We start from the raw sequence: 122910 nt of genomic DNA on the forward strand, positions 1-122910 counted from the left end.
TGTGTGGTACATGTGGCTGCCCACCTCAAATTTATGAAAACAGAGGGTTTCCTATTGAATATATGTTCGTTATAGAGAAATATCAATTAAAATAATAATATATTTTTACTCATATCTTTCAGAGATATGCACCAATCTCAAAGTGGATAGCTGAAGTTAGGTGCTGACAAGACCATCACAATGGCCTTTAAGGAGGAAAGACATGCTTGTGCTATATACTTTGACATTGAATTAGATTGTGTAGGGTGAGAAGAGGAAGTCCTTTTGATAGACACATTCTTTGCATAGGCAAAGGAGGGGAGTGTGCCAATAAAGCTCCCTAATCTTTGTCTTTGGATATCTAGGGATGGGACTATGGCATCAGCAGGACTTGGCAGAATTGCAGAGAAGAGAACCACCAAAATAGTTTTCAGCTTTGCCTCTAAGGGGTGATTGGAATCTCCTTTGATGTTGAGCATCTAGGAGATGTCCTCTGTGGATGCTTTTCTGGTCTGTCTCAGTACATTACTTTTATTGATATCACCTTCCCTCCTCATCCCTCTCCCTGGTATAGTTTGAATCTTCCCTATGGTATGTTTTTACCCTCACATCTACCTTTTTTCTTCAAAGTAAATCCTTTTTAAATACCACGCCAAAGAATTCCTGGTAGAGTTGTTTAACAAGGGCGACACATACTTATCTCTTGACCTCACACTTGGAAGCTACTGAGCACTTTGGCTTTGATCATCAGAAAATATGTCTGAGGCAGATATTTGGCATTGGAGACCTTAGTTTTCAAAATATGAGGCATAAAATATCATGGAAAATAGGAAACACTTGTAAAAAGTAATTCCGCCAGCTTTTGTGTGTGATATGTATCATCAAATGCAGTTCCACATTTAACTACTTAACATTTAACTACTGAGTGGGGTATTGAGAAACCAAGAAGAGAAACAATTAAGTAAAACACTTAAGAAAATGCCTTCTTTCCCTTCCAACTTCACTCCAACACCTTTCCTTCCTGCTTCCTAGCCTCAATTGCACTTCTTTTCACCTCTGCTCAGACCTTTCCAATCCCCCTGCTGAGGTGACAGGCCTGCAGTGGAGAAGGTTGCTCTCCATGTGTAGTGGTTTACTTCTGCTGCTCCTTGCTTCTGATTATTCCTCTTCTCTGTTGTTCCATCCTTACTGTTTTCTCTGGCCCAGCGTGGGCCACTATGGCTGCAGTCCCTCAAGGGTGTCCCTGCCCTGGCACAGATCATCCATGCACTGCAAACCTCTGGTGGAGGTTTGGTGGGCAATAGGATGCTCACACTGGTGCTGGAGCTGGCAGGAGCTGGCTGTGACTGGACCAGGATGGTTCATAGCCTCCTGCCACAGGGCACCCCACAGCAACCCGCCACCACACCTTACCAGATGTGCCCAAAGCCCCACTTTATACAGGTCAGCTGAGTCTGAGCACGTAAAAATACTTGCAGATCTTAGGAGATGTGTCTGACTTAGACAAAACCTGAAGTCTTCAACTGCCATGAAGACACAGCAAATTATTTGCGGTAAATATTTATTTGGAAGGCTAAATACTTTAGTAATCAGTAAATTATATGGTGATATCATGAGGACTAACTAGGACAAATAATGAATTATCATGAAAAGTGACCCTAGAGCATCCTACCTGTAATAAAAGTATGCTGCTAGAAACAAAGTGGATACACATTAAAATGCAGTGTACATTCTCACCAAGAGAAATATATTTTGGCTAGAGTTAAAAAAGCAGTCTGGATTGTATAATAAAGCTCCTTATCCATCTTTACAACTAAAAGAAGAGCTGTACTAGAGCAGAATGGTCCGCCGCTTTCCTCTTTTTCTTTTGTTGATTAGTTTTTACTAATCTGTTGAGATGTCACTTATTTTTGCCTCCTTGCCAAACAGAAAGAGCGAAGAGTACTTGTAAGGTGATGAAAAAGCTGTCCTGCAGACCTCTTTCAGGCACTTAATTGCATTGAATCTTGGTAATTAAAATCACAATGACCAAGCTTTTAAGTGGTCAGTTACCTTATGAAAGATAACAGCAAAGAACAAGGCAAGTCAGGAGCAGTGAGAGCCATTTCATTATTACCTGTTAGACCGTTTGCATGCTTTGACTGACATTTCAGAGCACAAGAAGAATATGCATACAATTTCAGCTGTTGTTTGCATAGATTTTGGTAACCTGCAAATGCATGTGTTCATACAAGTATGTGGTTTTACAGCACTTCCCACTCTTTGGTCTGCCCTGGGCTAGAAAGGATCTGAAGCAACCTCACAGAAAGCTGAGCAGATCTGATCTCTCTGTAGAGTAAGCTGACATAGTGCTTCAGAGTGCTTCAGTTCCTTGGACCAGCTCACACCACACAGTCATACAGTGCAAGAGAAGAGGCCAGAAATGGGGGAAGGATGATACTGCTTCAAACCCCAATGAGATCACAAGCTGCCAGGAAATGTCAGGTTAAGAGACATCAAATGGAATGAAATCTTCTAACTGTCCTAGCCTGCTGTTTAGAATAGTGATCTGGAATAACTGGAATGTTTTGTACTTTAGATACAACTTACAGATGGGACTAAGCATGACAGGCTTAAAAGGCATGGGAAGTGCTTGAAAGCCAGGTTTTGAATTGAATATGATTTGATAAATATGTAAAATAAGCAAGGTGAATTTAAAGAGGAAAGTGTAGCTGTAAGGAAAACACATGAATGACATCCAACACAATTCTGGTTTTCTCCCAGGTAACCTTTGTTTTGAATTAGCAAAACAACTTTTTCCATTTACTATTAAGATGGAAAAAAGTTATATAGAGGTTACTTTTTAGAACTACAGGAAATATAAAAGATGTACCTTGATGAAAATCTCAGTGTTGACATTAGACAGTACATTTCTAACTGAGAATACATGTTCATTTTTCGTTGGGGTATGCTATGTTATAGAGGTGCTCTAGTTCAGAAGACCTGCCCTAACATTTCTAAATTAAATTTTATCTCAATTATGAGATCCACAGTGACCAGCAGCTTTGTACTTTGCCCTGGAATGCAGCACATAGCCTGAAGAGATACATACATATTATCTTTTTAGGTGGAGCAGGATTTCCAACACACTGGTATTTGCATTGCATGTTTAACTGAACTGTGATGCAAATTTATACTTGAATGGATTATTTAGATGTCAAATCTTTTATTTGTCTTCTATGCTCCTTGTTCATTGCTTATCTACCACAGATTCTAATCAGGATGTTCCTTTGGAATTTTTTTCCTTATTATTTTAACAACACATCACAACTGCAATTTTCCATCCCAAGCCTGCATCAGTTTCATTGCTTACAATGTGAGCCCATTGTGAGCCTGTGAAGTGTTTGGAAACTTGCTGTAGCTCTCTTACTCTCTGGAAAAGCCTTACAGCCTCCACAGCAAGGCAACGAGGGAGCAGGGCTTTTCCTCTGTAGAAGCTGGGCTCATTTTTATACACTCAGGAGTCTTTATGAAGAACTACCTGTTGAGCAAAATTTCTGTATCGGCTGACATGGACTGTTAAATTGTCAGCCAGTGATAAAGATTAGATCCTGCACTTTGATGTTTTCAAGGGGTGCTTATGAAGAACATCTGCAGTTTTTCATGTGTGAGTAGAGAATAGAGTCAAAAATACAGCATGAATGACTTTTCAAGGACATTCTAATACAATGGCATAAAAAAAAAAAAAAAAAGTCTTTGCTTGGCTGCAAAAATATTCCTAATACAACCATTTAGTTACCTAAAAAGTAACTGTTGTAAATCAGGAAGCCTCTTACAGCAAAAATGATTGAGGAATCAATCCCCCTTCAAATGTACAAGTCAGCTGGGACATGTTCAATTTGCATGTCTGTCAGAAAAAGTTGGTGTTTGCTGCTATAAGCTCCTTTCCCTCCTCCTTGTTCCAAGCATAGTTACCCAGAACCTCCTGCCATCTCCTGTGAGAAGCTGTTGCCCTCTAGCTCCAAGAAAGATGTATGATACAGATGCATTGATAGGAGGGTGGTGACAGATTTCCAAAGGAATTGTGCTAACACTGAAGAAAGTCCATACAGAATATGTGACTGTATTTATCTAAGGCAAAAAGAAATGAAAAAATAATTAAGCTACTTCAACAAACAGGAAAGCTTTTTAACCTATGATTATAAAATAGTGAGCTCTTTCTTTTTCAAGGTTCATCTTTCTACAGATAAAACATGGAGGTACATGTGCAGTGCTGTGCTTGTATTTTGCCTTCATATCTAGCTTGTCTGGCCATTCATGTTTCAAGGTGTAATGGAAGCATACATTCATTCTTTTTACATTAACATGAACTCATTGTGCTACAACTGCTAGTGTTGCTCTTGCTGAGACTGCCTACTAAACATCTCCCTCCCTGTGCTCACAGAATCACAGCATGGCTGCGGCTGGAAAGCACCTCTGGAGATCATCTAGTCCAACTCCTGCTCAAAGCAGGGTGTTAGGAAAATCTCATTCCCTAACTATTATACCAGTTAATCTTTATAGTATAAAATGGTATCAATTTGCTTTTAGAAATACATGTAGTTTACATTGTATACTGAATATCCAGGCTTAAGAAAACTAAAGGACCCAGCTAAGGAGGACAAAGACAGCCTAGCCCCTGAGATAAGGACCTTACTTCTTGGAATCTTAAAAGCTGTCTGTGAAGGATAAAATATAGTCCTGGACAACCAAGATAACACTAGCATCCTAGCTCCTATAACCTGTCTTTGGAACCCTGACATTGTCTGTCATCATAGATAAGTAACTATAGCAAGACCAACTCCAGGACTGTCTGAACAACAGAAAAGCAGGTGACTCATGACACCATAGAAATACAGTTGCTTTGCAAAATTTTATTATGATTAGTAAACTGTAGTGTGTGTTTGTTAAGTAACAATTAATCAAATCATGTTGCACCTGGACACTTGAAATGCTTGTAGAACTACATTAAGGCTGCCCCAATTTGAATGGGACACCCTGGGAGCATGGATAAAAAAATTACTCTGTAATTCTGTGCTTTGCATCCTAGCCTCAATCCTTACTCAGTATAGATCAGTTGTGAATTTTCCTAACAAGGATCAGCTATAGCAGGTTGCCTATGACTATGTCCAGTTACAAAATCTCCAAGGACAGAGACTCCACAGCTTCTCTGGGCAGCCAGTTTCAGTGTATAACCACCTTGAAAATAAAAAGATTTTTCTTATATTCATACAGAATGTATTGTTTCAGTTTGTGCCCATTGCCTCTTGTCCTGTCACTGGGCACTACTGAAAAGAACCTGGGTCCAACTTCTTGGAACCCCCCTCTCAGATGTTCATAAACATTGATAAGATCCAACTGAATCTTCTCTTCTTCAAGCTGAACAGTCCCAGCTTTCTCAACTCACCATTGTATGTCAGATGATTCTTCATCATCGTTGTGGGTCTTTGCTGGATTTGCTCCAGTGTGTCAATGTCTTGTACTGAGGAGCCCAGAAAAGGACCCAGCACTCCAGGTGTATCTCACCAATGCTGAGTAGAGGGGAAGGGGTCACCGGCTGGAACACTTGCTAATGCTATTCAGCATACCATTGCCCTTCTTGATCTTGTAGTCTTAATAGGATTGTGGAATAAGATTGTAGTCTGTTGCCCTTTAAGGAGGGTTAATGTTTCAAAGCCATAATGAAGCCTAAGATAAAGCATTCTCATATGAACAGTAGTGAATGCCTAGTGACATTCCTCAGTGTTCTTATGGATTGCCTTTAAGCTACACAGTAAGAAAAGACCAAATACTACACACCACCTTGTTGTTCGGTACAAGTGCCTAGAGTTGCTCTGACTGCATTTGCTGTCCCTACACTCTGCTTCTGGTTATGGCTTAAATTCCCTACCCTAGATCTCAAGATCCATAGCCTCACTTCAACAAAAAAAAAGGCATTCTTTATCTTCTTTGGGACAAATAAAGTGACAAAAGCCTCCCCTAAGAGAATGAGAACAAAACGTGACTGGACTCTTTCTAATTTTCTCCCACACACATTTCAAGATTTGAACATACTATATTCTCATTATCTCCACCTCAGATTTGAACAGCCTGATGTGTACATCATCTAGTTTAATGGACAAACTCTCTGTTGGATTTGGTAAGATTTGGAATAGGACTTATGTCAATAAATAAAAGCTTATAAATCTCTTGAATGTAGTAGTACCTCTGAGAAAAGGGCAAGAATCCAATATAAAAAGGTTTTCTTTCTTATCCATTAAATTTCTGTGACATTTCAGAGCTGTTTATTGTTTTTATACCTCCACCAAAAGTAGCTAAATGCACCATGCAAACTTTAGAAGAATACTAAATGAGTACAGTTTGAAGAGGAATTTAAACCACTAGAATGTTTTTGTTTAACAGCTAGTAATACCCAAGACATAGTGAAACAAAAATAGATGAGAACAGTATAATATAAGCAGAAGGAAACTTGGCTGTGTTTGCTCTCTGGCCCTTGGAATAACATATTGCTATTTGCAGAGCTGGTTCTGCTGCCACAGCTAGGAGGATTATTTAAGCCTGACAGTAGGCTTTTCTTCTTTCTATAGCACAATCAGTTTCATTACCATTTGAGTTTTTGTCCATAAATTTTGGTTGTATGTGAGGAATAGGAATATGGCTGCCATGACCTGCATACACAGTCATTTCTATAGAGAGGTTGTAGGCAGATGCTGAGAGGAGGCTGAGGGCAGTGGGGGCCACGGGGTACAGTGGGGCTGGGTGTGCTTTGGCTGAACCACTGTGTGGCAGGGGAAGGAAAAACGCCTGCAGGGAACATCTTACTTGACCTTCCCCAAAGCAACAGGCAGATTTTTGTTCCTTATTTATAAACTTTATGGTATAGGTCCTTCCCAGTGAAAATGCATAGCCATACATAGCCCACAGAACTATCCCACATTACGTGCTGCATAAACACCATTATTTTATTAAAATATTGTACAGGTATTTTGCAGAAGTTTATAAGACTATTAGCGTGGCTTTTTGTCTTAGATTGCTAAAGTCTTCTCACATTATTGACAAATGGCTTATTTGAAATGGCTTGTTATCGAGACATGAGCACAGATTCTAAAACAAAATGTTTCAGAAGTCGTAGAATCAACTAGGTTGGAAAAGATCTTTAAGAATATCAAGTCCAACCATTACCCCAGGACTGCAAAGTCAGCCACTAAACAATGTCACTAAGGGCCTCCTGTATCAATAAGGGAGCCTTATAATGCAGTTAGGCTCAGGCCAAATGTGTCTACAGTGAGTTTAAAAGAGCAAAAAAGAGAACTGATATTGAACTGATTCATTTTCCTTTGTCACAAAAATACATACTACTGGCAGTTTTAAATACAGAGGCTCCAGAGGTGAAAAAATAGTTATTTCTGTATAACCCATCTGCATTTTTTGCCATGTGGCTCTGCAGTGACATCAAGTGTGGTAAGATGCAATTGTGTCAAACACCTTAGAAATCTGTAGGCTTATTTCAGTGCAATTAAAAGATCCACTTCAGCAAGAAGAAGAGAAGAGGGCAAAAATCAGACTTTGCATGTGCCAAAGGGCTGTCCCAGTTTGAAACACACAAAAGAAGTCAGCTTTGGATGAATGATGGAGGAATTTGTGGGGATGCCCCCTGAACTTCTTGTCCCTTCAGATAACTTCAGTACTTCAGAGTTCTGCCCCAAATGTTTCTATTTACAGCTTCTGCCTGATGCCGTCATGTCAGAGCATGTCTGTTATTTCCTAGGGAGCAAATCTGGTGCGTACATTATCTTTGAGATCACCTCAGTAATTCTCTCAAATCTGGGCAGCACCAGCTGCCACTGTGAAGTGCCAAGTCCACTGTTCCTCATGTGCAACAGTGAAGTTGTACAAGTTGTACTTTTCCCATTTTTTTTTTTTTTTTTTTGCATGAGATCAGAATATTCACTGAAACCCGTTTTAGTATTTCTCCTTGTTGTTGAAAGGAGGAGGAGGGAAGAATGTTCAGTAAACAAGGATTAAGGAGATACTTTAAATAAGTGTAAATTATTTTTCTTAATACAGAGTGCTTTAAATAATCCCATACAGCCTGTCTTTAAGGGTAGACACACTGTATGCTTTCTATAATGATTTTCTATACAATTAGCTGTTACAGAAGTAGCCTTTTTTTTTCTTTCTCTTGTAGGTCATTCTGATTGAATTCCTAATTCCCTTTTTCCCAGGCTGCAGCTGACACTGCCCAATAGCTGACCCTGGTGAAATAATTGTGAATTTTCCTACAGGATTCAGACACCTGCCCACAGAAGCTTCTGAAAGAGCATTCCTCTGTTTACGAAGGGACTTGTAGCACACTTTCAGCAGAGTCAGACTGGTTTTATTTGCACTGGGGAATTACAACTTTTAAGCATAAATAACCTGAACATTCTGCAGCTTGCAGAATTTACTCAAATATTACTGGCTCTTCTAGTCAATAGTTAACAGGCTTTTTTTATGGCAAATAGAAAACCAGTTCAAATGCAAAGGAAACAATTTAATGAGAACATACTATATTTGAATAATATACAAGTGTACATTTTAAAACTGTAACTGCCTGGCAGATCAGTTTCTATGTTTGTAAATTGAAAGATAATGTTACATTAAATGAATTAAAAGAATTACTCTATTTAAAATCCCAAATGTATTTTGCAATCTGATATATTGCATTTATTATGATTCCTTCTTGCCAGCTATGGAGACCTTCTCTTGTAAAACTCAACCCCAGTGAAAAACACCCATACACAATTTTTGCCATTTTTTAAATAAAACAAGCATGGGAAGTGTCTTGGGCCTGATTCCTCACTGTGCCTCCCACCCATTATTGTAATGAACCAAATAGGTTTTATACTGCAATTTTTAAATTGTCTCTTTATCTTTTGTATTCACAAAAAGGAAACACATGTAAGGAATGAAAAACACCATATTTTTCAATAAACTATTCATTAACAGGAAACAAGCAAAGAAAAAATTAAAAATGGGTAATTTGGAGTACCCAAAGGAAAGGGATTATCAGTCTGAAGAGAAACTGCTGTTTGAAGAATAGCTGGCATAAGCCTTTGCCATTCTTGGAGTTGTTGGCATTTCGTTTCAATATATAATAAAGAAGTCACAGTCATATTTTCAGATGCTTTGATTTCCTGTTCCTGTATCTTCATACACGTCTAGGAAAGAACACATATATATGTATTTATATATATATAAATCAGTTGTCCACAATGATGTCTTTCTTTTCTTTAAAAAACACTATTGCAAACCTATAAACAAGCCAGCAGTTCTAAACACAAAAGTAGTTTTTCAGCCTGAATGACAGTTTTGGGGCATTTGACTGAATTTTTAGTATGTGTAAGAACTAGAGCTGTTACACATACTAGAGATCTTACGCATCTTGAAAAGATAGGATGGGTCTCAGCCATAAGTAATATAATGGCTAATATCCCACCCCACGCTGCTGCTTTTTCAGTACAGATATTTCAAGTTGCTCATATGTTATCAGCGATAATGTGCTGGAGCACCTTCTATAGGGTAACGATAGGCTGAGTCAGTGTAATACGCACTACAAAGCCCGCGCTGAAATGCCTGGCAAAGGTTTGCATCCTCATTGCTCTTCAGCAGTTGGCAGAGCAGAAATTTCTGAAATGGTTAATGCTTGAACCGAGAGAAACAGCACATATGTGAGGAGAGGGAGATGATGTAAATTTATTTTCATATGATGTGAAAATGAAACCTAAGTTACAAGCAGTTTCTGCTCACAGAAGAGTTGTAAGCTGTCAGTGGTTACGTATAAAAGCTGCCTAAACTTCTTGCTCATTAACTCTTACGGCCATTTTCAGATTTCTTTCATATGTGAAAGAGCTTGTTGCCCAGTTGCTCGTTGGATTTATATTTAGCTGAAGAAATGTGCATTAAAAAACAGCTTAGGAGAGTGTGTTTAATTAAATGGTTGAGTATGTGACAGTCGTGTAACACTCTGTGACTGTTGAGCCCAAAGATGGAGCAGAACAGTTTCTTTAAAAGCTGATGTTGTGTTTTCCCTTTGATTATTTGGAAGAGCAGGGGAGGCACATCTGCAAAAGACTTTCGTGAACAGGGACTCATATCACCATGCAAATGTAAAAGCGCAAATCCAGCTATCATCTCAGCTCATTTTTTTTTTTACTGCAATTAGGGTATTAGTCTGTCAAAACCAAAGAGAGTTTAAAATAGCTTCCAGCGGTATTTTTACTTTATAGAAGCTGGGCCACATCTAAAAAGTTGTAATTATTCAGAGTGTCAGAGGCATATGTGCATGTGTGGATGAATGGATAAAAAGGTTGATAAAAACATAAGGGAAAGTTGAAAGGAAAAGCTATTTCCATAGTGCCAGGCATTCTCTAGTCTGTGAATTTCCTGGTACTGTCACCGGGATTTCTAACAGCAAGAGAGAGACCATTAGCTAACACTGCAGAAATTAGATTCAAAGAGAGGATCTGGAAGATTCTCAGACTTAAATCTGAGAAAGAAACTGTTTTTATTACTTTTCTTTGCACATTAATTCTAACATATTTATGACGCTAGAGCAGTTCCAGTTAGAACCACTGTGAATAAGAGTAAAGTGATCGCTTTACCAACAAACCTGTTTGGTGCCCATAATATCAATTCTTTTGGTGTTTACAAAGAGAAATTCCTGCCATAAGCAGAGTGCAGGCAAGTTCTTTATAAGTTTTCCCATGAATGTTGCTGATTACTGTACAGATGGCTGCATACCAAGCCTGTGGGATCCATCCATAAGCAATAATTACTTTGCACTATAGGAGTTTGGAATTACTTTCCCAGCTCAATTCTCAATTCTGTGGTGTTTTGTTTTTTCCTCATATGGAATGCTGAAGCATCCTGCTGCAAGTATCAGTATCGACTTAGCTGGCATTTATTTACCACTTAGAGTGCTCCTTTGTAGCACATCAGGAATTGGAAAATTCATGAAAGTGGTCTTTCTAATCTGAGAAGTTTACCCATTATCATGTCTAGCAGATTTTATTAGTGAAAATTTTGTTCTTACGTTTCTTTTTTTAACATCTTGATGTATGAAAAAAGCAGCAAAATGGGTTTATGCAAATGAGTCCTTCCCAACTACAGAATATGTTTTGCAAAGTTTGAGTCAAAATCCGAGCTGTCACAAAGTTCAAGCTACCTTTGCTTTGAATTTATTCCTTTTTTAAAGGTGTAATGTACTTGTGAGAAAGTTGAGAAAGAAGACATGTAGGAAGAAGAATAAGAAAAGTTTTACTTTATGAATGCTGTATTTTACATCTGGTTTAATAATCATCTTAAGTTTCAAAGTGAGGAACTCCAGAGCAAAAATGTCATTACTAATTCATTATTGCTTTCTCACTGATCAGTTTGCTTTTACAAGCATAGTTGCATGTTTGCACACATAATTTGGACACATAGTTGAAGATGAAACCTGCACAAAGTTTTTAATAGTGTAAGTACTGAATGCTAATGCAGTCACATAAACATTATCATTATTCAGCCAACTGATTAATATATTGGTAAGAGTGTGTGTTTTCAACCACAAAAGAATGAGAACACATCATAAAAACATGGAAAATGTAATATAAAAGGCTTGTTACCAAATAGTCTTGTGTGCTGTTCTTGATTTGTAAGAAAGGCTGTCGATATTGACAACAGGTTTATGGCAGCTGTACTGCAATTACAGAAACTTTACAGTGTATTCACTCTTCTTATGCCAAGTGCTATGAAGTAGGTGATTTGAACAAAACCAGGACTACCAGACACTAAATGCATAAGCACAACGTTCTGTGGTCTTTCTGGTATTTAACTCAGCAAAAGTGCTTCTGTGGAGTTCCCAGGCAGGGTACTGCAGAACAAGAATCCTTTTCCTCTAAACCATTAGTTAAGATACAAATGAAGACATCGCTCACTCAGGTGACTGAGCACTGTCCATTAGTATCTCAATGACCATTTTAACAACCAATGGTTACTGATCAGCTGGCCAGTTTCAGCACTACAAAAAAAGCCCTCTTACTCTACTTGGCACATGGCTGGCAGGCCTGGAAGCTGTACTGCTGATTAAGCTGCTTTGATTGATGATTTAACCTGCTCAGTGGAAAGTGCTTGATGTCTCAGTGCTGTGATATTGTAGCCTCTTAAAACATTTGGGAATTTTCGTTTGAAATTGTCTGAAGATCTCAGCTTTTTTTTTTTTTTTTTTTTTTCACACATGATGAAACAACAGACTGGAGTATTAAGGAAAAAGTAGGGATTGAATAGGAAACAGTGGAGGAATTGATGTGGCTCACACCTGTTTTCCTTCTTCACTCTACTCTCACTGGAATCAAAAACACCAGCTACCAAAATGTAAATTGTTCTGGTTGCAAAAGTATTTTTCTTTGAGCTACCACATAAATGCACAGAGCCTCTAACTTACTGTTGACGGTCTTGTTTCAGCTGGTCTGGAATATGCTGAATAACTTCATAAACTGTACTAAGCATATCCTGGCCTGGAACAAAGTCAGAGCCATGAACAGTTTGACTTGAAACCTAGAAGTAGCAAAGAGTATTCCTACTGTAAGTACAAATGGGAAAAGAATCAACAGAATTTAAACTCATAACTGCCTTTTTTTTCTAACTTTTGCCTATGAATGCCTTGCATATGGGTTTAACAGTTCATCTGCCAGTTTACATTTCATTTTGATTAAGTTGTCATCACGTTTATAGTAACACAAGCAATAGTTTTAAATTCAATCAGGATCTTAGATTTAGGATGCAGCTCTTGCATTTAATACAGTGAGTATTTCATATTAGTGTACCAAAAGTCAAGGAAGGAACATTTAACAGAGAGAAGCAAGAAAACAGATAATAAAAAGGAGAAAATATCCAGGGAAAGGGTTCAGCATGAAACTCCCACCAACATGTCAAAGAGAGGGAAATGAAAGGAATTTCCATAAATGAAGTAACATGGAAATGTCATTGTTCAGTATGTTAACTATACGAATCTGCTCTTATGTTAATATGAACCTCCAGTTCTTCATTATCTCCACTTATTATTTTTTTTTCCTTTTTCTGCTAACTGAAATGAATCAGTGGATCAATGCTGACTTTATCTACAATGCTGTAAATCTGAGTAACAATGTAAATCAGTGGAGTTTCTCCCATTTCTTGCAATTTTACTGGATTTAATTGCTTGTGCAACCATTCTGTTGTCCTTGTTACTTTTTTGTCCCTCCTGACCTACTAATGGCCTGATTATGTAATAATGTGACTTTTTGATATGACCAGCCTAAGGGGTATCACAGTGTGTTTAAGGCTGTGATGATTTAGGGCCTGATCTCCATGCTCAGTAAGCCTTCTACGGTCACAAATTTTACAGATACAGTCCACCTCCTCTGTTTTCTTGAAGCCTTTTATTTCTGCTGCTGTACAAGTATGTCCTCTCCACTAACCTTTATGATAGCACTGCAGCCCTAGAAGTTTCTATTTCAATCATCTAACCCCAGCAAAGGGTTTATTAATCTATGACTATCTTTGCTAATACATCATGTATTATGCTAGCTAATCATAATAACAAAACAGGTAAGACTGCTAATGTGACCCTGTCTGATCATATTTTAAGACCTCTTCCTTACCTGACCATATGGATGTGCTCCAAAGGTCCAAGATTGTATTGCCAGGAATTTTTTCTAGCAGAGGGAAAGTGCTAAATTTTATGGCCCTGTTTCTCATTTTTTCTTTGTCCTTTTACACACCACATCAGAATGATCTCCAACTGCTATACAGTAATGTCAGCAAAGCCACAATGCAGAGAAGTAGCATATGTAGCAGGATTCTTCTGCTAGCAAAATTTGTGTGCTTAAATCCTCCCCCACAATACATGAAGCTAACAAAATAATTCTTCTGAAAAATAGCTAAGCTTTAGTTCACATGTTTTTAAAGTGAAAACTTTAAATACCCCCTTGAGGCTTTCCTCCACTGCCAGAGTTGTATGTTGCATGAGCAGCAACATTATGGTCAAGGGAGAAAATGGCATCAAAATATTTTATTTGCTTGTGTGACACAAGTGGTTCAGTGCTTCCTATCTACACAATACTACTAATATTCTTTTAATATAGGGTAGATGAAGTGAGATTGTTGTCTTTAGAGGGTTTTTTTGTTCCTTACTGTATGATGTTGATACAAGTACTAAACTAATAACACAGTAAAGAAAGAGTAAGTACTAGGTAAACAACAGCCATGAATACGGTGTAATAGAGACCAGCAAAAAGCAACAGAGCAAACTGACAGAAGGATTCTAGTACAGATATTTAGTACACCTTAAGAAAGAGAAATGAAACCATCAGTTTATGATGTAAAATCACCTACCCTAGAACCACTGGCAAGATCAGGAATAGCCACAAATTCATATATTCCAAAATCATCCAAAGCACTTTCATGTCCTAAAGTTAGAACAAACAAACATGAAAAAAGGTATTGAGGTGTAATATGAACGTGGAAAATCATGACTGGTAAAGCAACTTGGCCTAATTTTTGAAACATCCAAATATTAGGTGTTTGATCTGCTTTAAACCACTTCCCTGCCAAGCTCCAAAGCTGGCGTGGATAGATTCAGGACAGCTGCACAGCAGCATGCACAGTGCTTGGCACCTTGGGCCAAGTGAGGAGCCTCCTGTAACCTCAGTAACAGTCTGGTACAGCCGTTGGAACTCTCTTTGCTGGAAGGCTAAACAGACTGATTTACTTGTATTTCCCACAGAAAATAGGCATAATCCATAAACTCAGCACCGTAGTGAGGCAGTACCACCTGAATCTTTTATAATGCTGAGACTAAAAAAAGGGGAATGTGATACTAATAGGTGCTACATTATTAAACCAGTTGACAAACTGTATCTGGGACTTCAGATACAACTTGTAGTGAGGGTGGGAGTCTCTTTCTCTACCCTCCAACTGTCCAGATCTGAGACTCTTAGCTGTCTCTTGGGCATCACTCCACAACAAAGGCTGCAACACTAAAGATGGTGCTGAGATTTACTCCTCCAATACCACTTGCTAGAGTCAAGGAGCCTCTGTGATCAAGTGAAATTTTTACGTACCTAAGCTTCGTATACTTCCCTACCCTCTTGTATGCAGCAGCTTATGGCCTGCTCTGATGCTTTGGTAGAAAGGAATGTGAGTAAAAGTGCTACCCTTAGAAAGGATGGCCGGGCTCCAGCCTCCTTGTGCAGGATCATGTGGGAAGGATTGTGGAGGGAAAAGAGGCAATGAAAAAAACACACTGGGTCCTGATAACATAGAGAAATGTAGTACTGAACATGGTAGAGGCTAAAATGTATATACTGTATGGTTATATTTTTATCTTACAATTTTGATATCAGTTGGTGCCATGAACATTTAGAATTGTGATCCTCCCATGCTGTATCACCTCTCACTATCCCATAGTAACACTAATTGACCTCATATTGGTGTGAAGAGTGGAATAGAAGTGATCCTAATACCAGAATAAGCAGCTAGATTTCAAGACAGAGTATGTGCTGCTGTGAACTCCAGGCATGTACTAAACTCACAATGACCTGTTGCCATTTTGGTTTTATCTTAAGTAAGCTAGCACAGAAATATGCAACCCAAGTTAAAAACATACTTCCTTTTCTTTGCTTCTTGCTTTTTTATGTGGAGATGCCATTTTTCTGCAGGAATGGATTACGCTCATGCTTCTTTTATTAGTATTACCTGAAAATGTATGCGCCTTTCTGTAATCAGCCTCTGGCCTAGAAAACATAAACATGTTTTTCAGTTTGATGTCATAAGCCAAGGAAAGAAAATTAATATAAAAAAAATTGCAATTCTCTTGATAGGAATGACTTGACATAAGAATTATTTATTTTTTTACCTTCTCTGCAGCTTCTGTTGTATCACTGAAAAGAAGAAAAAAAGAACTATTATTCTTTTTGCCCTAATGGTCCAAAAGAAGAGCTGGAGCGTACTTAACTTTTACATACCTTTATGTGGCTGGTATCTTTTCCATATGAATAAAAAAGCCATAGCTAGGATCAAAAATAATGAAATTCCTGTTATTACTGCAAGAGATGACAGAGATTTTCCCTTCTGGGCCAGCTTTTCCAATCCTGTGACAAAGCAGACGAGTACTGTATTTAGTCTCTTGTTCTGTACAATGTGGTACAATGACACTGAAAAATACACCTTTTGAAATTCATATGAACCTAGTAAACCTGCACAGAGATACAAAATAGATATACAATTTGGGTTTGTGTGAATTGGTAATATTTCCTCCCTCCCACCATATCTCCTGAACTGGAAGAGCAATGATACGCATATGAGTCCAGAACTGGTTGGCACGTAGAGCTAAATGAAGGTCAGTAAATGTAATTCACAAATTGCAGCATCACAAAAAGGAGACGCATATTCTAATTTTAGGCATAGATAAACTGAACTGCCAAAAAATTAGGTGACACTTACGTGAGCAGTTTGTGCTAGATGGGAGAGAACTCCTCCTAGCTGTAGGAGCGGTAGAGTATCAGGGGATAACTGAACTACTGTGTTTTTTCTAAAGATTTTCAGATCACTGACAGTTTGGTTACTTATCAAATCCCATCAGAAGTCAATAAATTATGTTTATTTGTATTCATATCTAAATATATCCAAAGTATTTTTTCCTCTGCTCAGATAGTTATGCATTAGCAGCAGTTTTCCAGCAGGATTTACTGACAGAACACAAACACCATATGTATATAATTACATATACAAAAGCACGTGGAAAGCATTTGCGTAGAATTTGCAAATACAGCAATGTAAAAGTTAGGAAACACCAGACATATTTTCTTCTGCCCTCTCAGTTTCCTCCTTTAGCTCTGAATCATGCAGAAAACCGTGTAATTAAAGGCCATGTCACAATCCATACAGGTAAATTAATATTGTGTATTTGTCAGCAGCAGCTTTATTAATCAATTCAAATATGCATTATTTAGCTGGATATGTTTCCAGTACTTGGATGAACTTCTGTGCAGAGAGCTAGCATTGCTCACATCTACCTACACCTCTGTGTAATTCACCAGCAGTTTGCTGGCTGCATGTGCACCTGTTGTACCAAAGATTAAATATGTGGATTTCAAACCAGACACATCCCAAAGGTATGGGATTTCCTGATGATTTTTAGCATTAATTAGGCTGCTGTTTATAGCATGATATAAGTGAGTTTCAGTTCCTTAGGTGGGGGAGCTGTGTAAGGTCTTCTGAAATACCAGAGTTCCTGTTGCTGCTGACAACGGGGTTTCCAGTATTTTGAAAGGCACAGTCCAGTCTCTATATCTAGGATTATGGGGACAGGGAAAAGGGCTCTGAAATAATACACATAGTCTTTGCATTTTCTTTCACCAATAACCAGAATGTTTAGTTTTAAAGTACAGTTTTCTCAATGTAAAACTGTAACTCATCTTCCTTCGAGCATAGAGAAAGCCATGGATTTGTAATGAGTCCATAAGTCAGCCTGAGTGATGGACATCTGCTCTCCTTGTTTACTTGACTAACAAATGGCTGAACTCTTTGTTCTGCACAAGTGAAATTGCTTTGTTAAATTTTATAAAAGGCAACATAGTCTATCTATCTTATTGAACATTAATAGCATACATTCCTTATCTGAAAATACTTGTATTGATCTGTATTAGCAAGAGGTAGCCGACTTCCTCCATATCTTGTTCTTTGATGTACGCTTCTGGAGGCTTCCTGTAAAACTGCTCTGTTGCTGTTTAACATGATCTGATACAGGAACTAATGTTATAATTCATGAGAAATAAAGGTGTTCGTTCAGTGGAACCTAGGAGTCAATTCATAGATTCATAAATATGACAGTGAAATAATTTTTATGAATAGATTGTAATAAAACTACTGCATTGTTATCATACACTAAAACTAAGGTTCTTGTAATACAGAACCATACTGGTAAAATATTAAAGACCTTCATTGCTGGTGAGTCTGCACCTGGTTATTTTAGTCAGTGATGTATGCTGAAACTATCCCGTGTACTGGCGAGCCCCAGGGCTCACAGCTCCTGAAAGCTGTGGGACTGCGAGCCTTGGACTAAATCTGCCCTGGGGAGGGAAGGCTTACCTCAGCATTCAGCAGATTTCCGTACCATCCTCTCCATTAATCTTCATCATTTTTAAAGGCAAAAAGTAAGAAAGAGAGTAAGAGACATACCATTCTGCCATGTTACTTGATCAGATAAGGTTTGCCTACCGAGAAAGTTTTTCTGCTCAAGGGATAAAGCTCCAAATGGCCAAATATATTTTAGTGTCAAACTCCCATAAAGCTTCAGCATCTTGGTGGGTCTTGTCCCAAGCCATGTCACATGGTAAGGAAAACCAAGATCCCACTGAAAGGCCAAAATCCCCTTTGCTACATTGTTGGCAAGACCTAACTTCTGATACATATTCTCTCTCTAAGAATTATTTCCTTTTTCTGGGCTTAATAGTTGCAGCAATGATTTAATGTTCTTACCTACAGAAGTAACAACAACTGTGAAATGAGTTTCATCTCGTTTTCCAGTCACATTGTTGAAAGCGCGGCACATGTAATCTATTGTCTTCTGGGCCACTTTATCGGATACAACTTCCAGGTGGGGCCCGTATTTGATGACATGAGTGGTATTGTCAGCCCTTTGAATCCATGAGTAAGTATTTGGTGGGTTTGAATCTGCTGAGCAGTCGAACAGTATAACTTCTCCCATGTCCACTGTAAACACTGCCCCTATATTCAGACCTTTATCTGATTTAACCCTAAGTCCATAAGGTCCATCTGCATTGAAAAAGGAAAGAAAAAAAAACATAAATAAAGAAAACACAGTGGAAAAAAAATAAAATCAAAGCATATAATTTAACTTTAAATAAAAGCATATACCTAAACTTAGACTTTTTAAATTAGGCTGGCCTTTAGAATGTCTGGCATTGGATTCAAGCATTTCAATTAAAAGGCTTTCAGTTCAAGAACTTGATCTGTACTAGGTTTATGTCAGACTACACCCACTGAATACTGATCTAATCACTGTTTAGGGAAAAAGCACAGGTCTATGCATTGTTCAGTATGATAAAAAGAACAAAACCTGAAAACAGTTTGAAAAGCTGTGGAGTAAAGGAGCAGGTATTCTTCAGGGGCATATTTGACCCTTTCTATTTAAATGCCAAACTTATTGGTATAAGTAATTACTCTGCACATTTAAGTGAACAAATTAGCCTAGAAATATATAAATATTCACTGTAATACTTTGCAGAATAATAACTATTTGGGGAACTATCCTGCAGGTATCCTAGATTGCGGTGGGCCTTAGATAACTTCAGAAAAAGTTTTCTATGAATGCCTGCTAAAACAAACTTAAAACTTCCCCCCCACTTTAGTAGCCTTGTAATATTTTCAACATCTAGGTCATTTCAGATCACGGAGATTTTATATCTTTACATGTTAAAATCTATTTTTACAAGAATTTAATTATAGAAATTAATGTAGCAAATATAATAATCAAAATGTGCCTTATTAAATTACCTTTTCCAGTCAAAAAAACTAATAATTTTAATGTTGCTTATTCCCTAAGGGCTTACATGCATAATCAAAAAAGCACAGACCTAATAATGACAGAAGCCAAAAGAAGAAAACATGCAGAACATCCTTTTGGTAGGATCCCTGAAGTTCAGTGAAGGGGCTGACAAATGCCTCACACAGAATGGCATTTCAAAAAGGTAAGTCAGTATTATGTCCATGGTACACAGTTCAATCAGGTAATATTTCCACCTTCCTACAGTTGTCTGGAAGCATTAAGATAATGTAGCTGAGTTGGGATGGGAAATTCCCTGCTACATGAAGTGGCACTGTAACATTTCAGGCTGTTTTTCATCAGGAAATTCAGGCTGATGTTAGACCTTCCTCTTAACACGCACACTTCTATTTATTGCCTGTCTTATTTTTATGAGACTGATTTATTCTTCAGGAACACATAGGCAAACAGCATGCAGCACAAAACAGGCACTTTGTGTGTGCCTTTGGGACTTTTTTGTGAAGGCTTAGACAAGACAATGCAGACTATCACACCATGACCTCAGTTTAGTCCACCTTTAGCCAAATATCCACATTTCACAACCTAAACTTGTCAAACTTTTTTATTTTCTCTACTTACTTCTTAGCTGTAAGCTTTACGCAGTCTCATTTTAAGGAAGGCCTAACATCATACATAATATTTACTTGGGAAATGCAGTACGGAGTCACTTCAGCATGAATTAGTGCTGCTCCCACCTACACTGTGGGGGCCATTCTGAAGAACTGAGGCATCTGGGCTCCTACTTCATAGGCTCTGCAGTTCCTGAGTTATTTGCTTTACTGTATCCAAGAGCCAGCTGACCCTGTAATGAGCATTTCTGGGAACTGCAGACCTATCACCACTACTTTGGCTTGGCAGACCTCACTCAGCTGCATGTTTCAGGGGACAGGAGCCCCTCTAGAACACCAGCTTCTCTCAGGAGCTTGCCTGTCACAGGTATTTACTTCCCTTTTTTCAGATGGGAAAGGAGAGGGATGTACTGAACTTCGACTATTTCATAACTGAAAGTAAAACCTCTCATGCACTATTTATAGGCAGAGACATGTTTTTTTTTTTTTCTTTTCAGAGTAATTCAGTGGTTCCTCATATCCAACATTTCTTTCTTAGAAGAATTAGCTTTTTTTTTTTTCTCACTGATAATACAACCCTTGATATAAGTGAAGAGAGATTAATGGTAAGAATAGCTGACTGGTCTCTGTGCCCTCTCACTATAGGGGAAATTTGCCCCAGCTTGCAAAAGAATCAGAACTAACTTCTGCTTTTTTATCAGTATCATAACAGTGTAGTACAGATAACACTTAACACCATAACTACACTTCGTGTGAAAGCTCCAAATTGAAATAAATAATTCTAAAAACACTGAGGCACACTGGCTGGGAAAGTACATTTGAAACAAACAAACAAAACAAGAGTTTTCTTAAGAAATAGTTAAATCTTAGCAAAGTCTGAAAAGTGGCATTCCTTGAGGAAATCAACACAAGCATTGGGTAAACCTTCTGCTTCGCCTGGATCTATCTTTTGCCTCTCCTGGGCATCACATACATTGGGATCCCTGACCGCTGGGTAGCTGAGGGACATACATGGCTTCAAGGATAATTCTAAAAGGCAGGTAATTAACCATTTCCTCTCTAGGACTGAATATATTCTATCTCTGAGAAGTCCCAAGGAAGGAAATCCCACTTAGTCTGCTAAATTCAACTCCATCAGCACAGCGCAACAGTTTCTGATGCAGCCTCCATGACAATAATTTGTTTCTGGGTCACGCTAATTTAATAGTCATGTTCTAGGGTGCATTATCACCACAGCTAGAGGGGAAGCAGAATAATATTAATGTGAAATGAAGAACAAAGCACTTTTGAGTCTCAGTCAAAACACAGTGACAGCCTTCATGGATCCCTTAGTTCTACTTCTCCTTTCTGGCATCATTCTCAACAGAAAGCTGCCTCTTGTCTCAGTAAAGCCAGTTAACTAAATGACTTGTAAAATAATAAATCATCTGTTCTGAGTAACAATTTACTGCTCTGTGGGAATATTTCCAATTGCTTCTATTGCCACGAGGCTGTTACTGTTTCCAAGCAGATGGCAGGTATTTACTGTGGTTGACCTTTTTTTTATCACCTCCAGTAACTCCCCCGCAGCAATGACATATGGTACATAGAGATCCCGGGGCCTGCTCTAGGTCATTATTGACAACTGGGAGCTGGGAGACAAACTACCCCTCAGGGAGAGGTTGCACTGTCTTACATGACCTCGTATAGCTCAGGAAGTAAGACTCCCAACTCCCATCACCAACTTGGGTATGGACAGTAGCGCAAGAGTTGCAGTCTTTCAGCAGTGCATTGTTTTCTCTAAATTTTTTTTTCCAAATTTTAAATTATGCACAAAGAAAATCCTCAGTTCTGATTAAATAAAAAGGATATTCTGAAAATGCAAATACTTTTAATGATATTTCCGCATGTGGAGAAAATCTGAGCCTCAAAGATTTTGGTACATACACAGACTTTCTGAGCTGGATATCACAATAATTCAAACAGCAAAAGGTTCCAGAAATGTGGACACTGAAGTAACTTTTAGATTTCAAAGTTCTGCTAAACAATGGCTCAAAAATAGGTTTTGAGTTTAGATCTTGGACAGATTTTTCAAATTTTCCAGAAAATGCATTCACTTGAGTGAGGGAGAAGGGAGGAAGCAGTACGGGAACTGCAGATGAAGGGCACGTACTTTGTCAGAGCAAGTGTCCCAGACAGCCATCTGTGGGGCCAGTCCTGTGTGGAACAGGACTGAAATGTGGATGTTGAACAGGCTGTGCCACAAGCAAAAGGAGCAGTCCGAAAGGTAGCGAGAGCGGGAGATATTTTTCTAGCCTGACCTGATTTAGCTGCATTGTAAGAAGGCTGCCAGGTTGTGCTGGACAGAGTGTCCCCGAGTTTTGTGCAGGTATTCTTTGAAGAGAGAGGTGTACAAGGCCCAGTCATAGTTCAATAAAGTGAGAAAAGCAGTAGAGCCAGGGCATTCATAGACATGCAGCTTTCATTCTTAGCACTTTCAGCACCCAAGTGAGCTGAGATTGTGACTACAAAAGCAGGCATTTAAAACCCTGCTAACTTAATGTTTTGCTTTTTTTTTTTTTTTCTTTTATTACTGCAGTAATGAAAAGTTAAAGCTCCATCAGTGCCGGTAATTTCCTTGTAGAGCATTTTTCATGATTCTTCTGTCTAATGTGATGGAAGCTCAGTTCACATCTGCCCTGTTCATGACTCTCTGCAGCAGCTTATTCACCTTCATGTCTGCATTGCTGTCAGTTATATAAGCTGCACCTAAGGGATAAGCTCTTGTCTATAAATATCCTTGTTAGCCTTTGCTAATTTAGGCAGTTTTTTCTCTTCTCCTGCTGCGGTGTAGAGACCCATACACACACTTCAAATGCAAGACACCCCCTTACCCAATTCTTACAAGTTGTAATTAAAAATAAGTAGCAGATGTATAATCAGAGATGAAAGGGGAAGGAGGAAAATATGACATAGTAAGAGGTGTAGATTCTGAGTATGCTAGTGGTGCAATCACACATCTAAGGCATGGTCTCCCTATGAGCTGCCAGCTGCCAGGACCTGGCAAAAGCAGGAGTGAGCCCCAGCCCTTGGCTGGACAGGAATGCTGTTCCAGCCCTTGCACTGTTCCATCCACACTGTGCCATTGGGTAAACTGGTTATGTCTGAACAGGGCTGGTGGCAAAGTAGGTCTGACTTGTCTGATTCCAGCTCTCCTCTGAGAAGGCCAGTTTGACTTCTGAGGATTAGATTGTGGTAAGGTCATGTACATAGCATGTGCTATTTGCAAATCTTGGAGGCACTGAGAGCTGATGTTACAGGAGGGGTAAGGAAGAAAATGAGGGTGCCCTCTTTAAGATTAAAGTATTATTGTTGAATGCTGATTAAGCCAATCTTCTGTTTTCTCCAACTCATTTAATTCATTAACTCAATCTACATTCACAGTTTATCAGGTGCTTTCATTTCCTGTCAAAATATATGGCTAGCTTATGGCGTACTCTTCTGCCAACATTGGCCTTTATGCAACTCTTCTTGCTCCCTCATGTTTCCCATTTGATGTGGAGAGCAAATACTCCTTTAGGCTCTGATTTTGCTAAACCAGACTGAGTTCTACAGGTCTCTTCTCGATTCCTTTCTGTGCTGTTTCTTTCTGGTTTGAAATCTGTGCTCTGGGATGTGCAGGGACTGCACGCAGTATTCTACATGTGGCCTCATCTTCTGCATGCTATTTCCTTGTTGGAAGTATCTTGCCAACACGCCCTAAAGTTACCTATGTCTTTCTCATACCTTAATCACACTATCACTTAACAGACACCTTGTGACAGCTCGATCACCCAGGTTTACTACCTCAGTTATTTCCTAACATATCTCCATCTTACCAGCAGAAGTTCATGTTTTTTATTCTCTAAATGTGGATGCCCATTTATTTTTACTAAAAAATTTCATACCAGTCCTATTACAGAGTCATTCAGTCCTCCTAGTTTAATGTCACAGGTGACCTTCATTGAGATACTCCCAATCTTTATGCTGATGTCATTAATGAGGTATTAAAAAAGGCTGGACTCAAAATGATCTTGAGGAAAACCATTAATACCAGTCCTTCAGCCTGGTAATTCCTGTACTTAGCTTTTTGACATTCTTTCCTGTCTCCATTTTAAACAATATTTCCATGTATACCCATCTGATGATTATTTTTTTTTCCTTTGAGTCACATGTCCTCCAAATCTGAAGATATCTGTACTGTGGAATTCTTGAAGTTCCTGTTTGAATTCTGCAGTTCAGACTTTCTTCACAACTATATAACAATTAAAGCTGTTACAAACAAGCTTAATTCGAATATAAGCTCACATATAATGTTGACTCAACTGTTTTCTTCCTGTTTCCACAGTTAGAGGCACTCTTTCCAGCCAGATCATTTATGCAAAGGTAATTATGAATATTTCATATACTCACAATATATGGTGGGTGCAATTATCTCACTTTCCATTGCACTGACAGGGTTAGATACCAGACAGCTGTAATTCCCAATGTCTTCTTTTACAACAGGAACAATTAGAAGTGTAGCATTGTTCGATGAAAAGGTGTAATTAGGGCCAGCATGGAGAGGCTTCCCATTTTTCATCCACTGGTAAACTACCCTTGTACCTTTACCCATGGTACATTTTAAGGTAATATTCCCTACATACTCCACTACTCCTGAAGATGGTTCAGTATGTACAATTGGCTTTGTGACAGGAACTGTAAAATAAAGTGATACAGAGTTGTAAAAGTGACAAGCCAGTATATTACAGTTTTCCTTGTCAAGATGATATAAATAGCAGTCAACATCCTCCCCAGAAAGTACTTGCATTTCAAATTTTATTTATTAAATGTGGTTAAAAAAGAAGGTTGAATTCTCAGCTGGTAACTGTAAGAATTGTTCTGGAATATAAATATTATAAATATTATAAATTTATATAATATTATATATAAATATAAAGCTAGAGTGTATATACTGGTACGAGGACAAGGGCTGCAGTCAGGTGTATAGTGACCTCTGGCTCCTACCTCATAAGCAAATCCCTGAGGCCACAGAAATGAAAAGAGTGCAAAGCATGACTGCCCACAGCTCACTGTGGCTGCCCACAGCTTTGCTGACACTGGGCACTGCTGAAATACACTGTCAGTCCAGATGTGAGGATGACTGCAAACTGGGATGGGTATGGGAGTTAAATGACAGCTACAACTTTGGCATGACACCATGCAATTCTTTTCATTATTCCAAGCCCAACTGTTTCAGGGCTCCCTCTGTATAATCCATAAACTACAGTAGCCTCCTGACATTCTTTTAGATCATTCTTTTTTATTTCTCCCCCTGCTTTTTTTTTTCCTCATGATTGGGAGCACAGCAGAGCCTTATGAAACCTTATTTTTTATAAGTTTCTCTAATTTCACATTGATGGTTTCTCTACCTCTTTAATTTTTTACATATGACCCAGAGACATTAGTCAATACATTAATTTTGTTTAAAGTTGACATATTTTAGCATTCCCTCCAGCAGCACTAGACGACAACATAATTGTTAGTATTTATTAATGTATGGTTGCATCAAATTATCCAGTATTGTAACTGGATACTAAGAAACAGAACTTTAAAACTATTGCTATTTTATTTTCAAAATGAAGATACTACATTTTACTAACTTACCATCAACAGCTACTTGAATCTTTTGACTGGCAGTTATTGTCCCATTTCCACGGACATTGACTTTTACAATATAATTGCCCTCATCAGTGATACGCAATGGATGGATCATCAAAGATGCATTCGGTGGTATGAGAGTAAACTTGTGCTGGAATTCCAAGTCTGGCACTACTGTTTGATTTACAGAGCCAAGCAAGTATTTTGGATTACTTTGGGGTCCCTCAAAAAGCCAAATTATCTGTATTTCAGAAGCTGTAGCATTGAAATTGTAGTCAACAGTAAGATGGAGTGGTTGCCCCTCAATACCATGGACGGTATGAGATGGAACTGTCAACTTTAAGGCTGAACAAATACCTGCATAAGAATGAAAGAACAAACAAATAAGCAAACCCAAACCACAAATGGAAACCCTGGAAAACTCAAATGAGAAACTGTCACAAAGATTTGTAAATGACTGGTTAAAAAATCTGTCCGTATCCCTATTCTTTCTGCATGACATTGCTCAATTTTGGGGTTTATTTAGCTGTCAGTAAGCAATTGTGCTGTAGAACAAGAAGCCAGTAACAGCTGCAGTATAATCATAAAATATGTATAACAAATATTTCTCACAGATCTGTTTGTGCAGAAAATTAGCAAAAACAGAGCAGGAATAGCAAGCAGTAGGATTACTGGTACTACCAGTATAGAAGGTACCACCATCATAAAGTAAGATAAAGAGAACTGTAAACTTGATTTCTTCTCAGTTAAAAACTGTAATTAACTTTGTTCCATTTGATTCATGGGGAAAAGTGGCTCCATGTAACAGCTTGGAAAGAGACTTTGTTCTGCAGTTAAGGAAATGCTTTCAGCAAAGACCAGAGGTGGTGAGGGCAGAACTAATTCTTTCCTCTGGAGTCTGTTCAGGAGTGGCTTTGGGCGACTGAAGTTTTTATCGCTTTATCTGGGTCTGCTGGGGTGATTTCGTAGGGTGCCATCAGCATGCAGGAGATCCTCCATGACATGCAGAGTGAGGGGCAAAGCAGACTGAGGCTTGAAGAAATTATTAGATAATGGTGCTCTGTCAAAGGCAAGGGTTTTACAGAAGATCTCTTGCTTTCACAGAGATCAAATCTTTTGCAGTCTGGAATGTTCTTCATCAGAAGGGTTATTCTTCACTGAAAGGGTTATCTTCTTCACTAAAAGTGAAGGTGCCCGGGGAAGTGGTGGAGTTACTACCTGTGGAGTTACTACCTGTGGAGGTATTTAAAAGATGTGTAGATGTGGCACTTAGGGACACGGTATAGTGGTGGACTTGGCAGTGCTGAGTGGACTTGATGATCTTAAGGGTCTTTTCAACCTAAACCTTGGTTCTATGATTCTCTTCTTCCCTAATTTTGATTTTTAATTAAAATTGAAGACTGTTGGGACTAATCTTTAATTTTAATGGTGAAATCAAGCCAATATGCCAAACTCTTACTTCATTCTCATCAGGCACAAATTAAATATAATTTAAGCCTACATCTATAGCTTTCCAAATATAATATACATTTTTCCAAGACAACAGAATTCTGAAAACTAGTTTTTGTATAATGACCATTAAAGGCTGCACCAAAATGACCTCCATTTGGAGCTCAGTGATCTTTTCTTTGCTTCCATTTTACTTTGCTATCACCAGTACTGGTAAGCAAAACAGTTGTTGTTGACATAAAACAATGGCTGCAGCTTTAGTTTAAATAAGAAACTATGACATAACTTTTGAGTTTATGGCATAAACTGAAACCTGCATAGCAAGGTTTTATCATTAATTTAACAAGATCTCCTTGTCAAAGTGAATTTGGCTTCTCAACTGCTTTTCACCAGTGTTCACTCAGCTCTTCAGCTCTTCCAAAACCCCAAACTTGGTGTAAAATGTTCTAGATCAGTGACAATAGTTTTTACAATTTTTGCAAGTATATTAATTTATGCAAAAAAACCCAGACATTATGGACCAGGGAGTCTGCAGTTTAAATACCCCTATTTATACTAGGTAAGACTGAGGCATGCTCTTACCCAGTTTGGGATTTTTGTCCAAGAAAATGTTCCACTGAGTTTTGTTATTGCACCTAATTTTAGCTTCTGAGATCAATGTCTTTGGTGGGCTTGTGTCATGCCTCCAAAGCATTGATTGTTGTCATGATATAAAGTACAAGCTGCACATTTCCCATACTAAGAAACATGCACATCTGAGTAAGGGTATACAACGAGAATTCCTGGTGAACAAACATGTACTCTAAAGCATTCTGCTTCTACAGTAGCATCTCTTGTAGGATTTTAATAACAAATGTCCAATAAAGTGTTAATGTAGATAAAGTGCATATTCACTGTGTTTTTTACCACCTGGGGGTTTAATTTTTAAAGTAATCCAATAATTTTTATATAAACCTGCAATTATTATGAAACCTAAACTCGTGATGAAGTATTTAGCTCAAAATCAAGGAAACTAGGTGACTGTATATGAAGTTCACAAAGAAGGTAAAAGAAAAATTGTCCTTACACATGAATGTATAGAGGATGCACTACTTCACAGAAACAATTAAATATAGAAAAAGTCAATTACAATAGTTTGTATAAATATGTTTATCTAACATTTGATCACAGGACATTCCTGTCAAAAACCTACACTTTATCAGCCGCAAGAATAACAAATACATAACTTAGGAAAACTGCACCCAGATACCAAACAAATGTGCTATTAATGGGAAGACATTCTTCAGTTGATTGAAAGCTTCATTTAGTATCATCCAAAGTACCTTTAAATGTTAACTATAAATGTTCTATATTAACTATAAGGCATCCCAATGAAGTGGAAAATAATGTTATCGGCACTGTCTCAACATAATACATTTTTAAAGAGATGTGTAACTGTTTCTATGTAAACTTTGGTTCAGAACCTGCCCAGCCTTACAAGAACACACAATGTATATATTACTCAGTAAAATGTGACAATATGTATGCCATCTATGCCCATGTTTTATAACCAGATTATGTATAGCATTCATCTTTGTCAGCTGCTAAAACTTTATAGCTCCACACATAAACTGAGGTGACACTATCTACTTAAAAGCTTTTAGGCTACTTTCTTGATATGAAACATCTGACTATACAACAGAAATATCTTGAAATTTATAAAGATAAATTTAAAAAAAACAATTTGCATTTTCACAATGACAATCAAATATATTTCATAATGTTTCTTACCTACAAGCAGAAAATACAGTTTGCATTGTAAGTCCCAAAAGAAATTGGCTAAAGGGCTCCATGAAAGCATCCTGTCCCAGACAAATGCCACCTTCTCAGCAGTGCTAAGCCAGGGGTTGGACCTGCAGCTGCTCGTTTATTTGCTAGGGAAATCAGCAATGAGTTAACAGGCCCTATCCTGTCCCCTGCCTTATGTGATTTGAATATGTGTATACAAAGAACAAAGGGAGTGGAGCACCTGTTAGATGAGCACCCATCTTCATTGCCTCTGACTTTATCGTAACCCTCCCCTGGCAGTCGTAGCAAATACAACACAGAGTATAATAAATGGGGCACAGAATACAAAGTACATTGAATTAACAAAAATAAGTGAATGCAGCCAGTGTACAGGTTATATAAACATCCTTATTAACATCCTTTAGTTACAGTTTCATAAAAAATACCATACTAGTAGATGGTTCTGCTTATTTCAAGCTAGAATTAGTAGTCAGAATTTTCATCTTTTCCAGTGACAGCCTCTCCTTTTCTCTTATAAAAAATATTAATCAGCTACTAAAGAAAGAGCCTTGCTTACATATTTTTCCAGCACTTTCAAGCCTGTAACTTTCCAGTATTTTTTTTTTTTTCCTTAGCATAAGCATAACTCAGCACTGGTTTTGTTCCCTATCTCTTAAATAAGATGTAACATGAAGCGTCTATCAAGCATCTTCGAACAAAAAATCCTATGGCTGGAGTGGACAGCTTACTACAGTTGTTGAGTTAGCTGCTGATTACTGTTTATTCTGCATTAACTTACATTGGTTTAAATTAATACTAATGTATGATTTGGATGTTGTCCAAAGTTATCACCCACTATACAGATCAGCAGCAAACCAGGCAACCCTCCCAGTCGCATGTGCGGCAACAGTTTGCAACAGCAAATATTTGCAGCAACAGAGAGGGTTTCATTTTTTGCTATGCAACGTTCAGGCAGAGTATTATGGATTAACAAATGTCACGCTGCATCCTGCCTCATGCAGGTGGGACTGGTGGCAAGGAATTGCCTTCCCCCCTCACTGAGTGGTAGGAGCCGGGGTCCTGCAAAGCTCTAAGCCCCCACCAGAAGGGCTGAACACTCAATTTTTACTTAAGTTAGAGGAAGGTGAAAACACTTAGATCTATAAAGATCAAGTGTGAGAAGCATGAAGGTTATTTCAGGTTAACAGAAGTACAGTGGTCCCACCAGAAATGTCACCACCTGACACAAGACAGGAGATGAAGAGAGTATTTTGCGTATTTCCAAAAACTTCTTGCATGTACTGTCCTGCCCCTCCTGAATGCTGTTGTTTATAACCTTCTTAATCCACTTAGGTGTAGGGCAGATGCATCAAATTGCAACCTTTTGTAAAACCTGAGTTAGAAATTATTATCTGCTTGGTTTCAACACATAATAAAATATTGGTCATAGGTTCCAATTATTTTCTAACTGAATGACAGGAGCCTTCACATTGGGATAAAGCCTATGTGAGCACTTCTAATGTCGTATGTGGGTGAAGAAAGTAATAAAAAAGATTAGGGTAGTTATATTGTTTAAATAACCGTGTCCTCTTATTTCCAGCATTTGCATATAAACTTGATGTCATTAATTTGCTGAAACTTTTTACACTGACTACCTCACACAGAGGAAGTGGATGCTAATAATTTGCATTCCTTTTCCCTCGGAATTCTAGCTTGTGCTGGTTGTTAAATGGCATTTGGACTCAATACAAATCAAACTTCACTCCTTCTTAATAAAAGCAACTTTATTTGCAGCATTAGTAATCTGAGCACTTTCAAGTATCTCTGAAAATGTTATTGCAAAGTAACTTTGTTATGTGCTAAACTTGTCAAAGGTTTTCCACAGAAATAATTACAGATTATCTTCCCAATGGTAGCCAGAAGTAATGAATTCCTGCTGAAGTATGCAGGGAAGGGACCGTCACTCCTGACCTTCCCTTTGCACTGTGTCAGTTCAAAGGAAGAGCAGCGTGCCTGCTTTACCTGACTACCCTGCAACAATGTAGAAGCCAGCTAGGAGGCTAAATAAAGCCAGAATTAGGAAAAACACGCTGAGGTGAACTATGGGCAGATTCTGGTAACACCAAAGGGAAAGGTAAAGTTTTCTCCAGGTACTGCTATGCCACAGTTGGAAGTGTTGGTAGCCCTATTACTGAATGTCATCTCCTGTGAAGCAAAGATTACAGTACAAATTCTTCCATTTCCTGTATGGATATAAAACAAATCTAAAACTCTAACAGCTTTTTTTTAGTTGAGATCTAACGGCCAAAGTACACAGACAAACAAGCCTGTTCTGCGGATGCAAGACTGCACATCCATGAACAGGCCAGATGCACTAGTGCGCAACACCTGAAATAACCCAAAGCAAACAGAAAATGGTCATGGTCCAAGTGTATTTTCCAGTCTGTCTCTTTAGACAAAGCCTCGGTTTGTCCTCTCAGATAACTGCTTTCAAACTCTAAACTACAGTGTTCAGACACGAACATTCCCCAAGCTCCACTCGAGGTATTCACGGACACAGCCGTAACGCAGAGGCCGAGCCCGAGCACGGGCACGGGCTGTTCCGACATGCGTTCAGCACCGCTTCCCGACAGCGGGCTGCCAAACAGCGAGCTCCTGCACGGCTCCGGAGGGTGCTACGGCCGTACCTGGGCCCTGCCTCCCCCGGCTGACGCGCCTCCCGCAGCCAACACGGCACCCAAACCCCCACTTCCCCTCACGGCACACCCGGTCACCCCAACGCCGCTGGAGCGCTGCCGCCTGCGGGTTACGGCGGAAGGGGCGGTCCCACCGGCTGCCTCCCGGCCGGCCTGACGGGAGCTGTAGTTGGGCGCCGCCGCTTGAGGACTACTGGTCCCAGGGAACAGCGGGCGGGCGCTGTCAGGTGGCGTCCGATATGGCTTCCCTGTGCCTGCCGGGAAGGAAGTCTGCCGCCGAGCGGGGCTGCTGAGCGCTGACGGGGGTGGCGGCGGTAGCACGACCATGCAGAAGATCAAGTCGTTGATGACCCGCCAGGTGAGCGGCACCGGGGGTCCCCCGGGCTATTGGGGGTCCCCCGGGCTATTGGGGGTCCCCTGGGCTATTGGGGGTCCCGGGCTCTCCCCGGGGGGCGCCGCCCCTTGGCCCACGGCGAGGGGCCTGGGCGGGTGTGTGCAGCGGTGCCCCGGCACCTTGATGGGCCTCCGAGGCGCGGGCACCGCCCGCAGCCTGCTGTGGGCAGAGGGGAGTCGTGGTGTGTATCAGATATCGGTGCGAGTGCATCCAGCTTTTTTTTTGCCTCTTCAAATAAAGAAACGGAAGCACGCGTAGGTGCCAGCAGGTGGATTGTGACAGACAAACCAGTGTGCAGGCTGACACGGTGGTCTGTGCAAATTTCCCTTTCCACGTATGATTTTGGGGCGCTGGGCCAAGGCACTGTGACATAGCGTTGTCTCTGGCAAAGCTCTTGCTCAAAAGGGAGGTGAGGCTGTGGAGTGGCTGGGGAGGTGTTTGGATGGCATATACTGAATGTGTCCAGGAGCACTCCATGTGTTTCTGTTAGCCCACTTCTTTGCACCAGTGGCCTCTAGGGTTATGTAGGTCTAGTCTGTGTTTGCCCTGGTATTTCTGAGGTTGTGAGCCTTTGTAAAGGAGTGGATTAGAAGAGCATTTGAGTCATTCGTGTAGACAAAGTACTTCTAAAATGAAGCCTATCTGCCTGTGTGTCTAAATTTGAGAACTTACAAAAACCCACTGGAGTAACACCCCCCCCCCATATATTCTAGGTAGTTGTAGGAAATGATGGGAAAGTCAGAAATTGAAGTTTGGTTATTTTCCCTAACCTCTGTCCTCAGAGTTGAGATACTTATGCGGGAGGCAGGGCTTAAACAGGACACCAGCATGGAAGTTGAATTTCCAAAACTATGTTCTGCTCCCCTTCAGTGTAGGGGTAAAGATCAGGTTTTTGGCTTAACAAGAGACGTGGCAAACCTGCAGAGCGTGGAAATCGTGGTCTGAAAATGATGTGATTTATGCAGTTTTCAGCATTTGACAAGGATTAGGTCCCACTTAGCATTTGATAAGTGCAACATTTTACTGCTTCTGAAGGCAAGCTGCTAGTACTGTGGATTTTGAGAGGATGTGTGGAAGGTTTCCTGTGACGTATGAGGAATGGCAGCAGTTGCTTTGGTTGGTTGTTACTTTGAATGTCCAATGCATAGAGGTGAGTCATCTTTGGTGTTGGGAAGCGAGGATGTTTTGAGATGATGTGCAGGGGAATCAGAATCAAAACCCAAATGAAGAACTTTTGCATCTTAGGAAGATGAAACAATTGTAAAATGTAGTAGTTATCACAAAAGTGCGGAAATCATAAAACACTGTATCAAAGGATAAATGAACATTTCCACCATAAACTCACATAGTAATTGCATGGGTCCTTTTGTTTCAAAGAAAGGGTAGGTGCCCAGGGCCTGAAAGGGGCTTAGAAGCAGTACTTTTAGTGTCAACTGCAAGAGTAGAAGGGAAGTCTGCCTGGAACTCGTGGCTCACATGAACACATTGAGGTCTCAAGGGAAGCTCAAGTCAGAACCACGTCTGAAACTTGAATGTTTGGATTCACCTCTGCCTAGGAAGTGGATAGAAAACACGCTAAGCAGCATGTTCTATGGTGTTGTGTCATAACACTGTGAATATGTTGGATATTTGGCAAATACTGGGCTGGTTAATTGCTGCTTCGTGGACAAAGTTTCAGTCTACTAGAGCATATTCTGTTTCTGTGGCTACATGCTATTTAAAACTACATTTTGTTATTATAGAAAACATATAATGTGGATTATGCATCTTTTTCAGTTTGTTATACCATTAATGAAAACCAGTCCTAATAGTGTTATATGGTAAATAAGAGAAATATGCCAATCAAGCAAAAATAATGCTTGTTACAGAGTAACAAGCTTTGCACTTAACTTTAATTCATTTATTTGATTCCATTAAACCATGAAGGTAGTGGAATTAATTATGTAAGGGTCTGACTGAACCTTAGGAAGGGAATGTTAGTGAGCTGTACTGAAAAGGTACATAATGCAGCATTAAGTTGGAAATGTTTTGATGTTTGCGGAGCATAATTTATACACCAATGGTCTTGTTTAAATGTTTATAGAATAAGGTCTTAGCCTTCCAGCCTCATGTCAGTGTGATTTATTGAAGTTCTTGTGGGTGTATATTCAATACCAGGTAAGACTTGTGCAATCTGATCTCAAGATACATAAAGTAATCAATCTTAACTCAGTACTGAAATTCTCTTAAAGGGTCTAAGAAGTCCTCAGGAGAGTGTTCATGACCTCAGTCCTATTGAAAGCTTTCGGATTCCTAGTAAGGTATGGTGCACTGTCCCTTCACTCCCACTCCTTTCATTTTTAGTTTTTCATTTTACAATTAGATTACATTTGTTTCTTTTTCTTTTTTTCTTTTTGAAGACTAGGTTTGCTGTTGTTCTTTTTGACAGTTTTATTTCTTGCTGAAAATATTTTAAAATAGTGAAAGAATTAAGAGCTGTGAGGCAAAACAGTTCACTGACTCAGAATGAACTTGTGTTGAAATTTCTTTCTTGAAATTTTTGAGTTGTCACTGGATGCTGATCTTAATACTATCTAGGTTTCCTGCTGGAATGAACGAAAAAAAAAAAAGAAGGAAAACCAAAAGCTCTTTTCTTTCTTATTTTACTTTGGAAAGTAGACACTCTATGGTTGCTTGTATAGGTCTATCCTTGATATTTAGTCTCTTAATTGTTTTGGTAAAGCATATTTTGTAGTTTCATGGTTTTAATCTTCAGCATATAGAATTAACTGCATGTTCTACTTTCAGTGCTACAGATTTATAATAATAATAGTTTTCTGGCTTTTTTGGGGTCTTACTAGTTAAATGAATGCCAGCTCACTCTTGTCTCACAAATCATGCTGAATCATCTTGGTGTAAGGGAACAATTGTCACTGTATTTGACTGCTCCTTATATCCTGTTGATCTGAGTGGATGACTCACAAAACTTGCTGTAGATGTTGTTTATTATTTTCCCCTAATTTGTATTTTCCCTTTAACCAATGAGATATTTAAGTTAGTAACTTGAATTTGGATGCCTTATTTTACAGTAGTTTTAAGAAAACAAAACAATCACTCTTGGATTCTTTGTCTTTATACAAGTACTGTCTAATATGCTGCTTGTGCTGAGGCAGATCAGAAGATGTGTTACTGTGTATTTAAAAATCGAGGTACAGTCTCTGAATTGGTACACAGTACTCTCAAACAGTGGCCAATATGTTGTTTTCAAAGAGCAAAAGTATTCAGTTGCAGCAGTGTGAAAGAACTGTCTCATATCCACAGCTTGGATTTCAAAATTGCAGATTCCTGCCACCCACAGAGCATACAATTTCAAACTTTCTTGTTTTACTCTCCAGGTAAAAGTAGATGTAGGGTATTGTGGCTGGATTTCCATTCTATAATGGAAATTCTTGATGTTATGTGTGCTGGTAAACCTACATCTTGTATCAGCAACAATGGTAAGTCAAATACCTCTCAATAATTTGTATTTTTTTTCATACATTTATGTCAAACATTTGTAACATGAGAACATTTGTCTGCAGCTGTTCTGCAGACAGAATCTCATTGCAGTTTTGAATTGTGTGCCCAAAAAGCCAAGACTGTGTCAACATTAGAACTTTTCACCTGATGACTTTTTTTTGTAAAGTTGATAAAATCAATGTTATTCTCTCCTATGACATAGCATAAAACTTGGATATTTTTGTCTGTTAATATTATTTTTTCCTCCTTCCGAAATATTTTAGATGAGTAGATCTCAAAATAACTACTACATTAAGTATATACTCTGTACAGTAACAACATACATTCTGAGTTACTTCCATTAACTTTTGCCTTCTCAACAAGCTGTATTGAGTAAAACTCTTACGAATTTGCCTTGTTACCTGATTATCTGGATGATGCTTTTAGTAATATGATTTAGTTTTGGGTAGTCCTACAAGGAGCAGAGAGTTGGACTCAGTGATCCTTATGGGTCCCTTCAAGTGTAAGATTTTATGTGGTTTTAAGAGGGTGTTGAATAAAATTACTGTGGTTTGATCAGCTTAACTTCCTGGCTATGGTCCCAAGCCATTTGTCATGGTAACTTTATTTCTAGCCCTTTTCTTTTAGAGGAAGGATTTATATTGTCATGCCTCCTCAGCTTTGCTAAAACCTTGATTGTAGGTTTTTACTTTTCAGATGAAACGTTGGATGAGGCACAGTAATATGTCTCCTGTCACTGTGAGCATAGACTCAGATACGCTTGCTTGAAAACTAGAATTCTGGGAGGTGGAGAGAGAAGGTGATGTCTGTGTTTGTGGTATGAGTAACCGGTGAGGAGATTAGATTTCAGTACTGCACAGAAGTTGAAAGTCACTGAGCTTTTGAATATTGGTATTTGTTTTGAACTGACGCTGTATTCAATGCCATGGTGATGTACTGATGTCACAAACTGGAATTGTGTTATAATTACACGATCAAGAAGCTTTGCTGGGTATAAGCTGATGCACCTCAATAATTATTTTAATGAACAAGTTTGGTAATGGGAATTTGCTTTTGAGTGCAGAAGTGAAGACTAAAGAAAAGGTGCAGATTTTTAAAGGTGATGGGTAAAAGCATAACTTCAAACTGTTGCAAGCTATTTGAACACATACATTGTTCTCTGATGCCATGTTTTAATAACTGTTTTTGTTTACATCTTGAATAACACAGTTTTCAAGCTCACCAGCCAAATACTGTTTTGATGATAGAATGGTTATGGTGCTTCACTTTCACCATCACACTTCTGCATTCACAGTAGTATCTCCAGATTCATTTAGGGCGAGCATTACTGAAAGTTTCAAAAGCTGAGTTAAAGCAATAGAGAGGTAAGCAGAACGAGAGAGAGGCTCCAGAGCCAGCATGGATTCCTGGAAAGGGCACAAGCCATTGGTAGATAATGCAAACTCTGGGGGCAAAACCATGGTTTTGAAATGGGGGACTGTCACACTAGTTTGGAGGTCAAATGGGAAATATGGAGTTCAGGAAGCATATGTTGACATTGCATGCCCTGAGGGCAAACCCAGCAGAATTGTTTTGGGTCTTGATATATGAAAGCTGTTGATTTGCTGACTGGTGGCTTGCTGTCAAGTGTGTTAAAGTGATGACTGTTCTCCTCAATTTTTTATTTTTAACAATTATATTATTTGGTACCTTAATATTTTAATGAATACCTCTGAGTGTATGCACTCACATTAATCAGTACTCCCAACAAGTTCTGCAACTGTCTTGAAAAATTTCATTTTGATTCTGTCTTATAAGGGCAAGTCACCAGCAAATTTACTTTATTTTCTGTTATAATACGGACTTGTACTGCCAGCTCAGTCACAGAGAAATAATTGTAAAGTAGTTTAAGCCTAGGATATAGTCTGGAGACAAGGCAAATCTGAATTGTGAGTCCGTATTTCTAGAAGAGAAAATAGTCTGCAGAGGGATTTCATATCTTTTTTTTACTTCATCTGCATGCCCTGATCGCTCTGGGGAGCTGTATTCTTTCTGAACCATTCTGTTATTGTCAGCTTTGTTGTCTCCCAAGCTGATAACCGCTTTGGTTAGTAGATTCTATCACATAAGGGTGGCATAGGTATTTTGTTCCCTTGAATTCAAGTGTGTAGGGTTAATGATGAGTTGGCTTTGAATTAGGTTATGTTTATCTTGATGATAACAAGCTCATACACAATATACAAACACTAGTTGACTTTGTTGCTTATGGTGGCAAGCAATGCTGGAAGTTGGTTTTTTTTTTTAATAATGCTTTTCCTACAGATATAGAAGTGTGGTTTGCTTAAGAACGTGTGGCTTTCTGTTTCCCCAACAGTAGCTGAGTGCTTTTCAGGAGTGCATTAAGCAGTGGTGTCCATAATAATCTATTCTGTGGATCAGCTTTTGTTGTTCTCTCCACTAGGAGAATTGTTTTCATAATTTAATGTTTGTTTTGGTAGAGTGAGGGCTTTTTAATAAGTATATACCGAAGAAGGAAAGATCAAAAGAAGGTTGTGGGCATTTTGTGTGGAAGATAAGGGAATACAAACTTCCCTGTGGGACTGTCTTCCCTAAGTGTAGATTAACTGGCAGAGGGAAAGGGAAAAAAATGTTTTGAGGTGAGTTTATAGATATGGTTACACATACAAGACATATATAAATACATCTTCCTATGTAAATAAAAGATTGTATGTGTGTGTATATATATATTATATAAATAAAAGTACTCATACATTATTTACTTGATGGTGGTAGGATGTTGCAACATACCTCCTGATTGAATCTGTTGAGCAGGGCCTTCAACCTGGTATTTAGGATTAACTTTTAACATAGGTGTTATCCACATTCAGAATAGAGTGATATAAATCGACAGTGTGTGTTCATTGGTGTATTTCTGGCTCGTAACAAAACAAGAGAGCCTGTGTCCCAACAAGTACAAGAAGACTTGGCCCCTGGTACCTTCTGTATAGAGGTGCATAGACTATTGCTGATCTTCAGCTTCTAATTGGATTAGAAACTTTTTAGATTTTATTTTTCTCTGAGTACTAATAGTTAGCTGTTGTGGTTTTGGGGGTATTTTTTGTTGTTTTTTTTTTTTTTTTTTTTTTTTCCCCCCAGTGTCATTGCTTCCCAAATCTTTTGGTTGGTAGTGACTGGGATGCAGAAGGTGTTTGCTTCAACTCTCTCAGTAATGCTTCATTCAACAGAGCGATACTGTTTTTTTTGTTATAGGCAGTGTAGAATATAAGGGAGAGTATGACGCACTGGGAAATAGCTGGGTAAGTCATCTAAAACTTGCTGAACTGCATTTCAAATGAGTCTGCAATGACATGACTCTTCTGAAAGACATTTCAAGGAATTGCCACACGATCCTAGGCAGGTAAACTTCTATTTCCATGGAATGGGAAGGCAAAATGAAGTCTGTGTGTAAAAATACTTTTTATTTAGCAGTGGCTTCTTCAAGTATGCAAATCTGTGAGACCGATAGTTGTGGGGTTTTGTTTATTTGTTTGTTTTCTTCCCCAGAAACTGTCTTTCACTCATCTATTTAGGTGGCATTATGAAGGAGGCACCTGCTGATTAGGGTTGCAGTAATTGTAACCTGAAAGGAAGTATGTTTGACGGGATAAATTGTCTTTCCAGGAAAATATGATCCAAAGTACTGACACCCCCCCCCCCCCCAAACGCACATTTGGCACCACAAGTGATGCAAATTTTTTTAAAGGGATTTAAGTTGCAATAATGAGAGAAGTGTTGAGGTGGAAAAGTGCCTTGAGGAATTAAAAGGAGCTTCTCTCTGCCTCTGCAAAGTGTGAGTACTAGCTCCACAGCACTAAATCTGGCCTTCCCTGAGGCCCCTGAAACTATGGACTTCATATGTATGTAGTAAAATTTTGTTTGCATCTTTAGTTGATGGGATGAGGAAAATTGAATATCAACAAATAAACTTTTGCCAAGGATATTTGCTTCCTTCAGTGGTGAGTGCATATACTGGCCTTGAGCATGTTAATTATTTGAAACTAGTGGAGCATGATGTACTGGAAGTTCCAGTTTATCATGACATAAAGTGTGGTAGCAGATAGTGTAATTGATATGGGAGCTCAAGTTTATCCTGGAGTTGTTCTCACTAGACTTGTTTTTCTAGAAAGAATGAACAAGATAAAGAAAACCCCTGTCCATTTAATAGATATTTTTCTAGGTAGTCTTCTGGCAAGAAACACTGAGATGAACGATTTTTCTTAGACAGGATAAAACGGTTTCTTAGTAATTTTCCTAGCCACATCAACATCAGCTTTATTTTCATGCTGAAAACTGTGGTCTTCTACAGAGCCAAAAATGTCATTGGTTCAGCTTCATTGAAATGCTAATATTAAAACCAACACTCCCAATTTATAATCGGGTGGCCTAAATCCAGAGTACATGTCCACAGTGGCTTTCTTAACATCTTAAGGGTATGTCAGTCATCACTGACCTGTCGTTTCACCAAAATGACAAGGTGTCAGTAATGTAAAAATTCAAATGATCCTAAAGATTTCTTTCTGTAATTAGTTTTTCTTCTTTTTTTAAGAAACAGCTGTGCTGGAACTTCTAGCCAATTATCAGATGATAAATTAGATGATTCCTTTTGCAGTGGTGCAGTGGACAAATTAAGCTGACCCCTTTGCCTGTCTGGTTAATAGGAGTGCATACCTCAGAGGTATTCAGTAGAACATCCAGGTACCAAATACTTTAATTGTTAAAAATAAAACATTGAGGAGCACAGTCCTCCGTGTCTTACAGTTATTTATTGTTGCTATAGTGTTATTTTTGTGTGTTATTTCTCTTACCCCTTTCGATGCCCTCTCCTCGCCGCTGCCCTCCCTTGCTCGGCCTCCCGCCCGGGCTGTGTACGGTTGGGAGGTGGGTTGGTGCGGTCACGCCGCGGTGCCCCGGAGGTTTGTCCGTCTCGCTGCATCTCAGCCAGCCCCCTCCGGGCAGCGCTGGCGGCAGCGGCTGAATGGGGCGTTTGCCGAAGGACCCTCTTTGGGGATGCGAGGCGCCCGGGGTCTCACGGAGAAGGAAGGCCGCTCTTCGACGGCTTTTCTCCGGTTACCACCCTAGCCACATGTCGGCTCGAAGCGCCTGTGCTCCAGCGGGTGGCGCCCGAGCTCCGCCCGGCAGCAGCAGGCTGCCATCGCCGTGCTCCCTCGTTCACCGAGGCGACAAGAAACCCGGTGGAAATCCGGTTTTCTCTGTATCGAAGCCACTGTTTTTTGCTCCGTCCCGTCCTCGTCCTCCCTCGTTTGTTTTCCCTTTTCATTTTCTGATGCTCTTACAAACTTCTGTCATCGCTCGGCTGCCTCTGGTTGAGTAGAGAAACAGCACTTGCTTTGTATTTAAACTGTCGCTTTGCCTCCTAACATGTACACGTTGACCTTATTTCAGTTCACGTACAAAATAAGCAATTTAGTTGTTGTTTAGTCAGTCTAAAACCTGATGCCTTTACCCCATGAAAAAAGCCCTTGAGCTCCTGGTGCTGAAAATACTAACACTTTCTCCTACTGTAAGAACTTGTCGTTGGGAGGCTTGGGGTCTTCAAGGGGACATTCAGTCTGCTGGGTTGCTTCATCAGGAATAAATTCCAGTATTGAGCAATTTGATCCATGTCATGTTGATTTTTTTGGTGAAAGAATATCTTGGCGCTTCTCCCTTTGAGTCCCTGACAAAGGACTTGGGTGGGAACAGCCTCCAGAAAAGGGGGGCTAGTATAAGTTGAAATACCTGGTGTAGAAGGGGAAGAAGAGGGTCAGGCTCAGTCCTTGGCTTGTTGCAACCAGTGGAAGCAGCCTGGTTGTTGAGAAGACCTTCTAGGGGGGAACTTGACAGCAAGGAGGGGGTGCTTTTGAATGGTAACTTTCAGAAAGCTGGCAGTGCATTTCTGCTTAGACCACCCTGCTTGTCCAAGAAAATCTGAAATTTGTTAATTTTGGGTAAAGAAGGTAGATCTGCTCTGTTTTGCCTATAAAAAATTCAAGTGTTTAATGACATGATGACGTGACTTTTATTACAGTGAATTGTGAGGGCTGAATTGACAAGTTGTATGTTTGAGGTGACACTGTCTACCTTACGTTTGCAACGATGGTTCTTCTGGTTTAAAAAAATTCAGGTTTTATTGTTTATTTTTGTTTGTTTTGGGTTTTTTTCTTCTGGAGAAATAGCCTGCCAATTTGTTTTTAAGTTACTGTGAGAATTTCTTTTCAGGAGGAAAAAACTGTGGGCTCGACATGCATTCATGCCATGAGTGTATTGATGAAGAAGTGTTTAAGTGATCTGCAGCATCAGTCTTCACTGTGTGCTTTGAAAAGTTTTAAATATCTCGCTGTTTGTAGTGAAAAGAACAAGCCAGTGTACTGATCATTCTGTTCTTTGCCATTGCTTCTTGCACTGGTGTTGGAAATGGCTTTTGAAAAATACTTGTTCTGGTAAAACATTGTCTGGTAGGATGAGATATTACATTATAGAAATCCTTTTTTGTTTTGTGAAGGAGGAGCTCAGAGAACTACGTGAAGAGCCAATTGACCCTCAAGCTCAGCAAGAAATAATTAACAGCATTGAAGAAGTTTATTTTTCCAGTGATTCCTTTGATATTGTGAAGTATGAGTTAGAGGTAAGCTGTCTTCTTACAAGACAAGACAGTGATGTAGCAAAAATAAGGGTAAAATGTATGCTTTTCAATAAGCTATTTTTTTGGTTTGTTTCTTGTAGCTTGTATTAACACAAACCTGCAGCCTTCTGCCTCATAGTGGAGCTTCTAGCATATAGTATTGGTATGGAGCCTCTTCTTTTAATGTGGTGGAATCAATACGTTGTTGGTTGTGTTAACAGGCACTTCACAATGTAAACCATAGTGAAAAAAAAACAAAATGGAGGGAAAAAGAAATGATTCTCTATTTTGGGTATTTTTTTAGCAAACTGACTGAGACAATGATTTTGGTGATTAAGGGGGTTCTGTGTGTGTATATATATATGGCTTAAAATAAGGTAACTTTGAGGTAATTATGATACTATATGATGCAATTATGATAATACATTGTTTATCTTAACACTGTTTTATTTCCATCATTTGAAATAATGGATCAATTCTGCAAATTAGATTACAGAAGCAATAAGAATGTTTCTTTAATGGAATTGATTAGTTAGTTCATACTACATGTCAGTTTAACATCCTTTAATTTCCCAATGGATATAATTTATTGTGTACATGCAGAGGCTTCCTCCAGTACTTAGTCTTCAAGAATTGGAAGAGTATAGAGACAAACTGAAACAACAACAAGCTGCTGTGAGTAAAGTTGTTTTATCCTATATTCTCAGACATTTGGTTGCATTGTCTATAAGTCTAGCCAGAGGTGTAATTGAAAAAAGTTTTGATTTCTTAAACACATGAGCTACTAAGCATTTCTTCCCATAATATTATGTTGTGTGCTTTTATAGTGGAAATTGATCAATAAACAATATTCTAGGAAATTATGGAAGTAAAACTGGGTGATAAGTTATTGTTAAGAAAGAACAAATATGCTCACTATTTCTTTAGAAACTTGATTTGTTGAATGTTCAGCTTTTCCCATGTATTGCAAGAAAAGTAATGTTCAACACAGCGCTGAATAGTGTGGTAGTGGCATTTTTTTTTTTTTTTTTGAGGGATTTCTGGCAATGTGGAAGGAGTTGCTTTTTTCTCTTCTTTTTCATTTGCCAATTTGTTAATCGCCCACAGGGGTTTGTAGTGAATATTGGCACAGTGTTATTATATAATAAACCAATGAAATGTAACTATGAGTAATAACTATAATTTATGGGGGGGAAATGTGGTTGCAGCTTCTAAAAAGGTACTTTAATTTCGGGCTTTTTTTTTTTTGCGTTCATAAATCATTGATTCATTGCTCTTTAAAAGATGAATAATATGGTACAGGAGATGAATACATTAACTGTGGCATTTGGAAAGTATCTGCAAGTAAAATAACAGTAATAATCCTAATTTATGTCTTTAAATGAATTAAATGTACAGGAGGAAAATATTGGATTGTTAACAATTCATGAAGAACAGATTGCTTTTGCCTAAGACTGCTTTTTCCAGAATAAACCTATGAAATTTTGTAAAGTATTAGTGAGCAGTTGACCAAATGATTATTCAGTGTTTCTGTCCTGTAGAAGGAAAGAAGTTGAAAGTGGGTAGGTTTTTTTGGTTCTGTGTTTTATTTTTCCTCTTTTTTTTTTTTTTTTCCCTGTGGCAGTTTTATGTTTTTTGAGTTTAAGGGGATATCTGGTGGTGACTTAGCTTTGCAAGGAAATACTCAAGACTGAGAGACTTCATTGAGAGATGCTGGATAATTCTAGTACCTGTTACCAGTCTCTTGGCCATTTTGCCTGCACAGTGGGAACTGGCTGCAGCCAGAGAAGTAGTTTCAGTGCATGGCTGCTGCTAGAACATGCAAACTGGAAGGTGCATGCAGCTGATGCACTTGCAGTGTCCCATATTATTTCTGTTTTTTATTCTAGCATGTTTCTTAGCGAGCAGAGAGGTAAAGGATTAATTTAAAAATGCCCACTAGTTCCTAGATGCAACTGTAAACATTTTTCATATCTTGCTCCTAAGGAAAGCTGATTGTCATTTGTAGGACTATTTTACCTGGCTGTAGCATATTTTTTAATAAATTTGAAAACTACGGAACTAAATGATACAGAATCACAAAGTTGTAGGACTTTAGTATAGGGATGGCCTATTACATTGAGATTGTTATGTATTACATATAATATTCTTCTTTAAAGGTATCTAAGAAAGTTGCAGACTTGATTCTTGAAAAACAGCCTGCGTATGTTCAGGTAAGATAACTAACAATCACTGTTTAAGAGTAAACCACTCCATTTTGTGCTGTTATAATGCTGTACTTAGGGATTAAATCTAGTAATTTGTTAGTAGAGATGCTAGTGCCTGGTTGGACCTACCTGTCTATATATGCTAATTCTGTATCTGCAGACTGAAAAAAACAAGGGCATATTGAGCTAGAGGCCCTTAGGATGATACAGATTTTGGCATATGATCATTTTCAGAAGCCTTACTGAAAACATTGTTTCACAGGCTTGACTAGTACCTGCAATACAGTTGAACAGTGTTTGTGTTTAGGAATGGTTTCACACCTTTTTCTGTAGGAGAAAACAGCAATGACCTTTTTAAGAGTGCTTAACTAGAAACCTGCCACTGATCTTAAGCACTCATGAGAAGAAAACTTCTGTGTCATACCAGTGATCATGACAATTTTAATTTTGGTCAAGAAGCTGGAGAGGTAGCTACTTCAGGAACAGGTTATTAGGAGAAGCAAAAATGCAGCTGGCTCTTTGTCTCCTGAACACCTTTCCACTGTGCAAAGAAAAGTGTGGGGAAGTCATGGTTTGCACCCCATTCCTTGTGTGAAAGACTAGTCTAACAGGCAGTACTGTGGGCTGAGAGGGGGATGGCACAGACACAAGGCAAGGTTTTTTTAATTTTCCCTTCTTCTTAGAAAGAAGAGCTTTAGGAGCAACTAATGTGTGGAAGATTGTCTTTGAGACGATTAAAAAATGTATTCAACCCTAAATGCTGGACAGAAGACTTCCTGTCTGGGGACTACTGGTTGCATGCTTTTCCTGTGCCTATCCATTCGGTCACGTTCAAAGGAGAGATTTTACAGAATCTTTGCAAGAGACAAGACTGGAATGGAGTTGCTTCTTCTTGTGTGTGTTCTCTTGTAAAAAAGGGAACAGTGACCTTTTAAATACTTCTGACATTTGCCAAATGTGTTTTTAGTGAGAAGTAGTTACTGAGGAAAGTAATGTTTGAATTCAGTTTCTTAGGATATTATGCATATCAGTAACTAAGCTGTCATTTTTTTCAAAACCAGTACTGGTATCATAAAGGAGGAGCTGGTTTGGTGAAGGATGTAGCTCAGTGGTTTGTCAGAATCGTATCTTTGAAGACTGACCAGGAGCTGATCTTAAAGTGAACCAAACTTTAAACTTGGTTTTGCTTGTTATGTCTTTAGAATAACACTAGTTTTCAAAGTGAAAATCTGACTTCTTCCCAGGGAGAACAATTTATATGTTTTGAAATGCTAAGCAGAATAGAAAAAAAAAAGTTGCTTTATTTTTATTTTGTTTTAATGTGGGGAGAGTGTTTTCTGCACTGCTGTTCCTAACAAAAGAAACCTTAGTAGTTATATTAACATTTTTACTTTTTTTTTAAAGGAGTTTAGATTATGCTAGGCACTTCATGAAGTCAAAATCAAACTAAAGTCAGGTCACCTGTGCTGAAGAGTTTTCAGTCAAAATTCAACAGGATACAATTAACGTTCATTGTGAAGTGACATCTATTGAATTGGTAGAACACAAGTGCTTCTAAAGAAGAAAATGCTGTATGAAACATGATTTTTTGTTGTTGTTATGCTGTTTCTTTTTAGTTGTTTTGCTGTTGTCTGGCATATTAATGTAGATTAAACCCTGTGCTTCTGTACCTGAAGCTTTGATCATTCTGCTGTGGTGCATTAATAATACAGAGATTCGTGGACTGCATGTAAATGTTGAGGGTCCTACTGCAATGAAAAAATGGATTTCAATGTCTTTCTTTGAAAGGGAATTGTATTATAAAAGATTGTTTAATGTTACATTCTAGTGGTTAGCATATATAAAATGATGAAACAAGTATTATATAAAATAAATCTACAAAGTCATTATAACACCTCAAGAGGAATGTGCTAATTACTAGTTTTTGCTGGTGTGTAGCAAACTTTAACTTATATATTCATTTAACCTGTTGTCTCTCTGCAGGAACTTGAACGTGTCACATCATTGCAGGCTGGCCTTCAATTAGCAGCTGTTATTTGCACAAATGGAAGAAGGTATCTTGCTTAAATAATGGCAGAGATTGAAAGGGGGAAAAAGTATTTAATAAATATGTAAACCCAGGAAGTTTGTTTGCTGATGATATTTCCTATTTATGTGCTGAATGGAATTAGTAATAGTAGTTAAAGATACTGAAACAAATACCAGCTTTCTCTCTAGGAGCTCTGACTTTTTCTGTTGGGAGTTCTCTTTAAAACAGGAACCTTTACAGATACACCATTGATCCTCAGACAAGTTCTGCAGACAGGAAAACATAACTTCTTAGTAGTTTATTGGCATTGTCTCAATTTCTGGATTTCCCTGACAATCTTATTTTCTAGCATATAGTCTGATGGACATGTTAGAATTTATTAGAAATCAGTTTTATTTTACGTATAGTTGAAGATTATGTTCATTTTTAATTCTTGCAGACACCTGAATATAGCAAAGGAAGGCTTCACACAAACTAGTTTGGGGCTTCTTGCAAATCAAAGAAAGAGACAGTTGCTTATTGGACTGCTAAAGTCTCTGAGAACAATAAAAACACTGGTATGTACAGTTGTTTTTCTTCAATGGCAAAATATTTTCTTCATTGCTGTGTAGTTATCACACTTTTATTTTTTTTAATTTTTCTTATTTTTAGCAAAGAACTGATGTACGCTTGAGTGAGATGTTGGAGGTAAGTCCCTGACGGACTATTACAATTTGAAGCTATTCTAAGTCTACTTTTGTCAGTCATCTAAATTTTGTCCCTTCTTTTCTTTCTCTTGCAAACAGGCTATGGGTGTGTGCATGTGCTGAAATTATATTGTAATTCTTTTTTTAAATGCTGTGGGAAATATTTCATATCAAATTAGATAGCTTCTGTGCCAGTGGGGAATATTTTCTGTCAAAAACTCAGTCCTACATTTAGATCTGGGCACTGAGACTTGAATTAGTTCAGGAAGAGTACGAAGTCTTCACTCCCCTCCCTACCCTCAACTTACACTTCTTTTCTGGCCCTAACTTGATATTTGGAAGAGAAAAGAAGGTGGGATTTAGCTGATTGTCGATATGCTCTGTTTGGATAAAGAACTTCTACTGGTATATTCCTGTACAAATTTATATACTTAATATTTTATTTGCAAGTATAGTAGCTTCTCTCTTTATTCATTGGGTTACCTTTTAATAGATGTAGAAAACATGGCAGCATGCAGACACTGAAAATTCTACTTAGACAAACTGCCAAAAAATGCAGTAGATACTGCAGAGAGTGAAAATAAGATCTTGTCTTAAGGTGATTAAAGTATGAAAGACAGCTTCAGGGTTTTATGAGCAAGTATATTTTAAGCATGTAGTGTAACAATTTTGACTTGCTAGTTTGCCAGATATTTCCAGCTAATACAGGATGTACCATCATTATGATCATTCGTTCTTAATACATTTGGAAATTGAGTCTTAATAATTGTAACTCTTAAGATTCTTTGAGTTTAATTCCACCTTGGGTAATACACCTTGTCTCAGCACACTTTCTTGTGAAGGACGAATATATTAATTTACAGGCTGTATAAACATTGTCTTTTGCTCAGTAAGCCCTGTACAAAGATGAGCTTTTAATTTCTCTGCTGTATTTTGTTGCACAGCAAATGAGCTCTTCACTGTCTAATGGTAGAAGTTGTTTTGAGACAGAGGAACGGGTGTTACATTTGCACACAGACCCTAATGTCTGATTATCATAATTTGCCAGTTATTTTTGAACATGAAGGGCTGGAACCGCTGTTTCTATTCTCAGTGTCTGCTCCCAGTAAGGTATTCCAGATATTGGCTAATTTATTGTCTTTAGTCCAAGAAGAAGTTAGCCGCTTGGAATGTGCATGGCCACATTTAGATACGGTTCCCAATTAAAAAGAAGACCAGACTTTTTCACCAGAAGCAGGGGTGAGCTGCTTCTGTAAAATATTGGCAATATTATGTTATGTAAGCAGGCTTTCTGATTTGAGCTCTGTTAGACTTAATGGAGCAAGTACCAGGTTTCCAATGGAGAAAGATTCAAGAGCTGTAAATGCAGCTATCATTTTAGACCAATGTGCTGATCTGTTTTCATCTACTGGATAATGCATGTGGCTTCTTTTGTGGTTTTAGTTAAACTTGATCTGCATTTGAATGCTGCTGATAAAGGAGTTTCTGAAATTAAATTTGTTTTATGATAATAGTTGAGTATAAATTGCCCCTGTGTTTTTACTCTTCAGTCAGTGACTTCAAAATTCCAGTAGCAGCTTTGAATTTGAGCTCTCTGAAGTACATAATACAGCCAATGTAGTTAGGACAAAAAATGGGAATCTCTTAGCTATTAAAGAGGGTTTTCCTTCCTCCAAGACCATTTCTGGCCTCATATCTAATAGAATACAAAATCAGTAATTATGCTTAAGGCACTGCCCGTGTTCTGTTGGCAAGTCCTCGACTTTCACATTGTTGTATGTTTTTGTTTCGGTTTTCTTCTGGCATCTTCATGTACTTTGTGATTGATCCTGATTGATACAATAGATCATATTGTATTAACAGAAGTTTGAAAGTTAACTGGGAAGATGTTAGTTGTTTTGTAATAAAAACTTTCTGATATGTTTTGTATGAATGCATTAGGAAACAAAACAGCAAGTCATTTGCATAAGGTAATGTAATACATTGTGTTTTCAGGTGTTGCTAACATGTTGTCTGTTCCTAATTCTAAACTGCTTGCACATTAAGTTTTGCAGTAGACCCTTACTCATTTCCTTTAACTTTACTGTATAGATGCAAGAGGCAACATATTTTGTTCTTAGTGTTTATACATAAGCATGCAAGCAAAAGTGGGTGTTGAAGCTTTTGCTTCAAAAGCCAAATTAGATTTCCATTATATTTTATCCTAAGGAAGAGGACTATCCAGGAGCTATTCAGCTGTGCTTGGAATGCCAGAAAGCTGCCAGCACTTTCAAACACTACAGCTGTATAAGGTAAGGTGACATTGTGCTGCTTTCACCTTCTTGTATGCTTTTATTTGTAAAATCATAGAATCACAGATGATTTGAGTTGGAAGGAGCCTCAAAGATCATCTGGTTCCAACCTCCCTGCTATAGGCAGGGACACCTTCCACTAGACCAGGTTGCTCAAGGCCTCATCCAGCCTGGCCTTGAACACTTCCAGAGAGAGGGCATGTAAGTAAAGTGAAACAGTGAACATTAATTCACATTCTCTAAAGCAGCTTTGATTTGAAATGTAATTTTCTGCTTAGAAAAGTAAACCTGAAGCACGTATAAAAGCATAAGCATCCTCAGTGGTTTCCCCCTTTCTGACCCACTACTAACCGGCCTTCACAATAGTAACACTGTATAATCTATGTTTGTACTATGTCATTGTTTTGTAACTATTGTAGTATGTTGGCAGGTATAGTTTCAAGTAAGACTGAATTATAACTGTGCTACAACCTGCAGCCTTGAGATACCTGAGCTACTTTTTAATAAGAAAGTTTATATTCTGGAATTAATTCACCTACAGCAAGATGGCTTTTGGAGGATAACTTACCCAGGTTGTTGGCAGTGGAATTAGCAAGTGCAGAGATTCATGCTGTCATGGAGAAACTGCTTTCAGAACTGAACTAAATTGAGTGTCTATCGTCCCTAGCATAGATGGACTTGATGTTACCACTGATTTTCAAAAAGAAAAGAAAAAAAAGAAAAAAAAAAGGGTAAACATGAAGTTCAAAGTCATAATAGATATTATAATAAAGGAATCGAGTAAATTTTCATGTTTCCTGCACTAAAATAATTAAATTAAATAGATTTTTTTTTTGGTGTTATTTTAAATTAGGATTTTCAACTTGCGGGTAAAATTCTGACATCGTTTGATCTCCTGTGAGAATGCTCTCTGATTTAGGGCCAAAATCTATGAAAGCACATGCTTTGCCTTCCTCTGTCCTCTAAATGTGTGCTTTGTTGCAACTTCAGAGTAATTACCCATAATCCTCGATTTTAGTTTAGGATCTGCTTTTGATCTGTAGCTGTTGCAGGATCCAAAGATGCACCAAAAATGTGTGTGAAGTTACAAATTGTACCTGTAAATAAGCCCCTCTCTATTCTGAAGTCAGATTTGAAAGCTGCTTTTTGCTTTTTTCTAGTTCCGTGAAACTTGTGTATGGATATAAAATGACTGTACAGACAACATTTGCCTACATATATTAAAGTTTTGAATCCCTTCCTTATATAAAAGTAAATGAAAACTATATTTATTTGAATGAGGAGAAATGACTGTGATTTCCTTCAGTCCTTGACAATTTAGTTGTTTAGAAGCAAGATGACTTCTGAACAACTTTTGCTCTGCTCAACTCTTCTGTAGAGAGATGGGTCCTGCAGTCTTCCGTACCCGTGTCTCATCTATATTGTTCAGTAAGCTCTCCTTAGTATTTATTGCTCTTTCAGAGGCTCTGTGGTTCCAAACATTAATCTGATATAATCTGCATATCTCTTGCTCCTTTTTCTTCTAGAGAAATGAGCAACATTTATTCACCTGGAAAAGGCAGCTTAATTTCTTTGAATCTTGCAGTGCTCATCTGTAAAACCTTGCTCTTTCAAGGTTTAGGTTAAATTACACCATTTCTTTGAGTTAAATTCTGTTTTTGTAAATGATATGAAAGCTTCTGTTTAATTTTAAATAACTTCAAGCTTTTATTGCAGCTCCAAAGTTTATCTCCACTTACACTATGTCCAGTATAACAAAATTTGAAACATAAACTAATAGGTCATATTTTTGCCATTTGGAATATTTAACTGCAAAAATCATACTATTTTAAATCTCATAACATACTGACAAGATATGTGATGAATAGCTGTGAAGATTTACTTTCTTGTTGCACTCAAAACAATATCCTTGCATGCAAGAAGACAGTTTCTTGAAACAAAGGATGGTGACAGAAAAAAATCAGCCCCGCTTCTTTATTCTGAGAGAGTTTTTTGAGCTTGTTTTTGTTTGCATTGGAAGAGCAGAAGGAATGCAAATCCCAGCCCCAGTGCTTACATTTCATTCTCTGTGCACAGTTTTACTTGCAGAAGTATCAGAGAATATTTATTGTATGGAATAATGTCTGCCTAGCAGGGTATTTGGCAAAATTAATGAATCTTTTGCATTTCTGTTTAGGATTGTAGTAAAAACCAGGTAGCTGAAAAAAAAAAAAAAGAGATGTAGTAGCTTTTATAACACGTGCTTGTATGAGGCATTGCCTCTGTGTCTTACCATGAAGTTTTCACATTATCCTTTTGCATTACCCACTGTCCACATGACAAGAATCGGTGCCTTCCTTTGTACAATAGTTCACATTTTTCTTGGGGATGGTGATGAATAACAATTGGGTGTAGCTCTCAGGGATTTAAACCTTCCTATGAAGCACATAATGTTTTTATTTTGGTATATTCATAATCTGAAGAGGCAAATATTTCAGCCTCCCTGCAAAGACTTGTTTTTCAAAGCTGCTCCTCATCCTCCTTTAAAATGATAGGCTGGATGTCTATGGTTTCTGTTTTCCATTATTTTCTTCCTAGGGAATGCTTGTATTATGTGATTAATTCTTGTTTAAAAATATAAATCAAAGACTTTTGCCTTTGATCGGTTCTGATGTGAGAAGACTCCCTTGAGAAATCTGTAGAAAATACATTGTCAGATAATAGGATGACTCTGTCTATTGCATTTGGGTCAAGATGTTACTTCTGTTAATTGCAGTAATGTGGTTCTAAAAATGTGCTCATTTAGATTTGTATGGATGTGGATTAAAAAAAAAAGAGACTTCTAATACTTTTTTTATGAATGATATTAATGCTTTGAATAAAATTCTCAATTATGGTAAATGGGCTTTCATAATAACCATGTAGTCATTATGTCCAAACACTACCTTTATAATTATGACTTAGAAAATACATGCAGATTTAGCTGGACACTACATTTCTTGATCAAAGTAACTTTTCTTGGAAAATTTTGTGATTGCACTTTCTTCTCCTAAATTAGTCAGCATAAATGTAAGCTGTGTTCTAGCAAAGACCTCCATGTATTATGGCTTGGTTGAATAAATAAACAATGAGCATGTGTATTTGAAATTGGTGCTTGAGTCCTTACTTGAATGGGAAGACACTGCTGTCACAGGAGTTGCATTAAATAGTAGGGGTAAGAAACACCAGGCAGTTTTACCTTGGTTGTGTTTCATATGGAACAAGATCTTGCTTGTCTTCCAAAAGAAAAGAAATGTACACCATTCGGTAATGGCCCTGATCTTGAAGCATTTGCTGGGAATGGTCTCATGAGGATTCAGAATGGTGGGCTGACCAAGCCTCCTGTCATCAGCTGACTGCAAGCTGAGACCTGACTGGCATTCAAAATAGTGAAAACAAGGAGCTAGTTTTTGTGAGGATCTCTGCTGGTGTACAGGTGAAATTAGTCAAATGTGATCACCTGCAGTAATCAACAAATGGTTTCTAGAGCCCAGGAAATTTTTCAGCCCTACATTGGAAGTAGTTGAGCAAATTCTTCATGTATGTGAGTATGTGTATTGCCTGGCTGAGGTGAAAAATCCGTGTGTGTTTCTGATTTAATTAGGAGAGGTGAAAAAACTTGGCCAGTAGGCACAACTAGGGCACCAGCATTTCATGACATTTGCTTGAAAGGAGTCATAGCCTTATGTTTATGTGCTATCTGCTACCATAGGGCTTGTTGAATTATCATAGGACCTGCAGTGGTACATTTGCTTAATTCGTTCAGTCTGTGCAGAGGCTACCTGTGTGTTGCATCATTTTTTACTAATGTCAGCAGCTTCTGTTTTTTAGACCAGTTAATTTCAACATGTAAATGAACTACATGCTTATATGCAGGGCAGGATGGTCTATGCTGTACATAGTTCTGAAACCTGAAAAAAGGAGTGATTCTGTGCAAGGTTCTTACTCTTGCTCTAATGTCTTCTTGCTAGCTAAAAAGACTGGAGTGACAGGAAATGCTTATCACCTGCAGCAGCAGATTTACTAACATTAAATTGTTATGGAGGCTTTTCTGTTTGAAGGCTTGTTGCATGTGTAGAAACCACTAAGAAAAGTGGCTACTCAATTCAGTGTCTAATTCCAGCTCTTTCTGATGTTTTTTTTTTTTTTTTCTTTTGTATTTAAACCTTTCTTTGGGGGGTGTTGTATTCAGGTTATCTAACAGAACTGAAAAAGGGGAGATGATGGGCATATCATTTTAGTGGAGAGAACTAGTAAGGAAAGCTAGAATCTGTCTTTTAATAGTTGACAGTTAATGTAGGCCCCTTAAGAAAAGATATAGAGCATAGAAGTAAGTGGTGTAAAATCAGGTATGGTGATTATCCCATGAAAACTCTGTGCTTTCCATGTTTGAAATATCTTGCCTATTTTTTGGTTGCTTTGACCTTGCCAAACACAAACATAGTAGTCATACTTTGTGTCTTTCTGGCTGGTGTTCTTAAATTTTTAAAGCTGATTGTTGGAAAGGAGCAGTTGTGCCTTTCTTTGTCCTAAATAGTTTCTCTTATGGTAGCTGTTTTTGTTAATATTTCTATATGAAATAAAGCTCAGCGAAGTGAAATAATGGTCTTAAAAAGTCTTTCTGAGTGTAACTGTAAAGGGTTCCTGAACATCAAATGAAAGTTACTGTACCATAGTTTGCAAAGATTTGACAGCCCTGACCCTTCTGGATATGTTCTGCTGTAGACCACAGCGCCAAATCAAAACATTTACAGCAAGAGTTTCTTGAAGTTTGGGAATGTTGTTGAACGAATGCTTTGCTAAATCCTATCAGGATGGGATCTTGCCTGGGCCCTGTTAACACAGGTGCATTATAAACCTTGGATGGTGTGCTGCTGCAGAAGGTATTTTAATACGAAGTGTTAGGAGACTGCAAATGCCTGCATCAAGTGCCTTTCAGTAAAAACAAGAGTTGGGTGATCCTAGCCTGACACAGTAACAGCAGGTTAATGATTTATGATAAATTACTATATTGTGGCTTGGTAGTGGGCAAACGTGGGCTTTTTGGAAAAAAGAAACGTGGTGTGAAATTTTAGTAAGATAAGTATTTTTTATTTTAAACATTTTTTTTCTTTTATTACTAGTGAGCTGAATTCAAAACTGCAAGACACCTTGGAACAAATAGAGGTAAGAACAAATGTATTGATGTTCAGCAACTGTTAGTATGTAATCTCTAGGTATTAGAGGTATCTAGTCTGATGTTGTTAGCAACTACAGAACATGCACATTTCTTTCAAATACTGTCTTTGGAATGCTATAGTCATTGCTATTCATGTGGATTTTTGTGCTGCAGTCAACCTAAATAACTGTATAATGTGTTCTCAAACTTATGAGCCTAGCTCAGTAATTGTGCCCATTGTAAGTGTTAAAGCAGTAACATGACGTACTGGAGCAAAGGTACACTTGCCGGATGATGAGGATGTACACTTTTAGAGCAAATTCTGTTCCTACTAAAATCGGGTAAAATATGCCAAGTCGGTTGGCAAAATCAATTCACGGCTACCTTAATGATCATATTCAGGATTTTTATTACTTGATAATTTATAGAAATATTTTTGACTAATTTACATCTGTGCATATGGGAGAAATGTAAGTCATCCTGGGGTTCATAGAGTGTTCTCTTTAAGTACATGCTCTAATGAATATAGACTCATATTCTGCTAATTAATATTTTAATAATTAGTCTTCTGAATAGTTGGGGACTTCAGCTTAAGTCCATTCCTTTTTTTTCTTTTCTTTCCCTTTCCTTGTAATTTAGGTTTTAACATTTGACTTTGCTTTTATATTCTGTTACAAATAAAATGCAAAGGGATATAATGGAAGGAGCCATTGAAAAAATATAGCTCAAAAGATTTATGTGCTCTGAGTTTAGGAGCTCTGCTCATGGGCAGTTTGACAGCCCTGTTTCTCCCTTTGTACAGCTGTTCTGCGTGAAATAAAAGAAAAATTATTTTCTTTTTTAATCAATATATGATTGAAATTCAGATTGCTGAGTAACCTTTTAAAGGAGTTTTTTAGCTTTAGGTTACTTGTACTTTTACGGTTTTGCTTAGGAAAAACCCCCACATATTTTCATATTTTCATAGAATCATAGAATACTTAGGGTTGGAAAGGACCTTAAGATCATCTAGTTCCAACCCCCCTGCCGTGGGCAGGGACACCTTATGCTAAATCATATCACCCAGGGCCTCGTTCAACCTGGTCTTGAACACTGCCAGGGATGGAGCATTCACAACCTCCCTGGGCAGCCCCCAGTGCCTCACCACTAACAGTAAAGAATTTCCTTCCTATATCCAATCTAAACTTCCCCTGTTTAAGTTTTAACCCGTTACCCCTTGTCTTGTCACTACAGTCTCTAATGAAGAGTCCCTCCCCAGCATCCCTATAGGCCCCCCTTTAGATACTGGAAGGCTGCTCTGAGGTCTCCACGCAGCCTTCTCTTCTCCAGGCTGAACAGCCCCAACTTCCTCAGTCCGTCTACATGCAGGTGGTGCTCCAGTCCCCTGATCATCCTCGTGGCCCTTCTCTGGACTTGTTCCAACAGTTCCATGTCCTTTTTATGTTGAGGACACCAGAACTGCACACAGTACTCCAGGTGAGGTCTCACAGGAGCAGAGTAGAGGGGCAGGATCACCTCCTTTGACCTGCTGGTCATGCTCCTTTTGATGCAGCCCAGGATACGGTTGGCTTTCTGGGCTGGGAGTGCACACTGAAGCCGGCTCATGTTCATTTTCTCATCACCAGCACCCCCAAGTCCTTCTCTTCAGGGCTGCTCTGAATCTCTTCTCTGCCCAACCTGTAGCTGTGCCTGGGATTGCTCCGACCCAGGTGTAGGACCTTGCACTTGGCATGGTTAAATTTCATGAGGTTGGCATCAGCCCACCTCACAAGCGTGTCAAGGTCCCTCTGGATGGCATTCCTTCCCTCCAGGGTATCAACTGAACCACACAGCTTGGTGTCATCGGCAAACTTGCTGAGGGCGCACTCAATCCCACTGTCCATGTCAGCGACAAAGATGTTGAACAAGACCGGTCCCAACACCGATCCCTGAGCGACACCACTCGTTACTGGTCTCCAGCTGGACGTTGAGCCATTGACCACAACTCTTTGTGTGTGGCCATCCAGCCAGTTCTTTATGCACCGAGTGGTCCATCCATCAAATTGATGTCTCTCCAATTTAGAGACAAGGATGTCATGTGGGACAGTGTCGAACGCTTTGCACAGGTCCAGGTAGATGACATCAACTGCTCTACCCCTGTCCATCAGTTCCGTAGCCCCATCATAGAAGGCCACCAAATTGGTCAGGCAGGATTTCCCCTTAGTGAAGCCATGCTGGCTGTCACCAAGCACCTTGTTGATTTTCATGTGCCTTAGCATGCCTTGCAGGAGAATCTGCTCCAAGATTTTGCCAGGCACAGAGGGGAGACTGACTGGTCTGTAGTTCCCTGGGTCATCCATTTTCCCCTTCTTGAAAATGGGGGTTATATTTCCCTTTTTCCAGTCATCGGGAGCTTCACCTGACTGCCATGATTTCTCAAATATGATGGTCAGCGGCTTCACAACTTCATTCGCCAGCTCCTTCAGGACCCACGGATGGATCTCATCAGGACCCACGTACTTGTGCACATTCAGATTTTTAAGATGGCCTCGAACCAGTTCCTCTCCTACAGTGGGCGTAATTTTGATTGTATTCTCGTGTCCTTTTTTGTGCTTAAAGAAAATACTGAACCACTTAAACAACACAGTAACACTCCCCTCTCCTCACCCCAACTGCAACAGCTTGTTCCCCCAATATCTAGAGTTAAAATTCATAAATCTTTCGTGACTTACGAAATAATTCATGAAAATTTTCCAGTGGAGTAAGTAAAAGTATGTAGAGGCAAACCCACCATTTCCTCTGGTTTCTGTTTGCAAGAGCAAAGCTACACTGCAAGATCATTAAACAATAAGAATTGAAATGGCTTTAGTGACTAGCAAAGAGAAAAAAATACCTGCTAGCTGTCTATATTATCATATATTGTGTTTGCTTTTTCATGCATTTTTGATTAATAATAACTAGAATTAGGCTGTGTATCTCTGTATATATTATGGTGTCTAAGTGATAATTGTGCTCTTAAGTTACATGGTCAAATTCTTGGAAGCTTTATTGGTTACTCATTAAGTATATCATCCCATTTTAGTGTTTTTTCATTCAGCGCACATAATAGGGGAACTTCATTTATTACAAAGCTGTTCAGTGTGCTCAGACACAGCTCTGATGGCAGAACTAGTAATTCTGTATGTGTGCTTACTTTCTTTTTTCTCCTTTGGTACTGATCATTGTGCTGGTATAGTACTCCATAAATTACTTATTTCACAATGAACTTTAAAGTCAGGTAGTGTTTATTCCATTTAACAGATGGCAGTGAGAGGGTTGAGAAGTCTGTAATTGAATTGCTTGTGCTGAAACACCAGGGGAGTATTTTCTTTCTCTGCAGATCTGGGTTTTTCTTAGGAGTGGAACAGACAAAGTTAGAAATCCCAGCTCTCCCATAGTGGGGTGCTAGCCTTTTGCAAAATATACATCACTTCAGAGAAGTAGTGTAGCTTTTAGTGTGTTTGTTCTTGGAAATGGTAGAACTGTTTGGCTCACAGAAATACAAGACTGAAGTATTTTAGGCTGCAAGAAGTAACATTTGAGTGCCTCAAAATAGTCCAGTAATGTACGGTCTTGGGTATTTTACAAGCATAATTATCAGATTGTGTAAATAAACATATTTTCCTCACTTGCTGTTGTTTAAGTAATGTATTACTTGGCCAGTTTTTATTAAGTGTTTTATTAAGTGTAATAGTATACAACTAATATACTTATATAATAAGTTTTATTAAGTGTAAATTAAGTTTAATAAAGTGTTTTATTAAGTGTAATAGCTTTCTTTTCTTTTCTTGATTTATATAGGAACAGTTGGATGTAGCACTCTCCAAAATATGCAAGAACTTTGATATCAGTCACTATACAAAAGTTCAGCAAGCTTACAGGCTACTTGGAAAAACACAGGTTAGTACTTATCTCCTGAGTAAGACACATAGTGAGTTATAGAGAGAGGATGACAGGGGAAAATGATTTTGCTGGTAGTATCTGAACCCTTTTATGTTACCATACTGTAATATTATGTAGTCTTAGATATTTTTGAAACAAGGATTGGAGGTCATGTTTATAATCTCCTGTATTCAGTGCTGAAAAAGACTTGCATTAAAAGATGATGGCATATGACAAATTGAATTTTACTATTTGTTATTCCTTCTTGTTTTTTTTTCAGACAGCAATGGACCAATTACACATGCACTTCACTCAAGCCATTCACAACACTGTGTTTCAAGTAGTCCTTGGATATGTGGAACTGTGCGCAGGAAACACAGACACAAAGTTCCAGAAGTTACAGTATAAAGACCTTTGTACAGTATGTATTCCTTGAATATATCTATAATTTTTAATCTGTTGTTAAGTGTACTTTATGTAAGTAGGGACTCAGTTATTAAAGTAACTCTGAAGCTACTATAGTTTCTTAATACAACTCATAGGCTAATTGAGAGATTGGATATTCACAACTTACTGCTGATTTTGATTGCATTAGATCTTAGCTCTTTGGCGTTAGTGTACATGCCATCTAAGTAAGTGTAAAGAAGTAAATTTTAGGATTCAAACAGGAGAATAACATTTCACAACCACCATGTCTTCAGTGTAATATGCTACTTTGGGACTACCACGTACTATGAATGCTGCTGTAACTTCCTTGAAATATACAGATTTTTTTCCTTTTAATATTTCATTACTCTCTTGGTAACAATCGGGTATTTAGGGACAGGCTGCAGATGCGAATTTTTGGTCTCTATTGCTGACCATGCTTGTCAGTGTTAGTTGTGAACTATTGCAGTACATTTGTGAAATCAGAGTGCTGAATAGGCAGGACTATCACAGCAATTCCATATCTAACTTCCCATAGAAAAAATACCAACAGATTTTAACCTCCTGCATTCAGTTGTCAGGGATTAATTTGCTTAAGACTAAAATATGAGCCTTCTTTTTCTGTCTAGTTCCAGTGAGAACCCTCTTCAATCTGTCTAAACTGTTAAGACAGGATGCTCTTAACGTATTAAGTGGTTATGGAGTACTCACTCTAATTAAACAATGGAAGTAATATAAAATCAGTGTTCCTTTTGGGGCAGATCTCCTGTTGTGTGTTTCTAAAAGTCTTTCTAAATGAAATCAGTCAGCTCTTTCCTATTTTCCTGGGGGAATATAAAGAGTTTTTCTTTGGTTTACCTTTTTGTGTCTTTTCTGGAAGTCAGGTACTGCATTTTATAATAATGTGGTGGGGTTTCTTTTGTGTGTGTGTGTTTTGGTGTTTTTTTTTTTAAGAATAATGTTTTCAGTAATTCTTGGGTATTTATGTAGCTTATGTGCCTGTGCACTGTAAGTCACTGTTTCCTTGTTAAGGATTTCTTTTCCTAGCAACATGCCATGCTATTAACTCTTGCATCCTTTCACCTTTTGAATACTCTAGAGCAAGAAGGAGTTCAGCTGCTTCATCTTCAAGTTTTGATTTTCTTTCTTCTAATATAAGTTCAGAGAAATTCAGTTATTTCCGTGGTCTAAATGGAAGTAACTTGGTAAATACCAAGCAATCCTTTCATCCTGGCTACCTGGAAGCCAATATGTCTCTTCAAGTATAGTGATCTGCACAACTGAAGTTTGATTTTATACCTACTAAGCCCCTGAAATACAGTTAGAGTAACATTGCCTGATGAGTTGGCAGAGAAAATGGTTGAAACAGCAGTTGAAATGGCAGGACAACTTGCTGTTTAAATGCTAAACTTATTACCCTATTCTGTTCCATTGTCAGCAAAGATTTGTTGTACCTGAGATTAAAATGTCTCAAAAATGCAGTCTCTAATGTGTATCAACTCTCTAATTAGAGGGTGTGTTAGAAAAAAGTAGTGTTCTCAATTGTTACTTTTCTGTACAACTTGACCTTTTTTCTGTTTTTGTTAATTTGTCCAGGGTCTCTGATTTATATTCCTAAGGCAGTTCTGATTTGTTAGGTAACAGAACCATAGTAATGATTCATTAAAAAAAAAGGGCAAGCAAACTGAAAAGACATATTAATATGCAGCCCCCAGATACTTTTGCTAGTGACATCTATTAATGCTGAAGAATAGGTTTTTTGAGTTCTTAATTATAAGCAGAGTGTAGGAGAATATGGCTTAGATGGTATATGCTACTGACAGGATCATTATTTAAGCTTAGGAAGCCAGAGAACATGAATAAATAGAAAATAAAGGCATGCAGTTTATAATTTTTTTTAACCTGAAAGCTGAAAAATAGGAGGGATGTAAGTGATGCATGTGCATTTGCAAAGAAATCTGTCCAGTCTAATGTTATTCTCCAACAAATGTACTAGTTAAGCTTATTAAAGTTTTATTGCAATTTGTTGCTCAGGAAGGACATACGGTGTTTAGAACACTGCAGGTAACATCATTGGATGAGGATGCAATTCAGAGAGAATTGCTTGCTTTGATTAGGGTTTGCTCTCCAGAGAATCTGTGGTTGATAATTTTGGTGGCTATGTGGGCATCACTGTTGCAGAAGCTGTTACTGTTTTTAAAGAGTTTTGTTGTAACTCTAATGCCAAAGCTTTCGTATCATTTTGGATATTCATTTTTCGATTAGCAAGTAGTACCGCATGGTAAAAGCTAACTAGCCTTGCAGAAGTCAAATGTGGGTGCTGAAGCAGCAGTAGGAAATTGTGAACTGTTATCTACTACAGTGTTAGTTTGACATTCCAGACTTCTCTAAGAACCTTTAAATAATAATGTAATTGAAATCACACTTGCGCAGCTGGACTTTGCCCTTGTTTATAAACTGTGAGGCTGTGATTCTTCACAGTAGGTGAGATGAGGGTGACTTACCATTGCCACTCAGATAAGCAGTATATTTTAGGGTCTTTTCTTCATTCAGCAAAACCCTTTCTCAAATTCATCCCTTTACCTGACAACCTCATCACAGATATTTCTACTGCATATCTATCTCTCTGATATCTAATGAATATCTTAAATTAGAGTTGGCTCTTTGGAGCAGGGTGGATTGTGGAGGTAGGACAGCTGCCATCTAAGTTTGTTTGTTTATTTTAAAACTGAATTATTTATACAGCATTCAATCCATGAGGCATCAGGCAGGATGGCTGCTATGTACTACTGAAGTACAAGTATATATACCATGGAACTGATACAGTGTCTGCATGTCACAGGGGTGGCTGCATTCCTCTTTGATAGTAAGAGGTGCTCATCATTAGACAGTGTGGTGTTACTTCTGTGTCTGCCTTGCTGTTCCATAAATTTAAGATGTGGTTACCATGTAGGCTTATTGAAAAGGAAAAAAGAGAGAAAAAATAGTTGCTAACGAATAAACTTTGCACTTTTAGACAGCATTTGATCAGTTGACTAAAATCAGGCATCAGCTCTCAAATACTGTTGAAAATGAAGCCGATATGTCAGGCACCTCAGCTGTATGAATATGGAAGTTTTTGTTATTATTTTTTTTTATTATTTTGCAAAACAAGAATACAATTGTTAAGTTTCACAACATTATTTTGTTTTTCTGTAGCATATTACGTCAGATAGCTACATTCCGTGCCTTGCTGATCTCTGTAAAGCCCTCTGGGAAGTCATGCTCAGTTACTACCGAACGATGCAGTGGCATGAGAGTCATGACCAAGATGAGGTAGCAGCTGTATCATCTGGTAAGAAACTGTTCTGGATGTGAAACTTACAGTAATTGAAATAACTTTTCTTGTCTTGAGTTGTTAATTTGTATGTCAGTACCTTTGTGGTCTTGACTCAGTGCCTTCCACATTATTGCCTATAATGTGCAGTGAGGACTTAAATACTCGCTGGATTTTTGTAGTCTTCAGTGTAAGGTTAATTTTAAAATGAATATATGTATGTGGCATTATGCAGATATAAACAGTTTTATTTTAAATACTGCTTATTGTTGAGTGGAAGTCAGGTGTGGTAGATGACTACAAAATCTGAGGATTTTTTCCCTTTAATATAGAACCAAAGTGAAAGTCCAGATTTTTTGATCAATGTTGAAATTTTCACTGCATATTAAGTTTAGTAGATTAGGATCCTGGATTGTGTACTAGGAAAGGTAACTGAAAAAACAGGAAATGAATCTGTTGCAAATCCGTTGTTGTGATTTTTAGGAATCACAGGATTTTTAGTGAATCCATTATAAGTTGCTGTCACAATTTCCTTGATACCCTTACAGGAAAAGGCAAATATTTTATCTTAGAGTATAATTTTGATTTATTATTGTTGTCCTAGTTGATATTTTTAGGACAGGAGCACTAAACCTTCATCTATTGTCTGCTGTCCCCACTAACCCAAGATGCTTGTGGCTGGCAGAGAGCAGAGTGTGAAATTTATAGTATTAAGATTTATGCAAAGCTCCCATTTATTGGAATCAGATAGGTCTGCTACTTTCAGCCGAAGGATGAAGGCTATGGGATTGCTGCTGAAGTTATTCATCCTTGCCTGATTTGCATAAAACTTGTACCCTTTATGTTAGATAATAAGAAGAAAGGGGAAAAGATAAGAAAAAAAGGGAAAACAATTGGAAATAGAAGTAAAGAATAGATAGTGGAACACTGCTTCCTACAATGTGTTGAAATCCAACATTTCTGTCACAATCAGATTTATTACAGAGCTTCAGTCTTAAAAAGAATGTAATTTATGCTCATTAACATTGTCTTCCTACTTTAAATTTGAAAAGTCAATGAAAGTATTTTCTTCAGTGTCCTTCCCATATTGTGTGTAATCTTAAAAAAATAAAAAAAGAGTGGATTTGTTGAAACTGATATTTGAGATGGAGCTTTTTATAAGTCTATCGGAATTAAAATTCAGAGTGGAAATATTTGATTTTAGGATGCACCATATGAAGGAAGATTCTGAGGTTTTGAGTGGATTGCTTATTCTCAGTAATATTTATTTTTAAATTTAAAATCATTTCAGATAATTGCATTTCATTCTCTTCATAATGTTGTGATCTTTGTATGTGTAAAATAAAGCAGGTTAAAGAAGGTATCATAAAGAGTTTATTGCATGAAAACATTATCACAGTAGTAGACTACTTGCTCAGCTCCAGATGTAATTTTAAAAATAGGTCCCTTTGGTCTGGTTACTTGTGATATCCTGAAGAAAGAAAATCATTTGCACTGCAAAGTCATTTAAAGGAACCATTAAGCCTAATAAAGTGGTATGTTCAGACACATGAGTAGTTTTAAATGCATTGATTTTTAAATGCATGCCAGCGTATTTTGGTATGTTTACTACTAATCCAGTAAATCTTCTGTCACTCATTTTTTAAGTTTCTGGAAATGTGGCTTAGCTGTAATATACACCCAGAATATATTTGTGCTACTGAATCATTGTTTCAAATGCCTCAGTAATGATAAAGCACCCGAAAGGGAATTTCACAAGTATAATTTAATTTCAGAGGAGCTATAAATATCTGCCAGATACCTGTTTTTTCTAAAAGTCATTGCTTATGCTGTAATAATTATTAAACCTGTATATGGAAATATCATTTTATATTTATCAATTTAATAGCTTTTTAAAGCCAAAGAGCAGAATTCCTGTAGAAAGGCAGGTATCTCAGAAGGAACCATGGATGCAGTTCAGAAGATTATGCTAAAATTGTTCCCTCAATTAAACCCCAGTATTTTTCTCTCATTGTGCCAGTTAATGTTAGCACCTTAGTACCTTAAATGGGGCAAGGGACTCTTGACCTTAGGGCACAAACCCAGCTGTAGAAGTAAGAAGCTGGGCCTAGGTGTGAGTTAGATAGCTCTATTTTAGTAGTGAAGCTTATCCAAAAGAAGTCCTGCATGGATTAAGAAAAGGAGGTTGCACTTCATCTAGATCGTGTGTTGTGTATTTGTGATTATTAATGCCTGTTACAGATGTTAAAATGTACTTTACATAATTGCTCTTCTCTGTTTCTGAGGAAAGGGGTGTGCCTGATTTATATTGTTAATTATTCTGTTTATTTGTTTTCTGGTTTGTTTTTTTTTCCCCTAGAATTGAGTTCAGAATTTGCAGTTGTTCTTTCAGATACAGTGTGGACTGGTATTTGGGGATTACTGTCATTTAAGTTAAAAAAAAAACCCTTATTTGGAATAAACTAAATAGAGACAGATAACTAGATATAAATGTAATCCTAGAAATTTTTAAAGCATGAGACAGTTTTTAGTACCTTTCATGAAAGAGGAAATACTGATGAGATTAGTTTGCTGAAATGTTATAACAGAGGAGCAGTAAGATCACAGTGAAATGAATTGATAATTTTATGAATCATCAATAATAACACTTAACTAATTGCTCTAATATATCACTGGGAAGATATAATTAAGTGTTCATATGTAGGACTTTTTTAGTCATACTTAAAATAAAATTAGTGAACTAAAAGTATCAACTCCATAGCATGAAATTAATTCTATGTCACATGTAGTGAGCTGCTACTTAGTGTGATTTTGGCGTTTGTATCTAAAACAGCAAATTACTGTGGTATGCGTTTTCATCCGTGAAAATAAATGGTTTACTGTAACATTTTCCCTCGCACTGTTGGTCATGGTCAAAGCATTGTTTCATCGTTTCTGTTTGTAGTGTAGAATCAAATTAAAAAATGAGTTTTCATGGACCTGTCGGGTCATTTTGTCTTCCCTGCTTAAAGCAAAGTGAACTTAAAAGTCACATTGGTTTGTGTGAGGCCCTATCTGGTTCAGCTGGATTTTCACGTACCATAAAATTTACTGTGATGTTAATGTAATTCACATGCACTCCTCAGACACTAACTTAACAGAAGAGCTGAAACTCAGCAGTAAAATGATCACTATAGCTTTTAAGTTTCTGATTTCAGTAGTGTAATTGTAGTGGTAGAAGTTTCTAACAACTGCAATAGCTGTAATAGATTCAATAAAAAACAAGAAGAAAATGATGCAAGATGTAAATTTAATTTCAACACTTTTAATTTTCAAAACATTCCATTTATAATACTGCATAAATTCTCTGAAGACCTGCTTGGTGTTCAAAGAATGAAGAAGATAGAGGACAGTGATTTGATTGATTTCTTTTTTCTTTTTTTTTATTTTTTTTTAATCTCTGCCTAGCAAGGATTAAACAAAAACCTTTTGTTGTGGCTGAAGACTGATTTTATGATTTTTGGAGAAATACTAAGAAACCTGAAACATTACTGTATTTAAATTGGGCATCCAGAAGAATAACTTCTTATTTTTATGTGAAATTATGAGTATTTATCTATTTTGCTACCTAATCCAAATTCTTCAGCCTGATTCTCAAGGAAATTAATTATCCTAAATTCTTACGTTTGCACTGGTGGTATCAGTGCAGTTCATTCAAAGACTCTGGAAACAAGACCTCTTAGTGTGACTGGCCATAAACCAGGAGCACCAGGAGATCGCCAGAGACAATACTGCATGGATTTTTATTGAGCACTAGCATCCATATGACTCTCTCCAACCATTCCTTCATAAACAGCAGTTCATGAAGACAAGGGCTATGGTCTTTATCTTGAGAATAGTTCAAAGGTTTATTAGGTGACTTGTTTAGGCTTGGCTTCACTCTGCAGCAGTACAGAAGAGAGGAGGTGGCAGAAACTCCTAAAGAGCGTGCAATTGTTAAGATAGCTGCTTTTGTTTACTTGTACAGTCAGAGAAAGGATACAGATCTGCTTAGTGTTTCCCTAGTTGAATTCTTATTTCTGTTTGTATTTTGTTTAATATTCCATGATAAATCACTTTTGACAATGCACTTGTGTTGTTAACAAAATTTTTTTGGCCCTGTCAAATGGGCTTCTTTATGGTTCTGGAGTTTTCCTTAGTAGATAGCAAAATTAGAAGTTATTTTTCTTCTCAGTAGCTGGTACAGTGCTGTTTTGGCTTTAGTCTGAGAACAATGCTGATAACACACCGATGTTTTAGTTGTTGCTAAGTAATGCTTACCCTGATCAAGGACTTCTCAGTTTCTCGTGCTCTGCCAGTGAGGAGGGACACAATGTTATAATTTCGTTGTTCTTTATGGTACTGGTTCATGACACGATAGAATCGCTGGTCGCGAAACAGATCTGGTGTGTGTGCTCAGCATTGTCGTCACCTCTGTACTTCGGGAGCCATCTAGAGGGAACTATTCATAATTACACCTTTTGCCATTTCTCCACCGGGGACGGGGTTTGGAGGTAAAGCGGGGGAAGAGTAAGCAAGCGGCTGCCTGGTACTTAGTTGCTGGCTAGGATTTAAAGTACAATAACATGAAAAATTGCTGCTGTCTCTGAGGAAAGCCAGGAGGCTTTTGGGGAAAAAAATATGAAGCTTAGTCATTAAGAACTGCCAAGGTCAGTCTGGGTTAGCTCTCTCAGTGGTCCTGGTACCATATTACCATCTAAGGAACACTGTTGTAACAGGGATTCAGTTTGCTGGTGACAGTTTTGCCCTTGCTCGTTTTGGGTGGCCATGTAAAATCCTGTCCCTGCGTTGATGAGATCGGCTCATGAATGAAAAGCTTCTGGAGATGCACCTGAGCCATCTGTCAGCATCACACAGATTAACAGCAGAATGTGTTTCACAGCCTTTGTGCTGTCTCCCTGGGTAGAAGCTGCGTGTGATCCCTCTGAGGCAGTTTGGTCCATGGCCTTGTATTGCTTCTGAATTCCTTGTTAATGCTAGGAAGATTTGCCCCCCCCCCCCCCCCCCCAGTGTGTTCCACAAGTTAGTGCTGACCACGACACTACTGCTAGTCACTGAGGATTACTCTTACTTCCCTGTGTGCATTGTAGCACTGATGCACCTACCTGGTCATGAAGCCAACAGGTTAAAAAACAACCTAAGCCAACAATGTTAGACATGCCCTTTTTCTCTCCAGGTAGGCCCAAATTATAGATAGGGACTGTTTTTCTCATGATATCGTTAGCAACTGCTTTAATTTATTTGTTTATTTAGTTTTCTTTAAGTCCCTCTCTGTGTTCCTGGAGTATCTGGACTTTGTACTTCCTGTGACTTGCAGGCAGCTGTGGGGAGACTTCCTCACATGTGTGCAAAATGATAGTCTGGGCCTCAGGGAAGGTTTTGAAAGGAAATTTTGGGATCAGGAGTAAGGGAAAGAGATGGGTTTGAGTTCGGAGCCTGTGTGTGATAGAGAGATGAGACCAGATGGGCTAGGAACAAGGGAGTGAGTAGTCCACTAAAGTACTGAAAACTAGCTGAAGGTTTCAGAAGGGATGGAAAGACAGGTCTGAGCTGCATGGCAATGCTGGGATTCTAAAGACATTCTTGATTCTTCAGCAACCACTTGAACGATAGGGTGGAAGGAGGACTGTATGATTTGTAATATTCTGGTGTAATATTCTATGTGAATCTTTATCTTTTGTGTAAAATCACTAGATGGTTTGGGCTTTAAAGGTCATGCATAGTTTTTCTTCTTGACAAAAGCAGCAGAGTTTTCTTATCATGGGGTAAGTTTGTATGTTTAGTCCGGGTAAGACAGAGCTCTCCTGTGATCAGTCGTTGGCCGTGAAGCAAATTGTGTGACAATGGGCCATGACAGACTGCAAGCATAACCACAACTGTATGCTCACAGACTGCATGTAGAAATGTTACCTTCTCTTTTTTTTTTTTTAAATGAAAATAAATATTTCCTCCACGGGGAGAGAAAGGGCCACATACAGAAGTTTACCGTGCATTACAGTGCTTTCTTGGAAAGTGGTTCACCACTGTGGGAATGAAGGTTTTGGAGTTAAATAATTGGGAGGAGTGAAAAACGCCTAATTATATGATTGACATTATTTTGTGCATAAACACAGATTAGTATGAGAGGAGAAAAAAAGAAAAACACATACTATGTTGTTTGCATAGCTCATGGGAAGGGTTTCAGTATTTTTCTTCCTGTTGCAGACAGAATTTACTGGGGCAGAAAGTTAAGAATCTTCTGAACTTTTCAAGTTCATGATTCTTGTCTACAAAGGTAGAATATCTTATTTTGTAGAGGGTGAACAGTGCTCACTTCAGCATTCAACTTTATCTTTTGTGTTTGAAATACCATTATCCGTTGCTCTGGGTTTTTTTAAAACTTTTATTAAATGGGGTATCTCATTTACATAAAAGCAGTCAGAAGCTCTTCTGGTCTGCATTTGCATGTACTATTTATATTGGCTTTATTTGTTTCCTCTCAAAAGTGTAAGGCATTGCAGCTCTCCTGGATTTTTACATAATGGATGATACGAGAATAGCTAAGGCAGAAGTTTCATTAGGGGTAGAAAAGTAGGATACATTTCAAGGCTTTTGGAAATATTGACAGTACCTTTTACCTTCAGTTTCAGATGGTGACAATGTGGTTGGAACGGAAGAGAACAGTTTTGACCGCAGCTATGTAAAAAAGAAATTGGAACATGGCCTTTCACGAATATGGCAGGTATGTTTTGTGGGTTTTGATTTTTTTTTTTTTTTTTTGTCCTCATCTCCCGTTTCCCCCCATAATATTTATCTCCCTGCCTCCCCCATATACAGTTGTATTTATAACATATAAATATATATATTACATGTATATATATAAATATGTAACATATAAGTATATATATTTATATAAATATACAGTTATATTTGTATTGATTTCTTAAAGAAATCTCTGCAGGGATTTTTATTTTTATGTGATTTGATTTGAGCTAAATATATCAAAACAATGGAAATATGATTTCCATGGCTCAGTAACTACTTAGTCTCTATGCTTACAAACTCAGTCAGGATGCTAAAACATAGTAACAGAATTTTCATGCTGATTACACTTCTCCCAGCCTGCGTGCTGCCTCACGATCTATTCTCTCCTAATGGGCTTTTCTCTGCTAGCACAGTCATACGGCTTTATGTTTCTGGTATAACCATAGCTGTGGAGAACCTGAAGTCTTGTGAACCTGCCTGCTTTCACAGTATTCCTCCTCTGACTGCTGGCTCAGTTTGATGTTCAGTGAGACCCCAAATGTATGATGAAAAAGCTGTAAACATGGCTGAGTTGTAATCTGGAGTTCTGTTTTTGCAATGAAAACAAAGCCTTTAGGATTGACCTCATGTTCAGAGTGTTAAAGAAACTGTTTATAATAATATTTTAGAAGATCAATGAGAAATCTTCCATGTTACAGAAAAATACAATTCTACTCTAAATGTCAAGAAGTTGTGACAAACAAAAAAGTTATAAGACAAACAAAAAGTTATAAGGCAAACAAAAAAGTGCTGATAAACCAGGCATCTGAGCCTTCACCTTTTGTCTTCAGTGTATTAAGTATACAAAAACTTGCTTGTGTTTTGTAGGATGTTCAACTGAAAGTGAAAACTTATCTTCTAGGAACGGATCTGTCTAACTTCAAATATGACGACTTCATATTTGTGCTTGATGTTATCAGCAGGTATACTGATGTGGTCATAAAAGCGCTTAATACATGTGCACAAATTTGAACTCTGATAAGTCAGCACAGTTAATTAAGGCAGATACTTAAATTCAGGTGCCAATTTTGTTCACATTTACTGATAGTTCTAAGAGCACTTCTTTATATGGGAGTTTATGAGGATGTCTTTGGGAGGAGTAGCATAGATTGCTGCTGAAATACTGCTTAAGTGTGGTATGATTTCAGTATTGTGCAGATTTGACAATTTTGATGGTGCTAAAAGCTTTTAAAGGGGTTTTGTCATGAGCAATAAAATACTGTAGTAGTACTGCTAACCTGTACAGTATTATAACCATCTGGTTTGATAATAAAACAATGGATTCAGATGGTGAGCTGTACAGCATTCCCAGCATAATGGGATCTCAAAAGATACTTATTTTGCTTGTGGCTCTTTGTGTGTATGGGACATTATGGTAGGATTTGGAAGCAAATGAGACATGGACTTTTGTGGAATGAATGAAGTGTTTGCAACTTAACATTGGTGCTCTGCTTCTAAGGAGAGAGATATATGCTCATGGTAATGATTGAGACTTGTAATTCACATTGAAACAGCAGTATTAATAAATAAACATTTCTAAACTTTTATTGTTATAGGCTGATGCAAGTTGGAGAAGAATTTTGTGGCAGTAAGTCTGAAGTTTTGCAAGAATCTATCAGAAAGCAGAGTGTTAACTATTTCAAAACATATCACAGGTGAGACTACTAAGTGTGCACTGAATGAATCTAATGGCATCTTTTTTTGTTGTTGGTTTCAATTTTCAATACTTCATAAAGTAATTCCACTGCATAATGTTCCTGCACTGAGGTTAGCAGATTGTAGAATGTTACATGATGAGACTAGGGCTCTGGATCTGGAAAAAGGGAGAGGGTGGAGAAGCCTTTGCTTTCACTATGGTTGTGGAAAACTCTAGTTCTGCAGCAGGTAAGCCAGATAAAAATGAAAAACTTCTTATGTAAAATTTTAGTATTTTTTTCAGGCTACCTCTTAAGCTGTCTCCTGGGATCCTGAGGATGAATTCCTCTGAAGTCCATACTTCCTACCAAAATTGTTACTAGTTTTTCTATACCATTACATATAATGAGCTAATCATAGAATAGTTAAGGTTGGAAAGGACCTTAAGATCATATAGTTCCAGCCCCCCCTCCCATGGGCAGAGACATGTGGGCCTATGAAACTTTTTTTTAATACACAGTTTTATCTTGTATCAGATGAGGTGTTCAGAACTGAGTTCATCCTTTTGAGTCATGTTTTCATGTTTTTTTTTCATTGGCATTGTCTAATTATGTTTCAGTCTACTATCATATCTGAGGCCAGTCATACATGCTGTCATGTGCAGACAGTCTCTGGCCTCAGATATGATATATGACTATGACAGCTTCAGGACTTCTCTGTCACTTTAATTGTCTTGATTTTCCAAATGTTTTGTTTTAGAGGGCTGACAGCTCTTTTATTCTAGTTATCTAGCATTCATCTTTTTTTCTGGGTGAAAAGATGGGAGATACGGGAAGAAATATAGTGTTCCTTGCGCTAAGAAATTCTTACTATCCCAGTCTTGATCTGTTAACCGTTTGTTGTATCGATAAAGTATAAACATTAAAACAGGAGAACATGAACAGTGTCTAAATTCAGAAGCTGAGAATGTGGTTTGGAATTTCTTCCAGCTTTGGTAGTTTGTAGCTGGAATTCCTTTTTGGACATCTGACGAAGACATCAGTTCCAGCTGTCTGAAAAGCTTGAGCCTTAATCAGATGCACGTTATGTCTTGTCAGGAGATATGTTGGTTAAGATGCCGCCCACCTGCCTTTAGCTGTTGAAAGCCTTTCTGATTCCTGATTTGGAAACTGACCTTGCAGCTCTAGGTTCAGAAGAGCTGTGTTGGTCTACCTAACCATTTTTTACTACACTGACTTAACTGTGTAACACTTTATTTGGTTAAGTAAATATTGTTTTGACCATCATGATTTTGCTTAATTAATCATAGACTAATTTTCTGAATTATCTTTGAGTAAAATAAAGGCTAAGAAACATTGATGGAATATATATAGAAATAATTTTTTTAAATAATTTGTGTTTTTATTTAAGTAATATTTCTTGGAATCTTGTGAAAAGAAAAGGAAATGTATGATTCAGATTATGGGAACCTTTTAATACTTTTTACATGTTTTATGCTGTGTGGTTATTGTAAAGATTAATTGGCTGATGTTTTTGTCCTCAGAAGGGAAAATACAAAAAACCCTCTCTCCCAGCTCTATCCCTTAGGCTGATTTACATAAAAGCTTTAAGCATCTTGCATTTTCAGATCAAGCTAATGTGGCTTTCAGTTCCCCTGTGTGTTTAATTGGGGGTGGTGGGGTGGGGGAAAGCTAGGGCTTTTAAAGATTCATTAGTACATAAAAGCTACCTAGAGCGGAAATGCTCAGAGCCCAGGAGTAATCAGTTCTTTGATCGTGTAATTTGACATGAGCTGCCATTCTGGAGTTATTTAAAAGACATGTAGATGTGGCACTTAGGGACATGGTTTAGTGGTGGACTTGGCAATGGTCAACATAATGGAACATAATTGGACTCTATGACCTTAAAGGTATTTTCCAGCCTAAACAATTCTGTGATTCTGTGATTCAGTGTGTGGTTTCCTGGGCAGCATGGTGTTTTAGAGAGCTAACACAGAGAAAGCATTCAAAGGAACTGGTTATGCCATTCAGAAAGCGTAGAAGAGAGTGCAATACTAGAGCATACATGAAGCCGTTCTTGAGTAAAAATTGATTACTTTGAACAATTAGAATGGACTTTTGGCGGAGAACATCAGGAGACAATTTTTGGAATGCAGTTTACTTTTTGTGATGGTGCATTTGTAAAAAGGTGTGTCTGATCAAAGCTTCTCAGAGAACAAATGAGTGCATCAGATCTTCTGTGTGTGCTGCTTTCTAGTCTTGCATGCTTGTGAAAATGAAGATCATTTGTTCAAGTACTTTGTCAGAGCCTTGAATTCAGATTTGAAATGATAAAAAAAATGGTACTGTCTGGCTTTTAAATACTTCCTTTTCTAAAACTCTTTCTCTTCAGTCTTTCTCTAATCTTTCTTTAATCTGTATCAGTGGTTTTCACAGCATTCCTGTTATTGTTGGCTTTACTGTGAAATTTGCAACTACATGTATTCAGTGCGTTGAAAATAGCACTTGAGGTATGTTTGCATTTAACTGGCAAATTTTAATAGACACAGCAAACTGTGGCCATAATTCAACACATTACTCATCTCTTTGAGGCAAGAAAATTTTAACTGCAGTGGTGATTGTAGTTTGGTATTGAAATAGAGGTATTTCTAGACTATTTTACCACCTAATTAGAAACCCAGTGAATAATTTACAGACTGCTACTTATTAAGCAATAAAATATACCATATAGTAAGAAGAAAATATACAGCAGTGTGACCTCAATAAGCGCTTGTTGCTGTCTTTTCCTATGAGTTCCTGCTTATAGGCAAAAAAATTTTCTTTATTAAAGGTAGTTCTGCTTATGTCCGAATGGTGGCTTTTCTAATTAAAAATATAACAGAAACCATGCAGAGATATAATAGCTTGATTATGGTTCTCTAATATGTTTTCTATATTAGCACCAAGGTAAAGTTAAGCTATAAAGAAAAATATAGTTTAGGAGATTAATAGCCATTCTTCTTCTCTGGAAAGTTGAGATGTCTGTAGAACATCAGTTCTTTCTACTTCCCTTTGCTACCTGTTGGCTTCAGTGTGTTTGAAAAGAAGCATCTGTCTTGAGTGGGCTCACAGATGCTTTTGTACTGCTACCAGAGTGTTTATGTATATATTACATTGTTTTCTACAGTATTCAATGAAGAAAAAAAGTCCAGTATTACTGCATAAAATCATAAATGTTCCTCTATACTCTTAAATTGTTTGACAAAAAAGTTTGTTTCCAAATTTTGGAGATTGGCATTCTTAGAGAATTTCTTCAGAAGTGTCATAAAATATACCCTCTATTAGTAACCACAGGTTTTAGGTGGTCTGTCAGTTGAAAGAATGAGTTAAATATCTGTTTTCAAGTGTGACTTCTTATACAGAACACCTTCTTTGAAGGTGTTTTTCACTGAGCAAGTTAAATAATTGTCTGCTTCCTTTATTACTCTTGCTGTCAGTTAAGAGTGTTAATTTGTTGTATTTCAGAACTCGTCTTGAAGAATTAAGAATGTTTTTGGAGAATGAGACCTGGGAACTTTGTCCTGTTAAATCAAGCTTTAGTATTCTGCAGCTTCATGTACGTTCTATGAATAACACATAAAAATGTATTAATACTTTAATAGCTAAGAGTCTGGGTGTTCTGAGAAGTAGTAAGATCCATGAACCACTGTGGAAATGTTTTTAACAGCTGCTAAAACTCCCTGTATTTCACTTTATGATGTTGGAAACTTAAGATTCAAATGGCATAGTTTCAGACAGGTGTAAATTTACAGAAGATGCTGGAGTTGTAAGCATAATATTACCCTTTATTTTTCATGTTTTAATGAGCTGTTATTGTGTCAGTTTTCCATTTCTGAATTATTTATCTGAGAGGAAGATGCAGAAACTAGTCATGATTATTTACTAGCTTGTACCAATTTTGGCATCTGTTTTGGGAAACATGGGTCACACCGGCTCGTTCGGAAAAAAAAAGTTAATTCTTCTGTGGTGAAGTGCAACTGAAAGCAAGTAATTGGTGTGTTCACCTGCTGTTCTAAACTGATTTTTATGAAGTTTAGCACATGGTGGGTGAATTCCACTTGTTTTGCCAAATGAAATGTGGGTGCCTATGATTAAATCTATCACTAAAATGCAAAGATGGATATAGCTGAGCAATCTCAAGCAAAGATAACTTACAGCTTCTGTAGAGTTAACTGCAAAAGTAAGCGGCTACCGGGGCAGTAATTGTATGGAGGGAAAAGGAAGGAGGACCTTTAGTAGCATCCAGAATCAAAAGAAATAAAATTTTTAATAGATAAATGTGATTATAAATCCATCCAGGTGGCTGCTCTCTTTTCCCAGGTAACAGGTGATGGGACAAGAGGTAACAGCCTCAAGCTGTGCCAGGGAAGGTTTAGACTGCATAATAGGAAAAATTTCTTCACTGAAGGGGTGATCAGGTGTTAGAACAGGCTGCCCAAGAAAGTGGTGGAATCGCTGTCCCTGGAAGTGTTCAAAATCTGTGTAGAAAAGGCCCTCAGTGGTATGGTTTAGTGGTGGTCTTGGCAGTGCTGAAGTAATGGTTGGACTGGATAAACATTTTTTCCAACCTAGTTGATGCTGTGATTCTATACATACTATTCAAGGGACAGGAGCAGCAGAAAATGGCGGAAAGTAATATTCATTTAAACAAACAGAAACCTACACTGCTGTATACATTTTGATCTTTAAGCCTTTAGGTAAATGATAGCATATATTTTGCCATTTATGAAGATCAGTAGCTAGAGTTTAATAGATAAAAACAGTACATCAGCTGAGAGAAGTCAAGGTTTTTAGAAAAAAAGGTATCTAAAATCATACCTTATGTGTTCAGTGTGTATATTTTCAAGTCTCTGCACTTACCCAGTCATCATTAACTTCATGTGCAGTGGGTTTGAGAAATAATATATTTTGAAAAGAACTTTGTAAAACTAAAATATTTAGAAAACAAATTCAGCTTTAGTAAATTACAAGGTAACTTGTGCAAAGAATACATTTTTGAATAGAATTTAGGACTTGTTTTATCTCCTAATTTTTGTGAAATAAAAACCCATGTAATTGGGGTTTTCGCCTTGTTTTAGACAGTGAATACTTTCAGATGCAGGAGGTGTATTGCATGCCATAGCCAAAAACTGCAAAAATTAGGAAGGTGAGCAGTGTAAGGTTGCCAATTTCAAGGTTAACTTGAGCCAGCATGAAAAGCATGTTTAAATATACAGCAAGCTTTGGATAAAAGTTTTCCTGTCACAGTAGTTGCTCACAAAATTTGTTTTTATGCTCTGTTTTTATGGAACTGGAGTAATAATACTACAACTGTCTTGTTGGTGATTAAAATTGTACTTTATTTCTATTAATAGGAATTTAAGTTCATGGAGCAGTCACGTTCCCCCTCTGTGTCACCTAGCAAGCAGCCTGCTTCAGCAATTTCAACAGCAGTAACATTATTTGAGCAGTACTGTAATGGAGGAAACCCATTTGAAATCCAGGCTGACAGCAAGGATGATGAGACAGAAGATGTCTTAGCTTCCAATGGGGTATGAAGTGTTTCAGGAAAAAAAAACAACAACAAAACAGAAAAGCAAATCTTGTGCTCAGTAAATGATTTCTTTTGTGTGTCAGTAATGGCAAAATGCCTTAGGACAAGGATCAGTTAACTGCAGTAATTTGTAAAATCTCAAGCCACTTTATTCCTGTAATTATGTAAGTTCTTTTGCTTTTAACAATGCTAGAAAGCCAGGTTTCCTGTTCAAAGTGTAGTTTGTTTTGCAGTGGATCAGTATTCTTTTTGCACTGAAGTCAAGTGTTGCTGAAGGCTAATAAGGCAAGTTCCACCTATATCAGTATTTTTCCATGGGTTTAAGTTTGTGGAAGTAATTTTGTCATTTTAGGACTGCCTTTCTGGCTTAGGAAAGAATCACTGTGGGTTGCTCCTTCTGTTATATTTGTTCACACCTACATGATTTGCCATGGACTATCTGATGTTTGTTAGGCAGTTTTTAATTGTAGTTTAAATGCTCAGAACCCTTGCTTTACAGTAGGATCTACTCGCCTGTGGTGTGGTCTACTATAAAACTGAATAATAACTTTGTGTTATTTTTTTTTTCTTTTTTTTTCCTTTAAATTCAGAATTCTGTCCAAATCTAGCAGTGGTCAAATGTGTTTTAATGTAAAACATTGACCGTTGTCTTAAATGCTACAGTAGCATATTATTGGTAAAGCTTTTGGTGAGTAATTCCTTTTGATGAATAATGTTTTTGCGGGGTTTTGTTTTGTGATAAGGTTGTTGAGGTTATTTAATCCAGCCATCACACTAATGGCTTTCTGGTTTTCAGCTTTGTTTTTCTTGCTTTCTCTGTGGAACTTCAGTTGGAAAGCAGCTTGATTGATCTGTATCTCACACACCTGAGTGTGATATGCAGTCTTCTTCCTACTGTGTCACTTGAAGAGAAAGTACAATTGATTGACATAAAATATTGTTGCATTGTGCTTAAAGGAAGCTGCTGGAGAGCCGGTTACCTGGTGGTAGTTCTTCCCCTGTCATGAGTATATATCCTGCCTTTTTGTATCAGTAAACTGAGAAAAGTTGCATGGTTATTGCTGTTAGACTGATACACAGACTTCAAATAAGCGTATTAAGCAAAGATAAATACACTTCAGGGCATGCTGAAAACTGCAGAATTACATGGTATTTTGTAGAAGCACACTCAGAAATGAAGCTTTTTGGGAATCTGAGCAACCGTTTGATAGGTATGTGCTAAATGGTTCTTAATGAAATAAGGATTAATGATAATACCAATAGTACTTCTGAGGTTTTCAAAATGAAACCTCCCTCCACTTGGTGAGTTAATTTCCAATTTTTTTGTGTGCTTCTGAGTAGTTTTGCTTTTAAAATATTTTTGGGAAGAAAAAAGGACCAAAAAATTAACTTAAATTTGGGTTTGTTTTGTTTTTTTTTTTTCTTCTGAAGGTTTGAGTCTGAAGCAAATAACAGATGTGTAGAGCCATCATGACCTGCACTGTGAACGCAGAAATCCATCTCAAAAACTGCAGGATATTTCTTGCCACCATTTGCATTTAGAATAATTAGGAAGGTGTGAAATTATTTTCCAAATATTATATTGTTTGAAGCTGCTGAGACTGGATAATATTTCAAGAACAAAAAAGAACAATTGTTGAAACGTGATTTCAATTTCTACTGATTCCTTGCAGGTCACTGCTTGCAAATGAGTGCATACCCTGTCTGCACATTTTTGTTCAGTGGCTTGTAGGCAGTATACTCACACTTGTAGAAGGCTAGAGTTGTCTTCCATTTCTTACTGTAGATATGTTGAGGAATTTTTATCTTCACAGTCGTATGATATATGAAAACTTTGCACACAAGTTAAACAGCTGCTTTGTTCTTTCCAGTTCTAACATTTTCCCCTTCAGAATCTGTTTCTTAAGTAAAATTTAAATGACACAAAGCTCTGCACTAAACTTTTGCTTCTGTATCTGTGAAATCATTTGATGAAAAAATTAAGTAGCAAATGCTGGTGTGCATGTTGGAGATGCTGTTTAATTGGCTTTAGCCAGCCCGAAGTGTCTTACTGCTGCCAAGCAGGCTGCTATTAGTAATACCCTTCTGAATTGAGGCACAGGGTGGGTTAATTGACTTGTCAGTATTGTACAAGACATCTAACCTGCCTGGTATTAGAACCAGGGTTTCTTGTGACCCAAGTGAGTACAGTCTCCAGGTAACCATCCTACCTTCCCTTTTCACATTTTTCATCTCCTCCCTCCATTACTGGCTGGTCCACACCTGGAAAGAACTCTTATTTTAAAAAAGAAACTAAAAAAAAAAAAAGTTACCTGTTTGGTTGTCCTTTACGTAGAAATAACTTGCTTAGGTAACTGGGGATAAAATTTCTACAGAGGTTTTATGTTTCACATTTTTGACTGACCAGTTAAGGTGGAGGCGCATTCTAGCACTTAAAATTGAAAATACGTCCGATGGAGTTTGCGAAATTTTGTTTCCAGAGAATGCAGACATGTTTCCAGATATTTCAGGAAATAGCATCACAAGGATGTAAGCAGTTGATTTTCCTGTCAAATGGTCTGTAAGACGGTGAGAACTGTCAGGATTTCTTTTGAGAATTTTGAAGTCTTTTTAACTGCTTAGTTGTTGCAGTTCTGGACAAATGAAAACAGGCCTCAGGATCCAGTCACCTCTGCTCTGTATCTTGAGCTTCAGTGGGATGCTTTGTGTCACTTTTCTGTAGCTCCCTGAAATATCTTTGTTGCAATACAGTTAACTTAGTTTTGTAACGCTTTCCAACTCTGATGATCTTACCACTGTTCTATGGGTTTGTTTGGGCCAATTGCCTGAATGCTTGTGAACTGATTATTGCTGCAAGGTATCTGAATACTTTTCAGCGCTGCAAAATTTTACTGCAGACTGTGCATATTTAAATGGATTTATAAGGTCTCTTCAGGTTGAGGTCATGGTTTAATAGTTGTGAATTACTTAGTGCATACTTCAAAATGCAGATATTTTAATCTCATCAAATAATTTTTCAATCTCGTTTTTTTTCAACATTTGGTTGAGGGGACTTAATAAAATATTTTTCCATGTAAAAAAAATTTCTCAAAATGTTTTTTATCTGTGATGTTAAGACAGCTAATGTCATCCATCATATTCTTATGTCAGTATGAATTGTAATTAAAAATTTGTAGTCAATTCATCATTTTACTATCACTGGATTTTAATTGAATTGGCATGTCATTTATTATATATTAAAGCATAATAATTAGCGGTAATTCTCCATCCTACTATTCCAGCCAAGTTAGTTAAACTGTACCTCTCTTTGTTAATCAAGCAGGAACTCAGCTCATTTTTTAAATAAACTGAGCTGCTTTCATTATAGCTTTCCTTTTTCTGAAATGTTCATGAGGCAGAAATTTTGCCTCTCAATACTAATGATCAGGACAGTTCTTTTTAGTCTGTTTCAAACTACATTCTTCTTTCCATCTGAGCTGTTTTTGCTTTGAATTTGTACTGTGGGCTTCTTGCTTTTCTAACATAGTGCTTTCATAGTGCTAGGCTTTAAAAGCCTCCATAATCTGGAGCTGGGGCCAGGAATTGCCATGCACGACTGAAAAAATATATTACTTAATGTGTTTTGGACGATTGAGAGACTGTGTTTTGTTCTCTGGAGAGCAGTCATAACCTTTAAAACCCTGCCATTTCTTAAGGATCCTGAAACCACACTGTCTTTGTCATATGTGTCATTAATGATTCCGTGGATGAAATGCTTTCAGAGCAGTGTACACATTAAGGTACTGTGTTCTCTCCTGAAGTGCAAGTGTATTCTGGAGCCTGATGGATATGCTTAATGTTATGTTAGCTGTGTAGGTGTTCAGGAAGAAGAATTGTTATTACAAAGTGTCAAGTATTTGTTTTCCTTTAATCTTTTAAGTGGAATGAAATAAGATTGCAAATTTCAGGTATTTAAAAAAAAATAAGCCTAATTTTACACTTTTAATATGTATGTGGTTTCATAATTATAAAAAGCATTTAGTATCTGTATTTGTGAATAGTATTTCTGCATATAACTCGCACCATATTACATGTCTACTGTGGAAAGCTCGTGTTGTATGTGCTGTAGCCTGTGTTGCTTATTTTTTCCAGACATCACGTTAGACTTAAACCTTCCATACTTCAACTGAAAACAGTTACCTTGCCATCTTTGGAAAGTAATTCGACAGTTGAACAGTTTAAAAAACATTAGAAATGCAGTGTTTACAGGCAGTAGTTGTCTGTTACTAGTTGAGGGAGCTTCTTATTTTCAAAAGATGGAATTAGCATTAGATGTTCCTCAGTATAAGAAACCTTGTCTCAAGGCAGGTGTACATGGTAAATTTATCCACGCATTCATGTTTTTTATAGGGTTATTCTGGAATAATTTGTGGCTGTTGTGACAAATGAAGCAAATGGTGCATGAGGCTTTCTTCCATCAAAGAGGAATTGTTTCACTGATAATTAGATAAATATTTCAAATATCAGGATCTTGTGCCTTTAGTTAGATAAAGGATTGTGTACGTTTCAAAACAAAGCCAAGAACCAGCACACAGAAATAATTACAAGCAAGACCCAAAGATTAATGGTTTATGTTGCCATTGTGTCTCATATGGAAAATAATGAAAATTTGTTTTTTTTTTCTTTTGCTAACAGTATGAATCAGATGAACAAGAAAAAAGTGCGTATCAAGAGTATGATAGTGACAGTGATGTTCCTGAAGAGTTGAAAAGAGATTATGTGGATGAGCAGACGGGAGATGCCCCTGTGAAAAGGCAAGTAGACTGCGAGTCCTTGGCCTCATTTACATGCTTTTCACCTCAGTACTCTAATTAGTTCAATTTCTGTTTAATCTATAACCTGTGACAATGGAATAATAATCAGGTGATCTTTATGCTACCTGCACAGTTAGAAAGGCTTAGCACTTAGATCTCTCGAATGGGGAGGAATATTAAACTGCTCATCATTATTGCAGAAAGAAACTTTGGAAAGCAGGATTTTGAAGGAGGATAAAAGGCTCTGTGAAGCAGGTAGTGCAAAACTGATTAGCAAGAATTAGAAGGTAACTGAAGGTTCTTCTACAGCTGCTGTTGTGTATACATGTAATTTTGTTGTGTCAAAAGCAGTTGTTTGCAAACAAATGGGTTTGAGGCTTAGGCTTCTGCTTTTCAGAGCAACAGTAAACTTTTACAAATAAAAAAAAAAAAATTCTTCCACAGCTTGATGGCAGTCATTAGGAATTTTAAATTATTTTCTTAAGAATATTTACACACATACATATATATGTATAAATATACATTTTGATAAATATATGTGTATATATATGAATATTTTATTTATATATAGTCATACAAACAAAAGCCAAATATGTAGACTTTAAAAGAATTTATCTGTGGCATTTTCTATCTAGCCAAGATAGACAAATTGCTACCTAGGGCACAGTAGTACTTAGGTATCCATTCAGACTTTGTGAAGCAGGCTGACATTATTTCTATTTAGAGGATTACAAGAGAACTGATAAACCATCGCTTTGGTCAAAGCAGCGGAATGGTATTTTTACAAAATAGCTCTTTAGGACAAAATGATTTCATAAGGTACATCACATAAACTGCTTCATTTCAAAGAAGTGATGGTGATATCAATAAAAAAACTTATTAGAACACATCACAGTCATTGTGCTTTGTGCTGTGAAATTGAATTATTCTGAATTTTTAGAAGAATATAGTTTTGAGGTATGGTAGCTGGCATAGGCTTCTCATAGAGAATCATAGAATATCTCAAATTAGAAGGATCCATAATGATCATAGATTCCAACTCCCTGCTTCTTGCAAGACTACAGTTTATGAAAAATTTAATGCTTTCTAAGTTTCATCTTCCTCAAAATTGTTTCCATTTCCAGATAGCCTTTTTCTTAAGCTGTAGCTTACTGGGCCGCCCCTATTTTGTTGTGGCTTGCATTGTTTCCATTTTCTTTACTTCCTAAACTATCAGCTTGAGTCAGAGCTGTTAAAATGGTTACTGAGGCCAGACAGAGGGATGCAGAACCTAGGCCTTGGACTACAACTCAGAAACAGTTCTCTAGCACAATTTTATGTAAATTAGGCCAGGCTTCTCCCTTTAGATGTTAGAACAAACTGCACTGGAAGACATACTGTCATGAGAAAGAAGAGGGGTGGAAGGGTATCTTTTCTACTAAATTTGAATGTCATTAAATATAAGAGGGAGTGACATTTAATGTATTTTGTTTTGTTTTCTTTAAAGTGTTTCTCGAGAAACTCTGAGGAGCAGAAAGAGGTCAGATTATAATCTCAATAAAGTGAATGCACCTATCCTGACAAACACTACACTGAATGTAATAAGGCTTGTGGGTACGTAGAGCAATTGTAGGTTTGGTTTTTTTTTGTGATTTTTATTTTAATACAAATGTATGGATTATAGCAGATCTGTTAAATGAATTTTAAGGCTTTTAAAAATAGACCTAGTTGGGCTGTGTTTCCATTCTCTGAAAATGTTAATAAAATAGAACTGAAGCGCTAAACCCACGTATTGTTTAATTAAATAGAGAAATTGGTTATATCTTGTGAGTTATTTTCACTTTGAAAATGAATTTGCATGCATTTGATTTTAACCAATAGTGGTGGTTTATTTGTCTAAAATACTGAATGCACAAACCCAGTAGAGATCGAAAGGAAACAGATTAATGGTTTAGGTTGCCCATGTGTCTTGTATGTCTTGGTGGATTAAATGTTTCATTTTAAAGTAATATAGTTACAAAAGTAATAACTTAAACTTTTTTTTTTTTTTCACTTTCATTACTCAAATTCCCACACCCAGAATAACTATTTTTACTACTTGGAGGAAACATAAAAAAACAAACAACCCTGCCCTCCCATGCTGGTAATTTCAGTAATTGGAATACATTCTAGTAATTCCCCGAGAATTTAGGGAATCTCTATCCTTGGAGGTGGTAAGATTGTGACTGGACAAGCCCCTGAGCAACCTCATGCCCTGAGGTATGCTCTGAGCAGCAGGTTGCAATACGCAACCTCAGGAGGCACTTTCTAGGTGAAAGTTTTCTATGAAAACAGTCACTTCCAATTCTAGGTCTAACAAGACTGATGTTTTGTGATCATGACTTCCATTGGATTATCTAGATAACTGCAGTAACAATTTTTTCTGCTATTGACTTTCATTTAATTTATATAGAATGGGAAGTAACTACCTAAATTTATCAAATTAGGCAGAATAGACAGGAATTCTGTATGTGATATATTAATGAAGTTTGTTTTCAATGTTTATATGCTTGGAAATGATTGTGGCACTTCAGAGTAAGCTGTTTTTAAAAGAGGCTGCACTGACACTTGGTTAGTACCTTTTGCTTTCTTAGAGTGCAGCATATAAATCAGAAATTAATTTTCTAAACCCTTATTGCATCTTTTTCTCACTATTGGAGCATCTACAATACAAACCTGAAATAAGAATTGGGGTTATTCTGTCATAATTTTTCTGGTATTGGTCTGTGTTTTCCTCTAAGAAAATTTAGGGTTGAATCTAGAAGTCAAACATGGCACTTTGATGCTGGCCTGGTTTCAGCTATAACAGTTATTTTTCTTTGTAGTAGCTGGTACAGTGCTGTATTTCAGCTTCAGCCTGAGAACAATGCTGGTAATGCACCAATGTTTCAGTTGTTGCTAAGTAATGCTTACTCTGATCAAGAAACTTTCAGTCTGTCATGCTCTGCCAGTGAGGAGGGGTGGAAGGAGCTGGGAGGGAGCAGAAACATAGAAGACACCTGACCTGAACTAGCCCAAGGGGTATTCCATACCACAGCATGTCATGACCAGTATATAAACCGGGGGAGGTTACCCAGAAGGACTAATGGCTGCTCAGGTCGTGCTGGGTATCGATCAACAGGTGGTGAGCAATTGTGTTGTGCATCACTTATGTTTTCTGATCTTTCATTTTCTTATTGATATTTTTCTATTATTACTATATTTTACTTTTTATAATTGTAGTTACTGGGCTGTTCTTATCTCAGCTGGTGGGGTTTACATTCTTTCGATTCTTCTCTCCATCCCACCTGGAGAGGTGGGAAAAGGAGCGGTGAGTGAATAGCTGAGTGGTTCTGAGTTACTGGCTGGGTCTAAACCACGACAGATGCAACCTTCTCAGTCTTCCCCCAGCCTCTGCTTCTGGCCTCCCCGTGCCTTAATACAGTGTACAAGTGGTGGAGCTGTAGTTCTAGTTCTCCCATTTTACATAAGGAGTCTTTAAACTTGTGGATTCTTGCCATAACCCCCAAATTAAGCATTATTTTCAAAGCTTATGTATGTGCTTTTTTCCCCTGCCTGGAATAACATATAATTTTCATTTTCTCTGCTATTGGGGATGTTTTATATTGTTTCTTTAATGACCAATAATAGCACTTGTTCCCACCACTCTAATAGGAATTCTGTTCCAGAAGCTTTACCAACTTAATGGTTAAAATAAAGAAAAAAAGAAATTATCCACCTGTTTTCTCCCTGCTTGATCTTAGACTAAAATAAACTTTTATGTTTAACAGACTGTCTTGTTCTTTGCTGCATACTACTCTGCTGTTTTTACAGAAAGCAATCTTGTTTCTTCTCAGTCTTTGATTTGCTAAACAAAATGTACCAGGCTTTTTAGTATCCTCTGTATTTCTCTGCCAGAAGCTTAAGTCCCCTGCTTTCTTACCAGTTCTTTTTTTGCTCTTCTTACAGACTTAACCAAAATCATGTGCAGTACTTTGGATGAGATCTCGCTGCATTGTATCACTGTTATATCACAGCATCCTGGTCACAAGTGCCTCCCTTTTACACCTCTTTAGATTTTTCACAGCTTTTTTGTACTGGCAGTTCAGTCCATCTGTAATGAGCTTGTACAGCGAGCAGGTCCTCCACTTTTCCATTTCTTTCCAGGGGATGAGCTGCTACTTTATAGTAGAAAGATGCATGGTTTTAATTAATTGGTCTCTAAATGCTTTAAATTTTGCACTACTGAATTTCATCTGATTTTTATTATAGCAAGTCATCAAGGACCTCCAGTTCCTTTTGTATATTGTTTTGATGGTGCCTCCTTTTTCTTTTTCCATTATCACACTCTTATTTTTGTGCCAGAGTCATTCATGAAAATATTAAAGAGGCTGGTTGCTGGGAACTCCACTTGTAGCTTTTCCAGATACCTCCCTTTTCAACACGCTTCGTTCTATCTTCTCTTTCGTTAAACCCTTATTCATTTAAAAGACTAGCTTCATTTGTTTGCTGTGCAGTAGTGTTAAATTAATACTTCCACTAAATCCCAGATAGGTGAAATGTACTGTGTTTTTCCTCCAGAAAATCATCCAGGTTCCCTAGCAAGAATATGTATCTTAGGTTACAGTTCGCTTCTGGGAGATCCATGATTTATCTTAATTTTGCTTCTGTATTTCTGCTTCTGTCATTTCCATACTTTCTTCAAAACTTGATCTGAAGTTTTTTATTCTAAAAATTGAAACAATGGATCAATAATTGCTTCGATGACTATTTTTCCTCTTATTCAATACGCTTTTATTTGCCGCTTTTCAGTCATAGTGGTACAACCCATGCCTTGACCACTTATTGCACATACATGTTACTACACTGATTACCAGACTGGTGGTTTCATGGCCAATTTTGTTATGTCCTGATTCCATCACTCCTGTAACTTGTCTCTTTTAAGGTCTTTTCAGCTCGTTCTCGGTGTGGCTGAAAGTGGCCAGTTCAGTTCTAGTAGTCACCCTGTTTCCCTTTTCTGCACTTAGTGAAAACTAAGGCAAAACATTAATTCTTGCTTTTTTTGTTATCTTGTCTGGAGTTTCACACCTGTCACATCCCCCCAGTGTGGTCTTCTGTAACTGGAAAACTAATTTTTACTATCTCTGGAAATCTAGTTTTGGCAAGACTTTTGGTACTTCTAGCTCTTAATGTAACTTCCTGAGCAAATAGGTCTGTTTTCACCTTTGTCCTTGTCTTAGTAATTCTTTGCTTCTAGTGTGTTTGCAGTTTCTCATGTTTCTAATACACAATGACCTCACCTTACTTTTACCTTAATTTGTATCTCTTTTTGCAGAATACCAACCATTTGATACCATAAATGAAACAGGGTGTTTTGCACTGTGTTTCTGTTAGAGCTGTAATATGCAGTTTATGTCTACCACAGAAGCTGAAAATGCCTTCATCTCTTGGCATGAGTTTTGCCCTTAGCATAAAAATATGCCATTCACTTCTTCCAGGCAGCATCTCCAAGGGCATCAGATACATCTCTTTAATGGTTAGTGACTGTGGAAACAAGAAACAAATAAGATACCTCTATTTAGCCAGACTGGTTTTGATTTTTTTTTCTTTTTTTTTTTTTTTCTCCCTTGTCTCTTAAATTGTCCCTATTAAATGTGGAGATAAGCATGTGGTTGCTTGACAGATTTGGCTGGGTGTGATGCTAGGTTGTAGGAGATCTAGGCATAATCCAATCCCCTAGATTTTCCCCCTTCAGACAGGAATGCTGTGGAGTGCACCCATCTTTTGACAGCAGACTCTGCTAATGCCTTGAAAGGCTCCAGTTTGTCTCGCATTGTCTCAGATATTTGGCTAGGAAAATGCCATGGTACTTAACAGTAATTTCATGGCGTATAACTGAGATGGTTGTCAAGGATCCCTTCGCTATCACTGGAAAACTGTAGATAACTCCAGAAGATGATAGTTTATTGGTTGTCTTGGATGTCTGCCTGCGTGTCATTGCATAGATGTCTTAGCACTTGTTTTGCTTGCCCTCTGCACAGGAGATCGAGACAGCCAGTACAGAATAAAGGTCTAGTTTTTAGATGAAGTTGGACAAAGTGGATTACATATGCAAGACTAGTGATGTGGCACTTCAAAAAATAAGCGCTTTGCTACATTTTGTCAGCGATACTTCTGCTTCCTGCATGTTGCATCAGAAGGACTTTTGGTAGATCTAAATCAGCTCCCCGATCTTAATTAAAAAGAAAAAAATAAAGGAAATTAGATTTAAAAAGGAAAGTCTGGAATTAGCTGTGGATTTAAATTGCTGAATCGAGGAACAGAAATTGTTGCATCACTTTTTAGGAATGTTATGCAAGTAGCAGTACTCACTGAATGAGTAAAACAGTGCTCAGAATCCATTTTGAATTATTTGAATGTGCTGTATGTGTTTATGGAGGCTAGATAAATAAAGTGAAGTGTATCTTAGTATTTATAAATGACATAAATAAATTGCTGTGTGTAACTGAAGTGGGAGCTGCTGTAATTTTGTTTGATTTGAATTTCAAGTGAACAGTTCAGTTTATCTTGTTTTCCCTCAAGTCAATAAACCAGGTAATTATTTCTCTGTTTCTAGTACAAAGTAACCACTAGATTAATTTATAAGGTTACATTTTTCCTATCAAGCTGTTGAATGGTGACTAAAATGTAAAAGAAGTATAAACCTGTGCTAAATTTATGTGGAATCTTTTGACCTAGGTCCTATACATCAAAAAGAATAACTAATGACTGTGCCATTGGATTTATTTATTGTGTGAATCCTTATTTTAATTACTATCTTTCTGACTTAAGAAGTAGTTTAATGCGTGTTTGTCGAATTGGGCTTTTTAATGTCGGTCCTTATTTTTACTTTTGTTGCAAATGTTTTTGGGGAAGAAACTTAAATTTTGCTTCCTTTAAAACCCGTTAACTTTGAAGAAAGTAACAATGGTGTTGACAAATCTCACAGCAGAAATCTTGTAGCTGATACAAGTGATTTGTCACGTAGCATAGAACCTCATGGGACTTAAAACCCCCTAAATTATACAGTCTTTCAAAATGATATTGCAACAGGCTGTTCACTTTTTCCTTCAAAGTGGCGTTAGCTCCTAATGTATGTCGTGGGAAGCTGCATGTTTGGAATCATGAGACTCTGTAGGAAATAATTTTGCTAATGACCACATATATATGAAAACTCAAATGTATATTATTCAGGAGGCTTTGTGTTTATTTACTTTTTTGGTTTTAGTGTTCAGTTTTATATAGATTAGTTTGATAGACAGTACTCTCTACTTACTGTCTTTAAGGACAAAAGAAGTGCTGGAGAAATAATACTTCAAAAGAAATCTGACAAATGTTCTGCAGTTTTAGCTATTAACAGAGAGCCTCTAGAAAGTCGAGCTACTTTGAGTTGCTGAAACTCTTAAGTGGTGTTTTCAAGTATTTCTGGAAGTTTCTAGGATGGGGTAGGTTTGGGCTGTTGAGTGCTGTTGGGAAATGTTCTCAAGTATTTATTTTCCACCTAAAATAGGAACTTTAGTGCAAGTATGTAGCAATGTATAGAAGTTTAAAGTTGGCCTGTTAGAGAGAACAACTAGGAGGAAATGTTCTTGGAACATGTGTTGAGATGCTCAGTGATGTAGTAATAGAGAAATGTTCTTGGCGTAGAGAGTTTTATAGGGACAACACTTGGGCAGCGTGTACAGTGTACAGCCCTTTAGAAAAGCATGAGATACTGCCTGAGAGATTACCTTGAATATTCATGCCAGCTGCACGGATATTTGGAAATCCAACTGCCCAGAATGTGACACATCATATGTGTATCATGTATGGGTTGCAGGAGAGTTTAAAAATGTGTTTATCACAGAATTAGTAGAAAAAATCAGTCTGTGACAATACAGAATATTCAGATAGCACACATGAAGGTGACAGCTGCTTTGATTAGAGTACCATTCTTTCCCAAAATTTCAATGTTGGGCTGCATGCGGTTTTCCCTTTTGGAAAACAAATAGAATTTAATTCTGCTTTTCAGTTTGTACATAATAATATGGGTAAAAGCATTAATAATTCAGCATAGAGTTAACAACTGGGCAAAACTGCCAAATATTAACTATTACAGCCTGCATTGAATCTGAAAAAATACCCAAATATGCTTGCATGTGTTAGCAAACTAGGGCACAGATGCATAATATTCAAGCAGGGAGTCTTGAGCTAGATAGAAACTTGGCAGTATCAGGTAATTGCTTGAGTCTTACCATAGTGCTCTATGATCTTACCAGGTATGTAGCCATGTCATGTATTTGTCAAGTTGATGTTATCTTTACTGAGCTACTCAAGTGATTGCTTGAACAAATTCAAATAACTTCCCCAATACTAAGAGATATTTTTGTTTCTTTGTACTCAATTTCTCTACTTATCATAGAATCACAGAATGGTTTGGGTTGGAAAGGACCTTAAGATCATCTAGTTCCAACCCCCCTGCTTAAAACATTTTCTGTATCAATTAGTAAATGACTTTGCAGGGCATACCATTAACTTGAAAAACAGTGGTGTTAACTATAGGAAAAAATAAGTTAATTTAGCACCCTCATTTTTTTCCAACCTGTCACATCAAAACATGTTTGGAATATGACAGTTTCTTAAATTGTCTGCTATATCGCATATGCCAGGTGGACTGCATTGATTTTGGTTCAGAAATTGCTGCCTAGTACTGTAATGACCCAAAGCTTATTATCTATTCTTTGTTTTCAAGATGTTAATACTGCAAGCAGTATGTCATTTTTGAGCTAGCCAGCAGGAAAGGTAGGGTCTCTGCAATATGAGGGTTTTCATGAAGTGCACATCTTGTATGGCCCTATAAAAAGCGCCATGCCCTGTGCTGGAAAACAAAATAACTAAAAACTATAGGCCCTGCGAACTAGACCTCTAGGCAAAACATCTTCCTGAGTTCAAATCCTCTGATCATTTTGATTCGGCTAACCTATAGATAGATGCAGGTCCCGAGTTGGTTTTTTTTTTGGTTGGTTGATTTTGGTTTGGGTTGGTTTTATTTTTTTTCCTTTTGTTTGTATTTTATTTAGTTTTATTTTCCCAAGTCAAACAACAGCAGAGAAGGAATTATTCTTCTCCTTGGATGTGCCACAGTCCCAGCATCCTTGTTTTCTGTCAGTCTCTCCTCCTAGAAACATTTCAAACACACATCCTGAAACTATTTGGGTTTCTTAACCCAGGATAAAAAGGAAGGAGAGCAGGAAATGATATGTCGCTGATGTGAAACACGTTATTTTGAGTGGGTGAGCATATTATTCCTAATTGGGCAAAATCCAATCTTGGCCATATTATTTTTATACTGTGCTTGTATATTGCTTGAAAAATAGCCGTGTGTGCATATATAAGTACACACTAATGCATAATATCTTCAGTGGCTCTATATATAATTTGCTAGAGACCTACTTTAGGGGATGATTTTTTTTTTTTGGCTAAATGAAGCTGGAACTGGTAGAGGATCCAGAAAGTTGTATGTTTTGAATTTAATACCAGAAGGCCAAGAATGGTTCAAGACATTTTGATATGGATTAGCAGCCATATTTAGAGAAGTCTTGAGTCTTTGTGGTGTCTCAGTTATCATATTTAGCTTTATTTTTAAGCCTCCCAATCTCAAAAATATTACTAAGTTGTTCTTCATTAATCTTCTTAATTAATAACTATTCAGGGCTGGATAATAAACTTTGTAAAGCTGGTTTTGAGTTTGTCAAGCTTAACATTGTCTCTGTATCACTTATGTTGAGGAAACTGTTCTTCTCTATTTAATTTTTAAGGAAAATACATGCAGATGATGAATATTCTGAAACCAATTGCATTTGATGTGATCCACTTCATGTCCCAGCTCTTCGATTACTATTTGTATGCAGTCTATACGTTTTTTGGCCGAAATGACACGGTAGGTAGAAACACAATTCATTTCCAAGTAACATTGTGCACACAGAATGAGAATACAGAGGAGTTGTCTTTACCTAAAATACTACCTAATATGTAACCCGCAGAAAAAATTAGTGGCAGCAGAATATATTTGAAAGCAGGACTATGAAAAGGCTGATTAGATCAGCAATAAGGGGAGTAAGTACTGCGAGTGTCATTATCACTGGGATATGAATCTTATTATGTTTTGAATATATTCTGTACTCTTTATCCAGTAGTGTTTTGAAAGGGAGGGAAGACAATGTGAAGTACGTAAAAGTAGTGGCTGAAAGTGGGGAGCAAAGAAGCAGTCTGCAGAAGGAGGGTTATGATTTGGAGCCTACAGAGTATGAGGTGTTTTAATTTTCCCACATGTATTTCTCTAACTTAGATAAGAATAGCAAAAGGAAGAGGAGAAGAAAGCCATGAAAGTTAAGTAGTAACTCAGGTTTAAGAGGTTTGAAATATACTTTTTCAGATCTAGTATTTCTTTCATCAAACTAATTGCATTAGTGAAAACAAGGGGGTTTGGGTGATCTTGTAGTTTAAATATATGCTTGTTTGGAATGTCTGTACATAGCATAGATCAAATTACAACAGAATTGTCTTAAAGCATTATGAAAAGCTGCATGTAAAAACAATCTTCTCTCTTGGCCCCTAAATTACTCCGCAAGTAATAATATCATGGGGTTCCAAATTCATCATCATCTGTTGGCAAATTGTAATGGATTTTCAGACTCAGCATATGGTTCTAAATGGTTTTGAGCTGTTCTCTTTGGCAGGACAAATGTATTTGCAATTTGTTTGTGTTTAGAAGAAGAGGGTTTTTCTTGTTTTGCTTTGTTTTTTGTTAACATAATTGATTTCCATAGGCTTAGTCAGCTGCTCTGCTATTCACATGGGTTTGCATTTGTTTTTATATTTTTGCACCTCCTGTTTTGTGTTTTTAAAGCCCATACCAAGTTCCTCACTCTCTGCTTCTAACAGAGAACAGCACAGTGCTAGGCAGGTAAACATTATAGCAGATGGATGGTGATGTTTTTGTAGTGTGCCTATTTTTTGTTTTGACAGGTGACTTTCCCTGGGAAATACAATGCTTACAAAGGGTCTGTGAATATAACAAACCCTTTTGCAATGCTGCTTAAATGTCTTCACTCTCCAAAGGGTTTATAAACCTTTAGAAAGTAGTGATGGGTGATGGTATGTGATTTAGACCACTGAGAGTGTTTCTGTTTTATTTTTATCTACAAAACAGCAACAGGTGGGATTCTTAAAACTATGCTTAAAAGTATAACTTCCTTAAATGGCTGAAACTCATTGTGAAAATTCTGCTTACCTCCTGTGTGAGAGTTAATACATAAGGAGAGTGATTAACTGTATGGAGTTCATTGGCACTTCAGTGAAAGCCAATGATTAAAAATACACATGTTGCACTCTGTGTCTCGTCATGATACTAAGTCATTGCTCTGTCCAGACCTCTTTAGAATCATTATTCTTTGTAGTCACCATTTGGCTTTTTTCATGACCAAAAGTTACACACCGTTGTAACTAGGATTGCTGTTTCAGAACCTTTAATTTGTGGGATGCAAGTTAAGGCTGCCTTTCCTCCTTGTCTCAAATTATGAAGAAACCTAAAATGAAATTATAATGAATTGCCTATATTTACTATCTACTTACTAAAGTGTATGGCATTCATAAACATGCCACTGAAAAATCTTCCTTAGCAGAATAAATCTGGAGTGAGTTTTAATTTTTTTAGCAAGACATTATGGTAATTTCTAAACCAAAGGCCATTTAACTATAAAGGGCTATGTAGAATTGGTGATGAGTAAAATTATTCTGTGTACTGTCTAATGCTCTGCTTGCTAGCCTTACTAGGCCATCAGCTTATGAAATTTAAATAGGTACCATTTTGCATATAGAAATAACATAGACTTTTTTGAAGCAGAGCAGTAATATTGAGGAGTGACATGTTCTGTGTGAAGTCATGAGGTTTTTTGGGTTGCTTGTTGGTTTTTTAACTCCCTCATATATATGGATGCACAGTTCTGACTTCAGGCTATAATTGGTTGCATGGTAAGTCTGGAGTTCCCCACATGTAATGTTTTATGTAAATTGAAGTTTATTTCTATTTTCAGATATGTTTCAAACGTGAAATTGCCATTTTTTAGAAAGAAAGATGTCATTATAGAATAAATAAGTGAAAGTTTCTGATGGCTATTGAAAGTTAGTAATTGAAAGGCAGAAAGAGAAGGAATTAGTGGTGGACTGTGTAATGTGTAGTTTTGATGGTGCAGGTGCAAATTTCCTAAAATGAAATTTAGTGGCTGAAACTTGCAAATACTTTTTTCCTTTAATATGTATATATTTTTCCATTTTTCTGTTTGTTCTTACCTTAACAGGGAGAGTAACCAGTCTTGAATTTGCAGTCCTTGTGGCCTTGAAAAATTGCTGTATGACATTAAGGAGGAAAAAAGATAGTTTGGAGAATTAAGGGTGTGTTTTTTAAGGGGAAAAAAGTTATTTTCTTTTTCACCCATATATCTGCAAAATACAGGCAGTTCAGAGCTGGTATTTCTATAGTAAAATGTGAAGAAAAATATAAGCTAATTTTGTAAAAAGGCTTACTTCACCTGCGCAAAAGCAAGGGCATGAACACTTCTTTTTATCAAATGTAGACACTAGGATAGTGATTTATGATCAGGTTCTAGATCTCAGCAGAGTGTACTCCAATTGGAATTTGGCCCAGATGTAAATTTTCACTGAATATATAGGATTATTGAGGCAGATGGACATCTTAAGTCAGAATTGTTGGGTGCACTAAATGTGGACCTAGATTATACTATTTTGTGTTTAGAAGGAATGGAGGATATGTCACGAACTCAAGCACTTCCTTCCCTGGTTTAGTGCACTGAAAGGAAAGGAAGTCTAATAATACAGTCTACAACAGTGTTCCAAATATTGTTCAATAAATTGCCTTTTGGTGTGAATCACATACCAGAGCCATATTCAAATACATATTATTGATACAACGTGTGTTTGTGAGCTGTCCATTTCCACTTTCTTTGTTGTGTTAGTTTGTTCTTTGGTTTTGGTTTTGTTTTTTACTGAAAGTAGAAGGTAAGTAGGTACAATAACTATGCATGTCAAATCAGACCCTCAGCTGGTATAATTCATTGCATTTACTGGGAAATGGGTGTAGCTCTGTTGATTTATCCCAGCTGAACATCTGCTCCATAATACTTCCAAGCAGTGAACATGAAGATGGCACATTTCTCAGGTAGATCTTTATAAGCATTAAGTAATGAATGTTTTATAAATTGATATAATTTTATGATGTTTTAACAATTGATATAATTTTGCATATGCAATTTAGATATTTAATAAGGAATTACAAGAAATGTTATAGGTTGAGAAAGGTTAAGACCATTTGGCTTGGTTGTGTGTGCCTGCAAGTCTGGGGGCATTGTGGTGTGCCATTCTGGACTCATAGCCCCAGTGAGAAAATCTAGAGTCCTGCACCCAAATACAGAATTAGAACAATAAAGAATACTGGTTGCTTATTGGTATGAATGGTAAGCTGTCATCTTCATGAAGGATACTCGGGTCATTCTTCACACCAGTGCAATATTGAGTGCCTTGTCTTCTGTTGATTTTCTTTTTATTTTGTGTGGTTGTGATTATGTGCTAAAACCTTAATGTAAGTAAATTGTAGCCAGTCTTTACAAACCAAAGATCTGCTGTATCACTGCTGGATGCAGCAATTTAAACTGTAAGGTTTAAACCAAGGAGTTTTCACAACTTAAATAGTATTTATTTCTTCTAGTTTGAATCAACAGGACTGGGTCTCAGCAGCAACAGATTACGTACCACGCTGAACAGGATCCAGGAGAGTCTGATTGATCTGGTAAGTACTTAGATTTTGCTAATGTTCACTGGAATAGAGGTCTGTGTGGGAAATTAGGAATTGTATTTCATCATGGTTTTCTGATTTTTAACTCTCTTCACATTCAGTGTCTGTAATGAAAAAGGCTTAGTTTCATGGTGTATCATGATGTAGAAATCATTATTGTATGAAATCACTTGTCTCTATTATACAACAAAATTAGTTTAATAGCTTTTGCTAGCTCTATCAACAAAAAAGCTTATAATGTATTACAGTTTATCTAATAGAGGCATTCCAGTATTATCCTTATTAAAGGAGATGTTTCATTAAAAAGACCCCAAACCAACACAATAGATGACTCATTTTTCTTCAGTAAAAGAACAGCAAAACAGTAAACCATCCTGAATATCATTCACCTTACAGGATAGTAGAAGAGTATACTGAGTCCTTTGTTAAGTCATTTCTGAACTATGGGGAACTTTCCCTGATGTATTTTAGATTGTATCCTATTGGTCACTTTGTGAGTTATTTTCAAATTATGAAAAGTAAACGCAGTGCTCATGTCACACTGATAGTAGATTACTGTTCATGTCACATTACAACAGAAGTCTTCAGGTAGATTGTGTGGTTTCAACTGAGCAGCAGAGTTTATAAAGAAATATTTCCAAGAGCTACGGAAAACATGGAAATTTGAATTTCTTTTTTTTTCCATGTAAATATAAACTTCTTGAAACATTAGGAAGAACTTTTCTAAAAGTATCATAAATGCTTGTGTACAAGTAAATAAAAATAAATATCATGGATACTGGAGGAAGAATTTATTTTCTAAGGCTTCTTTCTTAGAAAGAAGTAGAAGACACGCATTCTATTCTGACTTTCACAAGGATTTTGCACTCCACAGAATTGTACTTTTTGACTTTTTTAATTCATTGCAGTATTATATCAAGTCCTAAATTGTTCTTTCAGAGAAGCATTTTACAGGATTTTCAGGCCATTTCTTATAGAGTCAGTAGAGGGAGCATACGATAACTAATAACACAGACCTCTATAAAACGGAAGGTGGTGAGTCACACGGATACTCATCTCAAAGGCAGTGTATTGAGAAAGAAAAATTACTTCTGGGAAGGTCTTGCAAACAAATCAGTTCAAGATTATGAAAAACCAGCAAGTTATGGAATTAATTTTTTTTTAACTTACTCAGTAGTCATAGTTCCAGACAGTGCTTTGCAGCCTTGATTTTTTTTTTTTTTCATTACTCGAAATAATTTTTAGCAAATCTTTACTAGAAGTAAATTGGAAAAATAACTGCATTTCTTTTTCTTCCTTAGTCATTTAACAGTGCTGTTACAGATAACATTAGTGTCAGTTGAAATTAATAGCTATGTTCCAGGTATGCTTTGAAAGGAGGAAGAAATCTGAGCTAACTGCCATTAACTTAAGTGCATTCCATGAGGTTTATTAATATCTTATGAACTTATGCTGGTCTTATACTATAAATGGAAATTTTCCAGGTTTTGATTCATGAGGAAGAAAAAGTCTTCTGGATATTTTTATTGTTTGCTTATTTTTAAGAGTTTGTAAAAGTCAAGATTAATCTTTACTGTGTTGTAAAATGGGATTTTCTCATGATTGCATGGACTGTTCTGGACTGCTCTCAAAATTCTTCTCTCTTATCTTTAGATTATTGTAAATTGCTATCTGAAAATATCCATGTCTGTTGTGGGGTTCAGCCTCATGGCTTGTTGGGAATTTGGGACCTTTTGCATAGTCTTCTATTCATGGTAACATTATTAAGGGCTATCATTTCTGCTGCCTTTCAGTTCATTTTATTTTAATGAAGATAATCTGAATCTGATAGTTCTGAATCTGTAACTAAGGTTTTGCCAGAATTGCATGTAGATCAGAATAGTTCCTCTAATCTATCAGTGCCTGTGGAGGTTAAGTTCTGTCATCTATGTCAAGACTCTTTGGTAATTTAGACTGGATGATTCTTAGCTTTCCTTTTGGACTTTGTCTATTGCTTTTTTGAGATACTAAGTGGATGAAGGCCTTTTACTCTATATTATTGTCAGGAGGTAGAGGAATAATTGAAGGATGTAGAGGCCGTCTCCTTTTTGTAGACTTTCTGTAGTTCTGTTTGGGATTGAATTAATGCTTGCTAATGCTTGCTAATGCTTTACACCAGATACCTTTTTAGGATACTGCTTTTATTATTGTTTAGCTGAATTGTATGTTTCCTTTGTGAAGGAGAAGGCAAAGTGGAAGGGGTGTTCCAGTTCTGGCAAGGTAAAGCTGAGCTGCAGTTAACATTCTTTCTTGCATTTTTGTAGCATCTTCAGTATGAAGAATATGGAGGTCAGTTGGAGGCATTCCATGTAGTTCCTCATGGAGTTCTCTATTCTAAGTTTATACTCCACAATTAGTACAGTGCAAGAAGTGTCTGTCCTTTTAATATACACTGTACTTACAGTATACTAAGCATACTTGATAAAGAAGTACTGTCCTGATTTTCATTTGGACCACTGAGAGGTAGAGTCAGGTTTCTTACAGCGTCTGAGCAAAAAGGATGCAGCAATTTAAAGAGCTTTGTCTCCTCTTCCCTGCATCCCTCCTCATGCATCACATACTCTCTGCTTCTGCTGGAGGGTCCTTGTCCCCTCTAAGTAGTACTCAGCTGTAGCTGAATCACTTCTCTGCTCTTTCACAATCTAATATTTCATAGCAAAGCCAACTTCATAAACTGCAGCAAGTCCACCTGCAGTTTAAATTAATGTTTTAGACTGTGAACAGGAAATAGCTGAGATATGAACATGTGTTCAGTTGTGTTAACTTCACCACAGGGCAGTTATGTGACACCTCAGCTGTGATACATATTATTCATGTCTCTGTGCTGCTCCTGCACTGATGTAATAGAAAACATTATAGTAAATAAAAAAGCCAAAACAATAAACAACCACCAAAGCTCACCACTTCAGTGGGAAGTAAATGTGGCACTGCTCCTTGTATTTCTGGTACAAAACCATGTTTGTAATTTGGATTATTTTTTTTTTTTAGTTTGGATGTTTTGTATGATGTAATCAAAATGACAATGATGAAGGGACTTTAAGATGAAAATAATGAAAGGGCTTAACTCTTTACAGGATTGAGCAAGCTTTTTCTTTAGGTACTACTGCTTTAAATTTGTTTCCTATTTCAAACTTTCATAAATATTCCAGTAATGAGGTTTTGTCCAGCGATGGCTTTTGTTCATCTCTGCGCCACTAATATAGATACTAGTTTAAGTATGGTCTGAAACTTCTTTTAGAATCATAGAATAGTTAGGGTTGGAAAGGACCTTAAGATCATCTAGTTCCAACCCCCCTGCCATGGGCAGGGATACTTCACACTAAACCATCTCACCCAAGACTTTGTCCAACCTGGCCTTGAGCTCTGCCAGGGACTTCCTTGGGCAGCCCATTCCAGTGCCTCACCACCATTACAGTAAAGAACTTCCTGCTTATATCCAGTCTAAACTTCTGCTGTTTAAATTTTAACCCATTACCTCTTGTCCTGTCACTACAGTCCCTGATGAAGAGTCCCTCCCCAGCATCCCTATAGGCCCCCTTCAGATACTGGAAGGCTGCTATGAGGTCTCCAAGCAGCCTTCTCTTCTCCAGGCTGAACAGCCCCAACTTTCTCAGCCTGTCTTCATACAGGAGGTGCTCCAGTCCCCTGATCATCCTTGTGGTCCTCCTCTGAACTTGTTCCAACAGTTCCATGTCCTTTTTATGTTGAGGACACCAGACCTGCACACAATACTCCAAGTGAGGTCTCAAGAGAGCAGAGTAGAGGGGCAAGATCACCTTCTTCAACCTGCTGGTCATGCTCCTTTTGATGCAGCCCAGGATACGGTTGGCTTTCTGGGCTGGGAGCGCACACTGAAGCCGGCTCATGTTCATTTTCTCATCGACCAACACCCCCAAGTCCCCCTCTGCAGGACTGCTCTGAATCTCTTCTCTGCCCAGCCTGTAGCTGTGCCTGGGATTGCTTTGACCCAGGTGTAGGACCTTGCACTTGGCATGGTTAAACTTCATGAGGCTGGCATCAGCCCACCTCACAAGCGTGTCAAGGTCCCTCTGGATGGCATTCCTTCCCTCCAGCGTATCAACCGAACCACACAGCTTGGTGCCATCAGCAAACTTGCTGAGGGCACACTCAGTCCCACTGTCCATGTTAGCAGCAAAGATGTTGAACAAGACCAGTTCCAACACCGATCCTGAGGGACACCACTCGTTACTGGTCTCCAGCCAGACATTGAGCCATTGACCACAACTCTTTGTGTGAGGCCATCCAGCCAGTTCTTTATCCACCGAGTGGTCCATCCATCAAATTGATGTCTCTCCAATTTAGAGACAAGGGTGTCATGCAGGACAGTGTCGAACGCTTTGCACAAGTCCAGGTAGATGACATCAACTGCTCTACCCCTGTCCATCAGTTCTGTAGCCACATCATAGAAGGCCACCAAATTGGTCAGGCAGGATTTCCCCTTAGTGAAGCCATGCTGGCTGTCACCAAGCACCTTGTTGTTTTTCATGTGCCTTAGCATGCCTTCCAGGAGAATGTGCTCCAAGATTTTGCCAGGCACAGAGGTGAGACTGACTGCTCTGTAGTTCCCTGGATCATCCATTTTCCCCTTCTTGAAAATGGGGGTTATATTTCCCTTTTTCCAGTCATCGGGACCTTCACCTGACTGCCATGATTTTTCAAATATGGTGGCCAGTGGCTTAGCAACTTCATTCGCCAGCTCCTTCAGGACCCACGGATGGATTTCATCAGGTCCCATGGACTTGTGCACATTCAGGTTCTTAAGATGGTCTCAATCCAGATCTTCTCCTGTGGTGGGCCTAAGGTCTTCATTCTCACAGTGCCTGCGTCTGCCTTCCAAGACTTGGTCAGTGTGGTCAGAGCACTTGCTGGGGAAGGCTGAGGCTAATAAGTCATTCAGAACCTCAGCCTTCTCCAAAACTGGGGTAGCCAGTTCTCCTGATAACTTCTGGAGAGGGCCCACGTTGTCCCTACTCTGTCTTTTATTTGTAATGTACCTATAGAATCCTTTCCTGTTATCTTTCACATCCCTAGCCAAGTTTAATTCTAACTGGGCCTTAGCTTTCCTAACCTGGTCCCTGGGTTCCTGGAAGGAAGTTGTCTTCCACACCATTGAGGAACCTCCTGGATTGTTCATGCCGGGCTGTACCATCGCTCCAGCAGGTATCAGGGTGGTTGAAGTCCCCCATGAGAACAAGGGCCTGTGAGCATGAAGCTGTTCCTATCTGTCTATGGAGTGCTTCATCCGCAGGTTCTCCTTGATCAGGTGGTCTGTAACAGATCCCCACAGTAATGTCTCCCATAGCTATATTCCCTTTAACCCTGACCCACAAACTCTGTGGACTGCTCACCTGTCCCCAGACAGAGTTCCATACTCTCCAGCCTATCCCTAACATAAAGGGCAACTCCCCCTCCCCTCCTGCCAGGCCTGTCCTTCCTAAAGAGCCTGTAACCTTCCATTCCAACACTCCAGCCATGGGAGCCATCCCACCATGTTTCTGTGAAGCCTATTATATCATACCCCTGTACACGTGCACACATCTCTAATTCCTCTTCTTTGTTCCCCATGCTATGGGCATTTGTATAGAGGCATCTGAGCCAAGCTCCAAATGAAGCCGGCTCATTGGCTGGAATATCTCTACGTTGTTCCAAGCATTTATTGTAGGTGCTGGCAACTGACTGGCAGTGTTGGGATGAATCGATGCCCCCCTCCCCCAACACATCTAGTTTAAAGCTTTCTTGACCAGTCTGGCAAGCCTCCTACCAAAACTCCTCTTCCCTTTCGTTCAGACTAGCTCCATTAGCCTCCAGTAGGCCTGGCCTCCCAAATTGAGTCCCATGTTCTAAATACCCAAACCCCTAACTATAGCACCATTTTTTATGTATAAATGAAATAGGTTTAGTTAAAAAAAAGTTAAAGGGTCCTACCAATTAGCTAAACTGTCTTTATTTGCTTTCTTATAGTTAAGTTATATTTACTTACACTGGAAGTGTGCTAGGAGCTTAGCGATTAACTAGTTTTCTGTGTCTAAGCTACTTGCCTTTGCCTTAACAAAATACTTGTAGGCTAACTCAAAAGGATAAAAAATACAAGCACTTTGCGTATTAAAGTGTGCAGTTTCATTTCTAAGAGCTAAGAGAACCATATGACTTTTAAAGATTTGTTTGGCTATGTTGTACTGAATTTCATATTGTATATCTGAACTTCATATTCCGGCCTTTCCACAGCTAGTGCAAAATAGCTTCAGCACAGATTTCTCCTATGCAGCAGCTTCAGAGCTAATAATTTGGATCCAGAAATAGCATTCTGCAAGCTGTGTTTCATTCATACCAGTAGGATGTATTAAAAGGAAAACAGAAAGAGAAAAATGAAAAGGGGAGGAAGTGCTATATTTTCAGCCTCACTATAATGCTAAGGTGGGGTTTTGGTTAGGCAAAATACATCAAAACAAGTGCCTTTTTCTGAGCTGCCTACATCTCCTCACTGACAGTTCTGCTGACTGGGGTATGTAGAGATACCTACACACATTTGGTCTTTGTAATTTCTAACAGGAATGTGGTTTTGCAACAGTGATGTTTGTATTAGTCTGTTGAGACCAGTAAGCCCCAAAGTAGGTACAAGGCATCAATCAAATTTATGTGATCTAAGATAACTAGTGATTCGGAAGGGAAATTTCTACTTCTGATTCCTTGCTGTATCTGTCTCTAAGCAGCTTCCTTATCTTCACAAAATGTAACGTAGTCATGGTACTGCCGTTACCTAGATGTTTGTGAATGTCCTGTGTATGCAAATAACTGCCTTGAATGATACTGCTGCTTCCAAAAGTGAGATTTTTGGGCGGATAACCATGGAATACTCATAAATATTTCATTGCAAACTGGATTGATCAAGTAAAACTGAGATTTAAAATGAAGTTTTCAGAGTTACTGTGCCCTACAGCAGTAGAAAATAAATCACTGCAGTAAAACAGTATATAAGCATTGCAATGCAATGCATAGAAAAGTAGGAGGGAGGAATCACTGGTATGAAGAAGTATCAGTTAATGTATTTTAGGTTCTGCTTTTGCTTTAGCTTTTGGGCTTTTTCCCCCTTAAAGTATATATCTTTTGGCAGACAGTAGCTTAGAGATCTAAGGTGCAGACATGGAAAATGTAGATTTTTCATCTGTACAAATAAGATAAGGATTGAGAGGAAAGCTTTTTTTCTTCGTGCTTGTCTTTCCGGCCAGTTTTGGCTTTGACCTTTCAATGCTGTGGAACGGTATGGCTCAGTTACACTAATCCCAGTTCTGGAAACAAGCAATTTGGTTTTATTTAAAATGTCAGCACATAGTCCTGCGTGGACATATACCGTTTTATATCCTGGTTTAGCATCCCAATGGCAAGCTCTGAAGAGTCTTGGCTGTGGGATTCTTTACTCGACATGGCAGTGCCTAGTGCAGGACGCTGCTCCTAAATACATAGCTAAGCTCCTCACTGAAATGGTAGCTGTGAGCTGTGATTCTTAGTGAGGTCTTGTTTAATCGAAGATAATTTCTCCAACTTTTACAGTCCTTGCTTGGTCTCCTGCTCCTTCAAAGAAAAAAGCCTGAAGGAAAAAGGACAATTTGTGATTTATTTATATATTTGTTTGTTTGTATTTCCCTAGAAAGATGTGTACAACATACATAATGACAATATGTTGTGTGAATTGCTTGTCAAGGAGTGAGAACTTTCTGTATACAAAAGGAAGTTCTGTCATGAAAAGCACTTTGAAAACATACTCGGACTTCTGCAACTGTTTTGCTTCTTCACATTATTAATTTAGAGCTCTTGATACAACTTCTTATTTATTTGCTTCACTGTATTACCCAAGTAGACTGGAATGATTTAGTGAAGCTTTCCAACTTACTTCCTTGAATAAGTTTTCTGGGCTTTGGCAATTGCTTTGTCTCTCTTTGGGCAATCATGGAGCCATCTCATTTTAGTCCCTTCAGGCTCTTCTTGCTGGGCACCCAAAGCTTGGGCTGATTCCTAGTCCCAGAGAACTGCAGGTGTTCACAGAGTTACAGTTGAGCGCCTGGGAATCATCATCAGCTCCTACTGAAAATCTTTCTTTGGATAAGAAAAATGCTGCAGTAAAAATGTGTGTGAATGTACCAGATTTGCTTACGTGAGTTTGTAAGGTAGTGGTTTGGGTTCCCATGGGTCTGAGAGCGTGTGTGCTTTTGTGCAGAGGCTTTTCTGATACTTATTTTCGGAGGCATAGTTAATAGCTTATTTGTAAGTTGTCTGTCAACACAGAGTGATTCCTGATAGAGGCCTTGTTGCATTAGGCTAGATGAGATAGCAATAAACTCACTAACCTTTGGTATTTTTTTATGCAGAAGTCTGCCACTTAATTTTGAATGCTAAGAAATGTATGAAATGCAAAGATCCAAGAAGTTTCTGCACAGATTTTATTGAATTCTGTTCCTGAAGTCAGTGGGACTGATCTAACTGAGGTTTTGGATGTGTTTTGTGACAAAAACCACATGGTCATTTAATAATTTCTATTAATGAAGGCTGGAGGAAAAAAAACACGTGCATTATGGAAGCCCCGTCAGAGTGATCTTGTGCTTTTCTTGGGGTTTGGCACACTGGCTATTTCCTTGGGTTTCATTTTTGCTATCAACATGCTTTTTCACCACTTTCTTATTGGAACAAACCAGGAGAATTAAATGCTTGTACTGTGTTTGGCCAGTAGATTTGAACTAGAGTTTGACTCCCTGGTTGAACCCTAGTATCCCTTTGACTTAGCCAGTTGTCTCATGCACGTTTTGTGTCTTCAGGTGCAACATGACTTCAGCATTTAAAAGGTTCACAAGGTATTGAGCTTCATAGGAAGCAGGGAGATAGAAAAGAAAAAGTTTAAAGTGTATCTCAATACTGAAGTGATGGGCAACTTTGGACTGCATAAATGCAAAATTAAGTCTTTGTAATATTTGGGTTTTACATAATTTGTAATTAGTCTTTGAAAGAAACAAAGATGCTTAAACCTTTACCACTGATACTGCTTCCCCAGCTCTGTGGCTGAACAGAGCTTTAGAACAGTCTCCTAAGACTAGAGAATTGGTTGATGGGCTGTAGGTTTTGGTGGGGTTTTTTTGATAATGTGTAAACAGTTCAAATCTTCTTTTTGTTTGTTTGTTAACTTTTTGAGAATGACTTGAAAAAGAGAAAGCAGATAAAGAGTGGGTTTTGATAGTTAAGAGTATCTTTGATTCAGTCAGGATTTTTAGAGAATTGACTGTTATGCCTGGATGGTTAGATTTTATTGCCTGTCTGCAGTCTGCTTGTGGATGTACTAGGTAGGTATCTTCAGAGCTGACTAGAAGAGGTTACATGAGTTTTAGCACATACCCAGGCCTTTTGGCTTGCAAAACCATTCTGATAGACTCAGCAGAATGCAAACTTCATGGTATTGTGAAATGTCAGGCCTGTTTAATTGCAGATTTATCTGGCTGAACCTGAACACAGATCAGAACAAAGAGAATTCATTTTTCAACTAACATAGTGATGTGGCTAGTCTTTTGTAATCATTCCCATGCTCAGTGCAACTTATCTGATAGTATTTACTGTAAGCTTCTTTTAGAAGTCTTTTCTTCTGCTCCTTGATCTCTTTATGTGAGATCTTTTAGCGCTTCAAATGATGTGTTGATGGTATTGCTCAGTCATCAGCCTTTGGTTTTAATGTCAGAATTTCTGCGAAGATCCTTCAAGGCTCCCTGTTTATCTGTTTTCTGCTTCTGTAACCTATTATAGGGATGGGGTTTTTCTTAGAAGTCTGAAGGTAACTTCTTCACCCTTGATAGTGAGAACTCTGCTTTCCCAGTCTGTGCTTTGTTCCATCTGCTGTACCCATTTTTATGTTTGTGTTTGAGATTTTTGGCAGACGCAGAACTGAAAGAGCCTTTCTGATTTAGGAAATCCACCTCTCTGTTGCCTCGGACTGTTATATGATAGGAGGTAACTGTCAACTAAAATTCAAGATAAAGTGGAACTTGTGATTATTTTTTTTTTTGTTCCCCCACACTTCAAACCATTTTCAACAGCTTGGACACTGTTATCTTCCCCATTTGTCTTATATTCTTAATGTCACTTTTGGCTTGGTTTTCATCTAAGCAATAAACACATTCTGTTGCTGCTTTGTCTGTAGCAGCAAAGTGTTGATCTTTCTGCTCACTCTGTATCACTTAAATTCTCACCAAGTCTTTACACATTTTGACATAATCTGTTTTTGCCTGCCCTGCCTTTAATTGCTGCAGCATAATCACAATGGATCTGTCAGATATTTTGCTGCCAGAATAACCTCCCTATTGTTTTTTTGCTTTTCAGCTGGTCAGCTGTGCAGTACCTTTTCTCTTGGCTTTTCAAGATCTTCAATGCATATTTTTCCTTGTCTCAAGCCTGGTATTTAGAATGAGTTAGACAATGACTTAGTTCCATTGTTGTTTCTAATGCTCACTGATCTCCTTTTCTTCTTAGGCAAAACTGTCTAAAAAGCGTGAATAGAAATATTCTATTTCATGGCACTCCTCATAGTTGTTCACTGCTGTGAAGCCTGAAGAAACTGCTGGTGACTGTTGTGGTCAGCTTGAGTCTATTTTTCCTCCTCCTTCTTTAATTATGTCACTGCAATTAATTTCTATCTCCAACTGGAAAAAAAAAACCAACACCACCCCCCCCCCCCGCAAAAAAAAAACAAAAAACCCACCCCCCCATAAAAAAACCCACCATAAACACCCAAACCCAAACTGTAAAGCTGCTATATTTATTATCATGTTTTTGACTTCGTCTTTGTCCAGTTTTACAGCAATCTGAGAATTATGCTAATTTGTTTTTTGAGTTGAACCATAAATGTCATATTAGGCATTATTGTTGTCATATTGGTTGTGTTCATATCTTATTTTATAGCAGACATGTTGTGCAGCTGATCTTGCTTTTGAAGAAATTATTTTTAGCACTACTTTGTCCCTATGTTACTACCCAAATTTGTTATGTATGTTATTTTTTATGTATTCTGGGTTCTATATCACCTTCATTTCATAGTATTTCTTATATTTTTATAGCCTTTGTGTAGGCAGTAAGCATGATATAAGTGATTAGTCTAAAGCCAGAACTACGTTTATGTTTTCATGTACTGATATGGTTTTGGTAAATAGCTAAGCTTCAGAGGGGTGTCTGTTTATAATCTACTTAGACCAATATGATAGCCCTGGGAATTTCTTCCTTCTGTGATTCCCCTTCTAGCTGTAACATGTACTTAATATTCCTCAAATGCAGAGGTGAGGCTTTTTTCACTTTGTCACCCCCCTCATTCTGCCCCCCTCCCCCCAGTTTTTTTTTCCCTGGTTTTTGGTTTGGGGTTTTGTTGTTTGGTTTTTAGTTTTACAACAGCTGTAACCTGTTTCTTATTACAGATTCTTTTCCTCTGCTATGAATATTTCCTTGCATTTTACATTTGAGATGTTTGCAGGATAGAAGTTTTTATGGAATGAGAACTTGTTTAGAAACATCATTTGTATTTTACTCCAGTTAGCTGCAGCTCACATAAACAGTAAAGCTCATGTATAAGTAATACTCCTTTGATTTGTTGCCTTATTTGGTTGCTGTCAAATTGAAGATATGATTTCTGAGGGCGAGAAGTCAGTCTCCCAGTAGGCAGTTGGGCTAAAGCCTAAATGAGCAAGAAGGTGGAGTAAGAATTTTGTTCTGTGCCTTTTTTTCTTTCCCCTTAAATACTGACCTACATGAGATGATTTTTTTCCACCTGTTTAAACACCACACAGTTCAAATAGAAAATTCTTTTCATTCAGGCTTGATTAAAATTACAACTTAGAATTAGAACCATTCCTTCATCTGATCTGTCATCTGAAACTGCTCAGCTGGAGCCATTCTTGCCGTCTTTGTGGTTTTTCATTTGTTTAATTCTTTGTTTTAGGAGGTCTCTGCTGATCCCACAGGAACTCTCACAGCTGCTGAAGAGAGAAAGGAGAAGGTGCCAAGCCCACATCTCAGTCATCTTGTAATTTTGACATCTCGCAATTCGCTGTATGGTTTGGCAGAGAGAGTGGTGGCCACGGAGTCTTTGTAGGTTATTTACTATACATTGCATTTTGTGGTCACTGGAAGCTATGGATTGTTTAAGAGATTGTGATTGCAAGCCAAAACATTCTCGAGAGGTCAAAAATTCCTGCATCTCAATGTGATTTTAAATATGAGTGATAGAGGTAATTTCTTAATTAAAGGTAGTGGGGCCTAACCATCTGGTCTAACCACCTGCAAGCATGAGCAATGAAATTTTACTGCAGCTGGTCCAGTAATTTGTGACAGTACAAGGCCAAATCTAACAAGAGAAAAGTTTAATTTTAAAGAGGCTGATGGGAGTATTTAATGTGTATGGTTCATGTAAACCTTATATTAAGTCCTCAAATGGTGATGGCTGAGACTCAGAACTGATTAGTTCATATTGGTTTGGCTTGGATTGCAATGTTCTTTGCAATGTGTGGAAATGTACCTATGAAGAGGAGATTATAACTAGCAAGTAACACAAAACTCACAAAATAGGTTTTATTTGGTCAAGAATAGTTAGAATTTAGTTAGAAATTTATTTTTTGTTATGTTGTTATTAACCAGTGCTACCCCTGAGAAAGAATGTGATCTCATATTCTATCTTTTAGAGATTCCCTTATATATATGTAATGAGGAACGCTATTTTCAAATTCTGACATAGATTTGTTAATATTGATACTGACTGCCCTACAGTATGGCAATTACGGGACACTTTTCCACTGACTTTACTATTTGGATCAGAGCTTTGCAGTGTATCCTGCGTAAAACAGAAATATGAATTGTTGGTATTCAAGCATTAGTGTCTTTATTCATGCATTTTCTTGTTTGCAGTTATATTTTAAAATTGACAGAATTGAGGATACTTGCTGATATATTGTTATGGTTAGGACTAAATATTCCAAGGTTACATATCATTACTGGCAAATATGTCAACTGTAGAGTAAAAGTTGTACAGAGACATGCCAAATGTTGCATTTTCTTTGCTTTCAAAGGGTATTTCTGGCTGAGCAGTTTGAGTGTCTTCAGCCTCATCTTGATGCAGTGATGCCAGCTGCCAAGAAGCCTTTTCTTCAACAGTTCTATTCTCAGGTCAGAATTGTGTAATTCACAGCTGATTTTTAAACAAAAGGTTTGAAACTTTGTAGAAGCAGTTTCAAACTTGTACAATATGGTGCAAATACTTATACATTTGAGTTATATATTGCTTTTATTAGCCAGAAATTTACTGAATTGAATTTTATTTCTCTTCTGTTTCAGACAGTGTCAACTGCCAGTGAGCTACGTAAACCTGTTTATTGGATTGTTGCTGCTAAAGCAATTGATTATGAACAAATGCTGCTTCTCATGGCTAATGTGAAATGGGATGTGAAGGAAATCATGTCACAACACAATATATATGTAGATGCTCTTTTAAAGGTGAGTACTTTCTGGGAAACAGCGTGCAAGAGTTTATGTAAACATTAAATTGCTGTAATACTTCACTAAAACTGTGAAGGTAGCATGGTTAAAGCAATACAGCGTCCTGACAAATGGGAATTTGTTAAAAGCAGGTCAGTCCAGAATTTTTATTGTTCTTGCTGCTAGCAGATTGCTTCAGTGATGATTTGTTGACTACATGGTAGTTGAAAGTGACCATAAAAGTTTAATGAGTTTCCTGTCTTAGTCTTGAATGGTAGATGTATGTGTCATAACCAGAGCAGCAGTGAGGAAACTTCAGTGACCTGAGATACTGTTTTTTGTTTGGGTTTTTCTGTAGGGTAGGGATGGTTTGGGGTTTTTGGGAGGGGTTGGGGGATCGGTGGAAGATGGGTTTTGCTTGTTTGTTTGTGTTTTTTTTTTAACAAAGGCTATTTGCTGTTCTGCATAATGTTAGTGGTTATCTTTGAGATCATGGGGACTATAGGTCAGACCGGAACTGAGAATGACTGTGCACTATCCAATTGAAGTTGCTATATTCAGAAGTTAGCATTTGAAAAGGAAGGTAGAAGGGAAGTTGTTCACCCAGCTTCTTAATTGCATTCAGTAGAAGTGGCTTTACAGTTGCTGTGTCTTACACATACAGAACCTGTTCTTGGAAGAATCCCTCTCTCATCCTTTTCTATGTGCCTAAATGATGTTTCTAAAGGTCGTTAAAAGGAAGTTCTGGCAGTGGTAGAATTACACTAATTCTTACACAGAAGCTGAAAAAATATTTTAAGGTTGTGTAAAGTATGTATCAGAGAAAAAGTTGTGAATCTGTGCTGAATAGTAAGTTTGATTACACCTTGGTACTTTGTAGCTGTTCTCTGCTTAAAATAAAACAATGCAAAGAAGGAAGAATTGTTAGAGGATGTATTATTGCACTGAATTTGACTGAATCTTTGTGATTACCATTCTATATGCTGCCATGGCTTTTTGAAATCAGTTTGTGCTTAAAACATTTGGTCTTTGTAGTAGAACTTTCTCCTTTCATGGATGTGGAACTGCTGAAGAATTTGCTTCAGGACAGTCAGGGCTAATACCATTTAAAACCATTTCTGGCTTCTGCATTATATAGCTAATAATGGTTGCTACAGAAGGTTTGAGATTACTGCTGAGCAGTAAGTCATTTGCTGTGTACCCTGGAACTCCAGGAGTGTCAGATGTCAGCACAATGCTTAATTTAAAAACAAACTTATTTTAGCCATGTCTACAGTTACATGAGATTCTGTATTTAGAGCCATAATATGTATGGAAGCAAATGAAGTGGGGAAAGAGAATTGTTCAAGAAATTCATTAGCGTGGAGTGTTAGGCACCTTCATCTTCAGAAATGGGTTGCATACCAGTTAAAGCATGACATTGTGGTACCCTGCTTTCTCTTGCCAAATTCCTCTTTTAGAGAATTTGTGTTAAGCATCAATTATGTGGTCAGATACTAGGTTAAACTGATTGCTGAGATTCCTTCCTGATATTTTTCACATACTGGATTTTTGAGAGGCAGGGGGAGAGTGTTTGATACCTTTTTAAAATGGCAGAGGCATTAGTCACTTGCAGCAGACTTATTTCGCTTGATGTAAGTCACAAAATTACAGTAGCAGTAATTACGTTCAGTTGTGACTAGTGTATCACTCATTGTAACAGCTCAAATCTATCCAGGCTGTTGATGTTTCATGTGGAAACAGGTGCCTTCTCTCAACCTGAATTTTTATCTTGTGTTGCAGTATGCTTTTGAACAGTTAAGATTTGGACTCTTCAGTGGGTGCTCTCAGCTCCTTTTAAAGCACCAGGGAACTTATCTAATGTGAAAGGTTGAAGAATGAGAAGTGGTTACAGTATTTCTGAGCTTCTGTTTGAAAGCTGATGGGGGTGGGTATTTAGAAGGATAAAGAAGGATTTTCTTTAGTGGCTGTATATTGACTTTAAAAAAGTTAAAGATGAATTTAGGGAGTGAAGCAATGAAAATGGCATTTGAAGGATTAGCTACTGGGTTAATTTTCAGAGGTGTAACTTTCTGGGCAAACTGCACCTCTGGGGAACAGAGCAGTATTACTTGAGGTAATGTGAATGATATACTAGAAAGTGGTATGCTTTCTACTTCGTATGTCAAGCTTGTCTCTGCAGTCTGTGCCCATTAAGGTTCTCTGCTTTGTTCTTACTTTTCAGTATGCTCTTTCATGTGCATTTCTAATTCTTTGCTGTGGTTGTTAGGGATGTATAGAGTATGACCCCTTTTAAGCTAAAGGAATCTTTCATGTTTCATCAGGAGTTTGAAGAATTTAACAGAAGGTTGAACGAGGTGTCTAAGAGAGTCCGTATTCCTCTGCCAGTCTCCAACATCCTTTGGGAGCACTGCATACGCTTGGCCAATAGAACTCTTGTGGAAGGGTAAGCAGTTCATGAAACTCTTGCTTTTGGGTAAATATGTCCATAATGATAATGTCTATTTTATGCAATTGAAAGTTCTAATTTTGTAGTGCACTGGTAAGTTCTTGTGCTTTTGGAGGCCTAAAAAATACCAAGCTGTAGCATAGTCCTTAAGCAGTTGTTTCATGGAGTCTGGTACAGCATTAAGTTTAAAGGGAATGTTTAAAGTACCTGCATACTGATGAAGAATGACACCGAGTGTTTTACTGAAGCATTTGAAACAACGTATTTTTCTTTCAAAGAAACTTCTATATGAAAATTGTAATTTCCCGACAGAACAAAGAAGAATGTTGAAGTGTAATTGTCAGTATCTCTATGGTGATGCCATTTGTCTTTGCCAGGAAGAAGGATGGAGTTGTCAACCTGAACAGTTATTTTAGAATAGCCACAAAGCAGGATTTTTCCAAATTCACCAGAAGCAGAGAGGTGTCTTAGTTGGCTTGATCAATAGAGGCTCAAGCACCTTAATCAAGAACTGCTACACCTTGCCCATCCCTCCCTCCTTAATCAGTGACCCAGTCTTTTCAGAGTCAGTATTGGAGCCTGAGTATTGTAGTCTTTTCATCCACTGTATTTATTTTTGTGTCGCCTTGCTACATACGTCTGGGCTCTCATCGCAACTACTTCTGCATTATAGAATACATGCTGTCTTCCACTCCTTCTGCATATGTTTCCATATTTCTTTCTTGGTTATCTTTACCCTTTGCACTCCTTACTACCTATTTTACTACCTTCCATCCCACTCTCCTGCTGTCTGGTCTAATTTAGGACCTCAACAACATGCTGTTTCTCCAAATGTTAGCTGTCTGTTGAGGATCAACAGCTTCCACTGCTTCCATGAAATGATCATTTTTATACTCATGCCCATTTCTTTTTATGCCATCATCCTGTTGCAGTCTCTTAAGAGATCAATTTCATTTTCAGGGAGACTAAATCCAGCCATGAAACTCCCTCTGGCTTCTGGGTTCCCTTGTCTGACATGACCTATACAACTGTCTTCTCGTTTTGAAATTTTGTTTTCTGTTTATTGTGCCTCAAGTCAAAGTGGAACAAAAGCATCTTTCTTCACCCCCTGGCCCTTTTCCTTTCAAGTGGGTAGCACCATTAGTCACTATGCCCCAACCCTTGTGCCTGTTTTGGACTTGTTTCTTTTTCTTGACAATGTTACTCATCTTTCGTGACTGCATTGTTCACAAATCACTTAGTTCTTAGCTCCAAAGATCATCACTCATATGTCTTGCTCCACACTGCATTTTTGGTTCCTGCTTGTGACTAAGCATGAAACTTTCACCTTTTCTTTCACCTAAACATTTCACTGTCTGGTCAGAGTGGACTGGGAATACCTTTCTGATACGATTTGTCCTGTGCCTTTAAATTTTGCCCTGCCCTGTCTCCTAGTTCTGTGTTCTTTCCTGTTTTCCGTCTGGCTTCTTGAAGTACTTCAGTATGTCCTATTGAGAATCATTGTCCAGTGGTGGGCTGGATTAAGTCTATCAATACGCTGTGCCTCATACCAAAGCTTTTTTATTTCCTGTACAGAGTTGAAATTGGCACTGCTAAGGGCATTGCAGTGTCATTTCCTTTGATCTTTACAAATGCAATTTCTTATCCATTTAAAAACTGCAAAAATAATTTTCCTGATTTGCTGCCTAACACCCCATTGTAATCCTTCCTGGTGTTACCCTGCCCTAAGCTCATCTACTGTTTCTTCTTTGAGCTCAAACCTGTCACCAGTTTTCTGTCAATCTACTCTCATTAAAACATTAGTCTTTCACAGAGATCAGCCAGTGCTGCCACCCTTTATCCTCTGGTTGTTCTGGGTGTTTTTGAACAAACAGCTTTGTGCCTTTCTCTGATGTTGTTCACTGTTGATTCAGTAAGCTCCTGGGGACCATTCTTAAAGCTGTGTGTTACGTTTCAGACTTCAGTGGACATTGATCACTTGACGCCACTGTCTAGTGCACTGATCAGCACTGATTTAATTTCCTTTAACCCACTTCTAGTAAGTTGTCCAATGTAGAATTTTTAGTGGCTTTTGGTGTGGGATGGTGGTGGTTTTTTTTTAAGTATCAATGGGTACAATGCGGCTCTAGTCTATGAGTGGGGCTAAAACATTGTACTAATGTAAATAAAACCCTTCATCGGGCATTCTGAGAGAAGTTCTTGTATGCTTTTAACTTAAAACCATAGTTATGTTCCTCCTCAATGCTTGAAATACTAAGTTAAACAACTTTGAGAAGTAACATTTATTTTTAATTCCTTTGAAGTTTTACTTTCCACTGTGTTTCTCTTTTCAGTTATGCCAATGTAAAGAAGTGCAGCAATGAAGGACGTGCCTTGATGCAACTGGACTTTCAACAATTCTTAATGAAACTAGAGAAGTTAACAGACATTAGACCTATTCCAGATAAAGAGTTTGTGGAGACCTACATTAAAGCGTACTACCTAACAGAAAATGACATGGAATGCTGGATAAAAGAACATAAAGTAAGAGTTAAATTTGCATTCTTTTACTGTCAAAAAATGTAGAGAAGTAGAGCAAAATTAAGTTTAAAATGTTTGTGTGCTGTTCGGAACATGCCAAAGTCCACCTCTTGATCATCAAAAAGTATGGTTTGAAACCACGCGAGGAAGTTTTACTTCACCTTTAGGAGCAGATTGCTTAAACTAAATTGTAAAGCACAATGGATAAGACCTTTTTTCTAGATAAGAGCTTATTCTTCCTTCACTTAATAATACTGCATAACATTGCTGTCCAAGATGAGACTGCATTTGTGTTTTGAATGCATTTAGCATGTTTTCATGATAGCATAACCTAACAATTATAACAGGACTGTATAAGTGATAGTCACATGCTGTTGGAGCTGCCCATTGTTGAAGTGAAAAGTCTTTTAAAATGGACCACTTTGAGATCCGTATTTTGGGATTACTTGAAATCATGTTAGAGATAGATGAATGAAATACATCTTTAATATAGTTTTCCTTGTTTTACCTGGAGCCACAAGAGAGCTTGTGAGCTGTTGTTTGGTGACCTGTGTGGAAAAACTCTTGTTTAAATCTGCTGGTGGAAGCTATGTTTTTGATGGTGTTGTGTATAAAGGTAGTACTGCCAAATGTGGTGTTTTGTCAGGTGTTAAGAATTGTAGTCTTGACCTTTTTTGCCATTTTTTTCCTTTATCATGTACTGAAATTAACGTTGTTTGGAAAACCTGTAGACAGAAGTATTTAGAAGTTTATTGGAGCTGAGAAGTCAAAAAAAGATGATTAACTTTCATCACAGTTTGTTTAGAAAAATGTAAAAAGAGTAAAAAAATTTATCCTATTTGCATGCCTCTGTTAAGAAAGAAAGAAGGGTCATTGTAGTAGGGGATTCCCTTCTGAGAGGAACAGAGGACCCGATATGCAGAGTTGACCCTCATCATAGGGAAGTGTGTAGTCTGCCTGGAGCCCGGATCAGGGATATCACCAGGGCGCTCCCCAACCTGGTGCACCCGACAGACTACTACCCGCTGCTGGTCTTCCAGACAGGTGGGGAGGAAGCTGCTTCCCGCAGTCTGAGGGGAATGAAGAAAGACTACAGGGCCTTGGGGCGGATGGTGAAAGAGTCTGGGGCTCAAGTGATCTTCTCCTCTCTCCTTCCATCTTCCACTGATGTGGGAAGGAATGGGAAGATTCAGTCCATAAACGATTGGCTTCGAGACTGGTGCTACAGGCAGGGCTTTGGATTTTTTGATAACAGCTGGTTTTATAGGGCACCAGTCTGGACAATGACAAGTGAGAAAGGTTTGTCTCACAGAGGGAAAAGGATGCTGGGGCACGAATTAGCAGGGCTCATTTGGAGAGCTTTAAACTAGATTCGAAGGGGGATGGGGTTGTAGCTGGGCTTGCCCCAGTGGGGCAGCGCTCCAGAATTAATGAAGACTGGGAGGCCTCCTATAATCCTAGGGTGAAATCGGTGTGCTCAGCTCGCTCCCTGGAATGTCTGTACACCAATGCGCGCAGCATGGGAAATAAGCAGGAGGAGTTGGAAACGTGTGTTAAGTCAGGAGACTATGATCTGGTGGCAATTACAGAGACGTGGTGGGACAGCTCACATGACTGGAATATAGTCATGGAGGGCTATGTCCTTTTCAGGAAAGACAGGCCAGCCAGAAGGGGTGGTGGGGTTGCTCTTTATGTGCGGGAGCAACTACAATGCACCGAGTTCTGTCCAGGGACAGATGATGAGCGAGTTGAGAGTCTGTGGGTGAGAATTAAGGGGCAGGCTGGCAGGGGGGATACTGTTGTAGGTGTCTGTTACAGACCACCAGATCAGGGTGAGGAAGTTGACGAGGCCTTCTACAGGCAGCTGAGGGCGGCCTCACAGTCACAGGCTGTGGTCGTCGTGGGGGATTTTAACTTCCCTGATGTTTGCTGGAAGGACCACTCAGCAACCCAGCCGCAGTCCAGGAGGTTCCTCCAGTGTATGGGTGATAACTTCCTCCTGCAAATGGTGGATGAGCCGACCAGGAGAGGAGCGCTGCTGGATCTCATCCTCACTAACAAGGAGGATCTGGTCGAAGCAGTAAGGGTTGAGGGCTGCCTTGGTTGCAGTGACCACAAGATGGTGGAGTTCAGGATCTTGTGTGGTAGGACTAGTAGAATACCAAGTAGAATTGCAACCCTGGACTTTAGCAGGGCAAACTTTGGCCTTTTCAAGCAATTGCTAGGGGAAATCCCATGGGCAAGGCTGCTTGAAGGTAAAGGGGCCCAAGATAGTTGGTTGACATTCAAGGATTGCTTTTTCCGTGCTCAAGATCAGAGCATCCCGACACGTAGGAAGTCAGGGAAGAGGGCCAAGAGACCTGCGTGGTTAAATAGGAAATTGCTGGGTATGCTCAAGTGGAAGAGGAGAGTTTACAGGTCATGGAAGGAGGGGCTGGCCACTTGGGAGGAATATAAGGCTGCTGCTAGAGGATGTAGGAAGGCAGCTAGGAGGACTAAGGCATCCTTAGAATTAAACCTGGCGAGAAGGGTCAAGGACAGCAAAAAGAGCTTTTTCAAATACATGGCAGACAAAACTAACACCAGAGGCAATGTAGGCCCACTGATGAACGGGATGGGTGCCCTGGTGACAGAAGATACAGAGATGGCAGAGTTACTGAATGCCTTCTTTGTCTCTGTCTACTCTGCTGCAGGCAGTCCTGAAGAGCCCTGTACCCCTGAGACCTTAGATGAAGTCAGGTCGACGGAGCGGTTTGCCTTAGTCGATGAGGAATGGGTTAGAGACCAGTTGAGCAATCTGGACATCCATAAATCCATGGGTCCAGATGGGATGCACCCGCGGGTGCTGAGGGAACTGGCGGAAGTCATTGCTAGGCCACTCTCCATCATCTTTACCAAGTCTTGGGAAACGGGAGAGGTGCCTGAGGACTGGAGGAAAGCAAATGTCACTCCAGTCTTCAAAAAGGGCAAGAAGGAGGACCCGGGTAACTATAGACCGGTCAGCCTCACCTCCATCCCTGGGAAAGTGATGGAACACCTTATCCTTGGTACCATCTTAAGGCATATCAAGGATAAGAGGGTTATGAGGGGCAGTCAACATGGCTTCACCAAGGGGAAATCATGTTTGACCAATCTCTTAGCCTTTTATGAGGAAATAACACGGTGGATAGATGATGGCAGAGCGGTGGATGTGGTCTACCTTGACCTCAGCAAAGCATTTGACACAGTCTCCCACAGCATCCTCGCAGCTAAATTGAGGAAGTGTGGACTGGATGATCAGGTAGTGAGGTGGACTGTGAACTGGCTGAAGGAGAGAAGCCAGAGAGTTGTAGTCTGTGGGGCAGAGTCTAGTTGGAGGCCTGTAACTAGTGGAGTGCCTCAAGGGTCAGTACTGGGACCGGTATTATTTAATATATTCATCAATGATTTAGATGAGGGAATTGAGTGTACTATCAGCAAGTTTGCTGATGACACTAAGCTGGGAGGAGTGGCTGACACGCCAGAAGGCTGTGCTGCCATCCAGCGAGACCTGGACAGGCTGGAGAGTTGGGCAGGGAATAACTTGATGAAATATAACAAGGGAAATTGTAGAGTCCTGCATCTGGGCAGGAACAACCCCAGGTTCCAGTATAGGTTGGGAAACGACCTGTTAGAGAGCAGTGTAGGGGAGAGGGACCTGGGGGTCCTAGTGGACGACAGGATGACCATGAGCCAACACTGTGCCCTTGTGGCTAAGAAGGCCAATGGCATCCTGGGGTGTATAGAAGGGGGGTGGTTAGTAGGTTGAGAGAGGTCCTCCTTCCCCTCTACTCTGTCCTGGTGAGACCCCATCTGGAATATTGTGTCCAGTTCTGGGCCCCTCAGTTCAAGAAGGACAGGGAGCTGCTGGAGAGAGTCCAGCGCAGGGCAACTAAGATGATTAAGGGAGTGGAGCATCTCCCTTATGAGGAAAGACTGAGGGAGCTGGGTCTCTATAGTTTGGAGAAGAGGAGACTGAGGGGTGACCTTATAAGTGTCTATAAATATATAAAGGGGGAGTGTCACGAGGATGGAGCCAGGCTCTACTCAGTGGCAAACAATGATAGGACAAGGGGTAATGGGTACAAACTGGAACACAAGAGGTTCCACTTAAACTTGAGAAGAAACTTCTTCTCAGTGAGGGTGACGGAACACTGGAACAGGCTGCCCAGGGAGGTTGTGGAGTCTCCTTCCCTGGAGACATTCAAAACCCGCCTGGACACATTCCTGTGTAACATTATCTAGGTGTTCCTGCTCCGGCAGGGGGATTGGACTAGATGATCTTTCGAGGTCCCTTCCAATCTCTAGCATACTGTGATACTGTGATACTGTGATGTATTTCCCACCATACTGCCCAAAGCATCGAAAATACATTAAAACTTGATTTATATACATATGTATTCACAGAATTACTTTCTGTGAACTCAGTCCAGCACTATTAACATTGTAAGCGTTTTCTGTTATAATCCCCCATATAGCAAAATACAGTTTTGTCCTCTGCCTCCACTGTGTAAACTATCCAGACTTGACTTAAATACCACTTTAAATCTCCGTTGCATACTGACTGCTTCTATCAGCTGAAAATCCATAGTTTTATGCCTGAGGTTAATTTTCAATGTTCGTCTCATGTTTTATTCTGCCATAACATGATTTGCTTTCATTTGCCAGGAATATTCCACTAAGCAGTTGACCAATCTGGTGAATGTCTGTCTGGGCTCCCACATCAACAAAAAGGCAAGACAGAAGCTGTTAGCCACTATTGATGACATAGACAGGCCTAAAAGATAACTGGAGAAAGCTACCTTTCCCTGTGGCTTGTACCTTTTTCTGTTCATGTGAAGCATGCAGACAAATCTCTCATGGACTAATGACAACATTCTCTTAAAAAGCATTATGCATGACCTTTTTTACCAGCATTGGAGGCACGCTGAAGTGGCATAATGTTCTAAAATATGACTTTTCTAATCTGTAGAACTATTTTCTGTTGTATTTCTTCCTTTTTTTCTTTTCTTTTGTCACATGCCCTTAATAAAGGGCCACTTGTTTGTGTATCATTGGTGAGCTGTATATTTTGCAGAGATGTATACTGTAAAGTCAGAGAGAAATACATTGGCTTAATATATAGATGTTGCTCTTTTTTAATAAAAGGGCTACTTGAAAAACTTACTTCTTTTCTCCCTGCTTTCACCCTCAGAATTTGTGCTTAATAGTGGACCGGTGTAACATGTAAGGAACTGTACAATATTTGATCAGTGTATCTTGCATGTAGATTAAGAGTGCAGATCAACTAAATACTCTTCTGTTAAAGCCTCTTTTCTTCATATGTATTTAAAAATATCTGTTTATTTCAGAATTAGTCATATCAAAATGATTGACTTCAGATTAATAGAAGGTAATAAATACTGTACACTAATATGATTTCTTTGTGAGACTTTGTTTTCCTACTTCAACAATGCAAAATGTCATTTGCAGTAGAAGTTTGTACTCTTCCTTTCATAGCGCTTCCCTTTTGACCTTCTGCCAGTTTTCCCTGTTCCAAAGCAATAATACCATGGAACAGGAATAATCAGGGCTGTTTTTTTTTTTTTGTTTTTTTTTGTTTGTGTGTTTGTTTGTTTTTATGAAGGTTTCAATTGATATTAAAATAATTTTACTATTTCCTGTTCATCCTAAGCAAAGCAACATTGCTTGGCTGCAGTTTTGTCCTAGAAATCAGTTTGTCAGAGCACCACAGTCTCCACTGAAGTTTTCGGGTTTGCCTTTGGTTTTCAGTACATAAGGTTTTAGACTTTTTACTTTTTTTATTATTACATAATAAGCTTTTTGCAGTACTCTCAGGCCTGTTAAAAGGAGACATGCAACCGTTGAGCTATTAAGTGAAATTGTTTACATAATCTATAATCCACTGATGCATACAAGTTGTAAATTCTCAGTTTGGGTTCATACTTGCTTTGTACTTTGAATTCAGTCGTGGGAGAACCAGGATTTACTGAATGACATCAGTTAAGGCAGAAAATTGCCCTGTTGGGATCGCTGTAATTAACTCTTTTCTGCAGCTTAATTTCCTCTTCAGAAGTCAACTGAGCATCATTGTGTGAGTTCAGTTAAAGCCTGTGTACAGTTCTAGAAGAATGATAGAATTTACATTTTAAATATTGCTTGTGTAGTATTCAGCTCCCTTATTCATCTGTATTTTAAAGGATGTAAGATTTAAACCCAAACTTCACACCATTCTTTGACCATGTTGTCATGCTGAGGTCTATTTAAAACTTGTTTAGTGCCGTGTCAATGTATGTGTTGAAGCTGAATCACTTTTACCCTCATTAAAAAGGTGGTTCAGAAAGAGAAGAGTGTACTTCAGTTTGAAAGTGTGGACTTCCACGTCAGATCCTGAACAAGAGTTCTCAGATTAAATACAAAGGTATTGGAGATGATTAGTGTAAAATCTGTTTCCATGTTCTTCTCCCAGATGAAATATGACTTTTAAATACCTTTACTAGAGCTTTGTGAGCTGAATACATGGTTAATGTCTCCTGAACTGTAACTGTAATTTGATTGCTTACCAAAAGGTAGGAGTATAAACACTGATTGGAATGTAGAGTCAAGGAAGGAGGTGAGCATGAATCGTAGTCAGGAGTAATTTTTTTGTAGTGTATCTATAGTTTGCTATGTTATTTTTAAGTAAGCCCCCAAATAAAAGAATGTGTAAGATGGAGCGTTAAGCCTGTGTCTGATCTTCATTCACATTTGTCTCAAAAAGTGATTGTTTTCCAGAGGAACCTCCCTTGCTGCCCAGGATTGATGCTAAGGGAGAAGCTACGTAGCTCAATGGCCTAAATACACCCTTAGATATATGATTTAACTTTCAGGTTGCCCTGTGTGGAGTCAGGAGTCGGACTCAATGATCCCTATGGGTTCCTTCAAACTCAGGATGTTCTTCTATATTACTAAAGGTCTGTTTGGTAGTTTCCACCCTCTGCTGTGCAAATTCTTTACAAACCATTTATTTGTTTACATCTTCATTCTCTTAGGGAATAAGAAGCCTCTTATACTGCTTCTTCTGCAATGGAGAATAGGTTTAAATATCCTTTATGTTTTAGAGGAGTGTTTTGGAATACTCTAATAAATAGAAGATTATTTCCTTCAGTCTCCAAAGAGAATGACCACTGTTGTGAGGTGGGCAATGCATCTGTTGGTCTTTTAGCCTAATGAAGAATCTAAATCCTGTTACCCAGACAATGAATACTCTTGATATTTGCCAAACTCAGCTGGAGTATAGATGACCAGTTTTCAAGCCTGAGGTTAGGCAAAGCCTATGAGTGCTCTGATGAGCATACAGCTGGCTTTTCTACAGTTAGCTTCTCTCAGCCTCACCTAGTGGTGATGCCGTTTTCCAAAGAAGTAACTACTGGGGCAAAAAAGGGGGAAGCCAACCGAGGGGTTGCTGTGATCGTGGTGTAAGATTCAAGTCCTTGCTTTGGTGTAGGTTTAATTATTCAAAGCAGAGTGGCCTTGATGGGAAAGATGGTCTTGGATCAGCAGTACTTCAGCTGATGGCTTGAATGTAAAAGCTATGGATGTGAGTTGTGCTTTTGGCTTGTCCTTGTGCCACAGAGCACACAAAATTATAAAGATCCTTTTCTCTTACCATGAAGTGATATATTTGGTGCCTTTCCCCCTTCAGACCTTGCTCATGGTTAGTGTTTATAAAGTTTCTGTATTGCTGTACAATAAAAAGCTGTACTTTGGTAGCTCAAGTTTTGAATAAAACCTATGTTTAAAAAAAAACCAAAACTCAAAACCACCCACCCAAGAAAACCCTTCCTCTGCTTAAATTGATAAATAGTTCTGTCTCTTACCAAAATCCTCAAAAGGCCAAATGTCAGCAGGCACCTGCCATATTATAAATGTTGCAAACAGAGATGGACTAACAAATGTAGATTTATTGTGTGTGGCTGATGGTATCTATTTTATTTATAACCACTGCTTGAAACACCACAGCATAAAGACTAAACATTGCACCAGACACTAGGATTATGGTGCAAGTATGGAAACGGCAGTTTCCATGCTTGCTGGCTATTTAAGGGTATTTGTGAGTGTGTTGTTTTTGCAGTGTGAGAGCTGGTTTTCATCACAGCAGGGACATGGTTTTAAGGATCTCCTGCTCTTCTTAGTGATCTTGAAGTATGATGTGGAGCAGGGTCTTTAAATCATGCTAAAGATTTCACAAATCTGTGTTTGGTTACTTTATTTTTATAAATAGGTATTAAGTCATTAACATGGCGTATGATAAAAGTACACAGCTGAGAACCTAAAGAGATGAGTGGCGTCTTTTGTTATGTGGTGGATCCACTGCTCAGTTTTAATTCAGTGAAGTATTCTGTCCAGTCCCAGAGAGTTTACGTGTATAAGCTAAACTAAAAATAGTTGGATGTAAACTGAACTCGAATCTACTTGGCTGTTCTGTTAAAGAAAGTACCCTAGTACCCCTGAGCTCTGCTGGATCAGTCTGAAACTTTTTATCTGAATGTATATGTGAAAGAAAAACAACTTTCAGAACAGAGATATATAGATCTTTGTGTTACATGATGATCATCATGCACAGATTTCAGTATTACCAGATTTAAAACCGGCAAACAATTGCCTAAACGTGTGTTGATCTTTGAAACACAAAATGCATGAGCAAGCTGAAGATCTAGAAGAGATGCAGTGAAGTGCCTCTTTTCACTAAGCACAAAATTAATGGATGATCGGATGTGCAAAAGGCCTGCAGGTATTTCTGAAGATCCTGTTTACAATAAAACCCCAGGTTTGTACTTGTATGCATTTCCTGTTCTGTATCCCTAGTAATTTCTATTCATAAGTGCCACTATTCATAAATAAGTCTACATATTAATTCTGTTTTGGTAAAGAATAAAATAGAACTGTCACCTCAGCCTTAAAATAAAAAGGATCCTTGTACAGAAAAGAAATTACCCTGTGGCTGCTCTCTGATAGTTGTAGGGAGGCCATGTAGAATATGCACCATAAAACTGTTCCTTTTGAAATTCATCCATATGTTATAGTGTAAATATATGCACACACACAGAGCTTTGTGTGCAGTGTAATTCAGCACTGGGGACCACAAAAAAGAATGGCAAAATTCAGCAACAAGCAACACATCATTGGCTTCTCCACTATCACTTATGTTAATAACTTGTGGGTTGGAGAATGAGCATAATCGAGCTGAAAGGCAGTGGTATGTCAGCATGGTGAACATGCAGCTCAGTCTGGGGCATCTCACTGTTCTCTTGGAACCTGAAACCTCAATAAACATGGG

General features: G+C 38.1%; 2 protein-coding genes and 1 long non-coding RNA gene across 5 annotated transcripts in view; 2 read left to right on the plus strand and 1 right to left on the minus strand.

Annotated features, from left to right (window-relative positions):
* The window catches only part of LOC133276827 (uncharacterized), a 1603-nt gene extending 803 nt beyond the window's left edge, over positions 1 to 800 (plus strand). Inside the window, exons 2-3 of the long non-coding RNA XR_009746023.1 lie at positions 1 to 6; positions 123 to 800. The exon at positions 1 to 6 is cut by the window's left edge and continues 89 nt beyond it. This is a non-coding gene — a long non-coding RNA (uncharacterized LOC133276827). The remainder of the gene's footprint in view (positions 7 to 122) is intronic.
* Positions 801 to 8725: 7925 nt separating this feature from the next.
* On the minus strand, positions 8726 to 29556 carry HEPACAM2 (HEPACAM family member 2). Of its 2 annotated transcripts, XM_061468478.1 has the most exons (10): positions 29074 to 29556; positions 25861 to 26211; positions 24628 to 24912; positions 18541 to 18837; positions 16026 to 16151; positions 15917 to 15941; positions 15757 to 15794; positions 14395 to 14468; positions 12464 to 12576; positions 8726 to 9197 (listed from the first exon to the last, which is right to left on the minus strand). In XM_061468478.1, exons 1-10 carry the CDS (start codon positions 29141 to 29143, stop codon positions 9188 to 9190), a joined length of 1389 nt encoding a protein of 462 aa, XP_061324462.1. In that variant the 5' UTR covers positions 29144 to 29556; the 3' UTR covers positions 8726 to 9187. The 2 variants fall into 2 exon arrangements, with proteins under 2 accessions (XP_061324462.1, XP_061324463.1); XM_061468479.1 differs by lacking the exon at positions 8726 to 9197 and having other exon boundaries at positions 12460 to 12576.
* A 2391-nt stretch (positions 29557 to 31947) lies between these two features.
* VPS50 (VPS50 subunit of EARP/GARPII complex) lies at positions 31948 to 119009 on the plus strand. 2 transcript variants are annotated; one of them, XM_061468480.1, is made up of 29 exons: positions 31948 to 32124; positions 34392 to 34460; positions 42200 to 42322; positions 42923 to 42994; positions 44479 to 44532; positions 46510 to 46580; positions 46995 to 47112; positions 47207 to 47242; positions 49450 to 49532; positions 54674 to 54716; positions 58528 to 58626; positions 58889 to 59029; positions 62233 to 62368; positions 69013 to 69110; positions 70001 to 70095; positions 70729 to 70827; positions 74311 to 74401; positions 76200 to 76376; positions 81053 to 81171; positions 82658 to 82764; positions 91005 to 91126; positions 92096 to 92152; positions 94970 to 95050; positions 107076 to 107224; positions 108199 to 108295; positions 108464 to 108622; positions 110929 to 111050; positions 113387 to 113576; positions 118260 to 119009. In XM_061468480.1, the coding sequence occupies exons 1-29, from the start codon at positions 32092 to 32094 to the stop codon at positions 118377 to 118379; spliced, it is 2961 nt and encodes a 986-aa protein (XP_061324464.1). In that variant the 5' UTR covers positions 31948 to 32091; the 3' UTR covers positions 118380 to 119009. The 2 variants fall into 2 exon arrangements, with proteins under 2 accessions (XP_061324464.1, XP_061324465.1); XM_061468481.1 differs by lacking the exon at positions 92096 to 92152 and having other exon boundaries at positions 31950 to 32124.
* The last annotated feature ends 3901 nt before the right edge of the window (positions 119010 to 122910 follow it).

The sequence above is a fragment of the Pezoporus flaviventris genome, unplaced genomic scaffold, assembly GCF_033815535.1.
Source record: "Pezoporus flaviventris isolate CSIRO_AGI_PZ_B2104156 unplaced genomic scaffold, CSIRO_AGI_Pfla_v1 ptg000047l, whole genome shotgun sequence".
Classification (NCBI taxonomy): domain Eukaryota; kingdom Metazoa; phylum Chordata; class Aves; order Psittaciformes; family Psittacidae; genus Pezoporus; species Pezoporus flaviventris.

What these genes read in the sequence shown, in the direction of transcription:
- VPS50 (XM_061468480.1), top strand. Translation starts at nt 32,092, where the DNA reads ATGCAGAAGATCAAGTCGTTGATGACCCGCCAG. An exon ending in TATTTCAAAACATATCACAG is followed by an intron (nt 70,828 to 74,310) that starts GTGAGACTACTA and finishes GTTGTATTTCAG; the next exon opens with AACTCGTCTTGAAGAATTAA. An exon ending in GGAGATGCCCCTGTGAAAAG is followed by an intron (nt 81,172 to 82,657) that starts GCAAGTAGACTG and finishes TTTTCTTTAAAG; the next exon opens with TGTTTCTCGAGAAACTCTGA.
- HEPACAM2 (XM_061468478.1), bottom strand. Translation starts at nt 29,143, where the DNA reads ATGCTTTCATGGAGCCCTTTAGCCAATTTCTTTTGGGACTTACAATGC. An exon ending in GATTCAAGTAGCTGTTGATG is followed by an intron (nt 24,913 to 25,860) that starts GTAAGTTAGTAA and finishes TTTATTTTACAG; the next exon opens with TTCCTGTCACAAAGCCAATT. An exon ending in CAACAGAAGCTGCAGAGAAG is followed by an intron (nt 15,795 to 15,916) that starts GTAAAAAAATAA and finishes TATGTTTTCTAG; the next exon opens with GCCAGAGGCTGATTACAGAA.